Here is a 142,833-nt window from a genome sequence, read left to right on the forward strand (position 1 = left end):
TGGTTCTGAAACGCTATCCTCTACGTGGCCCCCCATACCCTTGCAACCCTTATCTTTAGAAATTAACCCTCTGTGCTTTTGCTTGAGCCCGAGTGAAGGCTTGGGGGGTTTAACGTGAGGTCTCTTCTGAAGAAGTCTTGCTCTGCTGTTGGCACATCTGTCACTTTGGGAAGGCTGACACTTATTACCAACACTTCGTCCTGATGGAGCTGCACATATCTCATGGTAATGTCTGTGTTCGTGCCTTTCTGCCTCTCGGATGTGACTATAAACAGGGGTTCCAAACATCTCATAGATGCCTGGTCCGTTGGAGGCTGAATTGATCTCTTTGAACATGTCACTGTACTTCAAGTCCAGGAAGTGCAATCTTGGATCGGTTGTTTCAACAGAGAGGACAACGCCTGGCTTTTTTATGCCTGCATTTTTACAGATGTGAGGAAATGCTTGCTTCTTAGGTTTCTGGGTCTGACACATTGACTTCTTTTCTGTCACGGGTGCTCTCCTTTGAAACTTGGATGGCGGATGAGGTCTGTGGTCCATAAATTCCAAAGCAGGGAAAACTTGAGTTTTGATGCTGTTTTTACGCACGTTAGGTTTAATGGATGCTTGGATGGAAACCATGAGATTAGGAGGTGGTCTGTTTCTGGCCTTGGTCCTGTGAGTATTTGTCTGGAGTTTGCCGTGTTCTTGTCGAGCGAGTATGTTGGGGCTACCGCTGCTCTGCACCGGGTGCTTTCTCCTTTGGAGGTTTGGTTTAGCTCTAGCAGGTCCCTTGGGTGTCCCTTCTCCAGGGAATGTGATGTGAACAAGTGGCACTGCCCCATTCATTTCTGGGTTTGTTTCTTCCTCGATCGGCAGTTTTCTGTTCTCTTCTGTGTCTCCATGACCTTCTAGGAGCCCTGTGATGGGGCCATCAGAGTTCATCCTGGGTATGTTCTTAGGAACACTAAGCTCTTCTAACACTGCGTGTGGCTGCACTGTTCCAGCCCGGTGTACCGAATTGCTTTCGGAATCGGGAACTTTCTCATTTCCGATCTCTTTCTCCTCTGCTAGGGTTATTTTTGTATTCGAGGCTTCCAGGAGCTCGCTGAGAAAGGGGTGCTCAACCTCCAAATCTTTCTCAACCGCTCTATCTGTCCAACTCTCTTTTTCTCCTGATAAAAGATATTGCGAGTCCTCTCTCCCGCTGATTTCACTAATGTGGCAGCCACTATCCCTTTCCCTCTCTATAGGAGCAGTGTCTTCCTTGACACTCCCACAGGAGAACAAAAAGGGCCCTTCTTCGAAGCCAGAGGTTTCAGTTTTGTCCCCACCTTTTGTTTCCTGGGATCGCCAACTTTCTGCTACTCCCCTCTGTTTTCTGCTCTTCCGGAAAGAGCACAAATTTCTAGACCAGATAGCCCAGTCAGAACCCCTGAGGGTGTGTTCTGGGGGTCCTTCCCATGTGACTTCTTGTTGGTTCTTAGCTGAACTAAACTCAGCAGATTGGCTAAGAGGTTGGCTAAGGGGCTCCAGGAGCTTAGGCACAGACAGGCTGAGGCTGGGGACCTTTCTCTCCCCGTGTCTTGGGAACTTGGGGCTTTTTTCCATATTGAAGACAGACGATCTCATGGGCAAGAGGGATGGAGGTGGCAGAGGGAGCTGGAAGAGAAAGAAAAAATGAATGAAGAAAATATCAAAGTAAATGGTTTGGGGGTTTTATTTTTTATTTTTTATTTTTGAGACAGTTTTTTTCCTGTGTAACCCTGGCTGTCCGGGAACTTGCTGTGTAGACCAGGCTGGCCTCAAATTCAGAAATCTCCCAACTTCTGGTGCATCACCACTGCTTGGCTTAAGTCAAGACGTTCTAATATTCACTTAAGGAAATCATTTAAGTATTAAGTATCACTGGTTTTTGTTATTTTGTTTCATTTGTTTTTTTAAGAGTTGGCGATTATGGTTGTTTAAATAGAATGACACCCTCCCTCCCCCAGCCCCCATACACTCCTATGTTTGATGGCTTGGACTACAGGGAATGGCACTATTAGGAGGTGTGGCTTTGTTGGAGTGGGTGTGGCCTTGGAGGAAGTGCGTTATTGTAGGGGCAGTCTTTGAGGTCTCATATGCACAAGCTGCTCACAGTCTCCTGTTGCCTTCAGATAAAAATGCAAAACTCTCAGCTCCTTCTCCAGCACCATGTCCACCTGTATGTTGCCATGTTTCCCACCGTGATGATAAGAACTGAACCGCTGTAAGCCAACTCCAGTAAATATTTTCCTTTACGAGAGTTGCCATTGTTGTGTCTTTTCACACCAATAGAAGCCCTAACTAAGACAGAGATCAAACCCAGGGCCCGTGCATACTGGGAAAGTGCTCTACCACTTAGCTATGTCCAGCTACTTCAATATGTCAACAGGACAGAAAGATCACGATTTCTAAAACCAAAATGTGGAACTGGAGATGGATCTTAGATAGTAGAGTGCTCTCTGGTGTGCACAAAGCCCTGGTTTGGTTCCCAGCATTTATTTATGTATACTAGTATACTAGTACATACATACATACATACATACATACATACATACACACAGACATACAGACACACCCACATATATATATATATATACATACATAACATAGATACATGCATACATACACACATACAGACAGACATACAGACACACACATATACATACATACATACATACATACACACATACATACAGACAGACACACACATATACATACATACACACACATACAGACAGACACACATATACATACACACATACACACACATACATACATACACACATACACACAGACAGACACACACATATACATACATACATACACACATACATACACACACAGACACACATATACATACATACACACATACACACATACACACACATGCAGACAGACACACATATACATACACACATACACACACATACATACATACACACAGACAGACACACACATATACATACATACATACACACATACATACACACACAGACACACATATACATACATACATACATACATACACACATACACACACATACATACATACATACATACATACATACATACAATAAAACCCACATCAGGACCAGCAAGATCGCTCGGTGGGTAAAGACACCTGCCACCAAGCCTGAAGACCTAAGTGGAAGGAGAGAGCTAACTCCCCCAAGTTGTCTTCTGATTTCTACACACACACACACACACATACACACACACACACACATACACACACACACACACTTAAATATATTAAAAATAAATCTGGATTTGGTTCAGTAGTATAGTATATGCTTAGCCTACTTGAAGCCCTAGGTTGGATCCCCATCCCAAAAATGGGGGTGGGAAGGAAGCAACACAAAATAACTAAAATATCATTCTCAATGCTTCCTCAGAACCAAGATTAAGCGACTCTTTTAAAAGGTATAATTAGGTGCTGTAGTGTTGGATCAGAAATTAAGTGTATGGACTTATTTCCCTTGCAGAGGACTTAAGTTTGGTTCCCCTCACCCATGTTGGGCGGGTCATAGCTACCTGCAAATCCAGCTCCAGGGGACCCGATACATTTGGTATCCTTAGCCATTTGCATGCACCTAACATATACACACCGACATGCATATATATACATGCCCCTAGCATATACACACTGACATACATATATACATGCACCTAGCATATACACACCGACATACATATATACACGTAATGAGGAATAATAAAGTAAATCTTTTTTTAAAGCTAAAATTAGCTGGGGAGAGGCTCAGTGGTTGGATGCTGGTCGCTCTTCTAGGGCAGCACCTACAGCATGGCTCGCAGTCTGTAATAGTCCCAGGGGACCTGACACCCTCTTCTGGCTTCCATGGGCACTGCATGCACATGATGCACAGACATACGTGCAGACAGAATGCCCATACTTATCAAATGTTTAAAAAATAAAAAAAGCTAAAGTTTACACATCAAGACTCATGGTTATATTTCTTGGTGATGTGGGGTTATTTATTTATTTATCTATTTTGTTTGCTTTTTTATTTTTTGCTTGTTTGTTTTGTTTTAAGACAGGGTTTCTGTCTGGCTGTCTGCTGATTTCTGCCTGTCCTCGTTGTCCTGGAACCCACTCTGTAGACCAGGCTGACCTCGAACTTGGAGGTCCACCTGCTTCTTCATTCCAAGTGATGGTATTAAGGCATGGGCCACCATGCCCAGCTCAGATGTTACATTTTAAAACGGGAAGTATTTTATCTCTCTTTTCTTTTTAGTTTCCACAGGGCTGATTAAAATGTTTAAAGTCCTCTTCTTGAGAACACTCTAAACTTGACGTTATATGTAGTTTAAGGGTCCTTCCAGGACCGATGAACTCGTTGTTTTGCTGAGTCACTTAGTTGGGGACAGCTTTGGACTTGGAAACTTAGCAATGCTCAGGGCTTTGTAGGCACTCGGTTGCCACAGGTCGTCTAGAATGCAGAAAGTGCTTGATTCAACCCCCCAGCAACCCACAAACTAGATGTGGTAGCGCATGCATGCCTATGAGCACAGGACTCTGGACGTGGAAGTCAGAGGACCAGGAGTTCACAGCCATCCTCAGTTACACAGCAAACTTGAGGCCAGTCTGAGCTCCATCCAATCTCAAAACAAACAAACAGCAAGAAAAGCCTCAATAGCTTAAAAAAAAAAGACTTATTTAATGTGTATGGTGTATTGGTATTTTGCCTGCATGTACATATGTGTGCCAAGGTGTCTGTTGGATTCCCTGGAACTGGAGTTACAGATGGTTGTGTGCCCCCCTATGTGTACTAAAAACGGAACCCAGGTCCTCAAGAGTAGCAAGTGCTCTCAAGCCCCAAGCCATCTCTCATTTCAAACTCAGCTACTTTAAGTATTACCAACCTCTAGAGGGCAGTGTAATGCAAACTATAGCATTCGACTTTGCGGCCTTTTCCTATGTACACAAACTCTGTACCTAATTATATGAGATTATTTATAGACATGGATTATGATAGCAACTGAGAGCTATGACTTGAATTTTCAGTTGCAAACTAGGTATGAGCAGGAAAAAAAAACCTAGATACTAGAAACGCAAGTGTTAGGGAACACCTATCTCCCTCAATTTTATTGCCTGAATTTTTTTTCCCATTTCTCAAAAGTAGGAAATAAGAAATGAAGAGGTGGCTCAGTCAGTAAACTGCTTACCTTGCAAGTACAAACACCTGAGTTTAGTCCCCAGACCTCACATTTAAAAAGCTAGCTGTGGTGGAATAAGTTTGGAATCCCAGTTTTGGGGACATAAAACAGACAGATTCCTGGAGTTTGCTGGCTGACTTGCATAGTGTAGTCAAAAAGCCAGGTAGACAGTGCCTGGGAACCAAGTGCACAGGTGTCACTCATGGGCTGATACACAGGTGTGCACAGGTGTCACTCATGGGCTGATACACAGGTGTGCACAGGTGTCACTCATGGACTGATACACAGGTGTGCACAGGTGTCACTCATGGGCTGATGCACAGGTGTGCACAGGTGTCACTCATGGGCTGATACACAGGTGTGCACAGGTGTCACTCATGGGCTGATACACAGGTGTGCACAGGTGTCACTCATGGGCTGATACACAGGTGTGCACAGGTGTCACTCATGGGCTGATGCACAGGTGTGCACAGGTGTCACTCATGGGCTGATGCATAGGTGTGCACAGGTGTCACTCATGGACTGATACACATGTGTGCACAGGTGTCACTCATGGGCTGATGCACAGGTGTGGACAGATGTTTGCATAACTTCTAGGACACCGAAGGCCAAGAGAGCTGAGAAAACTGAAAGTGACAAGTATCTTCCCAGGAGCTTTACTTTTAAATTCTAGGAGTGGAACACTCTCCACCAACGGAGTGGGATTTGGACAAATGGCAACCCACACCTTTAATCCCAGAACTAGAGAGGCAGAGGCAGGGGGATCTCTGTGAGTTCAAGGCCAGCCAGGGTGACATAGTGAGACCCTGTCCCTAAAACTTAAATACATAAAGAAACAAAAAACACAGACAAAGAAAAAGAGTTGAGCAGATGAAAACAAAGAGACCTGTTCACCTCACTACCCAGGGGCAGGTGACAGACCAGAGAAGCAAGTCAAGGGGCAAGGAATGGTTTTCCCATGAATACTTAGCTTCTCCGTACAATAGTCATCGTTTTTCACTTTTCTCCACAGTGTTATTGCTGAGGATTTGACTCTGAATCGTTTGCTAAAGCTCATTGTTGTTGTTGGTGTTTTGGGGTTTTATTATTTTTCTTTGAGATGGGGTTTCTCTGTGAAGCCGTGGTTGTCTTAGAACTAGCTCCGTAGACCAGGCTGGCTTCGAACTGAGAGAGATCCACCTGCCTCTGCTTCCCAAGCACTGGGATTAAAGGTGTGCACCTCCACCACCCTTGTTGTTTTTTAACGAAGTCAGGCATGCTGGAATCAATCTTACCTCAGTTCTTCGGCTACTGTATCTCATGTCAGAGGTAGGAAACTCTATAAGGAAAGAAACAAGAATTGGGTGTTCTTGGTAGTAGGCTGAAGAGTTCCTGGATGGAGCAGACTCGATGCTAAGATATGTGGGAAAGTGTTTCAAAGTATGTTCTTCCTGTGTGGTGTACACAGAGCTAAGGGTAATTTCAGAAAACCTTAGGCCAAAGCTGCCAGAAGGGGTTATTAAGGGTTTGTTCATTCGTTTTTGAGAGCTGGTCTCATACAGCAGCCTACATGTAGTAGCTAAGGATGCCCTTGAACTTCCACTCCCCCTACCTCCACCCCCGCATGTTAGGATTACAGGTGTGTGTTATGCTCAGAGCTCAGAGCTTCACGGATGCTAGGGAACACTTTACCAGCTGAGCTACGTGCCCGGCTCCTACACGAGCTTTCTCTTCCCTGAAACACAGAGAACACATTTCCTTCTCAGTCACTTGCTCATGTTGCATTCAGTGTTGTCATTGTCACTATTATTCCTATTGTTAGGGGTGTGTGTGTGTGTGTGTGTGTGTGTGTGTGTGTGTGTGTGCACAAAGAGAAGGAATCTTTGTTCCACAATGTGCTTGTAGCAATCAGAGGACACATAAACATTTGGGCACCATTGTCCTTGTTTTTTGAAACCAGACCTCTCCCTAGCCTGGAATCTGTCGAGTTGTCTAGGCTTCCTGCCATTGGGCCCCAGGGATCACAGCCCCTGAGCTGTGATCACAAGCACCAGCCATCATAGCTGGCTTTTTAAAAACATGGGTTCGGGGAATTGAACTCAGATCCTTGTGCTTGCAAGCACTTTACTGAGTTATCTCTCCAGCTCCATTGTAGAATTAAATGTTCAACTCCATGTGTTTGCTCTCAGTTGCGGTTTCCATAGTTTTACAGGGAGAGACAGAAAACCATAGGTGTAGATATGGCATGAACAGAGAGGCGAGATTGTTTAGGGGACAGGGGACTGACGGGAAGAAGAGGGGGTGAAGAGAGGAAGAGCAGGGAAGGGTGAGGAGTGGGGCGAATGCTTGCCTGCCATACAGTATGTGCCTGTATGGACACTCTAACAGTAAATACATAAGCAAATGCTTGACTCACTGTCGGATTTTCTTGGCTGCACTTTCAGAACATGAGGAGCCTCCTCCCTGACTGCAGCTATAGCCGTGCTTGGGTCTAAGCAAGGCCTTGGTGGTGAGAGAGCCACATCTGCCCCACAGAGCTCCTGAGATCCCCCTTCTGTCTTCAGAAGTGAAGGCTGTGTAGTTAACATCCTTGACGTGAGGCCCACCATCTCCACTTCCTTCGCTGGAGAGACAGGATGCCCTGGTCCCCACTCCGGACGCTCTGAAGTCACCTGACTGAAAGGGGAGAGATGGTAAAAGCTCATTGGCTGGTATAGCTCAGAACTCAGATGGTCCCTCTGTAGTCACAGTCTGGTCCCCCAGCGTATGAGGGTGCTGGAGGAGGTGGTGCCTAATGTAAACAAATCAGGTCACTGGGAAGATGCCTTGAAGGGGGTTCTGGCTTCCCACCACTACCTGGTTCCCTTCGTGGCCACCCTGAAGGAAACAGCCTTCTCCCCAGCATGCTTTCCACCGTAACCTGCAGTTGTCTTACCAGGAAGTCAACCACCACCAAACCAAAGCATCTGTGGATCGAATCTCTGAAACCAAAACAAGTTCCTCTGTGCACTCGTCTAGGTATTTTGCAGAAACCTGACGGTGCATTCCTGTGTCCTCCAGACCTGCAGTTCTCAGGCCAGAGAACGTGTTGGGAAAATTAGTTCCCAAGTGGTCTGGCTGAGAGGGGCTGTGGGCTCCTAATAGAGTAAGGCCCTCTACATGCGCTGGCCTGGTCCCGCCAGCCCTGACCTCTAGATTCTGTCCTAGCCAGAGTTCCTTCCTTAGTCCCCATTTCTGGGAACAGGAGAGTTCCCAGACACAAAAGGCTGGGACAGGAGCCTTGTCTCTAAAGGCATTAATTAGCCAGGCCAGTACTCTCAGACTGTCGGCCTGAGAAACCAGCGTCTATTTTCATTAGATTTATTTATTTATTTATTTATTTATTTATTTATTTATTTATTTATTTATTTTGAGGCAGGGTCCCATGTAATCCAAGCTAGTCCCAAACTAGCTCTGTAGCCAAGGATGGCATTGAACCTGTAATCCTCCTGCCTCCACCTTCCAAGTGTTAGGATCACAGGCATGCACCACCATACCTAGTTTATGCAGAGGTGAGGATCAAACTCAGGGCTTCGTGTGTGTTAGGAAAGCCAACCACGGTAAAGACTTTCCGGTGAGGCTGCTTTGGGTTCCCATGCTTCTGCCAGCCACTCCTCGGCGCTCTCCAAGTGAGCTCTGGTAGAGTCGTGCTTTAGTTTTTGTCTTTGGGGCTTTATAAGGAGGGGCAGACACTTTTCATTTCACTAGGGAAGGAAATTCCCAATAATATACCTCCTGGCCTGGAACTTGATGTGTAAACCAGGCTGACCTTAAGCCTGTAGTCATCCTCCTGCCTCTGACTTCTGAATTCTAGTGCCAGAAGAACCCACCTTAAAACCTTCCAAGTAATGAAAACTAGAGCAGGATGCAAAGAATCAAAACATGCAGAAAATAGGCTGTATTTTTCATCATCGGATCAATGGATATAAGATTGTGTTATCGAATTACTAATGCTCACCCTCCTGGTCTGTACTAACATTATCTTATACTGGTTATGGGTTACAGAACCCCATTTTGGATAGCATGTTTCCAGAACAATGTAGGTATGCTATGGCCCTGAAGCCAAATCATCAGACCTTCAGCCTGTTTCCCTCTCTCTCTCTCTCTCTCTCTCTCTCTCTCTCTGTGTGTATGTGAGAGTATATGTATATGTGTATGTGTGTGTGAGTGTGTGTATTTGTGTGTGAGTGTATGTGTGTGAGTGTGTTTGTGTGTGCGTGTGTGTGAGTGTGTTTGTGTGTATGTCTGTGTGTCTGTGTGTGTAAGTGTTTATGTGTGTATGTCTGTGTGTGTTGAGTGTATGTGTGAATGTGTGTATGTGTGTGTGAATGTGAGTGTAAGTATGTGTGAGTGTGTATATGTGTGTGAGTATGAGTGTGTGTGAGTGTATGTGAGTATGAGTGTGTGTAAGTGTTTATGTGTGTATGTCTGTGTGTGTTGAGTGTATGTGTGAATGTGTGTATGTGTGTGTGAATGTGAGTGTAAGTGTGTGTGAGTGTGTATATGTGTGTGTGAGTATGAGTGTGTGTGAGTGTGTGTGAGTATGAGTGTGTGTGAGTGTATGTGTGTATGTGTGTGAATGTGAGTGTGTGTGTTTGTGTGTGAGTATACGTGTGTATGTGTGTGAATGTGTATATGTGTGTGTGACTGTGAGTGTGTAAGTGTTTGTGTGTGTGAATGTATGTGTATGTGTGTGTGAGTATATGTGTATATGTGTGTGTGAGTGTATGTGTGTATGTGTGTATGTGTGTGTGAGTGTGTATGTGTGTGTGAGTATGAGTGTGTGTGTTTGTGTGTGTGTATGTGTGTGTGAGTGTATGTGTGTGTGAGTGTATATGTGTGTTGTAGGTACTCCTCTGCGTGCAGGTGGATTTGCCTATGTGCACTGAAATGGAGGCCAGTGGAGAGCACTGGGTGTCCCACACCAACCTTCTTTGCCATATTCCCTTGAGAATATTGTTTCTTGTGTTTCACTAAACCCGAAGCTAGGCTGGCAGCCAGCAAGTCCCAGTAATGCTCCTGTCTCCACTTCCCTACAGTGCTGAGGTAATAGGCATGCACCTATCCATGCTGAGCATTTTTATATAGATGCTGGGGATTTGAACTCTGATCCTCATGCTTGCCAGCAAGTGTTCTTACCGGCTGAGCTCCATCATTGCAACAGATGCCAAGTGGCCCACACACTTGATATGTCTGTTTATTGTCCAGCCCCTCCTCGTAGTATTCGTTGCCACACAACTGTCATATCTTCTACTTACATTACAACCTAGCACCTTGGAGGACATTCCTTACCTGCTTTCTGTCAAATCTTCCTGGCTTGCTTCTTGGGGAGAATCTGGTGGAAACATCGTCACAAGAATCTCAACACCTGTGGAAAGTCAAGACAGGAGTAGATGAAGAAAGCAAGCAGTGAACTCCCAGAGGATGAGGGAGAAACGCTTCAGTCTATTTAGAGAAGCCTATTCCTAATGGTCATAGAATAAATGTGAGTTAGGGCTTGGTGCTTAGCCATTTTCTCCAGTGTGCACATACTGTGTCAAGTATACACCACCTCCAGCTAAGGAGAGCGGTGAGTGTGGCCCACCACAAAACTATATCCTTGGCTAAAATGTCTTGAAGGTGTGTGTGTGTGTGTGTGTGTGTGTGTGTGTGTGTGTGTGTGAGAGAGAGAGAGAGAGAGAGAGAGAGAGAGAGAGAGAGAGACTAAAGTGCACTGTTCTTGAGTGTGAACTTTGGGGGGATGACAATGTGAAGACTTGGTATCAAAAGGTTGGTTTTGGGCTGGGGATTTAGCTCAGTGGTAGAGCGCTTGCCTAGCAAGCACAAGGCCCTGGGTTCGGTTCTCAGCTCCGAAAAAAAATAAAGAAAAAAAAAAGGTTGTTTTTTTTGTTAATTTCCAGATTGCTTAGTAAGGAGTCTGACACACACCGGATAAGCCCATGTGGTGGAAGAAAAGGACCGACTGGCAGGTTGTCCTTTGATTTGTGTTTATGGGCTGAGGTATGTGTATATCCACGCACATATATACGTGCACAAAAAAATAACTAAAACATAATCTTTCAGATGGAAAGGAGAGTCTTTGACTGATCAGTGTCCTGTTTGGAGACAAAAGTCCCCCTGTGAGTGTAACAGACAGCACCTTGCCTTCCAGAGGACCTCCACTAACTGAAATCCATGAGGAGAAATTCTGCCAGAAAGATCACTGTTTCTTTGACTTATTAAGGTTTAAGGCCTCAAGAGCTCTGTAAAGATAGCTCAGAAAGCCCAGTCAGTACAAAGCCATCTGAAAAGAAGACGGCACTTCAAACGTCAAGTTGTTCCTAAATCCGACAGAGTAAAGAAGTCATTTCAACCCCCTGGAAGGCGTCTTGAGACAGACACAGTTGGGCCTTCTGAAGTCCTAGCTTTCAAGTTAGGAGAGGCAGAGGCAGTCTGAGCACAGCACGCTTCCCGGGTGGGGGGGGTCATTTGTGCTCATCAGTTTCTCCAGGTTCCATGATGCTCATTGCAACTGTTACTAAATTCCGCTCTGTAGTCACACTGAAGAAAGGCAAGAGAAAGGCTAAGGAAGACAGGAGTCTGCTTGACACAGGGCAACCACACACAGAGGGAAAAAAAGGCCGAGGAAAAAGTAAACGGGCTGGAAAAGAACAGACTCCTGGAGCAGAGGGGAGACTCTGAGAGGAGAGGAAAGGTGGGAAACTGAGAGCAGGAGGCTGCTGGCTGAGCTGGAGCTGTAACTATGTAACAGAGAGCAGGAGCAGGTGGCCTGGGGAGGGGCAGGAGGCCAAGCCTGATTCAGATAAAAAATATAACAGGATGAAGGGTGAGGGGGTTAGTTATAGTCAGTCTCCCTCCCTCCCTACCCCCTCCCCTATCCTTTCCCCTCCCTCTCCTTCTCTGTGTGTTTGTGTGTGTGTGTGTGAACATACACATAAAGCCAGACTGTCATTCCTCAGGCACTGCCCATCTTGATTTCTTGTTGTGAGCTTTGTTTTTATTTTTGGGGAGCAGGGCTTCTCCCTGGCCTGAAACCCACCAGGTGGGATGGGGCATTGGAATTACAAACTCACCCCACGCCCAGCGCTTTTTATGTGGGTGTTGGAGAACAACTCAGGGCCTTATGTTTGTAAAGCAAGCACTTTACCAGTGGGCTCTCTCACCCGCTTTGGTTTTCTCCTTTAGTGTGTTTTCAAAAGTTACACCACATACTTCTGAAATTGTGAGAGAACCCCAAAGCACCAATGCTCTCTTCAGGGACAAGTCATGGATGGAAGTGGATACCTTCTGTCCTTCGTGGCCAGCCTTCACCCCGGGGAGCTGTTCCTTCCCCAGCCAATATGGATGGACTGAAGTCATCGTCAAGGGCAAAGTCCTGTAAGCTCACAGAACAAAAGCTCAGTGAGGTTCTGGGGAGATGCTCAAACACCTGCCACACAGGCATGAGCGCTGGAGTTCAGTAAGCACAATCCACATTCAAAAGCTTGGTGTTGTGACTCTTGTTTGTAATATAGTCAGCCCTGGGAAGCAGAAACGTGTGGGGACACCTGGAATCAGCCAGCCATGACAGACAGGCTCCTGAGCGACAACAGCCAAGGTTGACCTCTGGCCTCCACATGTGCATGCACATGTATACACGCATATGTGAACATCCACACTTTTTAAGTTTAAACATTAAAGTAACCTTTCAATGTACTATTTTGTTGGCAGGGTGAATGCTGACTTTCCGAGGGTAAACTTTGACACTGTGGATTCCCTCTAAATTGGATAAAGTATTTAGGACTCAAACATCGAGGAAGGTTCGGCACCTCTGGAGCAGAAGTGATTAATTGTGTAATGAAAACGGAAGATCAAAGCTGAAATCCCATCCTCGGTATTTTCTACTTTATGAGTTCAGCATCCCGGCCGCTAAGCTGCTGCAAATACGGATAAGTGGAAAGAATCCTTCAGCCATAGTCACAGGGAAGCAACCTCAGAGGATGACAACAGCATTCCTACAGCAGGTCCCTGGGGCATCGCAGAAGAAAAAGAAACCCCTGCTCCAGTGGAAGCCGCAGACAGATCCCCAGAGCAGGCACCAAAGCTGATTAAAGTTTTCTCTAGGACCGCTTTCTGATCTGATCATGGGGCACGACTTCTCAAACTGCCTTTGGCCTTTTAGAAAATAATCCTTATGTTCGAAAGCCAACTTGATTTATAAAGAGTACTCAGAGCTCTTTAAAGGAAAATGTTTTCTTTGTAGGGTAGAAGTCATTGTGTTTAATTTTTTAAATGTATTTTATTTTATTTTTTCAAGACAGGGTTTCTGTCCTGGAACTTGCTCTTGTAGACGAGGCTGGCTTTGAACTCACAAAGATCCACCAGCCTCTGGCTTCTGAGTGCTGGGTTTAAAGGTGCATGCCACAACCACCCGATTTAAAAAGATATCTTTTGGGGTTGGGGATTTGGCTCAGTGGTAGAGCGCTTGCCTAGCAAGCGCAAGGCCCTGGGTTCGGTCCCCAGCTCCGAAAAAAAAGAAAAGAAAAGAAAAAAGATGTCTTTTGAGCTTATTGGTGTGTGTGTACATGTGAGGATACATGCTTGTGGCACAGTGTGCATGTGAAGAACAGAAGTCAGCTTGTGGGACAGTTTTCTGCCTGTGTGTGGGTCCCAGGGATTGAACTTAGACAGCCGGGCTTGGTGGTAATAAGCACCTTTACTTTCCAAAGCATCTGCCTCAGAGTTATTGTTGGTGGTGTTCTCCTTTAATGGAAGTTGTTGCTATTGATTTTGTGCTTTTAATTTTCTTTATCTAGGCTGGGGGTGTAGCTGACTGTGCCCAGAACCATATAAAACTGGGCATGATGGCACATGCTTGTAACCTCAGCCCTTGGGAATTAGCAGCAGAGGTCTTTGGGGTTCAGGGTCACTCCTGGTTATGCAAGGAGTTTGAGGCCAGCCTGGGATGCAAGAGACCTGTCTCAAAAATAAATACAGTTTTTAAATGGAAAGGCGTATCCAGGCCTCGGTTTTAAATGCTATAGCTTTAGCACTGTGAATGTTAAAAACACTACAGCTCCCAGAAGATTCTAAAACCTGAGAGATGGAGGGCTGGGAGAATAGAAAGCTTAGGAAACTAGGCTATGAACAGATTTCTTGAAAACTCTGTTGGAATGTCAAGGATGATTGATATCTCGATGGGGAATGCCACTTGCTGCCAAGAACGGTGACCCCAGTTTGATTTTGGGACCCACATGGTATGAGGAGAGAACTGACCCCCAAAAGTTGTCTTCTGACTCCCATGTATACTGTAACCTGCATTTGAGTTCCAGTCTTCATAAATAAATTTAATCAAAAAATTTAAATACCATTAGAAGGTAAAACAAACAAACAAACAAAAAAACTAGGAAATGAAAAGACTCACACACTGAAAAGAAAGTATTAATGAAAAAAAAAACTGCTTAAAATAAATGGAATTCTACGACGTGGAATTTAGTACAGATAAAGCCTTCTGTGTTATCCACACACGAATTGGGGACAGATCGAATGTCTGTCTCCCTGAAAAGATTTTACGCTTGAGTCCTAAACTTCAGAGTGATAGCAGGAGGAAGTAGGACCTTTAGGAGGGAATTAGTTCGAGACAGTGGAGGCCTCGAAGTAGCCTGAGTGACCCTATTTGAGGCACCAGAGAGCCAGAAAGAGGAACCAACCAAAGACTTCCAGCGTGTGTGCACTCTGGATTGCAACACTCCCTCCTGCAGAGAGGAGGGAGCACCTACGATTCAGGGAGCTCATCAAGCTACCAAGACTCCAACCTACCCCGAGGCTCTATAAGCAGTAAGACATTACTGGGGTGGAGAGAGAGAGAGAGAGAGAGAGAGAGAGAGAGAGAGAGAGAGACTGACTCTAATTGAGGTACTTATAGATCATGAGTTTCAAGAATGCAGTTTTCCCGGATTCATCACCCATTTGGTTTTTGGTGATCCAACAGCCTCTGAGTCACCCAGGGTCCTGTATGCAGCCCCTCACCCATGATCCTATAAATATGCCAATGAACTCACTGCTCTACCAAGCTGGCTACGAATGGAATCGTTCCTTTGGGTCTGTTGTCTGTACCCTGACAGATGGCATGACATTTTATGTTTAAAAAGTCACACAACAGCAACCTATTCTAACTCCTTAGTCTCTAGACCAGAGAAATAAATTCCTGGTTTTTTTTTGTTTTGTTGCTTTGTTTTGTTTGAGACAGGGTTTCACTGTGTAGCCCTGGCTGTCCTAGAACTTGCTATGTAGACCAGGCTGGTCTCAAACTCATAGAGATCTGCCTGCCTCTGTCTCCCAAGTGCTGGGATTAAAAGCATGCTACACCACTGCCTGGTTTAGAATTTTGTTGTTTATGAGCCGCTCACTCAGTATTATGGATTTTGTTGTGACAGTAGAAATTAAGACACACACACACACACACACACACACACACACACACACACTCCAAGTTAACTAGCTAATCTGCATTTTAAAATTACGTAAATGAATGTTTTGCCTACACGTATGTCTACCACAGGCTTGTCGTCCTAGCTGAGTCCAGAAGAGGATGTCAGATCCCTTGGTACTAGAGTTTCAAATGATTGTGAGCTGCCACGTGGGTTCCAGGAATCAAATCCAAGTCTTCTGGAAGAGCAGCTGGGTCTCCTAACTACTGGGTCATCTCCCCAGCCCTTAATTTACAATTTAAAAATGATTATATTGATGCTGGAATGAGTCAGCTGCATGCAGTGTTGCATCCTAGGAAGCTCAAGTAGGAGGTCAAGACCAGCTTACACCACATAGCTAGTTCTAACAGTACAACACGATTGCCTCACAAATATGATACATATTATAGGTATTATATGATACATAAGCATTGATATTCGTGTAAATTATATACGATTATTACAAAACACTGAGTCAGTACAAATAAAATAGTAGGTGGACCAGACATTTCTTTTTTTTTTTTTTTTTTTTTTCGGAGCTGGGGACCGAACCCAAGGCCATGCGCTTGCTAGGCAAGCGCTCTACCACTGAGCTAAATCCCCAACCCCCAGACATTTCATTTTTTTTTTTTTTTTGGTTCTTTTTTTTCGGAGCTGGGGACCGAACCCAGGGCCTTGCGCTTCCTAGGTAAGCGCTCTACCACTGAGCTAAATCCCCAGCCCCCAGACATTTCATTTTTATGGTTGCATTTTTGGTTTTTTTTTTTTCCGGAGCTGAGGACCGAACCCAGAGCCTTGCACTTGCTAGGCAAGCGCTCTACAACTGAGTTAAATCCCCAACCACCCCTATTGTTGCGTTTTTTAATGTGTAATTAAAAACAAAATAACTTAGCTATAATACGTTCTTCATGAAAAAACAAGGCTTAAAGCCAACTTTTACCTCAGATCAACTAAATCTCAGTTTTGACAAATTAGTCTTTTGACAAAGATGTTGCACTTTTTTTAGATTTTTTTTTAAGATTTATTCACTTTATTTTATCTACACAGATGTTTTGCTGACATATATGTGCCAGCATATGTGTACTACCTGCATGCCTGGTGTCTTTGAAGATCAGAAGAAGGTATTGGATTTCTTTTTTTTTTTTTTTTCCGGAGCTGGGGATTGAACCCAGGGCCTTGCACTTGCTAGGCAAGTGCTTTACCACTGAGCTAAATCCCCAACCCCAGTATTGGATTTCTTAAAGCGGAGCTATAAGTGGTTGTGAGTTACCATGCAGGTGCTGGGAACTGAACCTGTGTTCTCTGCAGACGCAGAGCACGTTCTTGACCGCTGAGCCACCTCTTCACCCTCCCCCTCCTACCCGCCCTCCCCTCCCCCTCCCTCACCCTTTTTCTCTTACCTCGCTGCTGCTGCTGCTGATGCTCTGCAAGGTGATATTTTCCGTTTTGGAAACTGTCATATCCATTGGAGTAGAGCCTGCCTCGTGACAGATGTCAAGCAGTGACTCGGCATGTCTTTCTGTCAAAAAAGAAACGCAACAGTTTCACGTGAAGGTCTGACTCGGGGGTTTTAAGATCAGCCCCCATTTTGTAAAGCTGCCCTGAAATGACGGTCAGGCATTCTGATGAAACTTTAGGTAAGAAAAGCCAAGCAGCTGTGGTGACTGCCTGTGATTTTTACACCAAGAGGGTGAAGGCAGGGGGTCTGCAGGGCAAGGTGCCTAGCTCCTCTAGGAGGGGCAGCGTGTTCCAGGTTTAGAACCTGCCTTAGTAAATGAAGTGGAATGTAATAGAGAAAGACACCTGATGTTCACCTTTGGCTTGCATGTACATGCACACACACACACACACACACACACACACACACACACACACACACGCTGCATACATACTTCACACACACGATTGCAAGAAAAAAGTTACCAAGAGTCAGAATTGGCTCAACATAATTATAGCAACTCATTCTCAATGGCTGTCATTCTCACAGCCACACCCTCTGAGGTGGTGGAATACTGAAAAGAGCTTTTTAACCCTTTGAGGCATCAACAGGGTTGGTGATCCCACCTTCCAGGATCCTACAGAAACGGGAAAGAGGAAAGACATTTGCCTTTCTCCTTTCACTGAAGATGAACCCTTGAATGGACTTCTGCTGGTGCATGGGTGGGAGGAAGCCTCTCTATTCTCTTCCAAGTTGATTTGCCTAGAATACTGAAGGTCGTGTTGGCTGGTAACTGGCTTTTTCACTCTCTTGAATTGCCCTGGAAGAGTCTCATGGATTCAGGATGATCTCCCCATAATATCATAGCAAGGGAGAGACATCAAAGTGAGAAGTGATGGGGGGATTTGTGAGGACTACTCAGTCCTATATATATAGCTTGGCCTCTGGAGAGGGCTCAGTTGACAAAGTGATTTCCTGCAAACACAAGGAGATGAGAACAATCGCCTAATCCTGAGATTAAAAAGAAAGGCTGGAGAGGTGGCTCAGTGGATAAGAGCACTGATTGGTTGCCCTGCCAGGGAACTGGCTGGTTTGCTTCCTAGCACCTGACGTCTGACGTCATACACGGTAGCTAACAACTGTCTGTGACTTCAGTTCCAGAAGAGCTGGTGCCTTCTTTTTGACTGCATTGGTGCTAGGCACACATGTGGTAAACAGACATACATGCAGGCATAACACCCATACACTTAAAACTGAAGTAAATAAATCTCAAAATCAAAAAAGAAGCTGGGGGGTTGGGGATTTAGCTCAGTGGTACAGCGCTTGCCTAGGAAGCACAAGGCCCTGGGTTCAGTCCCCAGCTCCAAAAAAAGGAACCAAAAAAAAAAAAAAAAGAAGCTGGGCGTGAATTTTTCATCCCAGTGTTGGGGAGATGGAGACAAGTGGATCCCTGGGACTAACAAGGCAGTGAGCCCAGCTAGCCCAAGTTCTAGGAAAAAGTGAGAGATCCTAGTTTCAAGAAGCAAGGTTTGGGGCTGGAGAGATGGCTTATTGGTTTAGAGCACTTGCTGCTATTGCAGAGAACCAGGTTTATTCCCCAGCATCCACAGCAGCTCGAAATTACTTGGTGGAGGGCTCTTTCCAGCACACACTCATACACGTAAATGAATTACTTAAAAAAAAGCAAGATGCATAGCATCCTTAGAAAACCACCAGAGATTGACTAATGCTCTACACATAGAAACATATAGACACACACACACACACACACACACACACACACATACACACACACACACTTAAGAGTATAGAACAAGAATTCTTTGCATTTTTTAAAGCATATAACTCTGTGCTTCAAAGAGTCACTGCTTGACTTATTTAAGTGAAGTGGGGTGTGATGGCACCTTTGATCCCAGTGCTTGGGAGGCAAAGGCAGGAGGAGGATCTCTGTGCGTTAAAAGACAGCCAAATCTATGTGTTAAGCTCCAGAGATACGTAGGTGAGATTCTGTCACAAACAAACAGACAGGCAGACAAACGATGTATTAGACAGATGTAAAACAGAAATAAGGATTTCAAACAGGACTTTCGAACCGGGGAATCAACATCCAGAAAGAAACATTGACCTGGTTTGGGCATAGAATCCGTCAGGATGACCAGTAACTGTTGCTTCCTCCAGCTGTTGATTTGGGACACATAATGCATGGCTGACTTGCCACTGAAATCACACAGCTTAGGGTCTCTGGGAAGAACGGAAGAAGCATCAAAGATTAGTAGGTAAAATCTGCGAAGACACAAGAACACTGACATCAAACCAACGGGGAGCTCAAGTTGGGTACATGATAATTATTTCACAACACACCAGGGAGAATGACTGTTTCTCAGGATTTTAAACGAGAGGCCTAGTGGCGAGTCCCAGTTGGTAAAGTGCTTGCCCGGTATGCACAAAACCATGCGTTCTGTCCTTAATGCTGAATAGGCCAGGCATGAGCCACCACTCCAGGCTGGCCTCAAACTCAGCTATGTAGCCGAGAATGACTTTGAACTTCTGGTGGTGCCTTTACCTCCCACATGTTGAGGTGACAGATGAGTAAGTCACATATGGCTAATGTACTGGAGACTGAACTCAGTAGTCTACCATCGGAGCCACATCCCCAGCACCCAACTATCTAAAGCAATAAAGAGCTGCAGAATACCGGTCCATTTCTGGATTGGTCCATTCCTCACAATTACAATGAAATCCCTTTTATAAAGATATTTAAAAATCCGTCATCTAGGTTTGCATGCAATTTCAGCATATTGCAGCGGACTAGCCGCCTTCCGGCCGGCACTGACTGGGCACCCATACTCACGCGTGGTGCCTGAGGAGCTCGGCTAGAACTTCGGCGGGTCTGTAGACTGTTGATACATCCAGACTTTCAAATAGGTCCACATCTCTCACAGCCAGCATCAGAGGGGTCAGACCATGCGAGTTGGGAAAGTTTATATCCAGGAACTCTTCACATGCCTTTAATAACAAGAGGTTTTGTTTCTGCTCTGTTTTCTGCATGGCTACTTAAACTAATCTTTGCAGTTTTGTTGCATGGCCAATTCTCATTTTAACCTTTTTTTTTTTCCTGGAGTGGGGGTTGCACTAAGGTATACCTCAATATGTTCCCCCTCCCCCACATTGAGGGATTTTATTGCTATTTTAGTTTGAATGCCAGGATTTCCCCTTCTGTGTTTTCATCTTGCTACGTCATGGTCTGTGGTGCCTGCTGAGGTTGTCAGTACATGGAGACAAACAGACGGGATGGACTCGGATTGTTCTGTCATCTTCTAGGTCTTTGGGTTTCTCATCAGATCTGGAGCTGACGCCTTCATACTTGTTTAACCTGCCTGTGATTATCCCAGCTCTGAGATCTCTGATGACCTTAAATCTGCCAGTGTAGCCACGCTTCACCATGACAGCAAGGAACAGGACAATGACTTTGAGCATGGCCTAATGACACCTGGAGTTTGCCTCTCTTCTAAGCTTTGTTGATGTTCTTGAGACCATTAATAGGACATGTGTGTATATCCTGATGGATGAAGATTTGGGTTTGTTTTTAACAAGGTCTCGCATAGGTCAAACTGATCTTGAAAACTCTCTGTAGTTAAGGGTGCTCTTGAACTTCTGATACTCCTACCTCCAACTCTGGGATGACAGGTGTGCACCACCGTACCTAGTTTATGTGGTGCTGGAGAGTAAGCCCAGGGCGTCATTCATGATGGGCAAGCACGCTACCAGCTGAGCCACACGTCCAGCCTCCTCAACACACTCTTTCACTGTACCTATCCTGAGGAGCTGGGAAAGGAAAAGACCACAAGCCTTGGAGAGAGCCCAGCATTTCAATGTTGGCGCCCAAAGCTGGGTATTTAACCAATGTGTGAGTTATGTCAGAGATGCCCTGTTAAATGGTTGATGAAAAAGCAGTCACGATGGGCTGTGGAAACGACTCAGTCAGCACAGTGCTTGCTGGATAAGGTTTGGTGACTTAAGCTCAATAACCTGCATCCACGTAGAAAAGTCAGGAGTGCCAGTGTGCACCATGATGTCAGTGCACCATGATGTCAGTGCTGGGGATGTTGTGACAGGCGGGTCTCAATAACCAGCCAGACTAGCCTGCTTGACAAGCTCTAGGCAAGTGAGAGACTGTCTTGAATAGTCAAGAGGAGTGGGAGGAGAGGAGAGGAGGGAGGGAGGGAGGCAGGGAGGGAGGGAGGAGGAGAGGAGGGAGAAGACAAGAGAAAACAAGAGATTGAGGAAAAACCCCTATGTTATCCTGGCCTTCTCCTGCACACATGTGCCCATAAATGCACATGAATATGTACACATACACAAACACAGAGACAAAAAAATCCTGATAAAATAAAGGATGAGAAACAATTTGTCATTTTTTATTTAGCACATAATTTCTCTTCTGTAGCTGATATACCAAACATAACTAAGTATCCTGCATTTTTTTTGTGGTATCCTGCATTTTTATTTGCAAAAATCTGGCAGCCCTATTTTTAAAAATGTATGTATGTATATATGTATGTGTGCCTGTGCGTGTGCATGTGTGTGTGTGTGTGCATACAGGTGTGTTATGTATGGTGTATGTATGTGTGTATGAAAAACAGGTGTGCACACACATACCATCAGAGGACAACTTCTGTTGCTTTTCGCCTTCTGCTTTGGGTCTTAGACATAGAATTTGGGGGTGTCAGGCTTGCACAGCAAAAGCTTTTATGCACTGACCCACTTGCTGGAACAACTTCAACCTTGTAAGGTCAAGAGCTGACCTTCTAAGTTACACTGTACGGGTGACATACCAGTGTTTCCCTATGGGGTTGCTTGCTTACACAATATGAAAGTCACTTAGCAGCATGACTCACATAGGGCTGGTGCTCCCTGAACATTGTTGAATGGATGATTCCCAATAGGAAGAAGAGGTGTCATCTAACTGCGTTTATACGGCCAAAGCAGAAGTGACATATGGATATGATTAGTTGCTTTAGTCAAAGTAAAAATTGGGCCAGGAAAATGGTTCACTTGTAAAAATGCTTGCTTTGTTAGTGTGAGGATCCAAGTTCAGATGGCCAACATCCCCAGAAAGAGCCCAGTGTGGCAGTGGTTGCCTATAATCCCAACAGTGCGGAAGCAGGGCCAGAAGGATGCCTGGAGCTTGCTGGCCAGCTTCTCCAGCCAAACTGGTAAGCTCTAGGTTCAGCGAGAGACCTTGTCTCAACAGACAGTAAGATGGTGGTGATTGATTAAAAAAAGAAAATACCTGGTGCTAACTTCTGGAAAGAAAAAGGAGGAGGAGGAGGAGGAGGAGGACAAGGGATAGGAGGAAGAAAGAGGAGAAAGAGGAGGAGGAGGAAGGGGAAGAGGAGGGGAAAGAACAGGAGGAGGAAGAGGAGGGAGAGGAGGAGGAGGGGAAAAAGGAAAGACAGAAGGGAGGAAGGATGGAAGAAAGAAAGAAAGACAGACAGACAGACAGACAGACAGACAGGAAGGAAGGAAGGGAGGAAGGAAGGAAGGAAGGAAGGACAGAAGGAAGGACAAAATATAACTCAGACCATCAGTGCTTGTTTTATGGACCAAAGTCACTTGCTAATTTCCATCTGTGTTTCGGTTTCTGCCATGGCAATACAGTCTTTACTTCAGCTTCTCCCAGGGCAAAACGGAGATAATGATATTACCTCAGCAGCGTGCTGTGGGAATTAGTTAATTTTTCCCCTCAGTCTCTGAGAAGAAACTATCTCTTAGATAATGCTTATTACTATCTAGAGCCGATATGAGAGTTTTGAGCTGAGAGTCGGAGCACAGGAGCACATCAATTTAGTATCTGTTGGTTAAGCTCAGGTTCACATTCCAGCCAAGAAGTAGTTCCTTAGAGCTCGGCCCCTAAATTTTCACAGGTAAAATAATAATAATAATAATAATAATAATAATAATAATAATAACAACAACATAAAAACACAGATTGGGTTACAGTTACATACGACAAGACCATTACACGATTAAACAAGATGGATTGCCTTTTGGAAAACTTTCGAAGCCCCAGCTCAAGAAATGTGGTAATTTTAGAAGTACAACAAAAGACTTGGAAAATGCCCTTTGGTTTTGTTACAATTGTCCTTGAACTTGACCTGGTTAGGATGTCTTTCATTTCTTGATCTGTTCGTGTCTTTACCATAAGGGGTTAGAAACAAACAAACAAGCAAACAAACAACAAAATGAAGTTTCCTAGTGGCAGTAAGGCTTTTCTTTCAGTCGGGAGATCACACAGCCTGGCACTGAAGGTCAATGACAGGAATCAGGACGTGCTAATAACTGAACTCCTCCATTATTCATACAGTTTGCAAGGTGCTTTGTGGTGAAGTATCTAAAGAAAAGGATCAGTAGCCCCCAAATACAACATTTAAAAAATATATCCTTGGGGCTAAGGTAATGGCTTGGTGCTTAAGAGCCTGCACTGCTCCTGCAGAAGACCTGAGTTCTGTTCCCGGCACCTAGGCTGGGCTGCTCACCGTCACCCATAACTCCAGGTTCAAAAGATCCAGTGCCCTGCTGGACTCCAGGGGCACTGTACTCATGTGCCCAGAATGTATACACAGATACCCATATAGACACATGATTCGAAACACAAATAGATTTTTAAAATGAATTTTCAGGCTTGGGGGGGACATCGCAGTAGAGTATTTGCCGTGCAAATACAAGGACGAAAAATCTGATCCCCAGAGCTCACATAAATATCTAGGCATGTGTTGTGTGGTAGTCTCCTCTGAGATTAAAACAGTTCATCTTGGAGGAGAGCCCATTAAAGCCTAGGATGTTAAAGGGAGGTAAATAAACAGCTGTTCTGAAGAGAGGTCTAAAGATGCCATCTTTCAGGGAAGCTCGTTTAGACAGGAAGTAAAGCTGGGTGACATAGTGAGATTTTATCTTAACAAAAACAAACCGAAAACGCAAAACAGCAGAAGCAACAAACAACAAAAACAAAATGCTAGCCTGGGCCATGACTGGGCAAGCCTTTATTTCCCAGCACTCAGAAAGCAAAAGGTGGGTGGATTTCTGAGTTCAAAATCAGTCTAGTCTACACATCGAGTTCCAGGGCAGCCAAGGCTACACAGAGAAATCTTGTCTTGAAAATCAAAACACAGAACTAAACAAAGAATTTTCTGCTGAGGAATATCAAATGGCTGAGAAGCACCTACAGAAATGTTCGACATCTTTAGTCATCAGGGAAATGCAAATCAAAACAACCCTGAGATTTCACCTCACACCAGTGAGAATGGCTAAGATCAAAAACTCAGGGGACAGCAGATGCTGGCGAGGATGCGGAGAAAGAGGAACACTCCTCCATTGTTGGTGGGATTGCAGACTGGTACAACCATTCTGGAAATCAGTCTGGAGGTTCCTCAGAAAATTGGACATTGAACTGCCTGAGGATCCAGCTATACCTCTCTTGGGCATATACCCAAAAGATGCCCCAATATATAACAAAGACACGTGCTCCACTATGTTCATTGCAGCCTTATTTATAATAGCCAGAAGCTGGAAAGAACCCAGATGCCCTTCAACAGAGGAATGGATACAGAAAATGTGGTACATCTACACAATGGAATATTACTCAGCTATCAAAAACAATGACTTCATGAAATTCATAGGCAAATGAATGAAACTAGAAAATATCCTGAGTGAGGTAACCCAACAACAACAACAACAACAACAACAATAACACAAAAACCCCACACATGGTATGCAATCTCTGGTAAGTGGATATTATCCCAAAAGCTGGAATTACCCAAGATACAATCCACAGATCATATGAAGCTCAAGAAGGATGACCAAAGTGCAGATGCTTCAGTCCTTCTTAAAAGGGAGAACAAAAATATTCATAGGAGGGGATATGGAGACAGAGTCTGAAGGAACAGCCATTCAGAGCCTGCCCCATCTGGGGATCCAGCCCATACATACAACAATATCAACCAACCAGAATTCCCAGGGACTAAACCACCACCCAAAGAGTACACATGGACAGACCCATGCCTCCAGCTGCATACATAGCAGAGGATGGCCTTGTTGGGTACCAATAGGAGAAGCCCTTGGTCCTGCTAAGGCTGGATCTCCCTAGTGTAGGGGAATGTCAGGGCAGGGGATGGTTGGGGAGGGAGAACACCCTTATAGAAGAAGGAAAAGGGGACAGGATAATTATGGATGAGAAACTGGGAAAGGGAATAACATTTGAAATGTAAATAAAAAATATCCAATAAAAAAAAAGAGGTTTTTGTTTTGTTTTGTTTTTGTTTTGGTGGTGGTGGTAGTGGTGGAAAAAAAAGAAAAAGAAAAGAAAAGCAAAACAACGATCAAAACCAAACCAAACCAAACCAAACCAAACCAAACCAAACCAAACCAAACGACAACAAGAGACAATAACTGCAAAACTCATAGTAGCTTCAGGAACTCCCTGAAACTGACCAGATTTATTCCCCTACGATTACTGAGAGTCCATCTCAGGTTTGCAGCCTTGTAAAAGTAGAGTCAAGATGAACTTGCTAGGAAGAAACAGATGGCAGCCAAGCCACCTTGAAAGGTTTAGACCAGCTGAACTGCAAAGGACGTCCTCCAATCTCTTGAGCTGCCTGTAGGTTGTGCAGTGAGATCCAGGCTTCCAGCTTTCACCTAGGGACTCTAGTCGGCCTGGGGAGTATAAGCATGGCTCTAGCAGGCCTTGTCCTTCTTCCCCATTCCCTCTGCTTCTAAACCTGTTAGATTATATTCCTAAAGCTAGCCACCGAGGTCTATCCTCTTCTTTGGCCACTTCTTCCTCCTAAAGCTGACTACCTGACTCCAGCAATTAAAGTAGTGACGTCCAGGAATCAAAAACCCCCTTCCGCTCCCCTGATGACATGACAATTAAAATTAAACGCAGTATTTCCCCTTTTACCTTTATAAACAACCATTTTGCTATGGACCACATCTGATTCTACTTTATCCTTTGTCCCCCCAGGGACAAATACACCCTCCCCCCTCTCCCTTGTTCTTCCCTTTTCCCTATCTTTGTCTCTTTGGTAGTATCTACGCCTCGGTCTGTATTTGGTTCCCTGCCTGGGGCGAGTAGATGTCTCCCAGGAATAGCAGCATCACATGACAACGTGGTGGCATGCCCTGCCACCCCCAGTGCTGGGACAGAGAGGAACCCTGGTTAGTCAGCCTATCTTACGCCATGGGATCCAGGCAGATGAAAGACCGTCTCCAAAAACAACAAGGTGGATGGCACCAGAGAAACGACACGGACAGTTGATCTTTGACCTTCACATGCATATGCAGATGTGTGCACATGAGCTCACACACACACACAGACACACACACACACACAAATATATTCATCTAAAGTTCTTTGGGCATAGCTAAATATCGTGCAATGTGTACGCTCTCTGATTCCCTTTTCGGGATAAAGGTAATAATTGCCACCGGCCCAAAGGGATCTAAACAGCAACTGTGCAAATGGCAGTGATATCCAGGGAACTGCTCTGAGCAAGCTGACAGCGGTCCTCTGGGCCTTCCTGGGGATCATCATTTCCCAGGGGCTGCAGCTTGACTTAACTAGAAGGGGGTGGAACTAGGTTGCCGCTCTGTTCTTTTAGAATCTTGTTTTTTAACTTGTGTCCTGTCTGGTCTTGTATCTCTCTCGACTCTCCTGCCTGAAAACGTTATGGGATTGCATTTGAAAATAACTTTTCTTCTTCTTCTTTGGAAGGAGCGTCGGGGGCCTGAAGAGCTGGCTCAGCAGTTAAGAGTGTTTGCTACTCTTAGCGTAAGAACCTGAGTTCAGCTACCAAACCCCACAGTGGACATTTCCCAACTGCCCATAACTCTAGCTCCAGAGGACCTAACACCTTCTTGAGGCCTCTTTGAGCACTCGTATGTCTGTATACACATACACACACACACACACACACACACACACATCTATGCACACACGAATATACATATACAAAATTTAAAAGTTTAAATGTAAATAAAAATAAATTTTAGGGAACTGGGCATATGATGGCATAGTTCTGTCCACCGTCCCCTTCTGCCCACGGTAAGCATCACTGCAACTAACCAGCAAATGTCGAAGTCGTTCCAGATCACCTTGCCACGAACTTCGTAGGAGCTGCATTTGGGGAGCCTGAATCCCCCTGCCTGCCAAGAGCTGTCTCTGGATGTCACCATTAGCCACATGGAGCGCAGTTTGGTTACTGTAATTGCAAAGCGTGATGTCTGCGCCCCTTTCCAGAAGAATCTCAACAACCTGCAAACCAAGAAAGTCCTTAAGATTCAGCGTGTTTTTATTTTTATTTTAAAGATGTGGATAGTTATGTATGTTGAGCATAGTTCCATCCCTCTGCCAATTTTTTCAAGTTCTCTTTTGTTTGTCTGTTTATTTGTCTTGTTTCTTTTGAGACAGGGTTTCTCTGCAAAGCCCTTGGCTGTCCTGAAATTTGATCTGTAGATTAGGCTGTCCTCGAACTCAGAGATCCACCTGCCTCTGTTTCCCCGAGTGCTGGGATTAAAGGCGTGTACCACCACCCAGGTCTTTGCTTTTTGTTTTGTTTCTTTTAGCTGGTGTCTCACTATGTCATCTTGATTGGTCTATAACTTGTTATAAGTATCAGGCTGGCCTCAAGCTCAAAGAGATCTGCACATCTCTGTTCTTGATTGCTAGGATTCAATATGTGTGTCACCATGCCTGACTTACAAAGTTATTTTTTATTTAATTAATTTACATGTGTGTGTGTGTGTGTGTGTGTGTGTGTGTGTGTGTGTGTGTGTGTGTGTGGTGGCTACAAAGGCCAAGAGGGCATCAGATCCCTTGGTTACTTGTGAGCTGCCCAATATGGATGCTGGATGACAACTTTGGTCTCAAAGACTGAGCAGCAAATGCTCTTAAATGCTGAGCCATCTCTCTAGCTCCATCTCTAGAAGTCTTCATAGTTTTGAGTGACAGCTGTACCTTCAGGGTTGGGTAGACTAGATATGGCTGCCATTCATGATAAAGAACAGGCAGATAAGGATAGAATAAAAATGGAGGATCGTAGGCTGGAGGTATACTTCAGTGGTTGGTGCTCATATCTAGCATCTGTAAGGTGGTCCCCAGAACCACCACAGCAAACTATTTGGATGCAGGTAACTATGATTTACCTTTTAAAATGTTGAGACCGAATCTCTATAATAGACAGTGTGGTGGTGCACACCTTTAATCCCAACACTTGGGAAGCAGAGGCAGGTGGATCTCTGTTTGAGGCCAGGCTGGTCTATACTGAGTTGTAGACCAGCCAGGGATACATAGTGACAACCTACCCACTCAACAACTCCCAAAAACCAACACCAATAACAACATCAGTAACAACAAAACCAACTCTGTGATATGGGTGATTTCTGAGAACTGTATTATTAGACTAGAGATCTATAAATAGTTTCTTTTTCTTCTTCTTGTTCTTCTTGTTCTTGTTCTTGTTCTTGTTCTTCTTCTTCTTCTTCTTCTTCTTCTTCTTCTTCTTCTTCTTCTTCTTCTTCTTCTTCTTCTTCTTCTTCTTCTTCTTCTCTTTCTTCTTCTTCTTGTTCTTGTTCTTCTTGTTCTTGTTCTTCTTGTTCTTCTTGTTCTTGTTCTTCTTGTTCTTCTTGTTCTTGTTCTTGTTCTTCTTGTTCTTCTTCTTGTTCTTCTTGTTCTTCTTGTTCTTCTTGTTCTTGTTCTTCTTCTTGTTCTTCTGTTCTTGTTCTTCTTCTTGTTCTTGTTCTTCTTCTTGCTCTTCTTGTTCTTCTTCTTGTTCTTGTTCTTCTTCTTGTCCTTGTTCTTCTTCTTCTTCTCTTTCTTCTCCTCTTTCTCCCCCCCTCCTCCCCTCCCCCTCCTCCTCCTCCCCCCCCCCCCCTCCTCCTCCTCCTCCTCCTCCTCCTCCTCCTCCTCCTCCTCCTCCTCCTCCTCCTCCTCCTCCTTCTTCTTCTTCTTCTTCTTCTTCTTCTTCTTCTTCTTCTTCTTCTTCTTCTTCTTCTTCTAGCAGGATATTATGTAGTCCTTAAGGACCCTGAACTTCTGATTCTCCTGCCTCTGTTTCCTAAGTCCTGGAATTAAAGGTTGGGCCATGACTTCTGGTTTACAGACTCAAACCTGGGCCTTTATGCATGCTAAGCAAACACTCTACCAGTTGAGATACAACCACAGCTCCCAAAATTCTGACACTGAAGTCTTACAGTGGTTTACAATTTAGAAAATGGAACTCATTATCCATTTTCTATTTATAATTTGTCTACCCATCATCAATGGTCGATTTTTGTCTACATATCTGTCATCTCTTTATGTCTACCTATCTGGTTGCCTATCATCTAAACATCTCTATCAGCCAATCTACCGTCCATCTACCTATCATCTACCTACTTACCCTAACCCACCCCTGCAATGACTTTCCATTTATCTACATTTTCGTTAGCTGTCTGTACAGCAGCAAGTATCGGGCTCAGAGTCTTGTGCTTGCAAGGCAATGGAAATCTACTCAGTTCTGGTCTGACTTATGGAGTCCTGGAAGTTGCAGATACTTCTTCTATGTAGTTCTGGAGGGTACACAAGCTACATTCAAATGTTGAAGTAGTTTTTCTTTCCAACAAGTATGGTGTGTGTGTGTGTGTGTGTGTGTGTGTGTGTGTGTGTGTGATGACTTATCTTTGCTCTAAGTCCTAAACAAGGAACCAGGTCACTACCCAGACTTCAAACTCCTTCTAGTCTGGTGGGAACAGAGAGAGATGAGAAAAAAAACTGTGTGGTGTATGTAATGGCGGAGTGGAGCATGGTAATGAAGAAGGTCTCTGAAGACTTTAGAAGGCAATTTGTTAAAGGACTGAGGATGCAGCTCAGAAGGTTAAGTGCTCTCCTGGCATGCACGATGCCCTAGAGTTTGTCCCTAGTACTGTGTTGGCTGGGCATGGTGACCAACACTTGTAATCCCAGTGCTGGGGAGGTGGAGGAAGGAGGATGAGACCGTTAAGGTCATCCTTGGCTATACACCCAGCTCAAGGCCAGCCTGTTAATGGCCTTTGAGGTGTCTGTGTGAGAGTTGTTTGTGGGATGTTTTGGTTTGGTCTACACTCTTTTCTAAAAAGCTACTGGAAGTTTATTATTATAATAACAGCAACAATAATAACAACAACGACAACAACAATAACAATAAAAAATAATGGTTGCAAATCCCCCAGATCTATCAGAAAGCAGCGTAAAGCTGAACTAGACTGTGTTGTCAGAATGACCCTGACCCCTGAGCTGGGGCTTTGCAAGGACTGGGATCAGGAGTTGATTGGTGGAGGAACAGGAAGTTCCCAGGTTTCAGGAAACCAAAGGCAAACTTCCCTTGCTTCCTGCCACGGTACCCACTATACCTCTGATAGATTTTCTTCCGCAGCTGTAATGAGAGGCGTGTTTCCAGTCTGTGGGTGCTGAAAGTCAAGGTTTCCAAGGACTGAGTGGACTTCCGGAATATGGCTACAAATGCATTCCACATCACCCCTTGAAACCACTTCAAGGAAATCATGAATCAGTTTGTTTTTGTTCATCTTGCTGGTTCCATATAATTTCCTTAAAGAGAGAAAACAGTTTAATGGTACAAAAGTCAGCAAACACAGAGGGTAGTTCCAATGTAAATGTTCCGCCTTTATTGCTTGTTGGTTCCTTCTTTTATACGGGAAGCAGGAGGGGGTGAGGGGATGGCTTGGTGGACGAAGCACCTGCCACCCAGTGTGTTCAAATCCTCAGAACTCACAGAAAAGCTAAGTAAGGTTGGCAGCCACCTGTAATCCCACTCAGGAGGCTGGTGGATGATCCCCTGGATGGTAAAAAGAGAGAATTGACTCCTAGAAGCTGTCCTCTGACTTCCACATGTGTGCTGTGGAACACATCTACATACAGACACAAAGACACAGACACACAGACATACACAGCAAACTATAGTGGAATTTTAATCCAGCAAGATGGCTGCTCTGGCAAGGAATCACATCTGAAGACCTTCCAGGCCTGTGTGATCTGGCTGGAATACAGACACTCTCTGGATTGTAAGATAGGCACGCCCTAGTACATACATTAGTATATACCTAACAGTGGAGGTAAATTTAGTTTGTAGAAGGAAGCAGCCATGTTTGAAGGTGACATCTAATTGAGAGGCACACGAAGTGACAAATCAGAGAAAGATCTGACAGAATGAATCAGAGAGAGGATACGCCCTACTTACACAAGAACAACACAGGAGAGAGAGAGGCAATTTAGGAGAGCAGTGAAGAGACAGGTTGCAGGTAAAGACAGAATGATCCAAAGATTAAGAAGGAGCCAAAAGATGAGAATAGATAGCCAGAGTTAAGGACCACGAAGAGCAATTTAGTAAGAAGCCAAGAGAAGGCAGTTTGAATCAGTCAGCTTGTAAAGAAGTTTGAGTCAGAACAGCTGAGTTGAACCAGCCAGACCAGAGTCAAGAAAGCTAGAAAGGGTGAGTTAATTCAGAAGTAAAGCCTCTTAGATAACAATTACATGTGGCGAATACAAGTTACTTTTACCCAGACATGCATTCACACATGCACACACTAATAAAAAAAATAAAACATTGGGAAATGAGCTAGAAAGATGGCTCAGTGGTTAAAACACACTGGGTATTCTAACAGAGATCTTGAGTTAAATATTCAGCACCCACATGGAGGCTCACAACTGTTTATAATTGTAGTTCCAAGCCTTCTTCTGGAGTGCAGACATATATACATAAAATACATAAATAAACCTTTTAAAATTTTTACTTCATGTATGTTGGTGTTTTGTCTGTGTAAAGGGTGTCAGATCCTCTGGACCTAGAGTTATAGATAGTTATGAGCTGTCATGTGGTGGAAATTGAACCCTGGTGTTTTATAAGAGCAGTCAGTGCTCTTAACCACTGACCTATCTCTCCTGCTCCCATAAATAAATCTTTAAAAAATAAAAATAAAAGGCATATGTCTTTAATTCCAGCACTTGGTAGGCAGATGCAAGAGGATCTCTGAGTTTGAGAACAGCCTGGTCTACAGAACAGGCTTCAGGACAGCCAAGGCTACAGAGAGACCCTGACTCAAAAAAACAAAAACCAAAAAAATGAAATAAAAGTAAATTACGTAAATTATACTGTAATGTATAAATTGCTATCTACTTTTAGCGCTTTGCGTTTGGTCACATCCATGTACTTATGTGTAACCTCCAGTTCCTTGTTACACATCTATCGTATTACATTATTTCTTCTCTCAGTGATCTAAGTTGCCTCCAGCGTTCCACTCTGCAAACAAGACTGTGATGATATCCCTCTTGGAGCCTTGTTATGCATCTCCCAAAAGTCTGCCTGCACTAATGTGTCAGAGATATTCAGTTCCATTAAAATGTGCCAGACATTCTCCAGAATGACCTCAGCGAGCAACTCCACCAACGGTGCCGGATGTTTTCTTGGAGGCATTTGGTTGACCCGGTCCCTTGCTCACACTAATCATAAGTGTTTAATAAGTATCATGCTTGGAACGTCACTAGAGGCGTCAAGAGCAGACAGTATGTTCAATACTGGGACACAAAAACATTTCAAGCCAGTACACCTGCGCTTCCTAGCAAAACATTTAGCAGCTTAGATTTATTCTTATGCATTGTTTCTCAAAATGCAATGTCACTTCAAGGCCAAGAGATGCTTTAATAAACAACAGAGGATAATAACAGCTTGTCCTTCAATAAAGCTAAATACCATGTATTCAAATAACAACCAGACAAAAAGTACCATGTATTTATATTGTCAGATTATTTATAAAGGAGAAATAAAACCTCAAAATATCCAATGATTTTTTTTCCCTCCAAGGTTGTTACTTAGCAATGAGTGTTTAGAGTCTGTGCTTTAACTTGTTCATGTAACCTTCTTGTCTGTGTGTTTGTTTCTCAGGTAGAGTTTAGCTTTGCAGTTCACACTGGCCTAGGTCCCAGGCTGGCTTCAAACTCTCCATCCTCCTGCCTCAGACTCTTGGGTGCTGATTCGGCAATGTGTACCACCACACCTGGCTCTTGTATAATTTTTAAGAGAGCATTTCACAAGTAGTATCTATTTGCTATATAAAAATAAATTTAAAAAATCAATAATAGCTTAATTGCAATCTCAAAATTATCCAGACACCAGAAGACCGGCGTGTGGTCATTATTTAGTGACCTGTGTCACACTCAAGGATGCCTAGAGGAAGGCAATGGAGAATCAAGGCCACCCTGTAAGATTCACACATCAGTCACCCGAGTAATACGGTTGACTTGCACTGCCTCTGACAGCTAAGCACCATTTCTTCCTCTGGCTTCCAGTCTGAACACTTCAGTTTTAAGTGTTGCATGGAGAAAACTTTTCGCAACTTCCCATTGAGAAGCATTTTTTTTTTTGAGCAATCATTTTTAAACAATAGGGTTTCGTTCTAAATGGTTAAAGCAGAAGGTTTGTCTTCTGTTGGGTAACAGTCATCTTTGTTCTTAATTGTATTCTCTACTTGTAAAGGCAAAAGTTTTATTACTAATCAGACACAACCCAGGGTTTCATGATGTCATTGTTATATCATTTCCTTTGATCATTCTCATGCCCATTACCCTCTTGTGACCACTGATCCCTTCCTCTTTCCAGCTGCTTCCTGCCGTCCCCCATCTGATTTCACACTTCTGTTGCTGTTGTTTTGTGGCCCAGTGACTTCTGTTAGTTTGCTTATGAGAGCCTGGGCACCTTACCAATAAAACTGTTTGTTACAGTCTACGTTTGGTTTAGAATATTGTATAGAAAAGGCTTCAAGCAAATCAAACTTGATAGTACGTTAATAAAATGTATCCCAAAATATAGGTATACAAGTATACAATATTGAGTAGTCCCACAGAATTTACAAATACTTAGGTGATTAAAGCACAAGATTATGTCTACACAGAACTCAGTGGAAGAGAGTATTTCTTATTAATATACCTCTCTTGTCATCTCTAGTTTTCCTATGGTCTGGAGGCACTGCCATAAAGTTTTGGAAGGGATTATTTGAAAAGTCAAAACTAGCTTATTGCAACTCTAAGGATACAATTACTCAAGCTTAAGACACAGTTTCTTCCATCAGTTTCCCCCACCTTCCTCCCCAGGGACATTCTTTCCTGAGGAAAACAAAAAGTTGCAACATATGGTATTATCTAAAACAGGGTAAAAACGGCTTACCTAGAGTCAGCTTTGCTGAGGGAGTTGGGACCCAGATGAAGGAGCACCCAGCCGAGTAACAGCCTAAATCATCCTACTTCATGGCTCTGATTTCCAAACCAGCTATCAACGCTCACTTTAGCCACGTTTCCATTTAAAAGCAGCATAGATTCAGAACCTCGTGTTTGGTTCCGTTCCAGTGTTGTGAAGTTCAAACACTTTATTTTTTCTTTTTTAAAGTATTTAAAGCTGGTTCTGGGTGCACAAACCCTTTGGCTCAGTGCAAGGAGACTTGCTTAGTTTACACAGGCTGTCACCCAGGCAACCAGCCGCAGAGTGTTTAGCTTGGAGAATTAAGAGCAGGACAGTCTTACGGAAGAAGGAAAACAAGTGTTGTGCATGCGTGTAAGCTGCTGTTGGAGTGGTTAAAGAAGCTGAGCCCCTGTGCACATCCGTGGATGACCCACTGCCTTTTCTACTCTACTTAATGAGATGTTCTCCAGAGGAGCCATGCCTCTGTAATCCCTGCTAGGTGCTGAAAGTCCCTTTTCAAATCCAAGTTAGGCCAGAGGGACAGTATAAACTGTACAGGTATGAATGAAGACATTCTAAGGAGACACTGGTACCCCTTCCTTTGACTCTCACACTACTGAAGCACTAGATCACCAGAAACTGGAAGTCCCATGCTGGGAAAGGGAAAGTCTGGAGCCTACGGTCAGCCAGAGGAGGAACTTGTCTCCCAGGAAGTGATTTCACACAATTTGTCAGACCACTTTGCAGGAGAGACTGGGGCCCAGACAGTGGTGACTCAGTACTGGGCTGGCTCACATCTTGGCCAGCCTCTTGCCCTTTTATTAAAAGCTAAACTTCACCTCAGGATCTCAATGATGGATTTGGGTGGGGATTATCAGACCTCTGTTATTCTTCCCAGTATGGCACATTGAATAAATCTCCTTTCTCTGCTTTTTCTGTTTCTTGTCTGTTTAAATGACCTATTGAAGACAGGTGGTCCAGCCTGACTTGTTAGGGTTTGCCAAGACTTAGGTGACAGGATGACACTGGTAATAAGAATCCAATCCAATAAATTGCCCCTGACTAGTGGTATTCATTGACCCATGATTGAGAAATCCTTTCATTGGAGCACATTTCTTCTTCTTCCTCTTCCTCTTCCTCTTCCTCTTCCTCTTCCTCTTCTTCTTCTCCTCCTCCTCCTCCTCCTTCTCCTCCTCCTCCTCTTTCTCTTTCTTCTTCCTTCTCTTCTTTTTGTCATTATTTGAGTCAGGGCCTCACTTTATAGTTCTGGCTGTCCTGGAACTCACTCTGTGGACCAGACTGGCCTCGAACTCACAGAGATCTACTTGCCTCTGCTCCTGGGTGCTATGTTCCATATCTAGAGAGGCTTGTAGTATTCTAACACAAAGGCGTCAGAGGACCCATGCTCAGTTCCCAACTCCCTGGGTGGGTGGCTCACAACTTAAGTGGATCTGACACCTTCTTCTGGCTTCAGCAGGCACCTGTACACCCATGCATATACAAAAATACATATTTATAAAAAAACTTTAGGGGTTGGGGATTTAGCTCAGTGGTAGAGCGCTTGTCTACCAAGCACAAGGCCCTGGGTTCAGTCCTCAGCCCCGAAAAAAAAAAAAAAAAACCCTTTATTTCTGTTGTGGGGTTTCTGTCTCCCCCATTCATTCTAATCTTTCTAAATTATGTAGGGTTTGTTTTGCTCTGTGCTGTACAGAGTTTCAGCTATTTTTTGGGGGGGGGGGTAGCAAGTCTTGCTGTGCCATTGACTGTCCTAAAATCTACTTTTATTAATTGCAATAGCTTTCATTGTATTTGTTGTGTGATTTTTTTTTTGATCCTCTTCTATCAAAACAACCATTCAAGAAAGACAGCATTTCCCCGACTCTTTAGCTGAGGATTCAGAAGGTCAGCAAGTATGGGTTGCCAGACTTTACAAATGAAAACACAAGGCAGGCTCTCTCACAGCCTTGGCTAGCCTCTATTTTGCTATATAGCCTAGGATGGTCTTGAACGTTGAATCCTCCTGACTTCACCTTCCATGTGTTTTGATTACAATTGTGGGCCATTTGTTAGTAACCATTATGGGGGTCTTGGACTTACACCCAAAGATTCATGCATAATAGGCAAGTATTCGACCCCAGCCTGGGAAGCAGTTTTAGATAAACAAAACCAGCAAGGACTGGTCATCAACAGATGTGTACTACAAAATATGCTCAAGAAATTCATCATCATGACAGGCAATGGCATCAGATCTAAAGTGACATTTTAGATGTTGCCTTAAGCCAGGTGGTGGTGGTACACACCTCTAGTCCCAGCACTAGGGAGGCAGAGGCAGATGGATCAATGTGAATTGGAGGACAATGGGTGCTATTTAGGTGAGAGATAAAAAGTTGAGACACACACACACACACACACACACACACATATGCATATATATGCATGTGATTCTGCTAAGTGGCAGAACTAGAATAACCAAAAGTGTACCTGAAGAGAGTGTGAGATCAGTCCTCCGTCCTCCACCACACCCTGGAGACATTCTAATGTAGTTCAGGTAAGTCTCAAACTTGATATGTCCCTGAAGGGAAGCAGGGTTCCCATCATTCACTCAGTAACTGAGTGTGTGTGTGTGTGTGTGTGTGTGTTTGTGTGTGTGTGTAGGTAAGAGAACAACTTGCAGATGTTAGTTATCTTCTACCATGAAGGTTGTTTGTTCTGGGGGTCTTGAGAAGGGCCCGGATTGTTAGCTTTGGTGCACGTATTTTTTTTTTTTTTTTTGGTTCTTTTTTTCGGAGCTGGGGACTGAACCCAAGGCCTTGCGCTTCCTAGGCAAGCACTCTACCACTGAGCTAAATCCCCAACCCCTGGTGCACATATTTTAACTGCTAAATCTTCTCACTGGTCTGACTAGTATAACTTGAAACTTGGTAAGATCTGATTGTGACTTGATAATATGATCTGTTGTCCACACACACTCACATATGGGGTTGGAGTTGGGAGTGGGTGGGAGGAACAAGACACCAGAGAGTGGTTAAGACTTCCCTCTGGTGGCCAAAATGTTTGAAAGCTTGCCCTCACTGAGGTTCCTTCTTAGACTCTTGCACTGGCTAGTTTTTATGAAACTTGACAGAGTCATATTGGAAGAGAGAACCTCAACTGAGAAAATGCCCCTCCCAGGTTGGCCCGATAGTTGAGTGAGAGAATGACGCTTTCCACAGGCTAAGTATGTAAGAAAGCAGACTGAGCTAGCCTTGACGGGCAAACCAATAAACAGCAGTTTTCCATGGCCTCTGGATCAGCTCTTGCCTCTGGACTCCTGTCTTGATTCCTGCCCTGACTTCCCTCAGTGATGGAGTGTGGGACCTGCTAATTGTAAGATGAAATAAATTCTTTCTTAAGTAGCTCTTGGTCATGGTGTTTTATCACAGTAATAGAACTTCCCCAACATATTCCTCTAGTACACTCTATTCTTTTTGTCATTTTGTATTTCTGTTACGATAATATAGCCATCTTTAGAGTTCTTCTCCCTTCCCCTTCCTTTCCCCTCCCTTCCCTTCTCTTCCCTCCCTCCTTCCTTCTTTGTTCCTTTCATTCCTTCCTTCCCTCCGTCCCTTTTTCTTTCCCCCTTCTTTTCCCTCCTCCATCCTTCTTCACGTCTTCCTTTCTAGTTCTGTATGGATGATCAAACCCAGTATCTGTAAATGCTGGGTGAGCGTTCTACCACAGAGCCATAGTGAGACCTTATATGTTAGTCGTCATATTACTTTCTGGAGGACAAGGGAGGTGCTTTAATTACTTTTATTTCTTCTATTGTGTTTTACATAGAGAATTTTTTTGGTGGGTGTTTCTAGAACCGATTGTACGCCCAAGAACTTTGAAGTGGTGAAATTTCACGCACTAGCACTTGTCTCTCTGAAGGAGAATCTAGGTTCTTAGCTGAAGCTGTGTTTTTGTTACATTTTGGCTATGGAAAGAGGGGAAATCATTACAGAAAAAAAGGAATACCTAAGGAGATGCTGTAAGGACGGGTTTGAAAGAAGGACATTTACGATTTTGATTATAAGTGAATAGCTTTGGAATGCTTGGGCAACCCCAATCTATTTGGCAGAAAAAGGACCAATGGGTTTTTCCATTTTAAGAAGCTTTTCTGCTGAGGCAGCTGTACTGTCAGCATGAGCTGCATTACTGGCGTGTTAAGCATGACCTCTTTGCTCTTGTAGCAGAGTTGTGAGGAAATGTAGATTCATTTGTTTATTTATGAGTTTATTTTGAACAGAAAGACCATGAAGGAGCCTGTTGCTTTTTGTGTGTATGCTTGCAAGTGTGTGTGTGTGTGTGTGTGTGTGTGTGTGTGTATACGTGCAACTGTGCATGTGAATGTATATATGTGGGTGTGCATGCATGTTTTAATTATATAAATGTGTGAACATGTGTGTGCATGTACATGTGCAGGCCAGAGGGCAGCCTCAGATGCTACCCAGCTTGTTTTTTGGAGATGGAATCTCTCACCAGCCTAGAACTTCCTAAATATGATAGACTGGCTGGTCAGCAAGCCGCAGGTAGCCAGTCACCTGTCTCAGCCTCCCATGCCCTGGGATTATAAGTGCATGCCTTCATGTTTGTCTTCTTTACATAGGTTCTGGGGATTGAACTCCAGGCCTCACATTTGCATGGTAAGCCCTTTACCAACTGAGCCATGTCTACAGCCTAAATATACATACATACATACATACATACATACATACATACATACACATTATATATACATATACACCACACACATAATATATGTATGTATATGCATGTATGTGTATATGTATATATATGTGTGTGTGTGTGTTTATATATATGAGACCTCTGTCTTTATGAACACAAGACGAGAATCAGATCCATTACAGATGGTTGCTAGGAATTGAACTCATAACCTCTAGAAGAGCAATCAAGTGCTAGTAATAGCTGAGCCATCTCTCCTGCCCATCTGTTTCTTCTAGGAGCATGAAGTTCCCTGAAACTTTGTCCAAATCCTCTTCTTTTCTATTTGGAAAGAAGATGTAAGGAAGAGAACAAGATAAACAGGCAGGTGAAAAAATTTTTTTAAAGTATTGGAATGTCTCAGTTGGTAGAAGAATTCCCAGTTATGTGCAGAATCTGACATTCTTTCTCTAGCAGTGGCGAATCAACTCTGTGTGGTAGCACGTGCCTGTAATCTAGCATTTGGGGAAGTGGAGGTAGGAGGATCAGGAGTTTAAAGTCATTCCTGGCTATATAGGGAGCTCAAGGCCAGCCTGGGTTGCATGAGATTCTATCCCAAAAAGTACAAAGAAATAACCAGGCTTCGTGGCACAGGCCTTTAATTCCAGCACTCAGAGGCAGAGGCAGACAGATGTCTGTAAGTTCGAGGCCAGCCTGATCTACAGAGTTCCAGGGCAGTTAAGACTGATATACAGAGAAACTGTTTCTCAAATAAACAAAACAAACAAAAGGTACAAAAAACGAACAGAATTAACATGTAAGATAGAGTAGTTGTAACTATATATACACACACTGGTGTTGAACAGAGCACTCGGCTTCAGGTCTGTACTTTGTGGCCATGACCTTTTCTCAGTTTATTATCTTGTTTCCCACACTCTGCGCTTAAGATCTTTGAAAATGGGCCCAGCAGGATGGCCCAGGGTGTAAAGGCACTTGGCATACAAGTCTGGAGTTCAATCCCCAGAACCCACATAAAGGAGAAAGGGGAGAACTAACCTCACAAAATGTCCTTTGACCTCCACAGAAGCACAAATACACACACACACACACACACACACACACACACACACACACACGTACATGTGTATGCTCACACACACACACACATACACCAAAACAACTAAAAATAATTTTGTTTTTAAGACTGAGTCTCACTGTATAGCCCTGGCTGGCCTGAAACTCAGTGTACTTGACCAGTCTTGAACTCACAGAGATCCACCTGTCTCTGCTTCCCCAGTGCTGGCTTTAAAGGTGTACAATACCACACCCAGATTCATGAAAATATTTTAAAAGGAAATCCATAAACTTGGGCAGATAAGTTTACCCTCCAGTAAGTGCTATGCTATCTGAACCTACTGGACAAATTTTAAACTTAAGGGCTATAGTAAGCTGTTTCTGTCCTACGATTACCCTAAAGAACTTAGCAAATTTATATTTAAATGTCCTGAAGATGTGCACGTTGGGTTAGGGATGGCTCAGAGGTTAAGAGCACTTGCTACTCTTGCAAAGGACCAGAGTTTAGTTCCGAGCATCCATGTCTGATAATTCACAGCTTCCTGTATTCCACTTCCAGGGATCTGCCGTCCTCTTCTGGCCTCTGAAGGTGTGTGCACATAAACACACACATGTACATACAAATCCCACAATGTGTACAAAAAATAAAACTAAAATATTTTTAAAAGACATGCACCTTTAAATTTTGGGTTTCTTTTTTTTTTTTAAAGCTGTGATTTGATTTGAAACAGGATCCTATGTAACCGAGGTTGGCCTAAAACTCATCTAGTGAAGGATGACTTTAAAACTTCTGGTCCTCCTGCTTTCCTGTTCCAATGTTGCCATTACAGGTGTGCACCTCAATGGCCAGTCTGTGCAGTACTGGAGATGGGACCCAGGGTGGTGTACATGGAAGGCAAGCACTCCACAAGTGGCTATATCCCCAGGAGCAACTGTTTTTTTTTTTAAACAAATGTTTATTGAATGAAGAGATAGCTGAATGACTGGTGAATGGCCAAATGCAGAATTATCTTGTCTCACATTCTCTGGAGGTTCCTTTCTAGGGAATCTTGGTTTTGGTTCAATAAACCATGGATTTAAGCTGGGTGTGATGCGTCATATCTGTAGTCCAATTCATGATTATGAAGCTATCCTGGGCTACATTGTGAGTTCCAAGCCAACCTGTGCTAGAGAATAAGACCCTGTCTGAAAACAAAAACAAAAATAAAAACAAAACAAAACCCAGTAGTAGGGCTGGGGGCACCAATCAGTCAGTATAATGCTTGCCTTATAAGAAGTAAGACTTGGGGGCTGGGGATTTAGCTCAGTGGTAGAGCGCTTACCTAGAAAGCGCAAGGCCCTGGGTTCGGTCCCCAGCTCCGGAAAAAAAGAACCAAAAAAAAAAAAAAAAAAAAAGTAAGACTTGAGTTCAGAAGCGATATAAAAAGTTGGGCATGGCATAGCACACTTGAAATCCCACTGCGGGAGAGGGAGGGCTAGGAGGATCCTGTCCTATCTGCTCAGCCAGTCTCATCTAGATTTACAGTACCAGGTATGAGTTCCCTCTTTTGAAGCAGGTTTTGGTCCAATCAAAAAGCAGTAGATTATCCCCCAAAACCTTCATGCCACTATTTAATCCATGGGCACATCCTACCAGCATGTCGGGGCTACAGCATGCAAGATCTAGTGCTGGGCAAACCCCTTCTGGCACTATGAGAACCAGCCATCCAGGAGGAAGTTTTCACCTCAGCTCCAACTCAATTTCTCTATGTCCTGCAACCCAAGGGTTGCGTCTTTGGCAACACGCTTCGCTGTGGTAGTGTCTTACGAGCTGGCTGTGATTGGTCCCAAAGAGCAATTGTAATAGCTTGTGTTGTTTTGTGGGGAGTCCGAGGCCTCTCTGACCAATAACTCGTAGGGAACTACTCTATGCTTGGCACCGAGATTTTAATTTATTAACTCGCATCTGGTGGAAATGTCATCCACCCAGGCCAATCTAAGCTAATTGGTTAGCTCCCAGCCAATCAATGAGAGAGAGAGACCTTGTCTCATGAAACAAGGGTACATCATTTCTGAGGAGTAACACCTGAGTGTTGGAGCCCCACCCCCACCTCCAGCATAGCCGTCCCCATTTTGTTGCATGCCTGCCAGCTATTTCGTATTGTTGCTGTAATATGCCTGCCAGTCATCGATGCAGAAAAGGAACCTACTCAGAGCAAGGTCACGTTGATCACATACCCTGTTACGTTCTGTGTGTTAAGAGGTTTGTTAATCTTAAGAAATCCCACAACTGTAAGCTTCATGTAGGACCATAAAATTACAGCTCAGTATGAACCGTTATGTCTAAAATGGCTTGAGTCAGGGCTGACCACTGGGCAGCACTTCCAGCACCTGTGTATGAGGTTATTGTGTGTTTCGTGGTTTTAGCTTTATAAGCTGGCTCTGAGAAACGTCCTGTGCACAGCTTTGAGCTGTTGCTGTGGTCGATCAGTCTTGGGTGGTGTATTCAAGAAATCATCCCTGTTTAATGGAGATTGGTGTTTGTGTGGTTTGCTGGGCAACTCCTGGACCCCTAACATTGAGGTTGTCCTATGAATTACACACCCACACACCCTTCCCCCCAACACACACCCTTGAGCACATATTCACGAAACAAACAACAAAAAAGTGGGCTTCATTTTTAGAATGTAAGATACTTTGTGTGTGTTCTGAAAATCACTCGAATATCTTTCTAGCACCGATTTTAAAAAAAGAGCTTTAAGAAACTGAACAAACACCACCACAGTCCTTTCTAAACCATACCACCATTACTTGTCTCTTCTCTCTGTCCTCAGACTGAGGACACAGTGGGAGGGGATTACTCATGGCTGAAACCCTCCACAGGATCAACTATACTGTCCTGATATAGGTAGATGCTTGAACGGATGAGAAAGCAAACACTCCCCCAGCAGTTTTAAGTTTTTAGAGAATCCCCCTTCGAAGATTCTTGTTCTGAGAGTATCTTCCTCTTCCAGTTGTAGCATCTATTCTAGGCTCTGGGACAGCATCATGGAGAATTCCTATTTTGTCCTGCCCAGCACCATCATGACAGATGGATGAGAGTAGAGGAGCCCCACACAAACGATGTTTTCTTTTTCTTTATGACCTAATTAAACTGTTATGCCCCCACAGTCCCCTGAGGTCCCAGCTGAGGGTGATTTTTCCGAAGCTCCTAATCTCTTAAATTGCCTGTGCGTCAAAATAGCTCCCCATGGCCATTATTGGTAACACCTTGAAATAACTGAATTATACTAAGTGAGGAAACCAGGTTGTAAGGAAAAGCTGTCGCCTCGGGATGTTGACTGAAACAGCGCTTCATCCTGCAGAAACAGGATCTTTTCTACTTTTTGAGCCAGTGGGGAGTGGGGATCTAATAAAAGTGTGTCTCCCATGGGCTTCTGCATCATTAGCATCCTGGCTCCACACTTGGGCTGTAACAAATAACTTATTTTAAAAATTTCCCTGGGGAGATGACAAGAAGCCAAAAATATCTCGGAAGAAATCTTACCTTAGCAACCCATTCGACAGCCCCATATATTGTCTAAAATTTAATTTCAGGGAACAAAGTCTTTGAGATTGCTTTAGTGTCTGATCTTAGTTACTGAACCATCTTTAATCCTCGTTAAGGAGAGAAAAGAGTAATGCCTGGTGTGTAAGTAGCATTTCTTAGTTTTCTGGAACATTCCTCAATAAAGACTACTACTGTAATTGGTTACCCATCTCTGGCTGGACATTGCGTTGTTTTTATATGAACTCAATCTTTAATACAACCCTACATGGTAATTACAAGTCCATTTTTAGTAATCAAACAGTCTTAAGGAAGCTAAGGGATTTGCACAAAGTCATCTAGTTTGTAAATGGCTAAAATCAGGTCTGTCTGATCTTAAGACCCACACACTTACTTCACTTTAAGGATCTTAAAATGTGAAAGAAAGAGATTCTTTTGGGGGTAGAAGAAATGGCTCCGTGGCTAAGAGTACCAACTGCTTCTACAGAGGACCCAGGTTCATTCCTGGCAGCTCACAGCCTGGAAGACTTGTCTTCTGGCTTCTGGGCTCTACGGTCACGGCATACATGTGGTGCAGGCAAAGACTAAGTGAGAAGAGAAGCAATTCTTTCCTGGGTACAAATTTCCCTACGTCTCCAGCCATCATTCCCCCTCTTCTTTCTATTATTTTGTGCAACTCATTGATTTGCCTGGACTGGCTGGCCAGAAAGTGCTAGAATTACAGGCATGCACTCCCACATCTAGTGAGGTTATGGATTGGCCCAGGCCTCCATGCATGCTGGGAAAGCATCTAGCTACATCCCTTTATCCCTTTTCTTAACTATGACAGTGTATTGTTATTTTGTTTCTGCTATCAAAATTGACGATCTTGGTCTTTCTCTTTTCTTTGATAAACAGTCAAAGAGAATGTTGGCTACTTTCCCAAAGTAAAGTGAACTTGAGGAATTGAGGATGCAGCCCAGTTAGCACAGTGTTTGTCAAGCAGGAATGAGGCTGGGCTTGATCTATAGGGACACATAAAACAGGCTCACATACAATATTTCGTTTTTCACGACAGAATCCTTCCTACTTTCTTATTGACTGGGACGCGCGCGCGCGCGCGTGTGTGTGTGTGTGTGTGTGTGTGTGTGTTCAAATGCACTGCCTATCACATATGTGGAGGTAATATTTTAAAAACTCCATTTATTTATTTAGTTGGGGAGGGTTGGCAGAACGGTGGAGGGCAAATTTGCAGGAGTTGGTACTTTCCTTCCCCCATGTTGGTGTCTGAGACAGAATTTGGGTTTTCAGGCTTGGCACCAAGTGCCATTACTTGCTATTATCTCTCTGGCCTGAGAAATAATTGCTTTTTTTTTCTTTTTAAGATTTATTATTGGGGGCTGGAGAGATGACTCAGTGGTTAAGAGCACTGACTGCTCTTCCAGAGGTCTGATGGCTCACAAACATCTGTAATGGGATCCGATGCCCTCTTCTGGTGTGTCTGAAGAAAGCAACAGTGTACTTACATAAATAAAATAAATAAATTTAAAAAATTATTACTTAAAGGTTAGACATAGTGGCACATGCCTTTAATCTCACCACTCCAGAGGAGGCAGAGGCAGAGGCAGGTGGGTTTCTGTGAGTTTGAGACCAGCCTGGTCTACACAGTGAGTTCCAGGACAGCCAGAGCTACATAATAAAGAGAGCCTATCTCAAAAAATTATTTAATTTTAATTTTTATGTATATGATTATTTTGTCTGTATGTGTATATCCGCACTGTGTGCATTTTTTGTTTATTCCAGAAGCCAGGAGAGGGTGCCGGCTCCCCTAGAACTAGAAGTATGAAGGGTTGTATGCAGCGAAGTGGATGTTGCAAGAGAAGTCAGTCCTTTTAACTGTTGAGCCATTTCTGCAGTCGCCAACAGAATTCTAACCGATGGTTAGCGCTCCTGTCCTTCAGTGGTTTAAAAAGTGAAGCATTCATCAAGTTGCATGTTCTTATCAGACTATATCTGCCTGCTTCTGTCTCTTGAATACTGGAATTAAAGTCATGCATTTCCACCCCTGGCTGCTTTTTTTTTTAAATAAGTTTAATTGTAAAGCTTTTCTTTACCTGGGGTTAGGAAAGGAGACAATGAATTTAAGGACCTTGGTCAATGTCTACGAGTTCGTAAAGAGCTGAGGATGCAATTCAGTTGGTAGAGCATTTGGTAGAGCATTTGCCTAGCATGCACAGTCCTAGCTTCTGTCTTCACTGCCACACCACATCTTCACCACCACACACTCCAAGCCTGGCACCACATGCTTGCAATCAGGATATTCAGAAGAAGTAGGCAAGAGGACCAGAAATTCCAGTTCATTCTTCTCATCACAATGAGTTTGAGGCTGGTTTATGAACCCTATCTCAAACCCAAAACCAAAAACATTTGAATGAAAACTCAAAAGAGCTTTAGATTTTTAAATACAATTTTGACCATGCATGTCTAGGGTCTCTGCCATATAGGATTACATATGTCCCAAGGTATCGATTGAAAAATCCCACGCAGAGAGACCCTTACTCAAGTCTTGGGAAATCGCAGACCCCAGACACAGAGAGACCATTTTGGATGTAATAAGCAAAGGCGAGGAGACCTATTACAGAGATCTCCGGGCCGACACGTATCCCGCGCAGGAGACAGAGGTGTCGGCCCCGAAACTCAAAAGTCTGAGGGTTATATAGAGAAGGCTAGGGGGTTTTGGCGTGGTTACATACAATTGGCTCATTCAAACATAGCAGTGAGAACAAAGCAGAAAGAGTACGTGTTAGAAGTCAGGGGCTTATCAGGGTCCGGAGGATGGCCCTGAGTGAGCTGGGGGGAGATGTCTTCTTGCCAGACGTCCCATGAATCAGTCCCATTAACTCAGGCTGGTTCCTGCATTCCTTTTCTTTATGGCTTGCCAGTCCTGCCTGGACAGTGTTTTCTGTGCTCCTTTATCTTTATGGCCTGCTAGTCCTGGCTGCAGGGCTTAGCCCTGGGTCTGTGGCCTTTTGGGGTTTATTCTTTTAATTTTTATATTTCTAAACCTAGAATTCGTATAATTCTCTTTTCACGATGAATGTAGCCCAATACATTTGGATGAGAAAATCATGTAACAATGTCAAAATATCTATCAGCTCTTCTTGAGTCTACAGAACACTTTTGTTATTTTTACTTTTAATTCTTTAAAAAAGTATTTGTAAATTTTATTTAATGTGTATGTGTGTAAATCTGTCTGTGCACCACGTGTATGCCTGGTGTCAGCAGACGCCAGAAGAGGGCATAGGATCCCTTTGGACTGGAGTCACAAATGGTTGTGAACTGTCTCATGTGTGCTTGAAATCTCTCCAACCCCTACAGAATTTTAAAAAAATAATATTAAACCATCTTGTGGGACAGCGTATGTCATACTAAGATCATTCTGCCAGGAAGAAAAGTCTTTCCACCTTCTACCAGGTCCTCTGTAGGCCGGCCTTCTTCGAGGCCCCACCCACCACGCACCGAGGTCCCGCCCATGGTCACTCAGTGCCCGCCTCCTAGCTCCCTTCTTCCCGACAGCCTTCGCGCACGGCCTGACGCTCCGCTCTGCAAGATGGCGGCGGACAGTGAGGTGAGTTCGGTACCCCGGGTACGGCTGTCACAGGGTTCTGCCGCCGACGTCAGTGGCCCGCGGCTTACTGTCTGTGCTCTTCTCTCTCCCCGCAGCCCGAGTCCGAAGTGTTTGAGATCACAGACTTCACCACAGCCTCGGAGTGGGAAAGGTGAGTAGCGCGTTTGGACTTGTCTAACCCTGGGCGGCATCACACAGGTGACGCTGGTTCTGAGGGAGACGCCCACGCTTCGTCTCTTCTTCAGAGAGCCCTGGCAGCCTTGGCTTTTTCCGCATCGATCATACAGACAGGTCAGACCAACCTTCAGACTCCGCCTTTAAAACAAGTTGTGTTAACTTCCAGATCACTTCCCTAAACAGAAAATCATTTCCGAGGTCGCTCCTGTGCCTTCTGCATTCATGTCAGTTTGCCTCAGTTGTCATTAAAGCCTTCAGCTAAGCAGCTGCTGTGTTTTCTGTTTATTGGAAGAGACTTTTAGCATACGGATGGCTGTTCATCTGCCATCCTACCATCCTCATTTTATCCCATCTTCCAGAAATTAAAAAATTAAAATTCTTTTTCTCTATTTCCTTTCCGTCCTTTCCCCTTTATCACTCCTCCCCCCCGTCATATTTCCTAATAGTATGTTTACATACGTCTTCAGAATGTTTTGATTCACATCGTTACATTTTAAACTTGGTCCTGTGCCCAGGCTTCCTGAGCTTGTCAAACTCAGATGAACAACTGAGCTCCGATGGACATGTTTTAGCGCCCAAGTTAGTTGAAAACTGAGTTTGTTGGCCTGATAGCTTAGATGGCTATTGAGGTTATTGTTGCAATGTTTGTAGGCTTTATGAATGTGTGGTTCTCCTATCAGTTGGTGGCATAGGAAAATATAAAAGACCTTTGTTGAAATCGTAGTTTAACTTGTATGCCCATCCCCACACTTCGAGTCAGCAAGACTTAACACATTAACAAGACTTTATAAGCAAGCACTGTGTGACCTGAGCTATCCTAAGATTGGGGAAATATATACCTTTTAAAAAAGGTCCAACAAATAGTTAAAAAGTAAGCCATTGGTACTAACTACAAAGAACCCGTTAAGTAAGGAAAATGTGGAGACATTTTTGTAGGGAAAGGGTAGGAGATGCCCTTGCTTTGAAAATGGGAAGGGAGGGGGAGGGGATTTAGCTCAGTGGTAGAGCACTTGCCTAGCAAGCGCAAGGCCTTGGGTTCGGTCTCCAGCTCCGGTAGAAAAAAAAAAGAAAGAAAAAGGAAAAGAAAATGGGAAGGGAAATAGAAGCTGGGTGAGGTAGCACCTCTGTATAATATTGGCTACTGGGAAGGCTGAGTTGGATCACTTGAGCCGGAGCAATCTAACAGATATTGCCTCAATAAAGAAAAGGAAAAAAAAATGGTTCAGGGTTTGGCTAGACATGAGAAGGGACTGACATTGCTAGACATGTAAGTGAAGAATTATCACTGGGAAATAAGTAAAAATAAAGTGAGATCAGTTTCCAAAGCCAAAGTGGAGGCATCTAGAGTTGGTGCACTTGACTAAAAATTCTCAAACTTTTATTATGCATCAGAACTTGTTGGTCCCAGTGTTTCCCATTTAGGTCAGATCCCCAAATTTGCTTTTCTGAAATGGTCCCGGGTAATACAGATGTGGGCAGATCAGAAGACCATATTTAGAAAGCACTACTGCTTAAGAAAGTGGTCAGAGATTTTGGCCCTTTGGTACAACAGTTATTTGGTTTAAGTTGTTACATTGTGGTGAGATGAAGTAAACAGTTTACATTGATTCATAAAGTGGAGCTGAAAGTAGTTGAATGGAATGAACTAGGTTTAGGTAGATGAGCTTAATGTAAGTCTGAGGGGAAACTCCAGTTTCACGTCTAAACAAATGAAGATACGTATCAAACTTAACAAGAGTATACTTTTGGGCATTTTGACTTTGAAATTGATAATTTGATGGTTATTAGAAAAATACAATGGTCTTGGAGGGTGAGTAGTAAGGAAACATCAATGATTAGTGTTTAGAATGGAAAAAATGACCATTTTTCCCTAGTTAAATAATTTAACATTTCCTGAGGGGACCTGGAGAGAAGCTTAGAGGTTAAGAGTTCCATACACTCTTCCAGAAGACCCATGCTCAATTCCTGGCACCCCACAACTGTCGAAAACTCCAGTTCCAGGTTATTTGACACCCTCACATAGACATAGATGGAGGAGAAACACCAATGTGCACATAAAATAAATAAATAAAAAAAGAAAAGCCTTTTCCCCTGCTTTGTGAAGGTGGAGCTCGGGCTCAGGTGCATTTAAGATTTGACCTTACTCACAATCTACTGCCGTGGCTGAGGAAGGCCTCAGTGCTAGAGGTGTAATGGATGTCCGTGCTGCTTCCCCAGAGGTGCTGAAGACTACCTTCAGCCATGGTGGCCTAGCATATGGCCTACACTAGGCTGCCAAAGCCTCAGACAAGCACCAAGCTCACCATTGCATGCTTATATCCAATTGTGATGAGCCTATGTATGTCAGGTTGGTGAAGGCTCTTTGTGCTGGGCATCAGATCAACCTGAATAAAGTTGATGACAATAACTAGGGGAATGGATAGCCCTCTGTATAATTGGTCATCATAAAGTGATGGGTTTTGTCAAAGAGTATTTCAAACGCAAGAAATAAACATGACTTTGAAGTTTTTTTTTTTTTTACATCGTTATTTATTATATACATTGTAGCTATCTTCAGACACACCAGAAAAGGGCATCAGATCTCATTACAGATGGTTGTAAGCCACCATGTGGTTGCTGGGATTTGAACTCAGGACCTTTGGAAGAGCAGTCGGTGCTCTTAACCACTGAGCCATCTCTCCAGCCCCGACTTTGAAGTTTCTTAAGCCTTGATTTTTTTTTTTTTAATATTTGGATGAAAAATTGTTCTCAGTATTGAATGAAAATAAGGACATGAATGGTCCTAGGTATGGTTGAGGAGAAGGTTTAGTGTAAATGTGAGGGAGAGAACAGGGAGAGGCAACTGGAAGAGGCCAGACTGAACTAGGCCAGCAGACCGAGTTGGCCATGAGAGGTAGTTGGGGAGAGAAGAGGGAAAAAGCAAAGAGAACACAGCCAAGTGGCTGTGTATAGAGGAAAAGAGAAGTTAGGGGAAGGGAAGCAAAGCTCGGGTTGGGGCTGGAGAGGTTTAGGGTAGAGGGTAGGGTATGCCAGCCAGGATGGCTCTATAACAGTTGATCATGGTAGAGACTGAGGGAGCTTAGAGATCAGCAGAGACCTTGATATGCTAATAGGCACCTCTAGCCCAGGTTTATGGAAGAGCCATATGTTCCTGTTGCTACACATAAGGAGAATGACTTTAGCAAGTCATTTTAGCAAGTAGGAAAGTCTTAAGAACCTAGAAGTGTTGGCTTTTGTCTAGTGTCAGACTGGCAAAAGGAATTTCTTGAAACCTAATAAGTCTGTCATATACCATACAGATAATTTATTGAGAGGACTAATTACTAATTACTAATTTTCAGTTGAAAAAGTGTTTTGAATGTCCGTGTGTGAGACAGTGTGAGATATTAGGAATTTGGTAGCTAGTAAAAGCAGATAAAGCTTAGTATGCTCATTGCCCTTGGTTCAGTCTCTGTACTGTAGTAAAAAGTTTAGAAAAATAAGGTTCATTCCCCCCCACTTCCATTTTTGATTTTTCGAGACAGGGTTTCTCTTTGTAGCCCTGGCAGTCCTGGAACTTGAATTGTAGATCAGGCTGAGCTCAAACTCAGATCCATCTGTCTCTGCCTTCTGAGTGCTGGGATTAAAGGTGTGTGCCACTACACATATTAGCCCCCACCCCCCGCGCCCCCATCCCCTGGCTAAGGTCCCTGCTCTGAAAGTGTAGTCCAGCAGGAGAGAGAGACATGAGTCAGATAATGTGGCTGAGGCCTGTAATTACAAGTCGACCTAAAAGCTACAAAGAGGAAATAGAAAGGAATCTATTTTTCTCAAAGCACATACAAAAGACCTTAGTGTAGGGAAAGGAGTAAATGACTCATCAGCTAAGATATGGAGAACTGTTAAAGAAAACATTACTATTTTTCTCTAGTCAGATCTCAATATTTGTAGGATATAACTATCTCCTAGCCATTACTAGAATTCATAAGTAGAGTATTTTAAGATGTTTCTCCGGAGCCAGAGAGATGGCTCAGCGAGTAAGAACACTAGCTGTTTTCCAGAGGTCCTGAGTTCAATTCCCAGCACCCACATAGTGTTCACACCATCTGTAACAGAATCTGATGCCCTTTCTGTCATGCAGGCATACATTCAAATAGAGCACTCACATACAAACATAAATAAATATTTTTTTAAAAGATGGTTCTTTTACTCTGAAAATTATTTTAAAAATTACTTTTATTATAGCAGTAATACCTTGTAATAAAATAAAAAAAAATACCTTTAACCTTCTACAACGATAGCTATTAAATTTTGGTATACTTTTTTTAATTGTATGTATTTTTTTTTTAGATCAAACTATACTGATGCTTGTTTCCACAGCTTTCTTTTTTCACTTAACGTCTGGACCTTTCTCTTATTTCCTCAGATGTTCTTCAGAACCATTTTTAATGGGTGTTCATTGGTCTACTGAATGGATGCATCGTTAACTTACATCTCTTTGCTGCAGTTGCACATTAGAGTAGCTTCCAGTTTTTACTTTCATGAAAAATGCAGTATATTTAAGTGCTTTTCTGTGCAGGTAGGGACTGCTTGGGATGGAAGTCAGGCTGGCTGGGAATACAGCCACTTTACCACTAGGCTGTATTCCTGAACCCCTGCCATGTATGCTTAATGTATATTTTTGCTCCCTTCTGGATAGTTTACATTTTTATTTGTTTTGTAAAATGTAAACTTTGTCATTCTTGTGAACTTCCTCAAAGTGAATTCATATATGAATAACTTGTTTTAATTTTAAGGAGTTAATGAGAAGGTTCAGTTGAATCATAAGCTGATTTATTATATGTCATTACTGTTTTAAAAGAACTGCATTAACTCATAATGTCAATGAAGAAAAAATGTGGTGCCTTTCACTACAGTTGATTTTAGTTCCTTTAGAATCACTTTCTAGATGTTGTAGGTAGCAATGGCAGCTGCTAGATTGGATCACACTTCTCTGATAGAAGCAGCTTGACAGTTTTCGTTTGTTGGCGTTCAGCAAGTTGCTAGTCTTTAAAGATTTATTTGTTTTATCATATGTGTAAAGTGTTTTTGCTTGCATGTCTGCATGTGCATCTTGTGTGTCTGGTTCATCAGGCCAGAAAAAGGCATTGAAACATCTAGAACTAGAGTTACAGGTAGTTGTGAGCCACTATGTTGGGAACGGGAATTTTAAGGGCAGGGAAAACTGATCAGTTGTATAACTATCCTTAATACGTATTATTTTAATCTGTCAACTTTTGCTTTTTTAAATTTATTGTATCATATTAAAGGGGGAATTGTTCTTCATTTATATTTTGTGGAAAGAATGCTTTTATTGAGTGAATAGATTTAAATGAATCAAAATTTAAGAACTCTTGAACTAGGCAACTTTGTTTCTACTTTGATTCTATCTCCCTATGTTAGGCTCACATCCGAATCTAATCGAAACGTTAGGATGTAAGGAATGTCTTTTTAAAGAAATTGGATAGTACTAGGAAAAAATGTTTGGTTATATATTTATAGTTTTCCCTCCTTCTTAGGTTTATTTCCAAAGTTGAAGAAGTCTTGAATGACTGGAAACTGATTGGACACTCTCTGGGAAAGCCACTGGAAAAGGTCAGATCTGTTTGCTTGTGGCTCTAGCTTGGTATTTACTTTGCAATCTTTATTTTTATACCCCTTGCTATAAGTGATACATTTGCATTAAATGTTTAATTCTTAATTTATATAGTCTTATGAACATCAAATAGCATCTAGAAGAATTAGGATTTTACTTTACAGCAATGATATATGTAAGATATTTGCAAAACCTATTGTTTGTTTGATTTGGATTTTTTTTGAGATAGGTTCTCATTGTGTAGCTCTGGCTGTCCTATAGATCACTGTGGTGACTAGGCTGGCCTCGAACTCAGATATCCACCTGTTTTCTACCTCCCCAGTGCTGGAATTAAAGACGTGTCACTAGGATTTGCTTGTGAAACTTTTTTCAAATCATAAAGTTTTATATATGTTAAATTTCTTTGTATGGTTTCATTAATTTTTTTCTGAGTTTACTTTTCTCAAAGTCTAAGTTTTCCTTTAGCCAGTAAATACTTTTTCAGTCATTTTAATTGATCAGAGAGAAATTGGACTTACCAATAGTTCATTTAGTAAAGAGACTTCTTGATATAACCACTTAGGTAATTACAGGCTACAGTTACTTTACTCAGTTTGCATTGGTAATGTTCTAATAAACTACACTTTATATGCTTCCTCAGGAGAATATTTTGAGAATAGACTTCTCAGTTTTCTGAAGGGATGTAATTTAATCTTAAGATTATGTAGATGTATAGTTAATTTTAAAAAAAGTACACATACACACACACACACACACACACACACACACACTCATACTCATTTGTAGGTAGGCATTGGTTCTCTCCTTCCACCAAGTGGGTCTTGGGGAGTCAAAGTAAGGCCATCAATCAGTGGCATCAATCGATACCAGGCTGGCTTTGAACTAAGTGTCTGGATTTGAGGTGCGTCACCACCACCACCTGTTAAAGTAAAATTGATCACTGTTTTTATTATTATCCTAAAAGACCTTTCCATCTCAATATTTGCTAGGAGCTTTCGGCTTCATGGTAGTGATAACAGAATTTAGATAGTAAGATCTTTTTCCTATATGACTATGCGCAAAAAAGCAACTATATAAAGAAATTGCAGTATTTAAAGATATGTTGAAATAGAGTAAATCAATGTTCTATATTAAAATATTTTCATTAAAATTTTTACATTGTAAAGAAAAAAATGTGAAGTTCTCAAACACAGATATTTCTGTTGTACTTGAAACACATACATAGCAACATTTGTATGGATTCCAACAAGATCGATTGAAGGCACAATGAGCTGGCTCTATCTGAAAGCCCCAAAACTGCAGTTTTAAAAACAAGAGCTATCCCACGTACTTTTGAGATCTGATATTGCATTCTTGAGTCCTTTGATTTATGTCAGTGTACTGAGTACTTGGTGTGAATCAGATGATAGTGGTAGAAGTAATGAACAAAGTAAGATCCATGCTGCCATCAAGGTGAAGGTGAGAGAGAAGTGATGAGGAAAAGAGGTTAAGATACTGGGTTAGGATTTAAGTGGGTATAAGTCTGTAGTAAGTAGTTTCGTATTCTAGGCACATAGTTGAGGCTGAAGAACTGACAGCTCGAGCTCACTTCTTTCTTAGTGCATTGACAGATGGAGAAAGCAGCAGATTTTACAGTGGGCTCAACTGGTGGAACTAAAGAAGGTGTAAACGACAGGTTAATTTGGTGTAGAAAAGAAAAGTGGTGGTGCATACCCTTATTCTCAGTGCTCAGGAGGCAGAATCAGGTAGATCTTGGTGGTTCAAGGCCAGCCTGGTCTATAGAGATAGTTCTAGGATAGCCAGGGCTATGAAACAGACAGACAGACAGACAGGCAGGTAGGCAGACAGACAAAACCCTGTCTTGAAAAACAAAGTTTAGATAATGCTTAAGTTTTCATACACACAAAGGGCAGTGCTTACCAGTTCTTATCTACTGAGAGGTAATTTAAAATAAATTACTGTTTTAAAACTTAATTTGACTCCAAAGTGTTGAGTTCAGTTCAGGGCAACTTCCCTGTTCTGTTAATTAAACTTTGGGACATTGAAATTGGCTGAGGGAAATTACTGAATAGAGAATATTACTCTATTCGTATACTTCTAGCCTACATAAACAAATAAAATAAATTTTTAAAAAGTTATTAAAAAGAAAAACGGGCTGGGGATTTAGCTCAGTGGTAGAGCCCTTACCTAGGAAGCGCAAGGCCCTGGGTTCGGTCCCCAGCTCCGAAAAAAAGAACCAAAAAAAAAAAAAAAGAAAAGAAAAACAATTTTGGGCTTGGGGACATGGCTCAGCAGTTGGGTACCTGAGTTTGAGTCCCACATTGATGATGGGCAACTCATACCTGCCTATCTCCAGGTCCAGGGGTTATGACATCCTTCTCTGTATCCTGTGGGTACCATCACTCACATGTTCACAGTCTGTCCCATAGCTATACACATAATTAAAAACAAAAACAAATCTTAAAAACTTAATGTGAAATTTATAAGATAGTATAATAAACTCCCATCACCCAGTTTGAACAGTTAATCTTTGGCCATTTCTTGTTCAGTCGTACCTGTCTACTTCCTTGACTGCCTACTAGATTTTTGAAATAGGTTCCTTTTCCCCCCTCCCAGAGGCAGGCTTTGCTGTGTAGCTCATGCTATCCCTCAGCTCTTGCTTGATCATTCCTAAAATTCCAGGTTAATCTGAACAATGTATAAAGACCCCATTTCAGCAGATAAATCTATACTAACTACAGGGCTACATAATAAGATCTTACCTGAGAAGGGGGCGGGGGGAGGGATAGAGAGAGAGAGAGAGAGAGAGAGAGAGAGAGAGAGAGAGAGAGAGATCAGTCCTTGCGGTGTCCCTTCGCAGTCGTCTGCAATCCTGTGCATGCTTGGCGACCTGTGCGCGAGTGCATGGACATGGCTTCAAACAACTAAACAACTGTACCCAACAGGCAGCTCATAGCTATGGAGCCTATCCTACCCAGCCTGGGCAGGGCTGTTCCCAACAGAGCCATCAGCCCTATGGCCAGCAGAGTTACAGTGGTTATGGCCAATCAGCTGACACTTCAGGATATGGTCACAGCAGCTCTGGTTCTTCTTATGGACAGACCCAAAACAGCTATGGAACTCAGTCAGCTCCCCAGGAATAGGGTTCCACTGGTGGCCATGGCAGCAGCCAAAGTTCCCAGCCTTCTTATGAGCAGCAGCCCTCCTACCCCGGCTATGGCCAACAGCCAGCTACTAGTAGCACCTCAGGAAATTATGGTGGCAGTTCTCAGAGCAGCAGCTGTGGGCAGCCCCAGAGCAGAGGCCATGGTCAACAATCTGGCTATGGTGGACAGCAACAAAGCTCCTATGACCCACCTCAGGGCTCTGGACAGCAGAGCCAGGACAACAGCAGCAGTGGAGGGGTGGAGGGGGTGGTGGAGGCGACTGTGGCCAAGATCAGTCCTCTATGAGTGCTGGCCGTGGTGGCTATGGGGGAGGCCAGCAGGATGGTGGGGGCCGTGGCTGGGGCGGTGGAGGTGGCACAAGTGACGTAGTGGTGGCTATGAACTCAGAGCCTGGGAGGTGGTGGAGGAGGCACAGGCAGGGTGGGTGCAAGTGACCATGGTGGCTTCGAAGATTTTGGTGTCCTCTGGATCAAGTATCTTGTCATGATTCCGAAAAGGGTAATTCAGACAATACCATCTCTGTGCAAGGTCTAGGTGAGAATGCTACAAGTGAATCTGTGGCCGATTACGTCAAGCAGATTGAAATTATTAAGGCAAACAGGAAAACTGGACAGCCTATGATTGATTTGTGTACAGACAGGGAAACCGGCAAGTTGAAGGGTGAGGCAGCAGTCTCCTTTGGTGACCCCCATCTGCTAAAGCTGCAATCGACTGGTTTGATGTTAAAGAATTCTCTGGGAATCCATTAAAGTTTCTCCTGCTACCCGGCGTGCTGACTTCAACCAGGGTGGTAGAAATGGTCATGGAGGCCGAGTTCGAGGAGGACCCATAAGCCTTGGAGGCTATGGAGGAGGTGGCAGCAGTAGCCGGGGAGGATTCCCCAGTGAAGGTGGTGGAGATGGAGGACAGCAACGAGCTGGGGACTAGAAGTTCCTAATCCTACATGTTAGAACATGAGCTTCTCTTGGAGAAATGGATGTAACCAGTGTAAGGCACTGAAGCCAGATGGCCCAGGAGGGGGACCAGGAGGCTCTCATATGGGGGGAAACTATGGAGATGATTGACATGGCAGAGGAGGATATGATCGGGGTGGCTACTGGGGGCTGAGGAGGGGACTGAAGGGGGCTTCAGAGGGCTGGGGTGAGGGGACAGAGGTGGTTTTAGCTCTGGCAAGATGGACTCCAGGGACAAGCACTTACAGAATCACAGGGAGAGGCCATATTAGCCTGGCTCCTGAAGTTCTGCAACAGCTCTTCCTCCACCCACTGTTACCCTCGTTATTTTGTAAACTTATAATTCAGGATTGCTCATGGATATTTTTGGGGGTGAGTGGGGCTGTGTGTATGTGTGTGTGTGTGTGTCTGTCTGTCTGTCTGTCTGTCTGTCTGTCTGTGTGTAACTATAGCTCTGATTCCCATTAAAAAGACATCATTTTAGTTAAAGAAAAAAAAAATAAAAAGAATAGAAAAAAGAAAAATCTAAGTCAGGCATTGGTGGCTCACACCTTTAGTCCCAGCACTGGAAGTAGAAGCAGGCTGGTCTCTGTGAGTGAGGACAGCCTAGTCTACAGAGTGAGTTCTAACATAGCCAGAGCTAAACAGACGGACTTGAAAAACTAAACAACAGAAAACCTACACATTTAAAAAACTTGCAAAAATGTGAAATAGTGCTATATTTCTATTTTTCTGGAAAGCATCATTAGAAAGACATATTGACATAGAAGTTATTTCTACAATAAGTGATGCAGTAAATATTTTTAGTTGTTTGTTTGTTTGGTGCTGGGAACTGAGTGCGCGGTTTAGGCATGCTAAGTACATGCTGTACCAATAAGTTATATTACCAGTTATATTACATTTTAAGTTAAATTATGGAATCAGTGATTTCTTAAAAGAGTTTAACCAGCTCCTAGGTCCAGAAAGTCAAGAATCACTGTTCCAGACAAAAAGATATGAACTTGCAAATCTCATCAGATACCTTTCTTCTCATAGGTGAACTCCTCCCCAGTTTGTGGTTACATTTTAACTACTCTACAGAGCCTTTAGGATATCCTTTGGAGGAGAGAGATGGCTTAGTCAGTGGTAAAAACACCCACTGCTTTTCCAGAGGGACTGAGTTTGGTTCCTAGTACCCACATCCAGCAGCTCATAACCATCTATAACTCCAGCTCCAGGGAATTCAGCCCTCTCCACCTTTTTTTTTTTTTACATTTCAGTTGTTATATCCTTTCCCGGTTTCCAGGCCAACATCCCCCTAACCCTTCCCCCTCCCCTTCTACATGGGTGTTCCCCTCCCCAAATACCTCTCCACCTTTCTACTTGTCCTCCGCATGTGCGCACGTACAGTGAAATTCAAAACCAAAGGAAGGTTTTTGTGATGAGCTACTTGACCACTGTAGAACTTGTAGTGCTGAGAAATGATTCAAGAGGGATGTCAGTTACTGAGTATATACTGAGGTACCATATACTGTTGCTGGCCCTGTGCCTGTTGACTGCCTTAATCCTAAATAGACTCCAGTGATGAGGTAGTGTCCTGCTCAGCCAGTGTGGAATGAGGTCTGGAGCTCATGTAGTAATTTGCTCGGTTATTTTGCCAGCAGTTAATGGAAGTAGGGTTAAAGCTAGATCTCACCTTTCAAATGCATATTGTTTTACTGTTTTACTTGGCGAGGTGTGCTATGATGAAATTTAAGTAAATGTAATATTACTTAGAAGAATTAAAGTAGATTTCTAAGGTAACTTTTTGAATTTTAGTGTTTTGGGCTTTGTAAACATGAACCTATCATCTTACTTGAAGTAGGGTGAAAATAAAGGAAATGACCTTTGAGATTCTTAGAGCTTTGGAATTTTAGATTCTGTGTAGCTGGCAAAAATTACAAGTGCTTTTCCTGAAGTGTTAAATTTATTTATGTCATGATCCCGTAATAGACTGACTGACACCCTCTGAAAGAGTCACAGAGGAAGAGTCATTGACATTAGAATATTAATGGAGGACTAGTGACTCCTGCAGCGCTGGAGTGAGTTTGGAGTTTTCATGCTCAGAAGCCTGGAATGACATTGACTTCCTTTCTTAGAAGTTCAGTCAGCAAATGTAAAATGCATTTAACTTGTTTTTCTCTAGCTTTTCCATAAGTTAATTTGGTATAGATATAATCTAAATAGTTGGGATTCCTTTATTTTTGTTCACTCAAACATTGGGTGCTTTATGAATTATTGAAGTAGTGTAATAGAGTTTTTTAATTTTTAAGTTTTTCAGAAATTAGATGAGATTCAAACACCGAAAAATCAATTTCTTTAAAATGTAGCGAAAAAAGCAACATTGACTTGCTTGCACAACTGTTTAAGGAAGTATGACCATTTAAAGATTAGGTCATAAGATCTTTTGTGTTTATATTTTCATTTTTGTCTAAGGAGTAACCATGGTGTTGACTGTGTCTTTGGGTATCACATAGGAAAATAATTGGTATTTTATTGTATTTCCTACTTTCAAATGTGAAGTTTGGAGGAGAGTCTTGTTATACTTGGTAATGGTTGACCTTTTTGTTGTGTAAATAGCAGGAAAGCTCTTTTTGGTGACAGCGATAGCGGTGGCTGTGGTAGTGTGGCTGTAAAGGCATATGTAAAGGCTTATGTAAAGGCTTATGTTAGAGGTCTGGCTCTGTTGCTCATCTGTGAATGGCACTGAGCTCTCAGTCAGCATGAGCTGTTATTACTGCCGCTCTATTACATATGTTCAGAGGCTAGAGAGTGACACATAAGTGAAAAAAGACTACAAGCAAATACAATATAAGCATGTAGGACAACTAATGCATTCTTGGCAATAAGAAGAATTCATTGTTCCCTAGAGCACCTAGCTGTTAAACACCTAGTTCCTAAGTGGGTGTTAGAAGGAGTCCCTGGCTGAAAAGCTTAAGTTTGTTTAACATAGAGGAGAGGTCTCGGGACCTTCTTAGATGTTCCTCAGTATTACGTTATGAGTGTTAAGTAAATTTTTCAGCATGAAAATTGTAAAGTTGTCAATATAAATCTTGAAAATCTTATCTGAGACATATGTTGATAACAATAGAACCATACAAAAATTTTTTTCATTTTGTGAGAATTTAATCACATTTCTCCCCTTTTCTTCCTCCAAACCCTCCCATGTACCCCCCCCTTTGAATTCTTGGTCTCTTTTTTCACTGTTTTTGCATGCATATATATTTGTTTATATATGTATATAGACATGCGTGCATATGTCTGTATACATACACATATGTGTACATATGTATGCATACATACTTATTTCTAAATATAACCTGTTCAATATATATAGTGCTACCTGTATGCATGTTTTCAGGGCTGATCAATTGGCACTGAACAACCAGTTTGTGTGCTCTTCTCTGGGAAAGGCCACCTCTTCCATTTCCTGCTTTCCTCAGTTGCCTATAGTTCTTTGTGTAGGGCTGAGGCCTTATGAGCTTTGCTTTGTCCAGTTTGACATGTTGATTGGCGTCAGCTTACTTGGTGAGAGTTTGAGGTGTAGCTTTTAATATTATTAGGAAACACAATCTTAGAGCAAACTTCTTCGTCTCTGGCTCCTTACACTACTTTCTGCCTTCCCTTCCACAGTCGTCCTGTGTCACAGGAGTGTACAGGAGTTATAGGACTGTTTAGATGCATTCCACTGGGACTGGGACACAACTGCATTTGGACTGGTTGCATCTTTTTTAAATGTTCTCCATCATTGCAAAGAGAAGTTTCCTTGATGAGGGGTGAAGACTACACTTAACTGTGGGTATAAGGACAGATGTTTGCACACTGTTGTTAGGGAGTGTGCTGCTTTAGTAGATTAGTGGCTGTAGATTCTTCTCCAGTGACCACGACTTCACTCACACCGAGTACTTAGCTATGTTTCCAGTACCAATCACAGTTTCCCTCTCGTTGATAGAATCTTAAGTCCATTAGAGAGCAGTTATTGCCCCCAAGATATGTGTGCTACCACTGCACCTGTGGTCGCTGTGCCATCCTGGTCATTGTTGTGGTTCATAGGCATCATAGCTGGGTAGGATGTTGGTTACCTCCCTTCTTTGGAAGCTTGCATGTCCCCTTCTGGTACCATAAAAGCTAGTCCTCAGATTGGGGGCATTCGGCTCAGTGTCAGCTCATGGGGCTTTGGGCTCTGATTCTGAAGTCCATGGTATCTGCAACAACTGGAATTCATCACCTTCCTCTGGAGGGCAACCAAGGGCAACAGCAGTAGACTGTATGTCTTGGGAGTCTAGGACAGCCCTGGCCAACAGCTCAAAAGAGGGTTTCTCAAGTCTGGTATCGGGGGTTTTGTTAGGTGGTCTTTGGCTATTTGAGGCAGCATCATCAGCCACATGAGAAAGATTCATTAAAATCATGTTTGTTTATACATTTATATTGTATTATAATATATTCATTATGTTATAAAATTGTATTAAATGTATGTTATATTAAAGTTGATTATATATTATAAAATGCATTACAGATTTGTATGCATGTGTACAGTTTAGAGTATGATTTCTTGTGACTTAGAACATCTTTATTGCTGTTTTCCTCATCTCCCCATTTGTTTATTTGCCTCCTTCCCACTTCCCGAAGTGCTCCCCACACCCAGATCGTTTGTATTCCACATCGCTCTTCACTACTCTGCTGAACGATCTTAATTGGTTTTTAATTTAGTTTTACACTCCAGAGTTTATTCCGCTCCCAGTCTGCAACCCCCCCCCACTACCCATTCCCCCCTCCCCGCCTGTCTCCACAAGGATGTCCCCACCCTACCCACCCCACCAGACCTCTCTAAACTTCCTGGGGCCTCCAGTCTCTTGAGGGTTAGGTGCATTTTCTCCGACTGAACCCAGATCCAGCATATGTATATGTGTTGGGGCCCTCATCTCAGCTGGTGTATGCTGCCTGGTTGGTGATAATAGTGTCTAAGAGATCTCAGGGTTCCAGGTTAATTGAGACTGCTGGTGCTCTTACAGGGTCGCCCTCCTCCTCAGTTTCCTCCAGCTTTTCTCTAATTCAGCCACAGGGGTCAGCAGCTTCTGTTCATTGGTTGAGTGCACATATCTGCATCTGACTCAGCTGCTTGTTGGGTATTTTGGAGGACAGTCATGATAGGTACCTTTTTGTGAGTGCCCCATAGCCTCAGTAAGATCTTTAAAAAAAAATTCTTTTTGCCTTTATCATGTAGAGAATAACTGTTGAGTGCAGTCTCTGATCAATGTGTAGAGAATAACTGTTGAGTGCAGTCTCTGATCAATGTGTAGAGAGTAACTGTTGAGTGCAGTCTCTGATCAATGTGTAGAAGAGAGGGTGCAGTCACTGCATAGTAAACACTGACTACTGTTGAATAAGCTGGCTGATTTCTCTCTCTCTCTTGTTAAATGCAGGGTACATTTACTTCCGGCACATGGGAAGAGCGAGCAGATGAAATTTCCTTTGCTGACTTCAGGTTTTCAGTCACTCATCACTACCTTGTACAAGAATCTCCTGATAAAGAAGGGAAGGATGAAGAATCGGAGGGTATGGGGTTTTTTGTGGGGAAGGGTCATATTTATACAATCTCTTAAGGGTCTAAGTTTTAGATATGAGTTAGTTCTCGTAACTCAGTAATACCCATAAGAGGAAAGATGTAAACCAAGCTTGAAGTAGTATGTGCTAGTACTGCATCTGAAGTAGAGGAAGAGCCACAGTGGCAGGCACTTTAAACTTGATTGAACCAGCAGGTACTGAGTGACTCGCGTGCTGAGTATTCTGCCACATCTTTGGGAATGCACGTTTCAGTAAGGAAGCTAAGGTGTGGAAGTAACGGTAAAAGGAGGTAGACAGTGATAAACGGCGTGCTACAGACAGGTGAAAATCCACTGAAATTGTGGGGGTGACCTAATCAGGAGGAGATCGGGTTGTTAGATTATTTGGAGATTGGGATAAGTAAGCTAGCCTGTGAAGGAGTGCAAGTAAAGGCAATTCGTCTGTTGATGTGTGGACCTACTTGTAGGACGTGCATTAGCATCCTGATTATCCTGATTATTAAGCAGGTTATCATTTAAACATGGCCTAAACTGTCTGGTTTTCCTAGGTAGGGATGGTATGGCACCTTTTTTGTTATATATGTTCCTGCAGACAAGAGAATGTGGCTTCTGCATTTAGAGTGAGAAAGTAGAGTGATAACAGTGGCCACAGACATACATATGAAAGATAATTATGTAGTAACACAAAACAGATGAGTTTCTTTTTGAAAGAAAGAGCAGGTGGGAAATGTTTGCATTTTGTGGGATGGTAATCAAGGACATTTGAGTTCATACTGTACTGATAAAGGAAAAAAAACATCAAAATACAGCTTGGTTGGTTTTATATTAGATTGGGCTGCCTGAGACCAGAATGCTCAGATGGGTGTTTCTGAGATAAACAGATGAAGAGGGTTGCTGTAAGAGAAGATAGTGAGGGCATTGTTGCTTGTACGGGTTGTACTATGAAGTCTCCTTTCTAGTTGTTTGTGGTCAATGCTGTAACTAATGGAGTTAGAAGAAAAATTTTAGTTAGCTTAGAGATACACACTTAAAACTGTATTACCAACAGTTGGAAGACCAAGAGCAGACTTTCATTGTTTTGGAGTTCTTTATTATTTTTTGTTAATCAGGGTTTCAAAATATTGATGCTTTTCCATTTATTTTACAATATTAGTAAAATATATAATTTGCTAAGACAAATCCTTATAACTAACAAGGATACATTTTATAAGCAAATATTTTTATGTGTTAAATTTGTTATATATTTATCAATGCATATAATGATAATTTGTATCAGTTCCTGATTATGGATCAGGATGTAAGGGCTAAACATACGTGGGTTAGAAATGAGAAATTAAGTAGAGAAAGGTTTTATAAAACTTTAAAAATGTCTAGGGTAAAAGAAAAAGCTAGTTGTAAGAGGTCACAAGGATTATTTGTCAGGAGTCTAAACTGACAATTGCTAACTGCAGTCTAGTAAGACATGCTTTTCTCAAAGCATATATAAAATCACCTAACAATTTGAGTTTAAATCGATGTGATTTTTACTCTCAAATGTTTCTGTAGATGCTATTCCTCAATCAATGCAAGATTTGCTATGTATGAATAATGACTTTCCTCCAAGAGCACATTGTCTGGTAAGATGGTACGTATCCTTTTTATTCAGATATTGTGTGTGTGTGTGTGTGTGTGTGTGTGTGTGTGTGTGTGTGTGTGTTTTGTTGTTGCTTGTTTTGAGATTGGGTTTCTCTGCATAGCCCTAGTTGTCTGAGAATTCTATATGGACAGACCATCCTGACCTCAAACTCACAGATCTGCCTGCTCTGCCCTCCAGGTGGTGGGATTAAAGGTGTGTGCGACCACACCGAGCTAATGTGTTTTTTTTTTTTTTTTTTTTTTTTTGGTTCTCTTTTTCGGAGCTGGGGACCGAACCCAGGGCCTTGCGCTTCCTAGGTAAGCGCTCTACCACTGAGCTAAATCCCCAGCCCCCGAGCTAATGTGTTTTAAGGTGAGCCCACTACCTCTAGGTTCAGTGATTGACTAGGGGACTGGCAGCGACAGCCTGCTACTAAAGCTGTTTATTATAGCTGCAGCGCAAAGCACAGTCAGCAGAGGACAGGAGTTAAAGGTTTGCTGACATAAGCTCGGAAGAAGTTTTTCTAATAAGATCCTACAGGTTTTACTCAGTTCCCTCCACAACAAAGTAACATCATCTGTTGGGAAGGCTTTTGAAAGGCTCCCTCCTCAAAGCTTTAAAGGACTTGGTCAGTAGGGATACTTTGTCTTCATGGTGTATAACAAAATTCAGACTCCCAAAAGGAAAACAGGTGTAAAATGTAACCATATTATTTGCACAAGCATTTTAAATACACTGAGTAAGTTTTTTTATCAACCAGAGAATGACGAGAACCTTCCTCAGGTCCAGAATCCCAGATGCTAACCAAGAGCCAGTTTGATAGGCATCTCTCAGGGCTACCGTCTCATGCTTCTTCTGAGCTCTTTTGCACACTGTACATCATAACACAGAGTGATACCTACTTGTAGTTCTGATGAACAGTAGAGAACACTTAGATGTCATAGATTTAGTGTGTATTACTATAAATTTAAGTAAATGTTGACTTCAAACAGCTACTTGATAAAATCAAAACCCACGTGTCTTAGTAACTGTAAATATGATGACATTAATGCAAGTGGCACCTCACGTTTGAACTTTTTCCATCTTTCTCAGTTATTCGGAGTCTCTGAACATTATTTTGGAGGGGCACATTTAGTATACTGTTTAGGGAACACAACTCAGTTGGTAGAGTGCTTAGTATGCATGAGACTCTGAGTTTGATCCATAGGATCCCATAAACCAGATGTGGTATTGCATGCTAGTAATCACAGTACTTGAGGGGTGGAAACAGGAGACCCTGTGAAAATGCTTGCTATATTGCTAGTAGTTACTGGGAGATTTTTCTCTTTTCTCTTTCCTAAAAATTAGAAAAAGAGCAGACGACCATTTGAAGATGATACATAATAAATGTGCTTGTATTTTCTTTCATTTAAAAAACGATATTTTTTTTGTTAGTTGAATTAATGTTTTATTTTTTTTCAGTTACTACTGTACTTTATTGTGTTCAACCAAATCATCATGTTACAAAAATAGCAAGCTGCCATAATAAAAAATAAGGCTCCTCTATCCAGCACCAGATAGCATCATTTTACTTTCAAGCCTTTCAAGAAATTGCACACTTGTATATAAACCAATCGAAGATGAGGATTGAGAGTTCATCTTGGTGGATTTTTCCTTTGATGAATATGAAGTGTCCTTCCTTATCTTTTTTGATGGCTTTTAATTGAAAATTGATTTTATTTGATATTAGAATGGCTACTCCAGCTTGCTTCTTCTGACCATTTGCTTGGAAAGTTGTTTTCCAGCCTTTCACTCTGAGGTAGTGTCTGTCTTTGTCTCTGAGGTGTGTTTCCTGTAGGCAGCAGAATGCAGGGTCCTCATTGCGTATCAAGTTTGTTAATCTATGTCTTTTTATTGGGGAGTTGAGGCCATTGATGTTGAGAGATATTAAGGAATAGTGATTATTGCTTCCTGTTATATTCATATTTGGATGTGAGGTTATGTTTGTGTGCTTTTCTTCTCTTTGTTTTGTTGCCAAGATGATTAGTTTCTTGCTTCTTCTAGGGTATAGCTTGCCTCCTTATGTTGGGCTTTACCCTTTATTATCCTTTGTAGTGCTGGATTTGTAGAAAGATATTGTGTAAATTTGTTTTTGTCATGGAATATCTTGGTTTCTCCATCTATGTTAATTGAGAGTTTTGCAGGATACAGTAACCTGGGCTGGCATTTGTGTTCTCTTAGGGTCTGTATGACATCTGTCCAGGATCTTCTGGCCTTCATAGTTTCTGGCGAAAAGTCTGGTGTGATTCTGATAGGTCTGCCTTTATATGTTACTTGACCTTTTTCCCTTACTGCTTTTAATATTCTTTCTTTATTTTGTGCGTTTGGTGTTTTGACAATTATGTGACGGGTGGTGTTTCTTTTCTGGTCCAATCTATTTGGAGTTCTGTAGGCTTCTTGTATGCCTATGGGTATCTCTTTTTTTAGGTTAGGGAAGTTTTCTTCTATGATTTTGTTGAAGATATTTACTGGTCCTTTGAGCTGGGAGTCTTCACTCTCTTCTATACCTATTATCCTTAGGTTTGATCTTCTCATTGAGTCCTGGATTTCCTGTATGTTTTGGACCAGTAGCTTTTTCTGCTTTACATTATCTTTGACAGTTGAGTCAATGATTTCTATGGAATCTTCTGCTCCCGAGATTCTCTCTTCCATCTCTTGTATTCTGTTGGTGAAGCTTGTATCTACAGCTCCTTGTCTTTTCTTTTGATTTTCTATGTCCAGGGTTGTTTCCATGTGTTCTTTCTTGATTGCTTCTATTTCCATTTTTAATTCCTTCAACTGTTTGATTGTGTTTTCCTGGAATTCTTTCAGGGATTTTTGCGATTCCTCTCTGTAGGCTTCTACTTGTTCTCTAAGGGAGTTCTTTATGTCTTTCTTGAAGTCCTCCAGCATCATGATCAAATATGATTTTGAAACTAGATCTTGCTTTTCTGGTGTGTTTGGATATTCCGTGTTTGCTTTGGTGGGAGAATTGGGCTCCGATGATGCCATGTAGTCTTGGTTTCTGTTGCTTGGGTTCCTGCGCTTGCCTCTCGCCATCAGATTATCTCTAGTGTTACTTTGTTCTGCTATTTCTGACCGTGGCTAGACTGTCCTATAAGCCTGTGTGTCAGGAGTGCTGTAGACCTGTTTTCCTGTTTTCTTTCAGCCAGTTATGGGGACAGAGTGTTCTGCTTTCGGGCGTGTAGTTTTTCCTCTCTACAGGTCTTCAGCTGTTCCTGTGGGCCTGTGTCTTGAGTTCACCAGGCAGGTTTCTTGCAGGGAAAAAGTTGGTCCTACCTGTGGTTCCAAGGCTCAAGTTTGCTCGTGGGGTACTGCCTAAGTCCTCTCCTCGGCGGCAGCAACTGGGAAGATCTGCGCCGCTCTTTCCGGGAGCCTCCGTGCACCAGGGTTCCAGATGATGTTTGGTGTTTTCCTCTGGTGTCTGGATGTGCACAGAGTGCAGTCTCTTCTGGTTTCCCAGGCGTGTCTGCCTCTCTGAAGGTTTAGCTCTCCCTCCCACAGGATTTGGGTGCAGAGAACTGTTTATCTGGTCTGTTTCCTTCAGGTTCCGGCTGTGTCTCAGGCGCAGGGGTCCTGCCGCTCCCGGGCCCTCCCCTATGGGAACCCAGAGGCCTTATACAGTTGCCTCTTGGGCCAGGGATGTGGGCAGGGGTGGGCAGTGTTGGTGGTCTCCTCCGCTCTGCAGCCTCAGGAGTGCCCACCTGATCAGGCGGTGAGGTCTCTCTCCCACGGGGTTTGGGAGCAGAGAGCTGCTGCGGGCCGGGATCCGCGGGTGTGGGACTTCCGGTAAACACAGGAAGTGCCCGGTCCTAGAGGAATTTTGCCTCTGTGTGTCCTGAGTTCACCAGGCAGGTTTCTTGCAGGGGAAAAGTTGGTCCTACCTGTGGTTCCAAGGCTCAAGTTTGCTCGTGGGGTACTGCCTAAGTCCTCTCCGCTGTGGCAGCAACCGGGAAGATCTGTGCCGCTCTTTCCGGGAGCCTCCGTGCACCAGGGTTCCAGATGGCGTTTGGTGTTTTCCTCTGGCATCTGGATGTGCACAGAGTGCAGTCTCTTCTGGTTTCCCAGGCGTGTCCGCCTCTCTGAAGGTTTAGCTCTCCCTCCCCTTAAAAAACGATATTTTAAAACACTGTGATCCAGACACAGACATACCAACATATGTACCTTATGTCAGTAAGCTATGACTTTGGGAAGGAAGTAGACAGTGACTCATGCATTACAGATTTGATGGAAGGTCTGTCCCACTAATACACATAGATCAAGTCAGGAAAATGTTCTTAGAAGAGCTGATAATGTACCCTGATCCTCAAGGATATATGAGAGTAAGCTTAGCTGTTTTGGTTTGAAGATGAAATGTCTACCATAGCCATTAGTCAACTGGTGGTCCAGCATTTATCTTCCATTTGTATGAATTTGGGGTTGGGGATTTAGCTCAGTGGTAGAGCGCTTGCCTAGGAAGTGCAAGGCCCTGGGTTCGGTCCCCAGCTCCGGGGGGGGGGGGACCATTTGTATGAATTTGAATCCTTCAGTACTTCATAAAAGTGGAGTATTTATCCTTTTGTGACTTACTGGCTTTTGATTTTAAGGTGTATTTATGTGCATTTATTATGTTTTAAGAGTAACTGTTCCATTGAATGATTTTGTGGGTTGGCGCATTGGGATTGTTGCTTTGTTTGGATACCAGGAACAGAAGTGCCTGCTTTTGTTCTTTTTGGTCTAGACCCTGAAGTGGGATTGCTAGGATGAGGGGTGGGTCGTTTTTAATTTAAGAAGTTATATTATTATTCTTGGAATTTCACTGTATAGTTTTGGCTGGCCTGGAACTTGCTATGTAGACCTGACTGGACGTGAACTCAGACATCCTCTTGTCTCTGAGTGTGTGCTGGCACACTGGCTGTTTGTATTAATTTTAAAACATGCATTCCGTTTCTCACCGCGGCTTTACTGCATCCTGTCCTCACCAGTAAAGCCAGATCCAGGTTAGGGCCTCGTCCTTTTCCTGTTTGATAGTGGTGATGGTGAAGTGTTTGGTGATGGCTGACTCACATGCCTTCTGCTTACTACTGATGTTCATCGTCTCTTTATGGGACTCTTTTTAAAACAGTTGTGTAATCTTTTGGGAGATGATGGCTGTCCGAATCCTTTGTTCATTAAAATAATGTAGTTGCTTAGCTGTCCGGGGCTGCACCTTTAATTCCAGCACTTTGGAGGCAGAGGCAGGTAGATCTCTGTGAGTTCTAGGTCAGCCAGTGATCTACAGTAAGACCCTGTCAGAGAAAGAGCTAGTCGTCCACGTTTTATTGTTGCTAGTTTTTGCATAAACTTTCTTGCTTTCTAATATTTATACTAGTGTTTGTTGACTTGGTGAAAGGAATAGTCCCAAGTCTCAAGCAGAGCTTGTAAGGAAATTTAAACCAATGAATTATTTTGACAGCAGTAAGAACATAATGATAGGGAAAGATGTTAAAATTTAGGGAAGGGTGTGTGTTTAGTGGAAGTCATCAGTTGATATTTAAGTTAACTCCTTAAGAAAAGATTTTGAGGAGGGGGCTGGAGAGATGGCTCAGTGCTTAAGAGCACTGACTGCTCTTCCAGAGGTCCTGAGTTCAATTCCCAGCAACCACATGGTGGCTCACAACCATCTGTAATGAGATCTGGTGCCCTCTTCCAGTGTGTAGACATACATGTAAGCAGAACACTGTATACAGAGTAAATAAATAAATCTTTTTAAAAATTTTTTTGATAGTCTCTTTTCTTTTTTTTTCTTTTTTTCCCCATCTTTATTAAATTGGGTATTTCTTTTTTTTTTTTTCAGAGCTGGGGACCGAACCCAGGGCCTTACTCTTGCTAGGCAAGCGCTCTACCACTGAGCTAAATCCCCAACCCCAAATTGGGTATTTCTTATTTACATTGCAAATGTTATTCCCTTTCCCGGTTTCCAGGACAACATCCCCCTACTCCTTTCCCTCCCCTTCTATATGGGTGTTCCCCTCCCCATCCTCCCCCCATTACCGCCCTTCCCCCAACAATCACGTTCACTGGGGGTTCAGTCTTGGCAGGACCAAGGACTTCCCCTTCCACTGGTGCTCTTACTAGGCTATTCATTGCTACCTATGAGGTTGGAGCCCAGGGTCAGTCCATGTATAGTCTTTGGGTAGTGGCTTAGTCCCTGGAAGCTCTGGTTGGTTGGCATTGTTGTTCATATGGGGTCTCAAACCCCTTCAGCTCTTTTAGTCCTTTCTCTGGTTCTTTCAACGGGGGTCCCATTCTCAGTTCAATGGTTTGCTGCAGGCATTCGCCTATGTATTTGCTGTATTCTGGCTGTGTCTCTCAGGAGAGATCTATATCCGGTTCCTGTTGGCCTGCACTTCTTTGCTTCATCCATCTTGTCTGATTGGGTGGCTGTATATGTATGGGCCACATGTGGGGCAGGCTCTGAATTGGTGTTCCTTCTGCCTCTGTTCTAAACTTTGCCTTCCTTATTCCCTCCCAAGGGTATTGTTGTTCCCCTTTTAAAGACGGAGTGAAGCATCCGCATTTTGGTTATCCTTCTTGAGTTTCATGTGTTCTGTGCATCTAGGGTAATTCAAGTATTTGGGCTAATATCCATTTATCAATGAATCCATTCCATGTGTGCTTTTCTGTGATTGGGTTACCTCACTCACGATGATATTTTCTAGTTCCATCCATTAACCTATGAATTTCATAAAGGCATTGTTTTTGATAGCTGAGTAGTACTCCATTGTGTAGATGTACCACATTTTCTGTATCCATTCCTCTGTTGAAGGGCATCTGGGTTCTGTCCAGCTTCTGGCTATTATAAATAAGACTGCTATCAACATAGAGGAGTCTTTGTTGTATGTTGGAGCATCTATTGGGTATATGCCCAAGAGAGGTATAGCTGGGTCCTCAGGTAGTTCAATGTCCAATTTTCTGAGGAACCTCCAGACTGATTTCCAGAATGGTTGTACCAGTCTGCAATCCCACCAACAATGGAGGAGTGTTCCTCTTTCTCCGCATCCTCACCAGCATCTGCTGTCGCTGGAGTTTTTGATCTTAGCCATTCTCACTGGTGTGAGGTGGAATCTCAGGGTTGTTTTGATTTGCATTTCCCTTATGATTAAAGATGTTGAACATTTCTTCAGGTGCTTCTCAGCCATTTGACATTCCTCAGCTGTGAATTCTTTGTTTAGCTCTGAACCCCATTTTTTAATAGGGTTATTTGTTTCCCTGCGGTCTAACTTTGTGAGTTTTTTGTATATTTTGGATATAAGGCCCCTATCTGTTGTAGGATAGGTAAAGATCTTTTCCCAATCTGTTGGTTGCAGTTTTGTCCTAACAACAGTGTCCTTTGCCTTACAGAAGCTTTGTAGTTTTATGAGATCCCATTTGTCGATTCTTGATCTTCGAGCATAAGCCATTGGTGTTTTGTTCAGGAAATTTTCTCCAATGCCCATGTGTGTGTTCAAGATTCTTCCCCACTTTTTCTTCTATTAGTTTAAGTGTATCTGGTTTGATGTGGAGGTCCTTGATCCACTTGGACTTAAGCTTTGTACAGGGTGATAAGCATGGATCAATCTGCATTCTTCTACATGTTGACCCCCAGTTGAACCAGCACCATTTGCTGAAAATGCTATCTTTTTTCTATTGGATGGTTTTGGCTCCTTTTCAAAAGTCAAGTGACCATAGGTTTGTGGGTTCATTTCTGGGTCTTCAATTCTATTCCATTGGTCTATCTGTCTGTCTCTGTACCAATACCATGCAGTTTTTATCACTATTGCTCTGTAATACTGCTTGAGTTCAGGGATAGTGATTCCCCCTGAAGTCCTTTTATTGTTGAGGATAGTTTTAGCTATCCTGGGTTTTTTGTTATTCCAGATGAATTTGCAAATTGTTCTGTCTAACTCTTTGAAGAATTGGATTGGTATTTTGATGGGGATTGCATTGAATCTGTAGATCGCTTTTGGTAAAATGGCCATTTTTACTATATTAATCCTGCCAATCCATGAGCATGGGAGATCTTTCCATCTTCTGAGATCTTCTTCAATTTCAGAGATCTTTAGAGGCATGAAGTCCTTATCATACAGATCTTTCACTTGCTTGGTTAAAGTCACACCAAGGTATTTTATATTATTTGGGACTATTATGAAGGGTGTCATTTCCCTAATTTCTTTCTCGGCTTGTTTCTCTTTTGTGTAGAGGAAGGCTACTGATTTATTTGACTTTATTTTATACCCAGCCACTTTGCTGAAGGTGTTTATCAGGTTTAGTAGTTCTCTGGTGGAACTTTTGGGATCACTTAAATATACTATCCTATCATCCGCAAATAGTGATATTTTGACTTCTTCCTTTCCAGTCTGTATCGCTTTGATCTCCTTTTGTTGTCTTGATTGTTCTGGCTAGGACTTCGAAAATTATATTGACTAAGTAGGGAGAGAGTGGTCAGCCTTGTCTAGTCCCTGATTTTAGTGGGTTGCTTCAAGTTTCTCTCCATTTAGTTTAATGTTAGCTACTGGTTTGGTATAAATTGCTTTCATTGTGTTTAGATATGGGCCTTGAATTCCTATTCTTTCCAGGACTTTTATCATGAAGGGTGTTGAATTTTGTGAAATGCTTTCTCAGCATCTAATGAAATGATCATGTGGTTTTTATCTTTCAGTTTGTTTATATAGTGGATTATGTTGATGGATTTCTGTATATTAAACCATCCCTGCATGGCTGGAATGAAGCCTACTTGATCATGATGGATGATTGTTTTGATGTGTTCTTGGATTCGGTTTGCAAGAATTTTATTGAGTATTTTTGCGTTGATATTCATAAGGGAAATTGGTCTGAAGTTCTCTTTCTTTGTTGGGTCTTCGTGTGGTTTAGGCATAAGAGTAATTGTGGCTTCATAGAAGGAGTTTAGTAGCGCTCCATCTGTTTCAGTTTTGTGGAATAGTTTGGATAGTATTGGTATGAGGTCTTCTATGAAGGTGTGATAGAATTCTGCACTGAACCTATCTGGACCTGGGCTCTTTTTGGTTTGGCTCTTTTAATGACTGCTTCTATTTCTTTAGGAGTTATGGGGTTGTTTAACTGGTTTATCTGTTCCTGATTTAACTTCGGTACCTGGTATCTGTCTAGGAAGTTGTCCATTTCCTCCAGACTTTTAAGTTTTCTTGAATAAAGGCTTTTGTAATAGGATTTGATGATTTTTTGAATTTCCTCTGATTCTGTTGTTATGTCTCCCTTTTCATTTCTGATTTTGTTAATTTGGACACATTCTCTGTGTCCCCTGGTTAGTCTGGGTAAGGGTTTGTCGATCTCGTTGATTTTCTCAAAGAACCAGCTTTTGGTTCTGTTGATTCTTTGTATGGTCCTTTTTGTTTCTACTTGGTTGATTTCAGCTCTGAGTTTGATTATTTCCTGCCTTCTACTCCTCCTGGGTGTATTTACTTCTTTTTCTTCTAGAGCTTTTAGGTGTGCTGTCAAGCTGCTGACACATTCTCTCTCCTATTTCTTTCTGCAGGCACTCAGAGCTATGAGTTTTCCTCTTAGCACAGCTTTCATTGTGTCCCATAAGTTTGGGTATGTTGTACCTTCATTTTCATTAAATTCTAAGAAGTCTTTAATTTCTTTATTTCTTCCTTGACCAGGTTATCATTGAGTAGAGCATTGTTCAACTTCCATGTATATGTGGACGTTCTTTCTTTATTGTTATTGAAGACCAGCTTTAGCCCATGGTGGTCTGATAGGACACATGGGATTATTTCTATCTTTGTGTATCTGTTGAGACCTGTTTTGTGCCCAATTATATGGTCAATTTTGGAGAAAGTACCACGAGGTTGTGAGAAGAGGGTATATCCTTTTGTTTTAGGATAGAATGTGCTATAAATATCTGTTAAGTCCATTTGGTTCATAACTTCTGTTAGTCTGTCTATGTCTCTGTTTAATTTCTGTTTCCATGATCTGTCCATTGATGAAAGTGGGGTGTTGAAATCTCCTACTATTATTGTGTGAGGTGCAGTGTGTGCTTTGAGCTTTAGTAAGATTTCTTTTATGTATGTAGGTGCCCTTGTATATGGAGCGTAGATGTTTAGGATTTAGAGTTCATTTTGGTGGATTTTTCCTTTGATGAATATGAAATGTCCTTCCTTATCTTTTTTGATGACTTTTGGTTGATAATCGATTTTATTCGACATTAGAATGTCAACTCCAGCTTGCTTCTTCAGACCATTTGCTTGGAAAGTTGTTTTCCAGCCTTTTACTCTGAGATAGTGTCTGTCTTTGTCTCTGAGGTGTGTTTCCTGTAGGCAGCAGAATGCAGAGTCCTCATTGCGTATCCAGTTTGTTAATCTGTGTCTTTTTATTGGGGAATTGAGTCCATTGCTTTTGAGAGATATTAAGGAATATGACCTTTTTCCCTTACTGCTCTATTCTTTCTTTGTTTTTTGCATTTGGTGTTTTGACTATTATATGACGGGAGGAGTTTATTTTGTGGTCCAATCTAGTTGGAGTTCTGTAGACTTCTTGTATGTTTTTGGGCATCTCTTTCTTTAGTTAGGGACGTTTTCTTCTATGATTTTGTTGAAGATATTTACTGGTCCTTTGAGTTTGGAGTCTTCACTCTCTTCTATCCCTATTATCCTTAGGTTTGATCTTCTCATTGAGTCCTGGATTTCCTATATGTTTTGGGCCAGTAGCTTTTTCCATTTTCCATTATCTTTGATAGTTGTGTCGATGATGTCTATGGAATCTTCTGCTCCTGAGATTCTCTCTTCTATCTCCTGTATTCTGTTGGTGATGCTTATATCTACGGCTCCTTGTCTCTTCCTTTGGTTTTCTATATCCAGGGTTGTTTCCCTTTGTGCTTTCTTTATTGCTTCTATTTCCATTTTCAATTCCTTCACCTGTTTGATTGTGTTTTCCTGTAATTCTTTCAGGGATTTTTGTGTTTCCTCTCTAAGGGCTTCTACTTGTTTACCTGTGTTTTCCTGCGTTTCTCTAAGGGAGTTCTTTATGTCTTTCTTAAAGTCCTCCATCATCATGATCAAATGTAATTTTAAATCTAGATCTTGCTTTTCTGGTGTGTTTTGATATTCAGTGTTTGCTTTGGCGGGAGAATTGGGCTCTGATGATGCCATGTAGTCTTGGTTTCTGTTCCTTGGGTTCCTGCGCTTGCCTCTCGCCATCAGGTTGTCTCTGGTGTTACATTGTTGTGCTATTTCTGACAGTGGCTTGACCGTCCCATAGGCCCGTGTGTCAGGAGTGCTGTAGACCTGTTTTCCTGTTTTCTTTCAGCCAGTTATGGGAACAGAGTGTTACGTTTTCAGGCGTGTAGTCATTCCTCTCTACTGGTCTTCAGCTGTTCCTGTGGGCATGTGTCCTGAGTCCACCAGGCAGGTCACTTGGAGCACAAAAGTTGGTCTTACCTCTGGTCTCGGGCCTGAAGTTGCTCCTCAGGGCTGGGTTTCTACTCTCCGTGAGGGTAGCAACCAGAAGGGCCTGCCCCTACTTCTGGGTCCCTGTGCACAGGGGGCCCTGATGTTGCTAGGTGTTTTCCCCTAGAGTCAGAAATGTAGAGCAATTCTGCTTTAAAGAAATGCAGAGAGTAGTCTCCTCTGGTTTTCCAGGCATATTTGCCCCTCTGAAGGTCTAGCTCTCCCTCCCACGGGATTTGGGTGCAGGGAGCTGTTTGACCAGGTCTGTTCAGATCTGCGTGCGGTCTGGACCACAGGGCTTCTGCAGCTTGAGTGTCCCTATCTTCCTGTTCCCAGAGACCCTATACAGTTTCTTCTTGGGCCAGGGATGTGGGCAAAGGTGGGCAGAAGTGGCAGTCTCTCCTTCCTTGTAGTCTCAGAATTACCCATGTCTGGGTGATGAGTTCTCTCTCCCACAGGGTTTGGGAGCAGGGAACTGTTGACTGGGTTCAGCAAGGTTCAGGTGCCAACAATAAATCTTTTTTAAAGAAGGAGGAGGGAGTGGGTGGGTGGGTGGGTGGGTGGGTGAGCACTGTTATAGAAGGACGGGGAGGGGAAACCAGGAAAGGGAATAACATTTGAAATGTAAATAAAAATATCTAATAAAGAAAAAAAGATTTGGATTTGGACATTTAGTGATGGTGTGTGTGTGTGTGTGTGTGTGTGTGTGTGTGTGTGTGTGTGCGTGCTTCAAACAGAAAATAATGCATAGAGTGTAGAAGAAAATAAAAAACCTTTTACTTAGGCACCACCATTGTATTAAGTCAAAAGGGTTATTTGGCAGCAGGTATCAGTGTCATGAAGGCAGATGTTCTTGTTTTTCTGGAACTTAACTTCCAGGAATGTACTGTACAGGTAATATTTGTTGAATTTGCCCATTAAGTTATTTCAACACCAGCACCCTGGGAGCAGAGCTGGTCAGAAGAGATTGGTCCGTGATAGTTAGGAACAGATGGAACATTTCTGGAAGAACACCAGGAAACTTGTTTTCTTCCAAGGATAATTCATTCATATCCTGGGTTCTTCTAGTTATCTGCTGCTGCCTTTATATGGTGAATCTTGATGTTGTGTGTCAGAGGGTGGAGGTGAGCTGAGGAGTGACAAATGTTGCTCATGCTTCTTTGGGGGAACCCTCAAACTCTGTCAGAGTCACAGTAGCATCTAAACAGTAAACGGTGGGATAGAGTGTAGGGAAAACATTTTTGTTTGGTTTGCTTTTTGTTTTTTATTGAGAGGATTTATTAGAATAGGCTTATAATATAGTCTGTGTCTCAGCGGTTCCAATCTGGTGATCAAGGTAGAGTTTTTATATACTGCATTCCAAGGGATTTCTTGGGAAAGTTTGTTAAAAGCAGGATTTATGACTACACATGCAGAGACTAAGTTAAAATAGGCAAGTCACGTGAGTAATGCTGTTCATAAATTATTTTCTTTATTTAAAAATTATTAAAATTCACTTAAGAGTATCGAGGAGATGAGTTGGGCAGAAATACCACCACGTTGGCCTTAAATTATTACTATATTCTGAAATTTAGGCAGCAGGGGCTGGAGCAGTAGCTCAGCTGTTAAGAGCACTAGCTGTTCTTCTAGAGGACCTGGGTTTGATACCCAGCAACCACAAGTGGCTTACAACATCAGAAACATCAGTTTCAGGGGATCCAGTACCCTCTTCTGGCCTGTGTTAGCACCAGGTATGCATGTGATGCATGGACATACATGCAGGCAAATCACTCATACACATGCAGAGACACGAATATATGGCTTTAATGACTTGGCAAATAAATGAGAAAATGCCACTGTTGTAGATACCATAGCAAGAGGAAGCTATATCCTAATGGTGTTATAACCCATGCCTAATCTGTGTCTTTGAGTAAAGGAATACAAGAAATCTTTAGGATACTTTATGTTGGTATCTCAACATAGTACATAACATACACATCAGGGCTGGTAATTATTTCCCTGACATTCAGGTAGTCTAGCTTATTTTCTACATTGCTGGACATAGTACTGCCAGTAAACTGGAGCTTTATTTGTGTTGTGGGGTGTGTGTGTGTGTGTGTGTGTGTGTGTGTGTGTGTGTGTGTGTCTGTCTGTCTGTCTGTCTGTCTGTGTCATGTGTCATGTGTTATGGTGTCCTTGTGGATGTTAGAAGAGAGCTTTGTTGAGTTGGTTTTCTTTATTTTTATGAGGTTCTGCGGATTGGACTTAGGTTGTGAGGCTTGTGTAACAAGAACCTTCTTACTAGCCTTGTAAGCTGATTTCTAAGACAAAATTATTATTTAATGCTTACTATAATTTCATATAATTACTATGACTTCATTTCTAGTGAATAGAGGGGATGAAAAAGATGGAAAAAGAAAAGTCAGGGCCTGGGGTTGGCTCAGTGATAGAGCAATTACCTAGCAAGCATGAGATCCTGTTTTTGACTCCTAATCCTCCAGGGAGAAAAAAGAAAAAGAAATTCAGGCTCAGTGAGTAAAAATGCTTGTGACATAATCCTGACAACCTAAATTCAATCCCTGGAACCCACTCACACAAGTTATCCTTTGGCCCTCAACTCACATGTGCTCTGTGGCACAGGCATGACCACACTCACATATACATACTGGATTTTTTTTTTAATAAAGTTTCAAATGTAAATGCGTGTAGTTGCCATGTGGGATGGGAATAGGGGGAAGTAAAATGTCTAATAACACAGATTTGGCTTAAATTTCCTGTAGGGAAACTTTTCAAATAATGGCTGTCTTTTCTGGGGCCATTGTGTCTTGAAGGTATGGCCTGCGTGAGTTTGTGGTGATTGCCCCTGCTGCACACAGTGACGCGGTTCTCAGTGAGTCCAAGTGTAACCTCCTCCTCAGTTCCATCTCTATTGCCCTGGGAAACACCGGCTGGTAGGTACACTTCACACATGTTCAAGTGTGTTAAATTCTTGTAGTGTAATTCAGCACGGTTATTAACTGTTCTTTTTTCCTATAATGAAGAATTTAGTACCTACCTTTGTACATTATTGTACTAGAATTTGGTGTGTGAGGATGAAATTAGAGCTGTGTGTGGTAGAGCAGTCTTTAATCCTAGTACTCAAGAGGCCTGGGCAAGAGGATCACACATTTAAGGCCGGCCTGGGCTGCACGTGAAACCTTGTTTCAAAAGAAAAATAAACCAGGAATCCCAAAAGGAGTATAATTAATTAAAAAACCCATTGGGAGGTCATTCCTAAAGAAAATAAATCCAATGTTCTTTGTATTTCAAATGAGGGATGAATTTTGCTACAAAGTCCAATTTAAAAATTTGTAAAGTATTAGACATTATTTTGGGATTAAATTTTCAATGAGTTGTTTTTAATGTATTTTTGTGACCCTCCCCTCTTCTGTTTTGTTTTGTTGTGGTTTGTGTGTGTGTGTTTGTTTACAGAGTGTGTTGTGGTCTCACTCTGTAAGCCTGGGTGATCTGGAACACTGACCAGGCCAGTCTCAAACTCACGTAGATCTGCCTGTCTCTTCTCCCTTCAGTGCTTGGATTAAAGCGCGTGCCACCATGCTCAGCAACTCTCTGTCCTTAGGTATAAGTATTTAAGAACATGAAGTTAGCTTTACCCATTCGGCTACTTTGAGTTGTATTTCCTTTGTGTATCAGATGGATCAGGAGACTCTTACTGTAAATTTACTGGTGGAGAAATTGATGCACTAGAGTGCCCTAAGGAATATTTTAGACTTTTTAAATTTTTGTTATGTTTTGGTAACATAAGCTTAGCTTTCTTTCCTTCCTTTTTTTTGGGGGGGGGTAATTTTTAAATGAAGTTTATTCAGTCACTTTACAAATCATTCAGTTGGCTTGTGTTTGGCACGATGAGATAGAAAAGTAACATTTGGCATGCATGTGACTTTTGGGATCAAGAAAATGATTAAGTATTTAAGGATTATATTTCTTTTTTTTTTTTTTTAATTAACTTGAGTATTTCTTATTTACATTTCGAGTGTTATTCCCTTTCCTGGTTTACAGGCCAACATCCCCCTAACCCCTCCCCCTCCCCTTCTTTATAGGTGTTCCCCTCCCCATCCTCCCCCCCCCCCCCATTGCTGCCCTCCCCCCAGCAATCACGTTCACTGGGGGTTCAGTCTTAGCAGGACCCAGGGCTTCCCCTTACACTTAAGCTTAGCTTTCAGTTGGTGGAGCCAACTTTCCGGTTATTTCCTCCTATGAAAAAACTGACAAAGCTGTATTTTCAAAGGAGTATTATAACTTGGGCATGTATTTTATAGCCTTTCCTTGAAATTTACCGTATTTGTGTTCTAGAAACACCATAGATGTTATGTTTTATCAGCCATTGTTCCTAAGGGGAAGTGCATAGGTTCTCATGAGGTTTTGGTCAGATTCTTACCAACTCTATACTTTATGAGTTATATGTATGGTAGATGTATTATTGATACACTGAGACTGAGCTCAGCAGCCAACTCAGGAAAGCTTGTAACTTGTGTTGGATTGAGTCATTTTTACACACGTCTGCTGTCTGTAGACAGATTACAGCCTTCTGGGTCTTAGAAACATGGCTTTCAGATCCACTTGACCATCAAAGGACACTCTCTTATGGTGTGAGAGTTGTGACAGGAAGGCGCCCATTACCTAGTTTGAGTTCATCTGAAACAGTAACTTAGAGACTCGAATCTTTCTTCTCTGCAGAGCTGCACATAAGTCTGTACTGCTAGTATTGTTTTGTGGGTTACAGATGTACTTTAGTGGGTGGGCTGAAGCAGAAACCTGTGAATAGTGAGAATTAGTTCTACTATTCTCACTTATTATTAGTTCTACTTATTCTCACTTTCAAATGGTAAGGAAAGAAAGACTTCCCCGCCGAGCTGGTGAGAGTTTTCTTGCTAAAGTGCAGTAAGCTTCATCAACTTGTTAGGATAAGGAGAGGAGAAACCTAATGTATCTTTGTAGTAAATGAGAATCTGTGTTTAAACATTTTCTTTCTGTAGAAACGGAAAATACTGAAATTAAAATAGCAGGGACAGTTTTGAGGTTTAGGATTATTTCCTGTTTAATGTTGAGCTTGATTTCTGGTCCTTTTTACCCGTATTCTACAGCCAGGTACCGCTGTTTGTCCAGATACATCACAAATGGCGCCGAATGTACATGGGAGAATGCCAAGGTCCAGGCGTCCGAACTGACTTTGAAATGGTTCATCTTCGAAAGGTGCCAAATCAGTACACTCATTTGTCAGGTCTGCTGGACATCTTCAAATCAAAAATCGTGAGTTGTATTGTCAGTCTTATTTGGAATACAGATAAAAGTAGCAGTCTGGCAATTTGATCATGTAGAAATTTTCTAATATCAATAACGTAATAAATTATAATCAAACTTGATTAGCAAATTGAACTCAACTATGTAAATAAAATTATTATTTTATGTATTAGTTAAAGAAAATTAACTGAAGAGTTGGAGAGAGAGTGCAGCAGTTCTTCCAGAGGACCTGCGTTCCATTCCAGCACCCACGTGGGGCCTCTCAGCTTTTTGTAACTGCAATTCCAGGGGCTCCAGTGTCCTCGTGTGATCTCCGAGGGCACCAGACACACACATGGTGCACAGATATACATGCAGCAAAACCCTATAAACCTAAAATATAAAAAGAATAGAAAAATTAATTGAGAAATAAAAACAACCAACTGATATTAAACGTGTCTTTAGTGTGACCCACTGAGAAAGACTCATCTGAGTAGTGCTTCTGTCCGGATATTTAACTAAATAAAAATGTGTAAAAGCAACCGTTTATTTCCAAATCGAGCCTTTTAAACAAAGTAATTAGTATGGACTCATGAAAGTAAAGCTGTAGGTGTGTAGATTAAAGAAGATGAATAAGAGGTGGCTGCCACGTGCAGTGGATGGTTTTTCTGTGCTCAGAGCAGAACAGACAAAAAAGACCTGGCTTGGGATTGTTGGGATAGTGTTAATGTGTACGGAGTATTTTAAATTAGTGTTGATGTTAAACTTCTTGTGTTAATCATTACAGCTGCATAGGAAAACATCCTTCTTAAGTCATAAATGAGGTATTTAGAAGTGAACTGCCTTGATGATTACACATTTTAAAGGATTCAGGAAAAAAATATATACATGTAGAGGGGAGGGTTCTGTGCCACAGAACTTGGTAAAAGTCATGAGAGTGTAGATTATATTCATTTTCCAACTCTTCTGAAGGTTTTACTGTTTTAAAAAGGAATCTCTCCTTTTTAATAGGCATTTTGTGTTAGGATTAGAACTGCATTAGAAAACATGGGACAGAGATTTGGCTTAGTAGTAGGAAGGGAGCAAGTGCGCTTGCCTAGCATGCCTGAACTGCCTTGTTCCTTCTCCAGTTCTGGAAGGGAAGAAGGGCAGGCTGGCTCAAGACCTTTCACCCTGAGTGGTTTGAATGAGAATGGTCCCTGTGGGCTCCTCCTGTGTTGGATTGCTTGGTCATCCCCAGTTCGTGGGCTGTTTGAGAGGAGTTAGGAGGTGTCTTGGTGGAGGTGTGTCACTGGAGGTGGGCTTTGAGGTTCTAGAAACCCATGCCAGGCAGTGTCTTCTTCCATTCTCTGCCTGCTGCCTGTAGGCCAGGGTGTAAAGCTCTCAGCCAGGGCTGGGGCTCTAGTGCCATGCTGGCCAGCCTGCTGCCGTGGTTCCCTGCCATGAAGTCCACAACTAACTCTCTGGAAGTGTAGGCAAGCCCCAGCTCCTTGCCTCCCTTTATAGGTTGCCTTTGTCATGGTGTGTCTTCCCAGCAGTAGAGCAGTGACTGAGAACATTCCCAGTTTATAAAAAGGGAGCTTGGAAGGAGGGAGGCTGCATGGCCAGCCCAACACAGAAATCTATTTTAAATATCAGGATAGGAATTTCAAAGTTAAGTCTTCCTTTTATCACTTAGTTTTTCTTAACATAATTTCTCATGACTGTTTCAATTGAAAACAGTCTTGGAAACATTTGATGTCTCTAGTAACTTTCTTTTCCTAAGTGTTCTGGGCTCTGAAATCCATACTGTCTAATTCTACATCCAACATCATGGGAGTTTTCTGAATAACCCAGCTTTGTGTTGACTTCTGTTCATTTCCTTTTTTTTTTTTTTTTTAATCATCAGAAGTGTTTATTTAGTGTTTTGTGAAATTTCTGGTTTGATTCCAGTATTGATTATTCCTTCCTTTTTAGTTTTTCTAAAACAGTTTCTCTGGCTGTCCTGGATTTGCTTTGTAGACCTGACTGGCTTTGAACTCAGAGCTCCGCCTGCCTCTGCCTTCTAAGTGCTGGGATTAAAGACCTACCTCCCCATGCCTGGCTCCTTATCCTTTTTTAATGAACAGAAGTAGTTCCTTTTTTTTTTTTTTAACTAAAACTTTATTGTAAAAAAAACCTTCAAACAATCTTACTCCTTTTAAGGAGTATTAATGAACATTTTCAGATATTTTTGTCTTTCCTCTGTGTATGTAGCTCAGCCTTTCTTTTTGGAAACTTCTGTGTTACAGAGTCTGTCTTGATGTGTGAAACCTAACTTAAATTTTGGCTCTCAGTTGTTGTTGTTTTAAATGAAAAGCACCTCCCAGTCTTCCAAAATTTTACAGAACTCTTGATGGTCGGCTTCTCTCCACGTTCACCTGAGAAAATTGAATTTAAGGCAATTGAGGATTACTTTTGATACTGTAAAGTGTTCTATATAGTTAAAGCTATCCACATCTTTATAAGATTACCTTTTAAAGGTCATCTGTTGGAGGAATAGCTTTCATTTCATAGAGTGCTAGCTTTTAGTAGAGGCTTCTTGTTGCTGGGTCCAGTTTTGCCATTTGCCATCACATAAAGTACACGTTTAAATCTCTTCCACCATACTTCTAAATATTTGAACCTTCTTAGCACTTTCCTTTTCCATTTTAACATTCTTAGTTATTTCATGTTCCTTATAGATCATGGTTTTATAATTTAATCGCTAATTTGGGTATTTGTTTTAGGACTATACTTTTTGCCTATTCTTTTGAGAATAAGAGTTTTATTGTGGGCCCAGAGAGGTGTCTCCATGATTAAGAGCATGGTCTGCTCTCAGAGGACCTGGGTTCAATTCCCAGCACCTACATTGTGGCTCACAACCATCTATAACACCAATTCCAGGGGATCTGACACCTCCTTTCTGGCCTTCACAGGTACCAGGCTCTCAAGTGTCACATAGTTGTTCATTTATGAGGAAAGCACCCATACACAGAAAATAAGACAAATGAAAATTTTTGAAATTAAGTTTTATTTTGCAATTTTAACTTTTCTAGACATTGTGTGTGTTAGTTTTACAAACTCAAGATTGCTCTCTCTAGAGCACTATAGAACCAGGTCTTCAAGAAGTGGATGGAGCTTCTTGCTCTGCTGATATTGGAAGTGTTGTCTATATGATCTTGGAATTTGAGTTTCTTTGCTCAAGCTATGAGGATGACAGGTTTCCCCTCACAGAGTTCTTTTTCAGGCATATAGCTAATGTGCCTACCAGCTCTGGTTTCTGTGGAAAGGTATGAGGTGCCCTTGTTGTGCTCAAGACTTTGGCATCTTACGTTTATTTTTTTAAACATTAAACATTATTTATTTTTTATTACACTTATTTTGTATATGTGCATACAAATTGGATTCAGATCATTAGAATTGGTGGCAAGTGCCTTTACCCACTAAGCCATCTTTCCAGGGCCTTGGTCCTTTATTTAATGTCATCTGTAATCCCTCAGTCTGTCTTCATTTACACTGTCAGATTGTAGCAGTCATGTGCTGTGAGCCCCAGGTAGCCCCTTAAGTTTTCTCAGAATGCCTGTTCTAGGACCTACAAACATATCTGTGCCATGTTTGCTCCTTATTCTTTCAGATATTTCATTCTACATCTACCTGTACTGCTTTGGGACTGGGGCACTTCCGTCTCATTTCATACTGCGGGGCCAAAAACAAAATAAAACAAAACAAACAAAAACCCAGAATTGTATTGTTCTTTTCTAGGGCACAACAGACTAAGATTTGGATTTGTTTCTCATCACACCCACCTTATAGTTAGACTTTGGAATGAATTTTTGTTTATCTGAAATTACCAGTGGCATGTACATGATTCTGTATCTTTCTTACTCAGGGGCAGAGTATTCAAGGGAGCAATATCCAACCCATGCTTCAGATGTTCCAAGTGACTCCTAAACCTGTTTTAATCTTTTTCTGCTTAATGAGAGAGAAGTTAGGGTCATAGAATTTTTATTATTGCTAGTGAACTTATGCATAATTCTAAGTGTTCTTTTGTTAACTGATTAATTTAATATAATCTATTTTGTATGTGTGATCTTGGTTAAATATTAAACCTGATTCTGATTTCCATTTTACTTAAAAGAAAGACACCATTTCCCCAAATGTATACAATTCTCTGTGACATTCAGTGTCTGAGAAATGGAGAGTAAAAAAGTGTAGGGTCTAGAGAGATGGTTCAGCAGGTACGATCACTGCCTGCTCTTGTAAGGACCCAAATTTGATTCCCAGCATGTGCACAGAGGCTAACACCGTCTGTGAATGCAGTTCCAGAGACACTGAGCCCTCTCCTGATCTCCTTAAGTATTATGTGCACATGGTTCACAGATGCACATGCAGGCAACACACAAACACCCAGCTGTGCTTTATAACAAACTTGACGATCACTTTACTTAATGGGATATGTTTTTCTTTCCTAGTAGTAGTTTAAGCACTTTATTTTAAAGTAATTTGTTCCCTGGCATTGTTTTTAGACCTTTATGTTTATTTCTTTGGTTTTTGACATCCAGTCTCACTGTATTGCCCAGGTTGGCCTGGAATGCCCAGGGACTGTGAGAATTCAGCAGCTTAATTTTTTTTTAACGTACATAGTTTTTCCATTAGATGAAAGTATTTGTGGAAAAATATACATAGATTAAAGAGATCTCTTACTCCACAAATACACAAATAATAGTGACACTTCCTGGAGTTTGCGTTTCCAATTTTTAAAACAAAGTCTGACATTGCCAGCGCTATTTCTTTCTGTAGTCTCTTCTTCCTTTTTTTTCTTTCCATAAAAAGTTTATTAGCTTAAAAAAGTTACTCTTCCCTGGGATACTTCTGTCTCTTCTGCTCCTTCCCTCGCTTCTCCTCTCCCTGGTGGTCCCCTTTCCATTGAATGTCATGTGTCATGTTGCCCTCCCCCTTTCTAAACCCGTCTTGATCCCCACTCATAGATCCCTGTCCAGCTTCATAGGGTCTTAAAATCTCTCCATCCCCCCTTGCTGATGTTCTCTAGCTTAGGTTGTAGAGGTTGCATTATAGATGTGTCACTGGTGATTATGTTTTTTTCCTTTCCAAAAAAATTATTTATTTTGAGACAAATCACTATGCAGCCTTGGCTGGCTTGGAACTTGCTATGTAGACAAGTCAGACCTTGAACTTACAAAGTTCTTTCTGCCTCTTTCTCTCAGAGTGCTAGGATTAAAGGCATGCACCATGATCATCTAGTATCTTCCTTCTTGGTTTTCTAAATTATACACTCCTAGTTCAGTCTTATTTTTCTTCTCATGGTTTGACTGTACACACTATTGTTTGAAACTGTAAACTTAAATTCTAGTTTCTCAAGCATAGCATTCCATAACTTTGAAATGTTGTTGCTGAAGTTTTTAGATCACAGGCTAAAACATTTACATGGTATTGTCTTTGCATGTGTTTCTAGGGCTGTCCTCTAACTCCATTGCCTCCAGTTAGCATCGCTATCCGGTTCACATATGTGCTTCAGGATTGGCAGCAGTACTTTTGGCCTCAGCAGCCTCCAGGTGAGGACATTTGGAACTATGTTTAACCTATTAAATGTAGATTGAAAAGAAAATGTGTTGAGAAATTAAAATCATCAATGGTGTTTCATACTAGAAACACCTGTACTCTTTTAAATGTAATTGCTGATTTTGTTGTCTGTGTAATTTTATTCTCCTGAAGAAAAGCTCTCATATCTTCTAGAGATAGTGATATTTTATGTTTGACAATCTAACTGTGAAAGCTGATATGATTTATAAAGCAACCCCTGTGATAGAACATTGTGTGCATTAACATATAGTGAATGATTAAAATACCCATGTTTAGAGTGCTAGAGAAGCCACCCTCATAAGCTGAAAACAGTAATGTAGAAACCTTAGAGCAGCAGTTCTGAACCTGTGGGTTGTGACCCCTTTGAGGGATAAATGGGCCTTTCACAGGTTCACCTAAGACCATCGGAAAACACAGATATTTGCATTATGATTCACAACAGTAGCAAAATTACAGTTATGAATTTAGCAACAAAAATAATCTTATGGTAAAGGGTCACCACAACACAAGGGACTGTGTGGTTGTAGCACTAGGAAGGTTGAGAACCACTGCCTTAGAGTATTGGGAAAAGAAGAAAAATAAATATGTATATAGTCTTAAGGAAGAAAATTGTAGAATATTTTATGTGGAATTAGTAAAATGTCATTAATTTCCTGCTTAGTCATTGATAAGTCATTAATCCAAGAGTCATTAATTATTAGCTAGTAATGTCCCAGGCTATGCCAAGGACTCAGATGTGAGCAAGGCATCACCTACGTTCTAGAAAAGCTCATAGAACCTAATTGAGGTTTTTGTTTGTTTAGTTTTTTCCTGCTTGCTTTGTTGGATATAATTATTCATACGACTTCTTTTAATAACCATTTATTTAATGTTGTGTGTATATGAATGTGCCATGGTGTGCGACATCAGAGGAACTCACAGGACAGCTCGTGAGAGTTAGTTCTTTTCTACCATGTGCGCTCTGGGGATGGAACTTGGGTTGCCAAGCTTGGGGGCAGGCACCTTTACTTGCCAACTGTCTTACTAGCTCCACAGTATTCTTTTTGTAATCCATTTTGTTTCTGAAATAATGTCTGTACTTCCTTTAAAATATTTGTTTTGGTTTGGTTTTGTCTGTCCTGGAGTTCACTATGTAAACCAGACTGGGCTTGAATTCAGAGATTCTCCTGTCTCTGCCTCTGGAGTGGTGTGAGGGAAGGAATGTGCTACCATGTTTGACCCTCTGTTTAAAAGTTCTCATTATCATATATGCATTGTCCAAAGTGATGCTTCATAAAGAAACATTCATGTAAGTTATCAAATATACGTATACATATACTGCATATGGAGAAGACAGTATTTGTCATCTTCCCATTACTGTCTCCATTTGCTCTCTCCTTTAGAGGCTTCATCTCTGCAAACATACATACATTCTGCATATATACATACATGAGTATTGGTACACACACACACACACACACACACACACACACACACACGCGCGCGCGCGCGCGCTTGCGTTTACCCCTAAACATAAAGAAAACATACAATATTTGTTTTTCTGGGTCAGTCTGATTTTGTTTAACACGGTGATTCACTTTCCTGGAACTGACAATTTTTTTATGACACAAGCAAACTATTGTGTATATATATATCCATCACATTTTCTTTATCTGTTCATCTGTTGGTGGACATCAAGGATGGTTCCATATCTGAGCCGTTGTGAATATGGCCAGTATTTTTGTGGTGTGCTGACTTAGATTCCTAGTACAGTTGGATACAATAATTTATTTTGAATTCTATTTATTTATATTTGTGTATGTGTGCACGTGCACGCAACAAGCAAATCAGAAGGCATTGGTGGCTTTTATGTTACTCGGGGTTGTGGGGTGGGGTCGAGGGGTGTCTCCTACTAGGACCCTGTGTAAGGCCAGAGTCTGTCTGCATCCTGGCCTGGCCTCTTTTCTTTCATTTTCTTGGCTTCGGTCTTGTAGGTGCAGGGCTTGTTCACGCAGATTGTCGTCTAGTACTGGGCATTGTACCAAGCCACTTCCGCGTGCCTTGTTAGACTTGGTACCTGTGCTGCTTTCACATGACCCACAGCTCTCAAACTTGGATCTGCAGTCTGCTTCAAATTCCCTTTTCCAGTTGTAGTGTCCCTTGCATGGGTGTTCTAGGCTCTTCAATTACCCTCTTGGGGACCCACTCTGCAGTCCTTACTGTTGAGAGTGAAGGTCCCTCAGGTCCACACCATGCACTCACTCCCCAGGCAGCCCATCTTCATTTTGTCTTCTTTTTGAGACAGGGTCTCTCACTGAACCTGGAACTTAGGACTTGTCTAGACTGACTGGCCAGCAAGCCTTCAGGACTTGCCTGTCTTCACCCTCTAGTTGGGGTTACATTGTGCTTAGCTTTTACAACTGTGTTGGGGACTCCAAACTAATGTCCTTATGTGGGCATGGTAAGCATTGCTTCCTGAGCTCTGCATCATCTTGTCTCCACTCCATTTTTTTTTTTTTTTTTTTGGTTTTTTTTCCGGAGCTGGGGACCGAACCCGGGGCCTTGCGCTTCCTAGGTAAGCGGTCTACCACTGAGCTAAATCCCTAGCCCCTCCTTTTTCTTTTTTTTTTAAAGACACAGTCTTCTGTAAGCCGGATCTAGAAGTGTATTTATGTTTCAAATACATTTAATAAGAGAGGAAATATAGACTTGTAAGTAACTAGAAGACTTACCCCTTCTTTTTTTTTTTTTTTTTTGGTTCTTTTTTTCGGAGCTGGGGACCGAACCCCGGGCCTTGCGCTTCCTAGGTAAGCGCTCTACCACTGAGCTAAATCCCCAGCCCCACCCCTTCTTTTTTGAGACAAGATCTTGCTGTGAATTTCTGACTGGCTAGGTACTGACTTTGTAGCATTGAATTTAAGGCAGCCCTGCCTCAGCCTCCCAAAGGCTGAGATTTAGCTAAAAGCCTCCATTCCATGTATCAAGAAACAGCTAGCTTAGAAACATTTTTTTAGTGTACTGCTTCCAAAGAAAACCAAAATAATATTTTTCATGCTTTATTTTGTTCCAGCGCTGTGGTTGTAAGGTTAGAATAGTTGCTGGGTTAGGGTAATAACTGGAGTTACTATTGTGTAAGTCAGCTTTGGTAGTCATGTATACCACTACTGTCTTGATACTGTTGAGCAGCTTAGAGCACTAATGTGCAGTAGAAGAACTACATCTAAACAACGGCAAAGCGGACGTAAGACATATGCCTTTGGTTTCCAGACTGCGTGCTTTTAATCTGCTCCTGATACGTTTTCGTTCTTCTCCTTCCCAAGGCTACTCTGTTAATTAGTTCTAAACCTTTGCCAAGATAGACCCTTGGTGTGTGTCCCAGTGACAGACTATGTACTTAGCATATGTGATTTAATCCTAACTACCTAGTTCCAAGGTGGCAAGGTCACTAATGATCTTAAGAGGTTCAAGGGGTGGACTCCTACATTGTAATTCTGATTGCTAATAAAGTGTTTGATGATATTCTGTTGCCAGATTCTTTAAAATGTAGATAAAACTGTTAACATTCCTTAGTAGGCTGGAGTCTGGATAAACTCAGCATTTTCTCTTATAAGAGGGAGGAGCCAACAGGAATTATGAGCCAAACACTATGCTTGCCGTTTCATATCTTCTCTTTGATTTTTCTTATACAAAAAAGATATTTTTTGTATTTTATGGGTATGGAAAATTTATATCTGCATTCCAGAAGACAGAATCAGCCAGTTGTGAGCTGCCATGTGGGTGTTGGGATGAGCTTGGGACTTTTGGAAGAGCAGTGAGTGCTATTAACCACTGAGCCATCTCTCCAGCCCTGCTTAATTCTGTTTAATTTTTGTGATATATGAATGTTGTTGCATTTCTCAGAAAATGTAAGACTTAGGAAGGCTGATGTTACATGGTTACCCAGTTGATCAAGTTTGCCTTCATGTATCAGTCAAACTGCAGTTTCCTAGTTCTCCTCATCCCAGAGTGTTACTCATCAACTTTTAATTAAAACTTTTGTACTATTATTTTGCTAATTATTTTTAATGTATCAGTTTATGAGCATGCATGTAAAGTTCAAAGCTCTTAAAGGGACATATTTTGTAGTGTAAAAACTAATCGCATTATCTTTATTTTTGTAAGCATTCTTTAAATTAGAAAAATGGAATGAATTGACTGAAGAATTATTGAGTGATTTAGTCATATTTAATGACTATTTTTAGTAATTAGGGCATAGGTTGTCAAGTGTTGATTTAAACAAATCTGGGTGATGTTTGTTAGTAATAGACTTTAAATTTATGAATTTCCAGTATAGTATTAACAAAGACCTCCATATATATTATGTCAGAGAGAGAAATCCTTTTAATGTCCTGGAAGTATTAGTTTCTCAAGAAGGAGGGAAGTAAGCGTTCAGTGACATTTCCTCTGCTTCCCCATGGAGAGATCATTCACATTGGAAAAGAGGTTCTTTTCTGAATTTCAATGTCTCATCTACGGTCCACAGAGAATTTTACTAATAATGGCAAATCTGGTAATTTGTTAATCAGAAATTTTTGACAATAAAACTGATGAGTGTAAGTTGGTGATTAAATTTCTTAGAACTTAGATAATTATTTCTTTTAGATTTTATTAATCATACTCTTAGAAAAAGGAGAAAAGTATAGGACTATTACTGTCTTGAGTAGTAGTTGAGAAATATTTCACAAGAGTAAAATGTAGAATGGATGGCTCGACTTGAAGGAGTGGATGGTCAGCAGTGGCTCTGCACTGAAGTGCTCTCATTCTCAGAAGCCTGGCCTTCTGCATGCGCTAGTTCCCGCTTAACCTGCTGTCTACACCTTCACAGCACCTCAGAGCGAGTGGTCACCTCCTGAAAGGCTTCTGAACTGGCTGGGATCTCACTGTACGCTTCCAGCTAGCTTGAAATTCACTGTGCAGTGCTTATTTCTACTTTTTTTTTGTCAAATAAAGGAATATGTTTTTCCCTTATTTAGATATAGATGCCCTCGTGGGAGGAGAAGTTGGAGGCCTGGAGTTCGGCAAGTTGCCGTTTGGTGCCTGTGAAGATCCTATCAGGTGAGAATTTCAGCCTGTCACTTGAATTACAGGATTTTTTTTTTTTAAAGTTTATATTGAAGTTCACCTTATGACACCATAGACTGTAGAAGTAATGTTGGAAATAACTGTACTTGCTCCCTCTAGTTTATAAATCACATGAGAACTTTCCAAACTCATACTCTCCTTAAGGTTTGGCAGGCTGTGGGCTGGGGTAGCTTAGTGGTGGAGTGGCTGCGTAGCATAGCCCTGGGCTCAGTCCCAGCACAAAGAATCCATGGCTTGTGGGCCAGATCTGGCCATTGTCTGTTTCTATGTGGCTCATAACAGTTTTAATATTTTTAAAAGTCTGTATAAGAACACACTAGAAGGTAACAGATTGTACATGACTCACAAAGCCAAAATATTGGCTCTTTGGCTTTTGCTTGGCAAGCTGTCCAACTCATTGCTATAACAGGATGTTGTTTCTGAAGTTCATCCACTATGAAGTTCAGCCCTTCAAAGTGAAGGTTTGGTGGTTTTTATTATAGGTTTATTCAGACATCATCACTATATAAGTCTAAAACATTTCAAATACCTCGGAGAGAAGCTGTTCCTTTAAAATTTCTATTATTTGTGTGTGATTGTTCATGTCTTTTAAACTCCTAGAATTCTGTGATAAATTTCATCATCATTCTTTTAAGTTGTGTCCTGGGGTTTAGCTAGGTAATTCTCATTAGGAAACATTTCTGTTCGACTAGGGTTTCATGGGAAATTTGCTGTCTTGGCCATTCATTTTGTCTTTGTTTTTGTGGTGTTACCTGGCATGTAGACATCTTCCTTTGGTTGTATATCTGGTATGAGGATCTGCCTGCTTTAGACTGGGCCAGTGCCTGAGCTGTGTGACCAGAGCTAGTTGGGTAGAGCATAAGCTGTTGAATTGCACCAGGAGAACAACTGAAACCACGGCTCTGGGGCTAGGCCTATGTATATGAAGGGAAGGATGGGATGGGAGAGTGAAAGGGCAGCTGACAGGCTACTAGTGAACAAGATGATTTGGGGCCAGGTATGGAGGTAGACCTGGCTGTGGAGATGGGGCAGGGGCAATTGAAACTCATCTGAGCAGTTGTTTTAAAAAGAAATCCTTTCTAATATGCCAGTATGTGAATGTGCTTTATGCTTATGATATATCACATTCTGTTTATCCATTCAGTTAATGGATGTTTTACTTACATTTTTTGTTTACTATATAATATAACATTTTGTATCTACAAAACAATTTCATATGGCTATGCTTTCCTTTCTTAAACTGGTTGCTTTTAGTTTATTGTACATAGCACTACTTTTTAAAATGTTCTTAAAGTTTTTATTATCACATATTACTTTTACATAGTGGGTTTTATAAATGTATGTATGATGATCTCCTTTTCTCCTAGTTATACCTTAGGGTTTTACTGCTGTGCACAGATACCATGACCACAGCAACTCTTATAAAGGACAGCATTTAATTGGAGCTGGCTTACAGGCCAGAGGTTTAGCTGTTATCATCAAGGTGGGACACATGATGGTTTGCAGGCAGACATGATGCTGGAGAGACTTGAGAGTTCTACACATCTGAACCAGCAGGCAGCAGGAAGAGAGAGTGACACTGGGCCTGGCTTGAGTATCTGAATCCTCAAAGACCACCCAATACTTCTTCCAGCAAGGCCACAGCAGTGTCGCTCCCTATGAGCCAATGGGGCCCACTTTCATTCAAAGGAGCACAGAACCCCTTTCATTACTTTCTCCTGTCTTGTCTTCTGGCGACTGAGTTGCTTGCAGGGACATAGGTGTGGATGTAGGTGGAGGATTATTTACAAGAAGAGTATAGGCAACTCACCAGGGCCTATGCCAGTGACGGTGTCTCCCTTCCCTAGCAACCACTAATACAGCACTTTACATGCATTGCCTTCACAGGATGCACTTCTAGAAATAGAATGACTGGGTCAGAGGACGTACATATAGAATTAAACCTCTGAGCGCATCTCACAGGTTTAACTTTTCGTTTTTAATTTTAGTGAACTCCATTTAGCAACAACGTGGCCTCATTTGACAGAGGGGATCATTGTAGACAACGATGTTTATTCGTAAGTATGTTAAGAACTTCATTCCAATAAATTAATTGCAAGTACTTAGTACAAAGCTTTATTTTTTGAAAAATTTTTAGACTTGTTTGTATTTATTTGTGATGAGTTTTTAAGATCACCTTCCCAAAGGGGAGTAAACTATTTAAATCTTATGATAGTGGTCTCGCTACCATTTAGTGTGTGATTCTCTTGAACTTTTCTTAGCTTCTAAGAATCATTGTAGGAGTGGGAGTATAGCTCACTGGTAGAGTACTTGCCCAGTGTGTGGAAGACCCTAATCTTGACACCCTCTCCCCCTCACTCCCAAATTATTTCATGAAATGCTTTTAAGAAGTAGTGCGAGGGCTGGAAACATGGCTCAGTGGTTAAGAGCATTAGCTGCTTTTCCAGAGGACCTGTATTCAATTCTTAGTACCTAACGGCAGCTCACAAGTGTCTGTAAGCTTGGAGTACAGTGAAAGAAAAAGCATTAGATCTTTCTTGCTCTGGGTGTGGGACAGTGAGAAGCAGACACTTTGTCTTTTCATAGTTAAAGGAAGCTCACTGTATCTGTCGATGGTAAAAGTAACAATATGCGTGTCCTCACTTAGGGTGTTTAGATGCAAAGAAGAAAATAAAGACATAGTTTTAAAAAGCCTGTTGAACCTTAGTGTAAAGTTTTTTTTGGGGGGTTTTTTTTTTTTGTTTGTTTGTTTTTGTTTTTTTTTTCCGGAGCTGGGGACCGAACCCAGGGCCTTGCGCTCCCTAGGCAAGCGCTCTACCACTGAGCTAAATCCCCAACCCCTAGTGTAGAGTTTTTAAAGTTTACATTTATATATCAATTTGCTTTATCCTTCTAGTATCTTATGTCTGTGTGGTGTTTGTGTGTTATGGTACCAGTGTGGCAATCAGAGAATAAATTGGGCTCTCCTACTATATGGGTCCTTCCTGGAGATAGACATCAGGGGATCAGGTTTGGCGCCATCCTCCTGGCCATGATTTTTTTGTAAAAACATACGCATAATACCTCATTGAGCAGATCCTCTACAGTATTCTTTTTTTTTTTTTTTTTCTTTTTTTTCGGAGCTGGGGACCGAACCCAGGGCCTTGCACTTGCTAGGCAAGCGCTCTACCACTGAGCTAAATCCCTAACCCCTACAGTATTCTTTAGGACACAGAATGCTTTTGGGTTTGTCCAAGGTTTGTCGCCCCGCCCCTGTTTTCATTAACAGTGATAATGAAAACAATCCTGCGTAGTTGTTTCTTTTTTTTGTTTGTTTGTTTCTTATTTTTTATTGTAGTCTTTAGTCTCACTTGGTTTTTAGTGCACGTCTCATGATTTTTGAATTTTTAAATTTTGTTTTGATCTTGGTAGTCACTGATTACATATGTGTGCTACTCGACCTCGCTCTCATTCCGTTGCATTGAAGCATGTTTATCAGTCATAATTACTGTCTTTCTCCACTCTAGCGATTTGGATCCTGTTCAAGCTCCCCACTGGTCTGTTAGAGTTCGAAAAGCTGATAATCCCCAGTGCTTACTAGGTAAGGTGCCCTCTGTTCCTTTTCTGAGGATTTCCAGATTGAATGCTGAATACATCTCACCTGTTCACAATATTGTTGTACGTTTTATGACCTCAGATGATGTGTTATAGAAAAAGTACTTGCCAAATACAGTGAATCTTTTATTAACAGCAGTAGCAGGATCTCTTCCCTTACTGAATCTATACTTCAGCGTTCTCTGTAATGTTCTCACATCTTGTTTTGCTTTTCTCATGTTACTCTGTCACCTTTTCCCAGCACAGTCTGCATCTTTAATTGAGCCCTTTGTCTTAGTTAGGGTTTCTGTTCCTGCAACAAAGCACCAAGACCAAAAAGCAAGTTGAGGAGGAAAGGGTTTATTCAGCTTACACTTCCACATTGCTATTTATCGCCAAAGGAAGTTGGGACAGAAACTTAACAGGGCAGGATCCTGGAGGCAAGAGCTGATGCAGAGGCCATGGAGGGGTGCTGCTTACTGGCTTGTTCCTCATGGTTTGCTCAGCCTGCTTTCTTATAGAACCCTGGAGCACTCTCCCACCATGTGCTGGGCCTTCCCCTATTGATCGATCACTAGTTGAGAAAATGCCTTACAGCTGGATCTCATGGAGGCATTTTCTTAGCTGAGGGTCCCTCCTGTCTGGTAACTCTATCTTGTGTCAAGTTGTCACAAAACTAGCCAGTGTACCTTCCTTGTCTTTTGATATCCCCCTTGGCTTGTGATGTGATGGTACAAGAGCATTGACTTAGTGTGTATTGGAGCAGGGCTGCTTAAACTGTTTCCACTTGTGATCCTTTTTTACTGAGACATCTTTACATGACAGGAGGTTTATATAAAATAGGTATGCAGATCAAACAAGTACTGAGAAATGTATTCTAGGATTCTTCGTGTGTGTGTGTATGTGTGTGTGTGTGTGTGTGTGTGTGTGTGTGTGTGTGTGTGAATGCTTTTATTATAGCTGAAATCTGTATATTAATGAAATGGATATGCTTAATTTCACATAAAAATAAATCTTAGCATTCTCAACATTTTTCAGAGTTGATGTCTTAGTTCTGTAATTATCATTTCTGAAAATGTTGCTTTGCATAAATACACAATATAAAATGGCAGGTTATGTAGGGTTATCTCAGAAATTGTTGGAAATTCAATTCTAATAGGATCTTCAGGTTATCAACTCAGCAGTGTTTAAAGTAAACATTCCAAGGATACACTTATTTTATCCTTATATGCTGAGGAGGAATGATAAGAAAATGCTGCCTTTCTTTTTCTGTAATTATAGCATTCTGTTTATACAAAGGCAGAAAGCTTTATAAAAATGCTGTGCTCGGTATCATGCAGTGGTCTGAACTGATTGTGTGGAAGGCAGCATTAATTGAGGCTATGTGGAGTCACAGCATCTGCAGGGCAGAGTGCATCCTGGGAGTTCAGAGGCAGGGCTGTAGAGGAGTTTCCATGCAACCCACGTCTGCACTGCCAGAAACACCTTGGATTTATTACATGTTTGATTTTGAGTTAATTTTCGATCATTCCACATTCAAAAGCCTTTTACTGTCTGCATATTTTTTATGTGTAGAAATCATTCTTAACCACAGTTTAAAAAGCTAGACATTAGGCTGGAGAGATGGCTCAGCGGTTAAGAGCACTGACTGTTCTTCTAGAGGTCCTGAGTTCAATTCTCAGTCACCATATGGTGACTCACAACCATCTGTAATGGGATCTGATGCCCTCTTCTGGTGTGTCTGAAGATAGTGTACTCATATACATTAAATAAATAAATCTTAAAAAAAAAAAAAAAGCTGGGCATTACACCCTTTCTGCCAAGTTGTATCACGTCTGCAAACTTATTTTACTTCTGTTCACCTAGCAGGATTTTTGAAGATTAAGAGAAATACAGCATAACTTTAAAGTATCTTGAAAAGTAGTAATTGCCTTCCAGAATCTATATCTGGAATTGTTACTCTTTTTTATCTTTTTCTCTGCCCCAACCCCCAACCCCACTTTAAGATAGGATCTCCCCGTGTAGCCCTGGCTGGCCTGGAATTCATTGGGTAGACCAGGCTCACTCTGTCCTTGAACTCACAGAGTCTACCTGCCTCTGCCTTTTGGTTGCTGAGATTAAAGAGATGCTTCTTTTTCCTTTTTGTAAGGCTTATTTCTCCAGGTCTTCTAAAACTCACAGATCTTCCTTATTTCCCTTCTTACATTCAGTACACATGAAGATGTTTTCTGTTTCTTCTACTTAGTCATGCCTACCTTTACTCTGTATCACCTGACATTACATTCAACTGATGATTAGTAAAAGAAAATAGTACTTACTAATGACAGTCATGTTTCTTCAAAGTATTTTTTAGTTCTGTTTTTTTTTTTAAAGATTTATTTATTTATTATATATAAGTACACTGTAGCTGTCTTCAGACACACCAGAAGAGGGCATCGGATCTCCTTACAGATGGCTGTGAGCCACCATGTGGTTGCTGGGAATTGAACTCAGGACCTCTGGAAGAGCAGTCAGTGCTCTTAACCACTGAGCCATCTCTCCAGCCCTTTAGTTCTGTTTTTTAAAGATTTATTTATATTATATGAGTACGCCACAGCAGACACACCAGTGGAGGGCCTCAGATTCCATTACAGATGGTTGTGAGCCACCATGTGGTTGCTGGGATTTGAACTCAGGACCTCTGGAAGAGCAGTCAGTGCCCTTAACCACTGAGCCATCTCTGCAGCTCTAGTTCTGTTTATACATATAATATGTTTAATTCCTTCAGAGTTTCATACTTTTTTGTTTAGCTCTTAGTCATTATGTGTTATTCATCAAATGTCAGTTAGCACTTGGCCTGTATGGTAGCTAATAGTGGAGAAAATGGTCTGCCTTGGGTGAGTTTGCCTAGGGCCTTAAAGAGACGGCATTGTCAGTAATGAGTGTTGAACAAAACACATCCTAAGCTCTTGAAGCAGCGGCCTCGTCAGTGGAACAGAGAAGTTGGTACACACCTCCCAGCATGCTAGGGTGATGAAGCACAGTAACCATGTGTATGCACGTCACTGAACCAGCGTGCTGCTCACAGGAAGTGCAGTGTGTGTGGGATCGTAGTTGATGTATTACATTGGCAAATGTGCCTACGATGACCTCCAAATACTTTCTTTTTCTTCACCTTATCTGGTGGCTTTGTAATAACTTGAGAAGCATTCTAATTTTAAGTTACTGTCTCATGACCTCACCCACCTCTTCGTATAGTTTTTAATGACAAAATTACTAGAATTTTCTATATTCCTGGAAAAGAAATCAGGAAATGTTAGTTAATTCTAAAACTCAAATGTACACTTTTTTTATTTTGTTTTGGTACTGAAAATTCTTGTTAAACTTGTTAAATTTATTGGTGCAAACATACCCCTCCCCCCTCTTTTTAGAGTCACTATCTTATGTAATCCAGGCTGGTCTTCAGTTTACTGTGTAAGTTGAGGATGACTTTGAATGCCCCATCTTTCCCCCTCTAGCTCTCAAGTGCTGATATTACAGGGGTGCACTGCCATACACGATTATAGTTGAAAGAAGCTGACGGGGGGAAGACAGCAGCCCTCCCCCAACCTCCTAATAGAAAGCTTTGTGGAAGAGAGTCATGGTTCCATGTGCAGCTTCCCAGGGTCTCAGTTCTTGGGAGGCCATGGCAGGAAGGGAGCAAGGTCATGACCAGCCTGCTGCTCTCTATATAATTCTTTTATTAAAAATGTTTTTTATTACACTTATTTGGCATTCAGGTACCATAGCTTGTATGGGGATAGAGGCAACTTGAGGGAATCAGTTCCTTCACCATGTGGGACTGAGCTATCCTGTCAACACCAAGCATAACTCTGTAGCTCTTGAAAACACAGGAGATAATTTTTACCTTTATATCACTAATATCAATCAAAGATGTAATAGCTTCACATTGCATGATTTCTTTATCCTCTAGGAACATCTTCACAGCTTATTTTTAATATGTGTGTTTAATTATTTCTGAATTATTGTAGGATAACAGGAAAAATGATGTATAATAATACTGGTACTTCTATGATTTAGTGATAATGGATATTGGTAACTTAATATTATGAAGTGTATTGTGTTTTCATTCATTCTAGAAGGGATTTTTTTGTTTTAGAAATAGGAATAGAAGCATCTTATTGAGAGAGAAAGCATTCTTGAGACTGGGAATAGGCTAGTGAGCTCAGGGGAAAGCATGTATCCCAAACAGGAGGATACAGAGGAGGGACGCTTCTCTGTCCCCAGACGGAAGAAAGGAACAAGATCACTTCTGAAATAGGGTCAGTTTTTATCTTCCTCACAAAAAAGCTAAGACAAGGTTTCTCTGTGTAGCCCTGGCTGCCCTGCAACTTGCTCTGTAGACCAGGTTGTCCTCGAACTCTGCCTCTGCCTCAACTATATCTTTTCAGTGCTGCTGCTGCTGCTGCTGCTGCTTCTTCTTCTTCTTCTTCTTCTTCTTCTTCTTCTTCTTCTTCTTCTTCTTCTTCTTCTTCTTCTTCTTCTTCTTCCTTCTTCCTTCTTCTTCCTTCTTCTTCCTTCTTCTTCCTTCTTCTTCCTTCTTCTTCCTTCTTCTTCCTTCTTCTTCCTTCTTCTTCCTTCTTCTTCCTTCTTCTTCCTTCTTCTTCCTTCTTCTTCCTTCTTCTTCCTTCTTCTTCCTTCTTCTTCCTTCTTCTTCCTTCTTTCTTCTTCTTTCTTCTTCTTTCTTCTTCTTTCTTCTTTTTCTTCTTCTTTCTTCTTTTTTCCTTCTTCTTTCTTCCTCCTTCTTTCTTCTTTCTTCTTTCTTCTTTCTTCTTTCTTCTTTTTTTTTGAGACAGAGTTTCTTTGTGTATTTCTGGCCACCCTGAAACTCACTCTGGTAGACCAGGCTGGCCTTAAACGCCCAAGTGCAGGGATTGAAGGTTGCAGCCCCACTGCCAGGCTTCCCAACCACCCCTTACCTTATAGCTTTGTTAATAGATATGTGTCTTTGTTGGACTGATTTCTCTGACTTAAACGTCAAAAATGAATAACTTTTTTCTCTATAGGTGATTTTGTTACTGAATTTTTAAAAATTTGCCGTCGAAAGGAATCAACCGATGAAATTCTTGGACGGTCCACATTTGAGGAAGAAGGAAGAGGTAACCTGCTTTTCCTTTTTCCATTTTCTCCAAAATCTTGCCTTTGCTCCTTGGCATGTGTTCTGGCAACTTTTTACTCACTGTGAACTGAGTGGGAGCAGCAAGTGTAGATGGCGTTGCTGGCCTCTCTGTTCAGGCTTTACCAAAGCAAATGTACTTGAGCACTTCCCAACCAAAAAATAGTAATACGGTATCTGGAAAAGCAGAGTTTTAGATGTCCATATTGGAAGTCTCCAGAGGAACAGTAACTTCCGTGATATCTTTGGCATCCATGTTTATGTAAAGCAGAACACGTGAGTCAGAAGTTTATAATTGTAGGATTCTGAGAACATTTAATACTTACGCAAAGAACCCAAACATGTAAATGTCATCATCAGCTGACTGACCACTTTTCCTGCAACTTTTGGTGATATAATTTGCATTCATTTCTACTTTATAGACGTTGCTGATATAACTCATGCTTTGTCAAAGCTGACTGAACCAGCACCAGTTCCAATTCATAAATTATCAGTTTCAAACATGGTACACACTGCCAAGAAGAAGATACGGAAGCACAGAGGAGAAGAATCACCCCTGAACAACGATGTTCTCAATACCATTCTCTTGGTAAGTACTGCCTTGCTTCTATGTGTATCTGCATAAGCACATGCTAATTATATACCCATTCCTTCTTTATGACAAGCACTGAATTAGCTTAAAGTATAATCAAAGTTCCACATTCAGAGACTGGTTAGTGGGAAGACAAGGTGTACTGTTACAGTCCTAGGTTGCAAGTTAGAAACAGGACAAGGAGGTAGTGAGAAGAGAGCAGAAAGTGTGTGTGTGTGTGTGTGTGTGTGTGTGTGTGTGTGTGTGTGTGTGTGTGTGTGTCTGTCTGTCTGTCTGTCTGTCTGTGTGTCTGTCTGTCTGTGTGTCTGTGTGTGTGTCTGTGTGTGTGTCTGTTGTGCTAGCATGCACAATGGAAGTCGGGATGCTTCCTAAAGAGGTTCTGGGTGCTGAGTAAGGTTTTGCTAGGGATCAAGCCTAGGGTCTTCTCCATGCCTGTGCATGTTGACCAGTGGTATTTGTATCTCTCCCTGAGAGAGATCAGCGTAAGGACGAGCAGGTAGCTGGAAACCCGCATGAAAGCACTGCCCTTTTGTCTTAACACCACTTGAAACAGATCAGTTTGTGACAGGAATTGAACTTTTCAAATGTTCTTATGACAGTAGCCTACAAAAATCTAATGAGGACTAGAGAGGAGAAAAGAGGGTCAAGGTGTGTCCCAGTGTAGTTGGAATTGGTGTAGCCAGGGAGCCACATGGCAGGGTGAATACTGACTTCCTGCACAGTGCTGAACAAATCACTGCAGGTTTTTCATCTCACAAGAGAGGCTGGTACTCTGTAGTACACGCCTTTAGTCCCAGCACTTGGAAGGCACAGGCAGGCAGATCTGAGTTCTGTCTACATAAAGTTCTAGGACAGCTGGAAATGCATAATAAAGAGCCCTTGTCTTAAGAACAGGAAAAAAAATGAAGTTGATAATACTTGGTAAGATTGTTATAAAATTAAAAGACCATATGTGGTACTACCTGGCATGTAATAGGCTTTTATTAAATGATTGTAATCGCAGGGAAACCCTTCTAAAATAGTGCAATAAAGGAAGGGCATGCTGTATCTGGACCTGATGCTGACTAGTGTCTTGCCATTTTTCTGATCAAGACTTTTAGATCTTTAGCTGGTACATTATAAATATGTGAAAGCTGAGAACTGGACAGTGCTTGTAAATATGTAGCTGCCACCGGCACTCGGTGCTTTCTAGTTACTTTAGTCTTCATGAGTCTGTTAAATATCGGTTAAAAACTAGAAAGTCTGAGCATGCTCTATAATATGTCAAAAGAAGCTAGAGAGATTGGTTAGCAATGTCAGACAATCATCACGATACTAATACAGGAAACTAAAGCTCTGTGGAGAAGGCTCCTTAGAAATGTATCCCAGGGACCTGGTACGGTGGTATGAGCCTAGCATAGGAAGACCACAAGCCTAAGTCTAGCCTGGGCTTTATAGTGAAACCTTGTCTTCATAAAAGTAACCTTAAAAAAGTGTTAAAGTGTAAAACTTAACTGTTTAAGTGTTAAAGTGTCAGCCGGTTGTCATCTGCACTGGACCCCATCCCATCTCTGTCTACGTCTGCAGTGCTAACTTAGGGCAGATACATTGGCCATTGCAGGTTTAAGCTCCTCGTTTCTAGGGGCTGTTTCCCACCATCATGCCGTCAGTGTTTCATACATGGAAATCTGGATGATCTTATCACAGATCACATGAACACAGAGGTGTTTTTAGATTGTTGTAGTTTTGACTGTATTTAAAGAGATTCACATTTTTAAAATATGGGATTTACTAGCATTTGAATCAGTGTGATGAGATTTTTGCTTCTGTGTTGTTTACCTCACATAATCAAGTAGTTGAAAAGAGATGAAAAATTTCTGAATTACTGAAAATATTTTCCTTTTTATGACAATATAGAATCAGCTGGACATCACAGTAAAAATATTCTCATAATTTTAACAGCAAATCCACTGGAAAGCCAGTGCCTTCTATGGGTTATAAAATTGAACAGAATAGGCAGACAGACGTAGTAGCTTCTCTCCGTAATCCCGCCCCTGCACCTGGGATGCGGAGCAGATGGGTCTCGGAGTGCTGGACCTTCCTGGTCCACGTACTGAGTTCCAAGTTAGCCCGAGCTTTACAGTGAGAACTGACTTTCAAGAGAGGAGGTTAAAAAATTATCACAGAAGCTAAGTATAATGTGCGGTTATCCTTCCCCTAGTTCTTGTTCCCAGACGCTGCCTCTGAGAAGCCGTTGGATGGAACTACTTCAGTAGACAATAGCAATCCCACAGCAGAGGCCGGAGACTACGTAAGTTGGAGTTCAACACTAAAATATTGTAAATGCACTTTAATCGAGGGGTTTGCTGAACATCTAGAGATACCTAAGTAGCTCTTCATTGGAAACTCCTCTGGGAAAACTGAGTGGCATCCACAGCCACTCAGATGATGGTCTGCTTAGATCTGTGTAGACAGCATAAGAATCCTGTGCATTGAGAGCTCTTGGGCCTTCATTTTAGAGTTCTTGACGATCCTTAAGTTTGTCTTGTCATAGACTCTGATGGGGTAATTTTGATGAAAGATTCTTCTTACATACTCTTTAAGTATGCAGATTTGCTGTTAACAGAGTTTGCTTTGTTTTTCTTTTGTTAAATTTAGACTCTCTACAATCAGTTCAAGTCTGCGCCCTCCGATAGTTTGACATACAAACTGGCCTTGTGTCTTTGCATGATCAACTTCTACCATGGCGGGCTGAAGGGCGTGGCACATCTCTGGCAGGAATTTGTTCTTGAAATGCGTTTCAGATGGGAAAACAACTTTTTGATTCCAGGGTAATAATTTTAATTTCCAATTGTTTAGATGGCTTTTTTTTAATCACTAAATATCTGACTTCTTTTAGGAGTTCTTTGTAAGAAATATGGACACAGGTTGACTCAGATGTTCAGTGCAGTACATTTCTAATAGGAGAAAAGGCCTGACAACCTAAATGCCAACAGAAGAGTGCTTAAATTGTGCTGCATGTCAGTAAAGTTTTCTTCTAGAGTCTTTTATTGTTTTGTTTCACGTGGTGTATTGGGGTATGAACTCAGGGCCTCATATATGCCAGGCAAGTCCTCTGCCACTGAGCTACCTCTGCATTCCTCAAGAGCCTTAACACAGAAACTATTTATGCTGGGCATGGTGGCAAATGCTTTTATTCCCATCACTCAGGAGACAGGGGCAGGCAGATCTCTTGTGCATTCAAGCTCAGTGTGCTCTGCAGAGCAAGTTCCAGGCCAGCCAGAACTACATGGTTAATTAAACCCTGTCTCAGCAAACAAACAAGATTAAGTCATAGAAACTGTGTTAGTAATTAGGTATGGTAAAAACATCACAGAATGCTTTCAATTATGTCGATATGTAGGTGTTGAAAAAAGGTTTGAGAGAAATATAGTCAAGTGTTAATAGTTTTCCCAGGTCTGAAAGTACATTTTTTGTTTCTTTGTATTTCTTTTTTTTTTTTTTTTTTCTTTTTTCTTTTCTTTTTTTCAGAGCTGCGAACCCAGGACCTTGCGCTTGCTAGGCAAGCGCTCTACCACTGAGCTAAATCCCCAACCCCTTCTTTGTATTTCTTAAATCATCTGTACATATAATTTATTACTTAAAGGGAAATACCTTTAAACTATAATTTTAGGCATTAAACATAATCTAGAATCTTTTTTTTTAAAGATTTTTTAATTTCATTTTATATGAATACACTGTAGCTGTCTTCAGACACACCAGAAGAGGGCATCAGATCCCATTATAGATGGCTGTGAGCTACCTTGTGGTTGCTGGGATTTGAACTCAGGACCTCTGGAAGAACAGTTAGTGCTCTTAACCACTGAGACATCTCTCCAGCCCCAATCTAGAATCTTTTTATATGACATTTCACTGATTGCATAGACTCTAAACTGCGCATACGTGCCAATACTGCTTGGCTAGTGCCTGTCTACCCATGCTAAGGAGAGGAGGATATGGCTAATGTAATGGCCACTAACCTGAAAGTGTTTTGTGTTAGGGCATTTGCCAGTCTCTGTTTATCTGTTCCTGTTTTGCTCTGGAACTTACTGGCATGCAGAAGCACACTGAGTGGAGGAATTTCGTGACTTAGAACCACAGGGAGTCCAGGATCTCACTGACAAATAGAGGTAGAGAGAGACCATGGTCTCTAAGGGGAGTCTGCCTATATACGACTGAACAGTGAATGCACAGATGAGTTTAGTTTGTGATATGCAAAGAACTATACTAGTTGCTCCTGTGGTGAGTTTAGACTCCAGTTTCTAACTAGCTTGGAAGCTGTTATGAGTTTGCCCTTATAGTTCACGTTTTTTTAATATTTGATGTTGATTGTGAAATAGGATAAAATAAATTTGAACTTTTAATCATGTGTATCCTTCTGGAACCTGGCTTTCTTAAGTATGGAAATCTAGTTTTGTTTCTTAACAATATAGTTTTAAAAATTGGCAATGTATAAGTATGCTTATCTGTTATAATTTTACTAAAACTCTTTCTTTTCCTTATTTGGTAGACTAGCAAGTGGACCACCAGATCTAAGATGTTGTTTACTACATCAGAAACTACAGGTAACGATTTCCCATAGCTCGTGTACACACACACACACACACACACACACACACACACACACACACACACACACACATGCATATGCATATGCAGAACTTGAAGCATAACCTGACACTTAAGTGTAGGAATGACTTACATAGGCTGTCTTCCTTGTGCCGCTTATGGAGTGCTTACAATCTCTGTAATTTGTCCTGGGAAAGAGTAGAAAGAAATACTGAAACAATCGATACATACTGCTTTTCTCTAATTCAACCATAAATGTTATTTCTGTTTTCTTCAGATGTTAAATTGTTGTATTGAAAGGAAGAAAGCTCGCGATGAAGGGAAAAAGACGAGCCCCTCAGATAGTATGACTAAGGCATATCCAGCAGATGCTGGGAAAGCTGGGGGCCAGCTTGGCCTGGACCATCTCCGAGACACCGAGAAGGAGAAGGGAGAAGCAGGGAAGTCCTGGGATTCCTGGAGCGATAGTGAAGAGGAGTTTTTTGAGTGCCTCAGTGATGCTGAAGACCTTAGAGGAAACGGGCAGGAGAGTACTAAGAAAGGAGGCCCCAAGGACATGGCACCCTTAAAGCCAGAAGGACGCCTGCACCAGCATGGGAAGCTCACACTGCTGCGTAATGGAGAGCCTCTCTATATTCCAGTGACTCAGGTAGGCGCACCAAAACGTTAGACTCCGCCGCCCTTGCTGTTGAGTAGCTCCTTTCTAGTAGGGGATGATTGGTTTTGGTAGGAGAGGTTGTTTACGTTTGGAACTTTCAGGTCTGCCAGTCTGAAATGGCGTAGTGTTCTGAAGCCTTAGCAGGTAGTGTTGACATATATAAGGTGATTTATTAATTCGTTGAGAATTCTGTACAGTGTGCTTTGATCATAGTTAGTCTCACCTTGTCCTGGTGACTCCCCTACCTACCTTCCCTAACTTTGTGCCCTCCTTTTTTTTCTTTTTTAAATAGCCCATCGACTCTAATTGTTTTGCCCATATACTCCTTGGTATGGGGCCCTCCCCTGCAACATGGTTGGCCTTACCCTTAAAGAAAACTGAGTCTCTACCCTCAAAGCCATCATCTGTCCATGGCTCCTCAGCCACACTGGCATCAGGGCTCATGAACCCCTTTCCATTCCGTGTTGGACACTATAGCTGCTGTGGATCTATGAGTGCAGTGGCCGTGTCATGTCCACAAGATGCTGTACGCCCCTCCTCCACAGTGGACCCTGGGCCTTATGGAATTACTCATTCTTAAACTGTTTTCTTAGATGTAGACGAAATGCTTGGAATACTCCAAAATAGAGTATGGAAAGAGCAACATAATCATCCTTCAGCTAGGGCTGTTGTTATCTCTTCAGACATGTTGTATACCATTAGGACTGCAACTCAGAGTCTAGGGAAGAACAATTTATTTTTGGTGGTTGGTTTTGTATATGTGATATGTGAATACTTATTATGTTAAAGAAAAAGCAGGCTACTGCTTGCTCACTGATTCGTCTCTTATCCTCAGAAGTAACTATTACTACTAGAGTTAAGTTTTTTCCACTTGTTCTTTTGCATTTATGCGTGCATATTGATATTTATGATTTGACTTCATTTCTGAATGTGTGCACTGATACGCAGCTTGTTTATCCTGTCAATGCCATTAAATGGACACCTGTGTCATTTATAATTGCTGCACATGATTCCAAAGTGTGGAAGTCCTACAGCTTATTTAATTATTCCTGTTGATCACTGTGTGTGTCATTTGCAAGGGTTTGCTCTTTTAAGTAGTCTGTATCATGAGTCCGTGCCTTCATTGACATAAGAGAAATGGCATCACCAGGTAATTGGGTCAGCGTTACCAAGTTCCCCTTTACCAGTTGTATCTGTTTTACATTCTGGTCAGTAGTAAATTAAGGGTAAAGAAATAGTAATTCTCCCACTTTTTCCCTTTTCATAGGTGTAGATGGAGTGGTCAGTATGTGCTGACACACTGTAGCCATGGCATTGTAGCCAGAAAGTACAATAAGGTTCTAGCACTGACATTACTTACACGCTGTTTCACTCTCATAACTGTTTCCAGTCCATATCATTGTCAGTGGTGCAAGATCCATCCATCCATCCATCCATCCATCCATCCATCCATCCATCCATCTTTCCTTCCTTCCTTCCTTCCTTGCTTTCAAGTATTCATTTATTTTATGTATATGAGCAAACTGTAGCTGTCTTTACACACACCAGAAGAGGGCATCTGATTCCATTACAGATGGTTGTGAGTCACCATGTGGTTGCTGGGATTTGAACTCAGGACCTCTGGAAGAGCAGTCAGTGCTCTTAACCGCTGAGCACCATCTCTCTAGCCTCTCTTTTTCTTTTTCTTTTTCTCTTTCTTTTTCTTTTTCTTTTTCTTTTTAAGTGCTTCCTGTATAGCCTTCGCTGGTCTGAAGGTCACTTAACTCACTTTGTATATAAGGGTGTCCCGGACTATTAAGAGATCTGCTTGCTCTTGTTTCCCAAGTGTTGGGATTAAAAGTATGCACTACCATGCCTGGCTATCCCCCTGACCTAAGCATCCGTCAGGGTTCACTGGGCATGATTTCCTGTGAGTTGACTATAATATTGAAATGTTTTAGTAGCTATTACTAAACTAAGTGTTAAGTCTCTCAATGCATAAGTATATAAGTATAGATTAAGTGTATAAGTATGCAAGTATGAACTAAATGTACACGTGTCTAAGTAAGTCTCTAAGTGGTTGACAGGATTTGTATCCTCACCAGCAATGCATGTGAGTATTTTATGTAATTCCCTTCACTTGATGTGTCAGGGGTTCACAAACACCAATAAAATAAACAGTAAATGGAACTAACTGTATTCTATGTTCAGACTAGTACAGTATTGTCCTGATTAGTGTTTGTCAATGTAAGCAGAAACAGCTGCCTCCATCGGATTAGCTGTAGGCAAGTCTGTGGGACGTTTCTTAGTGACTGACGTCAGGAAGCCCACTGGATGGATCTCTAGGCAGGTTGTCTAACGAAGGCTGAGCAAGACATGGAGAGAAAGCAGCAAATAACCTCCCTCCATTCCATGGCCTTAGCTTCAGTTTCTGCCTCCCAGTTCTACCCTGAGTATCTGCTCTGACTTCCCTCAGCGATGGTTTTGACTTGGGAATTATAAGATAAAATAAACCCTTTCCTCAAGTTGGTTTTGGTTAGCATTGCCATGGCAACAGAAACCTAGTGAGGACAGAAATGATGTTGGCTTTTGATATTGGGTAGAAAGGAGAAAGCTGAATCAGGTCTCATGTAGTGAGGATTGGTACTGAATTCACTGTGAAGGTGAGGATGATCTAAACCCTCAGTCCTGTAGCCTTCACCTTTCGAGTGCTAGGATCACAGGCCAGTCCCATCATGCCCAGGCATAGTGCGTGCTTACATGGGTAATTCCTTTCAGCATAGTTTTATTTTGGATTTTTATTATTTCACCATTCATATTTATTAGTGATTTTTCTATTCCTTCCCTTCCATTCTGTGACTTCAGAACTACAGGACAATAAAAAGTTACTATCAGAAGTTAGGACCTCTGCTCTGAAGTGTGGCACCCATTAGAAGTTCATGTAATTAGTTTGTTAAATTTTGCATTTCTTTACGTCTTTCAAATGTGTATACTATTGCTGCATAAGCAGAAATAGCACTTTATCCTATGTTAATGTCCTGCTGTGTCTGTCTCTGAAGGGCCACTGGTGACTTTGTCCTATGTTAATGTCCTGCTGTGTCTCTAAAGAGCCACTGGTGACTTTGTCCTATGTTAATGTCCTGCTGTGTCTCTAAAGAGCCACTGGTGACTTTGTCCTATGTTAATGTCCTGCTGTGTCTGTCTCTGAAGAGCCACTGGTGACTTTTGTCCTTTTGTGCATCACAGGAACCAGCACCCATGACAGAAGATCTGCTGGAAGAGCAGTCTGAGGTCTTAGCAAAATTAGGGACATCTGCCGAGGGGGCGCACCTCCGAGCACGCATGCAGAGTGCCTGTCTCCTCTCTGATATGGAGTCTTTTAAGGTAGGTCACACTTCCAGAGTTCTGGGTCTGTTTTCAGCTATTCTGGGATGAAACTGTGAACAACACTATGAAGTAAAGTGAAGGCTGTGTCTTTTTTAAGTGTTCAGATTTATTACTTGTTACAAAATGCTACTTCCAGCCCCGAAACGACATGTCAGACTCACTTCTTGGGTTTGAAAAAGAAAGTCAACCTGCTTTCCAAAGTTGGTAACTGAATATTCTGTGTGCTAGAGAGGTTTTTTCCTTTTGTGTGCTCAGCCAATTTAAGGCTTTAGGAACTTAGGGATTTAAATGTAGAGTACTTTACACAACAAACATGTGTGCCACACACTGTGAGTAGGCGGGGGAGATAGAATATGTAGTCTGTTGAGTTTGCGAGAGATTATTTCTATATAACTAACTAGTCTTCCCGGGCTGCAGGGTCAGATGAGCAGGTAGGGGACGTTCTCAGAAAAGGCATTGTTTTGGAAGAATGGCAATTTGCTGCCTGGAGGGGTTGTTGTGGGCTTGGATAAAGGCTTAAATATACAACACCACACATTCAGGGGTGTCCTTAACCCTAAGACACTACATGACCCAGTATCTGAAACTTTAAAATTTTATGTGTATGGGTATTTTGCCTGAATCTGTGCACCGTGTGGGTGCTGGGAATTAAACCTATGTCCTCTGGAAGAGCAGGCGGTGCTCTTAGCTGCTGAGCAAACTCTCCAGCCCCCAGTATCTGACACTTTAAAGTGCTGACCTAACACCAGCAGTAGAAAACTCCACACTATGAGACTGTTTCCTATACAGAATTATTAGGTCATTATATACAATCACCTCCACGGTATAGTATGTAGTATGGATGAAAAGTAATTGGATTTAGACTTGAGTCAAAGCTCAGTTTGTGTATTTGAAAATTCAGAAACCTAAAAAGTTCAAAACCTTCCTACCCCCATGTATTTTGGAAAGTGTACTCGACTTGAGTGTGACAAACAACTAGAAGAGGGAGGTCAGTGGCCGACACCTTCGCTCTCTGCATGTGAACTTCTGAAGCCTCTTCCAGGCCTGAGCTTCTTTTTGATCCAGTAGCCTCCGTCTCCCTAGTTCACAGCCCTGCTCAGTCCACATCTGTGCTCTGCTGCTGGCCTGAGTTTGATTTCCTTCTTTTTAAACACAAGCCCTGCTTGATTCCTTTTTCCACTTCCTTCTTTACCTGCTAGGAGGTGAGTACTAACAGGAAGCCGTTTATCTCTGCTTTTTTCCTGTGAGACCTGCTGAAATGTGTGACTTTCACCCTGCTGTGCAGTATTAAAACAGTGGATAAAGACGCCCAAGGCTCTGTGGAGAAAACCAAAAAGAAGGGGGTCAACCGGTGTGGGTGACCTCCACTGCAGTTCTCCTCCTGCCACCAGCTGCCTTCCTAGTCAGTGTTATTGCCACAGCAGTCTCTGCAGACGTGTCCAGAAGAGACTACAGACAGTGCCACTCTTTTAACATTGTGCTCCTCATTAAATTATTTTGGACGAAGCTGGGCACCTACAAATTTATAATAACTTTTTAAACCAGAAAGTAGAGGCACTTGTGTAGGTGTCTCTTAGGAACAAAGCTATGTGGGGTAGCTGCTTTACAAACAGATAGCTGCTCTAGACATAGGAGTTGCCTTTCCCTTTCTGTAGGAGCAGTTTACCATTAGAACTGCTCATGGATTCCAGAGTCGGGCAGGGGTGCGCGTCTGGGGCACCCATACATCACAAGGGCTTATTCTGGGCCACCCTTTCAAGAAATCCTTTAACAGTGAAGAGGATAAGCCATGACTGAGGTATCTGTCCTCTCTGGTATGTTACCAAGAACGTGGGCAGGGGAGCCTCTAGGACAAAGTCTTCACTGGTCTGCAACATAGGAGTGGAGTATCGCTTTCTGTCAAGCCTTTACAGATCAGCTGGCATGCTGCCTGGGTAGGATCCAGACCTTTGCACAAATCCTCGTCCCTGTCACAATCCATGGCACAGCCTTACAAGAATGGATCCTATGGGGCTGGAGAGATGGCTTAGCAGTTAAGAGCACTGGCTGTTCTTCTAGAGGACCCAGGTTCAATTCCCATCACCCAGGAAAAACAAATCAACAACAAAAATGGGTTCTATACTTGTTGGATAACTTCCTTTTTAGGCTCCCTTGGGGTTAAGAATGGCAATGCTAAGCCCCACGCTTGAGTTCCAACATCGCACTTGAAGTGGACTCTTCCCACCCACAGTGCTACATGCCCATCCTTAGTACTCTGCTGGTAATACTGAGTGTCTGAAGAGACAGGTCCTGCCTCTCCACAGGCAGTGCAAGTCCATTTTGAAAGTAGGTTTGAAGCTAGGTTTGGAAGTAGAACTGCTGAAAAGTTTTGGGCATATATCATTATTAATTCTAGGTAGTTGAACAGTAACTGGAACTTTAATACTTGCTTTTAGACACCTGAACAGTCATAGTGGGATGTCAGCTTCTTAACAGCAGAGAAGTAGTTTAGGTGAAGTGTTTAGTGTGAAGGCTTAGAGCTTGGTTACTGACTAGAACATGTGTGAGGAAGGCTAGCTGGTGTTTATACCAGTGCTGGCAGTGCAGCGTTTCTGTCACCGTGTTAGTCTGCTTCTGCATGCACTATTTACCTCTCTACACTTCCATTTATTTACTCTTGTTCACTACAAAGTTTGTACAGAGTCATCAGATGAAAATGGTGCTTTTTCGGTTTTTGGTTTTCGTGTAAAATTGAGAAGCACTTTTGGTGCTTTAACATCTCCTATTTTAAATGTGACGTTCAAACGTTAACTGTGACTATAATTTTGCACTAGGCTTGTCAAAAAAGGCTGATTTTTGTTTTTGTTTGTTTGTTTGTTTTTTTGTTTGTTTGTTTGTTGTGTGTGTGTGTTAGGCAGCTAATCCAGGCTGCTGTCTGGAAGATTTTGTGAGGTGGTACTCACCAAGGGACTACATTGAGGAGGAGGTGACTGATGAGAAGGGCAATGTGGTCCTAAAGGGAGAGCTAAGTGCCCGTATGAAGATCCCCAGCAACATGTGGGTAGAAGCCTGGGAAACTGCTAAGCCTGTTCCAGCAAGACGCCAGAGGAGACTGTTTGATGATACCCGAGAAGCTGAGAAGGTACTAGGAAATGGCCAGTACATTTTAGATATGAGAGTTTGTACTTACTAAACAAGCAAAACATTGAAATTCGTGAGCGTTTTGTACCTAATATTACATTTAAGATTTTAGAGCTAGTTGTAAAGACAGCTTTGGTTGATATGGAATGTTTGCATCATACTGTCTTATACTTTATATCAGAAGTGTTAAAAATGATCATGTCCTTAGAATTCCACCGAAGTGTTTACTAGGGAAATAATGAAAGAAATGGGGATCTGTGAACATGAATGTTGTGAAAAGGGAGAAAACAGTGAACTGTTTTCAGTGAAAAGGGAGAAACAACCAAACATTATGAGAAAATGCTTGCAGTTCTAGAGAACAGTGGCCCTGCCTGACTGCCCCTCACAGCATTCCACTGAGTAAATCCAAGTCTCCTGCATTTTTATAGTGTCTTCAGATTAGCAGTGAGTAGAGAAACGAGGCAGGGCTCAGTAGTGCTCCCGGTACTGCACGCTTGTGGATATGGCCAGTGGGGGCGGGAACCCTGAGAGTCAAGAGAAGGGACAGAGGAGTTACCTCAGCATAGCACTAACAGAGGGGCATTAGGGAAGAGTCTGTCATTGTTAGATCCTGAATAATGAGTCTTCAGGACCCCAGAGGCCAGTGTGGTCCAAGGAGATGATGTGGTCTTAGTGCTTTCGTCCTCAGAACATGAGAGGGCAAGGCATCCTAACACACCTCTGAGGTTCTGCGGGCTGCATAGAGAGCACTGAACATCACCCGTGTATGCACACAGTATTGACAGTGATCCTGGGCAGCTCTGACTAGAGTGCATTTGCTCTACTCAGCTATGAGCAACATTATGCTGGCAGCAGCCTCAGATCTGTTGTCACTGTGCCCTTTGATGATCAAAAGGCTATATCCAGTGACTGACATGTCAGGTGTGTTTGTACTGAAATCAGTGGGGAATTTCTCAGAACATACTCCATCTTTAAGTAATGCACTGCTTTCTATAGAGAAGAGATGATAACCCCTTAGGGACAGAAAGTGATGAGAAAGAAGTAAATAAGAGGGGAAGATTAAGTACTTTACAGAAATGAAAGAGGACGGTTCCCACTGCTTACTTCCCATTAGAGAAACTGCAGAAGGTGGCAGTTTCCGTTTGTGATGCTACCAAAGAGCACATACAGAAACAACTACTTTTAAAAGCAACACTGTAGCGTTTAGTATTGTAAACATGCAGTTTTGTTACTCAAGCACCAGAGAATTCAGATGACAGTATCATCATCAAGGCTTGTAGGTCCAGACCACATACTCTCCACTACAGGCATTTTAAGGAGGAAGAAGGAGGAGGAGGAAGGGAGGGAAGTTTACATGGCACCAACAGAGGGAAAAGATACTACTAGGAGAGTCCTCTCTACCCTAGACTGAGCCGTGGAGTCTCAGAGCCCCTGGTAAGCCTCACTCTGGAGAAACTCAAAGCAAGTAGTCATTCTGTAACTATCATGGTCTAAACAGTGTACGGAACAAAGACGGTATATTGAAAGCTGCAGCAAGTGTTACAGAGCCTCATGCTGAAACCTGGCCAGTCAGTGTTTAGAAATACCGAGAAAATCAAGCAACACTTGGACACATTTGTTATCAGTGACTATCTAATGCCCTAAAGAATCCTGATTGACAACATGCTGCTGTTAACTGTCAGTTTGGAGTTGTGGTTCACAGATAGTCAGTCCTCAGTCTCTGCATTTCCCTACCTCGTATGCATAATGTAAAGACTTGGGAAGTCTAAGAGTACAGTTGTTGTGGTTCCTAAGTGCTGTCAGTGAGTGGTAGGCGCTCACCTCTGCCATAGCTGCTACTTAGCAGAAGAGGCCAGAGTGAGCTGAGGTCAGGCTTCTGTATCTCAGGGATGCCACCTGCAGTGTTTCTGTGTCCCCTGTGTCTCCCTCAGGTGCTGCACTACCTGGCCATGCAGAAGCCTGCAGACCTAGCCAGGCACCTCCTGCCTTGTGTGATTCATGCAGCAGTTCTCAAGGTAAAGGAAGAAGGTAAATGTCTCCATCCTTGATCGTTTGATCAGTCCCTAAGTGCATTTCTGAAGAAGGGCTTTTGGTTTCGTTTTTAACCATGGCTTTGATTTCTTTTATATATAAACAGAAAGTCTGGAAAACATTCCTTCTGTTAAGAAGATTATAAAGCAAATCATAGCCCATTCCAGCAAAGTCCTGCGCTTCCCCAGTCCCGAAGACAAGAAGTTGGAAGTAAGTGGATGTTCTCTCCAGGTCTGCCCAAGAGTCCCCCGACCTGGCAATAATTACTTTATATATTTTTTTAAAGATTTATTTATTCATTTATTATATATGAGCACACTGTCGCTGTCTTCAGACACACCAGAAGAGGGCATAGGATCCCATTACAGATGGTTGTGAGCCACCATGTGGTTGCTGGGAATTGAACTCAGGACCTCTGGAAGAGCAGTCAGTGCTCTTAACCGCTGAGCCATCTCTCCAGCCCCTACTTTATATTTTTTAAAGCTGTGTTTTACATTTTCTTTTTACATTCATTTATTGGCTGTGAGGTTGGTATGCATGCCTGTCACAGGATATGTAGAGGTCAGAGGACAGAGGAACTGGTTCTCTCCTTCCCGTGACTCAGGATGGAAGGCTTGGTAGCAAGCACCTGTCCCTGCCGAGCCACCTCACCGGCTCCTAGAGAGCACCTGCCTCTCAGTGCTGTGCCTCCGTTTCTCCACTAGGAGATCATCCTTCAAATTACTACTGTGGAAGCCATCATAGCCCGAGCCCGGTCCCTGAAGGCCAAGTTTGGAACTGAGAAATGTGAGCACGAGGAAGAAAAGGAAGATCTGGAAAGGTACTATTGCTTGTGCCCCTCGCTTTGTCCACAGGAGAGAGAGGACGGCACAGTGAATCATGGATTTAATCCCAGCACATGCAGGGCTGAAGCAAGAGGTTACTTTGAATAGCCTGAGGTGTAGTGAGCTGTTCATGTTAGCCAGGGCAGACCCAGCAGCAAAAGAACAAAATGAAATATTCTGCCCTTGTGCTAAGTTCCCACCAGGAGATTCTATCACTGCCATTTGTCCATGGGTGGGTTTAGGAGTAGTTGCCAGTGAGGCTACCTGAACAGCAGCCTGACCCTTCACTCTTCTCCTCTAGGTTTGTCAGCTGCCTGCTGGAGCAGCCTGAAGTAGCAGTCACTGGGGCAGGAAGAGGGCATGCTGGCCGAATCATCCACAAGCTGTTTGTGAATGCTCAGCGGGTATGTGAGAGTCCTCCTCGGCTGCTCCTGGCCTAGGGTGGTGTTCTGAGTCCCACACTAGGTGACAGCACAGAAAGGAACAGGCTCCAGGGCTCCTGGCACTGGGTTAAGGAAAGTGATGAGTATTTCAGACCTAAACTGTGGAAATTAGAAGGCTCGCACACCCTTTGTTCTAGAAGCTGGTAGGGACTTTTAGCAATGGCCAGAGCAATGGTATGGGATAATGTGTTTATAGCCTCAGTTTCTGACTCGTCTGTAATAGAGATTGTCTCAAAAGGAAAAGGACTTTAGGCTGTGAAAACCGTGTAAACGGCTTCAGCACAAGAGGAAATCCAGTTTGGAGAGTCATCTTCATCATTCTCTCCATTCATGGAAGTAGGAAGTTATATTAATTAAGGGGTATTGGTTACATATGTGTGTCACATATGTGTATATACGTGCACGTGCGGACACACCACACACCACACACACACACACCACACACACACACACCACACACACACACACCACACACACACACACACCACACACACACACCACACACACACACACCACACACACACACACACACCACACACACACACACCACACACACACACACACCACACACACACACACACCACACACACACACACACACCACACACACACACACCACACACACACACACCACACACACATACACCACACAGACACACACACACACACACCACACACACACACACCACACACACACACACCACACACCACACACACACACACCACACACACACACACACACACCACACACACACCACACACACCACACACACACCACACACACACCACACACACACACACACACACACACACACACACACACACACACACGTTCCCTCGGGGCACATTAATGTTGGTGATCCAGGTGAAAGTATTAATGGTGTGCACTAAACACAGTTTTCAGTCACCTGGAACAAGGTGACACTAGGTGACACTAGGAACAGGAACAGCAGCTCAGCCTTGAGATATTCTACCGAGTAAGAATTGTTTTGGTGCATACATGGGCTTTCTTAGGGGTACTGTTGCTGTGATAAAACTCCACGACCAAAAGCAATTTGGGGAAGAAATCCCTGAAGCAAGTCAGAGCAAGAACTGAAACCGGGCAGGAGCTGCTGCAGAGGCCATGGAGGGGTGCTGCTTGCTGGCTTGTTCCCCATGGTTTGCTCAGCCTGCTTTCCTATAGAACCCAGGACCACCCCATCAATCAGTAAATAAGAAAATGCCCTACGGGCTTCCTTAGAGCTAGATCTTATGTAGGCGTTTTCTCAATTGTGCTCCTTCCTCTCAGATGACTATAACTTGTGTCAATTGACACAAAACTCACCAGAACATGGACTAACCATTGCATAGTCCCTGTTGAGAAACTCAAAATTACATCAAGCACACTGTTCTGAATGTGGAAAGATAAACACAGATTACTTGATTTGCTCATAAATTAATGACGAGTGGGAGGCAGCACCGCTGTCCGTTGTCGTCCTCTCATTCTGTTCTCACGTGCTGTGCATCTGCACCGTCCTAATACATAGAGGCTGACAAGCAGTGCGCCTGTCACCCCTGCTGCAGCTTCTCCTCAACAGAGAAGACAACTCTTTACTGATTTTTAAGAAAACCGTGAGTTAAGTTTTAAAATCAGAAAGGTCTAGGTTTTTAGTGCTAAGTGTGTTATTTGTTTGGGGTGATCAGAATTCTTCCCCTAAACTGGAGCAGCTTCCTCAGTCATTCCCTAGCTACACAGAGGCTAGAAAACCAAAGATTAGCCATAATTTCAGTCTTCAGCACTTAAACACCAAAATAGGTTTCACCACTCGGGCGCTGTAATCCTTATTGTTTCTACTTAAGTTGTTTATCACAGCTAAGAGGATCCTGCCTTTCAGGGGTCCTCCTCATGGACCTCAAGTCGTGAGTAAATCTCACACAGTACAACTTCTCACAGTGCACCCTGGTAGTCAGCGCTCCAGGGACCCATGTAGTGACCAGCACGCGGTCGTGTTTTAACTCCGCTCCAGCTGTCGGCTGCAGTGAACTGAGTTTATGTGACTCTTCCTGATGAGCAGACACTGTGTACCAGTTTTACTAAAGATTGAAAATTTAATTATATTTAAGGCGTAACTGAATTTTTATAGCACACATTAGTTTCATATTAGAGCTTTTCTTTAACATCATAAGCTGCAGGCCAATGACACAGCTCAGGGAGCAAACACTTGCTGCCAAGTCCATCGGGCAGCTTATTCTCCAGAGCCTACACGGTAAATGGAGAGAGCCCACCCCTGACCGCCGCCACATGTGTGCATGCATGTGCACACAGGAGCACCGCAACCCCAAACCCGAAGTGTGAAATATTAAAATTCTGAACTGTAATAAAGTTGACTGAGACTATATATAAGTTTGGGTATGTATGTGTTTAAATAGAATTCAGCACAAATGACTGCTTTGTTTCATTCTTGTTTAGTTGAATTATTTCTACATGTCTGTCCTTAAATTTATGGTTTGTCTGTCAAGCCACCTTTTGAAATAGCATCTTGTTTGAAAGAGTGAGGGTTTTCAGTCATTTCCTCATTAAATGACCCTGCACTTCATCTTTTGGGCCGTCAGACGCATGAGCCTGAGCGCTGGCCATGTCTGGTGTCTTGCGATGTGGTTTTGTGCACCTTTGGTGTCCGTGGATGGAGTCATGCCTCACAGTGCATGCTGTTCTGACGTGCCCTCGAGTCTGCCCCGCTCCTTAGCACCTCCCTCGGTCCCTTTCATCACTGTTTCTTTTCTCACCTTTCTCAAGCTGACTGAATCTTCTGATGAGGTAACAACATGGCCTTATGTCCCTCATAGTTCTGTCCTTCCCCATCCCTCTAACTTCATAAGGTCATCTTAACTAACCACCTGACCGGCTGGGTCTGGCACCCCCTGTGGCTGTACAGCTTAACGTGACTTCATGTTTCCATTGCCCGAAGACTCTCCCCAAGCAGTGGAATCATGAAAGGAGGACAGCATTGCTCTGGCGGCTCTGATTGGCTGCACTGGTGCAGTCTGAGTGAGCAAGCAGTGCCTTCAGCTCTGAGCATGCGCGTCTGTCGGCTGACATCGCTGTCCAGCATGCAAAGTAGGGTTCCCACTTCTGATTGGCAAGAGAATCTGAACAAGAACTAGCTGAGAGAGCAGAGATAAAAAATTGCCTTTCAAGTCCTGAGAGTAAGTCTGTCCTGTCTAACCCTGATGTGAGTCACTGCCTGCAGAAAATGCAGGCACCAGTGCAGCTCCACCATTGCTGAGGAGCCCGACGCCCTCGCTTTTCAGAGCAGAGTGCTGGCCACCCACCTCTGCCTGCCTCTCTAGTGCTCAAGCTCTTTCCAGCTTCCTGCTTTTCCGTTTTTGTTCTTTTGAGCAATCATAACACACAGTGGACATAATGCATTTCCAAGTGGCGCAGGTCATTGTGTGTTTCTTGTGTTTATCCATCTGCCCTTCAGTCACTTAGCTTTCAATTGGCTCTTGAATTTGGTGTTTGGTTCTGTTCAAGGCTGCTGCAGTGGCTCTGCCAGAGGAGGAGCTGAAAAGGTCAGGCTGCCCAGAGGAGAGAAGACAGACCTTGGTGTCAGACTTCCCACCACCTGCAGGCCGTGAGCTCATCCTGAGGGCCACTGTGCCACGGCCTGCCCCCTACTCCAAAGCCCTGCCCCAGCGCATGTACAGCGTGCTCACCAAGGAGGACTTCAGACTTGCAGGTGCCTTTTCCTCAGACACCTCCTTCTTCTAGGGCAGGATGAGAGGCAGCTCCTGCCATGGACACCTGAGACGACCTTGTCGAACCAGCAGCAGGAGTCCCACCAGCATCCAGAGTCATCTCTAGTTACCAAGCTTGAGCCGGACGGATAGTTCTGAGGTGTCACAGACTTCCACCTGCGGGAGGTGGCCTGTATTGGGGGAACCACGCGTCAGCAGGCCTCTCACCTTGGGGGACAATTTGTTCATTCTCCTGTGACAGTCATCTGTGTAAGCACTTAGTGGCTATCTTTATTAGTATTGCATATGCAAGATAGAGTATCTGTTAACTCACCTTCTGGATATTTGGTGTAGAGCCTTTTAGTCCCAGAGTCTGTTTTTAAACTGCCATGTGACATTCCATTTCTTCAGTCACCGGGTGATCAGCTGTTTGACGAACATTTGAATATTCTGGGAGAAAGTCTAGAATTTCAGTTTTGTTTTTCCATGTCACTAACCAGATGTAGTTCTTCTGATCAATCTGTACATGAAATGTGGCTGCAGATTAGCCCTCTCTCTGTGTGTCTGTCTGTCTTATAGGATCTCTTGGTTGCACCCCTGCCTTTGCACTTTACTTCTCTGCATTGCTGGCTAGGGATGGTATTTAGTGACGTCACAGGAGCACATGTTGAACACACATCCTGGGAACATAGCTAACCGTGCAGGCAGAGAGTGGTGTGTGCTGAGCCTCCGAGCCAAGCCTGTGAGTGGGCAGACTGGACGGCTGCTTTGTGTCTGTCCAGTTGGGGCTGAAGCACCTAGTGCAGGGTGACGGCACTGTCCTTGTGCAGTTCAGAGTGCATTCAGTTGTTGCTGCAGGACCTCTCTTTGGTGATTGTAAATTATTTTGGGACCTAAAATTCCCACTTTAATCCAAAGTAAAAAACGGTTATGCTAAAGTGTAAATTCTGCCTGTGTGATTTTTAAAAATTAATAGAACTGCACAAACCCTGTGTTATTTTTGTAAAAGAAAAAAGAGTATATATATATTTATCTGTATGGTGTGCACAGATGCGTGTCTGCGTGTGAATAGGAGAGCCAGGGGCCGACCCCTAGGCTTCACAGTGTTCTTTTCTTCTGAAACGCTGGACTTCGCTTCTTAGAAACCCATAGATGCTAGCTGAGACCCAAGGGCCAGAACAAGAAGAAGACAGGACAGTGTCTGCCTGCTTTCCTGGGTATTGGTGACAGAACTCTAGTGTGGATGGGCTAAAATGGCATTGTTTATCTAATAAAACGGACTGGCGTCTATGTGTCGACTTGTGGTTTTCTCCCTGAGAGCCCTTCTGTTACTTCACTCGGTGTCTGCTGCTTTAACTCTTTCTGATGTCACCAGGAAGCGTCTGCAGCATGTTCTTCATGCCTTCTGACGCGGGATTAGCCATTCTCCTTGGTCTTACTCCTACTCACTTCAGACATTAGGAAGTACCCGCCCTTTCAGTGCTGTACTGAGACAGACAAACGCCACAGCGTGTGAGAAAGCCAGTGTGCAATGTCCTCTCCCTCTGCCCTTCCTGAAGGGGGGGAAGCCTGAACGGAGGCCATCGTAGCAGGGTCGTCGGCCCAGGACGAGTCCATGAAATGTGAAGCATAGAAAGCTGAGGTGTGCTTAGGGGTGCTGCCTGCATCCCGTGAGCCCCTCCCCATACTTCACTAGTGATGATCGGGGGTAAACCGTGAGAAGGGTTTGTCTCCTGAAAACAGTACCTGCGGGTGACCTCCGGCACGCATGTGTACACATCTGTAAATAAAATCTTGTAGAGGACCAGCTTCAGATCTCAGCACCACATAGTAGCTGACAACCATCCCTGGTGCAGTTCCAGGATCCAGCGCTCTCCTGATCTGTGGGCGTCACGCAACACAGGCACATACATGCAGGCACTCACTCAAAGATTTTTAAACAGGTAATGTTTCAGAAGGGTCCTGCAGTATCACCAAAGACGAGCTGCATAAACTGTAGGGAGCGGCGGCTGTCACTCAGCCGTGGAGTGCTTGCCTACCAGTCATGAGCAGGTATGTCCCCAGCACCAGAAAAGAAACAGTGAAGCAATAGCACAGTGCAGAAGATGGAATGATGGATATGGAAGTCACCTAAGCACCCAGTGACTATGAGGTGGGGCTGCCCAGCTACTCCACCACTTCAAACAGGCTGTCATTTTTACACATTGTGAGGCTCATTATGGTCATAGGGGTCTCAGTCCGTGACAAGCAGGGCGTGGCACAAATGCACACAGAAGACAGGGAAGGAAGGGGTTGAGCATGACTTGGTGTCCGCTCACAGGCTGTGGTGTTTTCCTATTTCCATTCCTGCTGGTCTGTGGAACGATTCCCCACCCCCACACCATTTAGATGGGGTCTTATCCCTTTGGCCTTTCTGTAACAACCCTGATCCCCAAGACACCCAGGGCCAGGAGTTATAAATCAAGTCATTTCTCTGTCCAACCATGAATAAGTTACTGACCCATTCTCTTCCCCAAACATCCTGAGGCCCCATAGTCACCTGTGTGCTGCTGTGGGACTGGGCACGAGCCACTCTGCTTTGACCTGTCCTTTAGGAGCTGACGCTAGATAACTCTTGCTTGTGGGAAGAGATAGGTGGCTTCTTTCAGCCACCACATGGACTCAGTGGACGTTGAACAAAACTCCCAAGTTTCCTACCCCTTGGGCAGTTTGAGTAGGCAGTGGCTTGCAAGGACGATTGATTAACCTTTCTGAACCCTAATTTTGGCTCAAAACAGGCTTAGCTTTTGCCAGAGTTATGTAAGAAAGGAAGTATATTCTTAGTAACCCACTGGCACTCTCCTGCAGTATCTTGCCTACATGAGACATGGAAATTCTCCACTCTTCTGGGACAGTGAAGGAGCAGGATGGTGGGAGAGAACAGGCTTCTCTCTGGCTTAGAGAGTTGCCTGAAGGCTTACAGGTTGGGCTGGGACCCACCCAGTCCATGTATTTCACACCTTTTTATTCTCCTGTTACTCCAGAGGAGGGCTGTAAGCAACAGTCTTTTGTCCCATGCTGTCAAGTTAAATCCTGAACCTATGCAGTGATTGACACAAGAGAAGGGCCTGGACAGATCCAGAGCAGGGTCAGTTCTTGTAGGCGCTGTTAGATCTATAACAAATGAACATTTGTCACTGGGCTAACAAAACTGCTCAGAGGCAGACTACCCAGCAAATCTGGCTGACACCCTAACATGTATGCTAGCTTTTCAGAGCTGCAGCATCAGTACAAAGGATATCCTCAATGCAGTGGCCACTTACTGCAGACCAATGGACCAGGAGGTACCACCTAGCTAGAACATTAACCACCCCATGGCATGAGTCTGGAGAAGGGAGAACCTGCTAAGCTCACAGGCTGCACAGAGGCCACTCTGGGGGACACCAGACACTTGTCCCATAGGCATCAACACAGCATAAGCCACAGGTAAGACAGACAATTGCGCTCCAACATTCCTTTTCTCTTTCTGTGAGATTCTGAAACTGCCTGATGGGAGTGTAGGCTGTAAAGCACTCTAAAGACACAGGTATATGCCAGGATTCCTTAGACAGAACTTGAACATCACAAAAACTTATTCTAGCCAGGCATGATGGTGCACACATTTAATCCCAGCACTCCAGAGGAAGAGGAGGGCAGTTTGAAGTCAGCCTAGCCCTGGTCAACAGAGTAAGCTCCAGGGTCACACAGAGATACCCTTTCCCCAAAACAACAACAACAACAACAATGAACAAAAACATATCCTAAGAATTGACATGGGATTCCATATCCTGCATTGCAAAGCTCACCAGAGTAAAGAGGGCTTTTGTTTTGTTTTCCCTCCTTGTAGTGCTGGAGAAGAAACCAGGGCTTTGTACACACTGGGCAAGCACTGTACCACTTAGCTACTCCTCAGAAAAACAGCCTACAGGATGAGGAAAACCATTCTTGCCAACTTATGCATCAGACAGGCAGTTAATATCCAAGGTATATAAAGAACTACACATAGTTCAGGCTGGAGAGATGACGAGTTATAAGCACCAGCTGCTCTTCCAGAAAGAGGATTCACGTCTACAGCAGATATTTTAAAACCCATCTTCATATGACCAAGAAAAAGCAATTCAGGAGCAAGGTATGGGGAAATGCCACCTTACACACAGGAGCTGGGCAGAAGCCTGCATCTTCCACATAGGAATGGAGCACATATAAGTCAGGTGACATTCCAGTGTGACACTTCTTCATGGCTGACCGGAGTGTGATTGGTACAACTCTGGAAATGATTTTGTCTTCCTAGGATGTCAAACAAGGACCTACACATCCTAGAGACTATGAGTCTAAAGCTTGGGTCCTAGATAGTGTCAATGTCACCGGGCACTTCTGAGCATGCAGATCATTGGGGCTGGGGAGATGGCTCCGTTTATATTGATAAAGGACCAAAGCTCAACTTCTATAACCCAATAGAAAACTGGTGAGACTGAGACAGGCAGATCCCTGAAGCTCACTGCCCAGCTACCCTAACTCCAGGCTCTGTGAGAAGGAAAGCCTGTCTCAAAAGCTTAAAGTGAGCTGGTAACACATGACTTTTGTTTCTGTTTGTTTGTTTGTTTTTTTCTTTTTTTTGGAGCTGGGGACCGAACCCAGGGCCTTGCGCTTGCTAGGCAAGCGCTCTACCACTGAGCTAAATCCCTGACTTTTGTTTCTGAAACAGAGTCTATGCTGTCCAGTTTATCCTCGAACTCCCTATGTAGACCAGGCTGGCCTTAAACTCAGAAAGATCCCATCTCTGCATCCCAAGTACTGGGCTAAAGGCGTGCAACACCACAAATTTCTTTATTCCCAGCACTTAGGAGGCAGAGGCAAGCAGATATCTGAATTCAAGGCTAGCCTGGTCTATGGAGTTCCATGCCAGCATGCACACCCACCCACACCAAGTGCAAACACTCAAAAAGAAAAAACACGGAGGTAAAATTCTTTAGTCACCCCACACTCCCAAGCACGGAGCTCTGGAGTGGGGACGATGTGTTGAGGAAGCCCTCTGGAATTTCCCTACTCTGAGCTGTTTTGTTACAGACCTTTCTGTATGGGATCAGGGCTGTTGAGACTCACTACACGCACTCTGCAGAGGGCACACCCTGTCTGTCAGTCCTTTGACTGTAGCAAAGGTGGTATCCACAAAGCACCCAAACCTAACATCAATATCAGGTGTTAAAAGCATAGCGGGGCTGGAGAGAGCGCTCGGCATTAGGAGCACTGATCGCTTTCAGAAGACCCAGTTTTGTTTGATTCCTGGCACGCACATGGTGCCTTACAACCATCTGTAACTGATGCCCTCTTCTGGCCTCCAAGGGCACTGCATGAACAAGATGCACAGACACACACACACACAGAAGCAAAGCACTCCAACACATAAAAATATAAAACTAATGCCACAGTGAAGCATGGTGCTGAGGGGAAGGCAGTCATGCCAGCAGAGGCCACGGGTCCACAGGTGACATGAAGCTGCTTAGCAACATGGAGGGAGAAAATTCCTCCAACCAATTCATTTGAGCTGACTGAATCAAACTGCAAATCTAGACATCCCCTGCACCAGAACAGTGTGGGAACTCCAACCAGCGATGGGTTCACAGCACTTAGAAAAGCCAACATGGCAGGAAGCCACAGGAGGTGGATTGCTGAGTTGAGGCCAGTCTGCACTATATACAGCAAGACCCTGCCTCAAAAACAAAACAACACACACACACACACACACACACACACACACACACACACACACACAAAATCCAGAAACAATAATGACAAGAAGCAGAGACGAGACTCAGAATAAAACCAGTAGACGAGGAATTCAAGTCAAGTAGCCCTGTCTAGAAATGGACCCTCTCCACAGCAGCTAACACAACTGCCCAGCTGACTGCTTAGTGTGCTGCACACTTCTGGCACACTCCTTCAGGGAAGGGCTTCATCTGTCCCCTCTGTCCCCTCTGTATTCCTGGCTCTTACATAACAACAGTTCAGCATCCTCAGAATGTCACGAGAAGATTATCTGTCTCAGTTGACATAGACCAGTGGCTTAATATTTCAGTCAGGATAGGGTCCATGTTTCACACAGAAGCGATGAAGAGTTTTTCCTCAGACAGTTTTTGGTAGCCTGTCCCACTCATCAAGCAGTGGGAAGATTCCGAGAGCTGGGCGTAAGCCTGCAGGGTTAAAAAAAGCACACAGACTTGGGTCATTCGTGTTAAGAGAGAATGCCAAATCTGTAGCTTTATTCACCAAATATATACCTCAAGTTCACCGATGGAAAAATCCAGGAAGCCCAGTGGGAAAATCTGGCTTAATGCCTCAGGAACAAAAGACCAAACTTGTGCCCCAAATTTACTGGGGAGAAATCCAGGAAGACCGGCCTAAACCCCCAGGAACAAAGACTGAGAACAAAAGAAAGGAATGAACCAACCAACGCCCAGATATACCACCCAGGTCTGTCACCCAGGGAGTTCCTTTGTTAGGAACAAAAGGCTTCTACAAGCATCAGCAGGGCTCAGCAGGGGTCAAACACTGCAGGGGACCCAGGAGGGTATGGCAGGTAAGAACCACATCTATGCCATGTGAGTTTAACTTAAAGATGGCTCTGGCACTGGATCGAATATTAACAACGTTTGAACCTCAGGCTTCTGAGCGACTCCCCAAATTTCGAGACTCATGTCTGAGGCATCTCTACAGATCGGTCCTGTTCCTACTGCTCCCCTTTCAAATTCTGTGTGACTCAGACATCTGAAGCTTTTACTGATCAGACCAAGATGGCCCCTCAAACTCAAGATAAAGAACCAACTCCAAAGAACGCTTACCCCGGCCTCCCAAATGGAGCAGCAGGCCTGGGGTCCACATCTGTGACTTGATGTCCCTCCTTTGCTTCAGTTCTGCTCAGTTTACAACCTGGTGATGGTATCAATGCTGTGAAGAGGGACAATTTTAGACCTGGGGAGAGTCGCAGCAAACCAAAACTGACCGGTGAACCCAACAGCCCACTGAGCACATTCTGAACCGTCCAATAAGAGAGTGATGTCAGAGAGCTATTTAATAGGCCACAGCCACCCAGCCAGGTATGGCTCAACTGGGGTTTCACAGCCTTGTTAGCTACAGGGTCTTCTCAAACCAATCATGGCTCAGCTATTGAGAATAAACGGCATTGGTCTGGTATCCTGGGGCCAGGGTGGACATCCAGTTAAATTCCATAGCTTCCCACACTGACAGGAGCATGTGCTTATGCAGAACTCAGCTGCAAATAATCCAGGGAAGATACTCTCATCCAGGACTGTGGTCTATATGAGAGGAAAGATGTGACTGCAGAGTGTGCCCGTGTGTGTGTGTGTGTGTGTGTGTGTGTGTGTGTGTGTGTGTGTGTATACATGTTCCCTGGGGTGGGCCGATGTATATGGACCCCAAATCATCCTTGATTGCTATCCTACCATAGTCACAAAGGGCTCTCAATCTCAGAGTTGGAAGATAAGTCTAATTTTGTTAGCCAGCTTGCTCTAGGGATCTCCTGTCTGGCAGCTGAATTAGAGGTAGGAGGCCATGCTCATTGTGTACTTTATATAAAATGCACAAGCATTTTAACCACTGAGCAATCCTCCAAATCCTCATCTTTACAGATACAATGTCTCACATATCCCAGACTGGCCTTAAACATTTGGAATTTGATCTGACTTACTTCTCATATGGGGCCCAATGTGAGCAGAGATAAGGCTGTAATTATCTTACCTAGAGCACCAACTGCAGTTTCTGAAACAGGGACACCAGCACAGAACTGCTTCCCATGTGCCTTTGAAAACATTTCCTGATACATACAAAAGCATAAGCCACTAGAACATATATGGGGCATCGACATGAAAAAGTGGTAGGACCATTTTTGAAAGACTGCAGTTGTCTCCGAAGCTAAGAATAAGAGGCCCAAAGGGAGTATGTGGCATCTAAGAGTGACTTCTCTATGCCGATCACTTACTAGCTTATCTACCATGGGAGATTGTTCTTGACTAAGTTTATAGGGAAAGCCAATCCTGTAACTGGCTGTGACTGCTGTGCTTTAAATGGCCAAATGCTTTACAGTTTCAGTCCCTAAAGTCACTGAAGGTGTGTGCTCTGAATGGATTGGTGGAACTTGGGCCACTTCTTTCTCGTGATTTCTGTTTGGTGAGGTGTTTTGCTGTACCACACAATCCTATGATGTTGCTGTGGTATATTCCAAAACAAAGGGGCCAAGTGATCATGATCTAGAAACTACAAAAAGGTGTATCAGGAACGCTTTTTGTTTAGAAGGTGATTACTTCAGGTTGTTACAGTGACAGGAAGCTGGCTGTTATGCTTTAAAAGAAAATGACCCCCAGAGACTCACAGGGAGTGGCACTTTTAGAAGGTGCGGCCTTGTTGGAATGGGTATAGCTTTGTTGAAGGAGGTGTGTCACTAGTGGGGTGGGCTTTGAGGTCTACAAAGCTCAAGCCAGTTCACTTTTGCTGCTTGTGGATCAAAACGTAGAACTCTCAGCTCCTTCTTTGGCACCATGTCTGCCTGGATGCTGCCATGCTTCCCACTGTGGTAATGGACTGAGCCTCTGAAACAGTTGTAAGCCAGCCCCAATTAAATGATACCCTTTCTAAGAGTTGCCTTGATCATGGTGTCTCTTCACAGCAATAAAACCCCAAGAAACTGACTAACTGGATTATTATACAGATGTAGGTGTTTTGAAGTTCTGGAATCTAATACTGAAATGTGGTTATAGGGAAGCCTATCACTACAGAAAGGCTGTAAAATATACTAATCATAAATGCACAATCATATCTCTCTGCCTACCTACTTAGCTACCCTCTATTGTTTTGAGAAAATGTTTCACTATGTAGTTCTGGCTGGCCTCGAGCTCACTGAGATAGACCTGCTTCTGTCCCAAGTGCTGAGATTAAAAATAATAATAATAATAATAATAATAATAATAATAATAATAATAAAACCACATGCCACCATGCCTGGTCCACAATGATTCATTCTCTCTCACTCCCCAACCCCATGTTGTGTTATGTTCCCAGGTGCACACGTGTCAGGTCAGAGGACAACCTAGGGCCCTCTTTACCTTCCACTGTGTTTAAGACAGGGTCTCTTCTGTTTACTCCTGGGTATGCCAAGCTGGCTGGCCTGCAAGCTTCTCCTGTCTTCAGCTCCCTATTGCTGAGGGAGAGCTAGATTACACAGAGTAGCATATTGTTGGGTTTTACATGGGTTCTGGGGATCTGAACTCAGGTCCTCGCATTTGAGTAGCAAGCTCTTTTACCCGTTGAGCCATCTCCCCAGCCCCACAATGCTCTTTTTAAGGTGTTCCAATGACCAGTTTCCAGGAAGCAGTATTACTCACTAGTAGAAAGACATGGTCAGGGACTTGAGGGCCAGGAGAGGAGCTCCTAAGGCGGGAGAGCAGGAGGCTAGAACCCAGAATACCAATGGGAGACGGTGACATTTCTGGCCACTGAACAAGAGCATGCTGTAGCTGGGTGGCAGAGACCCTCCTCAGCAGAGAGCACCAGAGGGTCCAGAGGTGAACCAGTACATTTTCCCGGTGGTTAGAGAATCAAATGGAATGGAACCAATGCGAAGCTCGCAGTTTTCCAGTTCAAAAGGATAAAAGGTGCAAAGCGAGAGGCTGGCAAATATGGCCATAGAGGGTAAGCCGCCATTCTCAGTCTGTTTTGATGGTTGATTTCCAATTTTACTCAGCACTGGCTTCCTTCACATGTGATTTAAGGTGCTTCACACCTTTATATCCGAAGTATCCATAGTTTAGAGCTTCCTTCCATTCAAGGCTCGGAAGGAAAGGTCTGATTTATTAAGGAGATGCGTGGGCAGAAAGCTTCGCCATTTATAGGGGGATGTGGGCGGCTGTTCATTCGACCCAAGAAACTCTCCCGGAGTTAAGCACCTTATCTCTCACTAACTTTGAACGAAAGCCTTCGGTGTGTGTGTGTGTGTGTGTGTGTGTGTGTGTGTGTGTGTGTGTGTGTGTGTGTGTCTGTGTGTCTGTGTGTGCGCGCGCGCGCGCGCAGGGTCTCACTATGTAGACCGGGCTGTCCTTGAACTCACATAGATCTGCCTGCTTCTGCCTCCAGAGCGCTAGGTTTAAGTATGAATTCCTTCCTGGCCCAAGTAGAGAGATTTCATTAGTCATCAGAGCCTGGGATTAACATCTCTCAGGGATGGCAATAGGAGGGGTGACCCCAGGCATAAGTGGTTTGGCTGTGAGCCTGTCTCACTCAGGATGTTTGTTCTCCTAGTTCGCACCAGTCCTTCCTGGTTGTGCATCCAGGTAAGTGCCACATAGTTCACACTGCAAATGGGCTCGCTCCCCAGCTACCACATCTGCTTCCTGGTCCCTGGGTCCAGACATTTTCTTTTCTCAGAGTCTTTCAGAGCCCATCATCTGCACTGATCGTGTGCTCATGGCAGTCTTCTTCCCTCACGCTGCACTTCCGCACACAGGTGCGCTCCCTTCCGTGCCTCCCTGTCCCCTCTCAGGTCCTCCACTTGCTCTTCTTCGTGTGTTTTTGAGACAGAATCATGCACCACAGGCTGGCCTCAAATGCACTGTGAAGTCAAAGGTGACCTTGAACTTGATCCTCCTGCCTCTGGCTTTCCAGTGCTGGGATCACTGGCACATAACACCATGCCTGGCTTTGTGGTGCTAGGGATGGAACCCTCGGCCTTGCACTTTCTAGGCAAGCTTCCTACCACGGGAACTACATTCCCAATGCCTAAGCACAAACCCCGCCCCATACACACCCGGAAGTTCTGGGCACTGAACCCAGGGCTACTGCACACATTCTGTTCTGGGCTGACACACTTCAGTGAACAAAAACTATTAGAAGCAGAACTACAGAAGCCAAAAGGCAAGGTCAGTGCATTTAGAGGCTCTCACAGAGCTGTGGACTTAGATGGGTCAGGCCTTTGTTTTCATTTTGGCTTGTGGTGCTGTCTGTGCACTGAGTTTCACAGCCTGAGTGATACTGCCATCATGGAGTCAGTTGTGCTAAGGTCTGGGGCCCTGTTATAAAACAATCAGGCGTAACTGACATCTAAGAACTCTCTCCTGAGAACTCCCACTGCAGTGACCTACTTAGACCAGTCTGCTCCTAGCACCTCATGATGCAGGGGAGGGGCGGTGAGCTGGGCCTGCGTTTCTTGCCTGTGAACCATGGGTGGTTACTGAAAATGGGGTGGAAAGCTGCAAAGAGCCAGGTGTGCAGAGCAGAAAGGAGGCCGGACAGCCCCCGACCTCCTTTACCAGAGAGACAGCTCCACTTGATCTCACGCAATGGGTCCGTCATAGACTTGACTGCACTCGGCAAGGCAAGCTCGTGATGCCGTCTAAAACTAAGGTGTAAACTACTAGTGGCTAACTAAAATTGTAACGTGCTTAAAGTGAGCATTTTACACGGGTTTGCATCCCACTGTGTCCGCAGACGGGAGCCTTTGGGGACGCAATTCCTCCTTGGGTCTGAGAGCGATGGATGTTCTTCTGATCGGCACTCTTTCCTGCAGGGGACGCGGCAGGAAGGGCTTCTCCCTTTCATGTCATTATCCCTGTTTTCTTTCTTTCTTTCTTTTTTTTTTTTTTTGGTTCTTTTTTTTTTTTTTTTTCGGAACTGGGGACCGAACCCAGGGCCTTGCGCTTCCTAGGTAAGCGCTCTACCACTGAGCTAAATCCCCAGCCCCCCTGTTTTCTTTTTAAAAGGTCACTTAAATTTTTTTCACATTCATTTATTCTTATATGTATGGGTGCTTTGCCTAGACGTGTGGCTATGGACCATGCGTGTAGTGTCCAAGGTCAGAAGAGGGAACCGAATGCCCTGGAATCGGAGTCACAGACAACTCTGTGCTGGGACCCGGGCTCAGGCACTCTGGAAGGGGAGCCCCTGCTCTTCCCACGGAGCCATCTCCCCAGTCCATCAAGAGCACGCATCTCGTTAATGCTACCATTGTGTGTGAAGTACCCTTAACCTTCTGTTTTTAATGTAGTGGATTTTATCACTACTAGTCGTGCGCGCGTGCGAGCGTGTGTGTGTGTGTGCGCGTGCGCGCGTTGCACACGCATGGAAAACATGCACATGGAGGCCAGATGTCACTATCAGGTGCCTTCCTCGATTGCTGCTCGCTACCTTATTTTTGAAATGGTCTCTCACTAAACCGGAAGTTTATCTCTTCCCTGGATCATTGGCTAGGGACCCCGGGGATCCTTCTGTTCCTGCCTACTCAGAGCTGGGGTCACAGGCCTGCACCAGGCCTAGGTTTTTGTACAGGTTCTGTGGCTCAGACTCAAGCTATCGTGCTATGTGGCCATCGGCTCATCAACTGAGCACCTCCCAAGCCCACTGTCACTTTATTGTGGAGACAGGGTCTTACCACATAGCCTTGCTCACCTAGAACTCACTCTGTAGACCAGACTGGCCTCAGACTCATAAAGATCCATCTGCTTCTGCCTTCTGAGTGCTGGGATTAAAGGCATGTGCTTCTTTGTTGTCCTTCTTAAAAGAGGCACCATAAAAAAAATTAATAAAATAGGATTTGGAGATGGAGAGATGGTTCAGTGGTTAGGAAGGCCTGCTGCTCTTCCAGAGGACCTGAGTTTAATTTGTGGCGCCTGTACTGAATGGCTCATGGCTGCTGTAACGACAGGTTTGGGAGATATAATTCCTCTGCAGGCAACTGCACATACCCCCAGCCCCACCCCCGGAACACACACACACACACACACACACACACACACACACACACACACACTCGCAATTAAAAAATCTTAAAAAAAAAAAAACAAGGTTTATTTAAAGAACAGAACAAAACAAAATACTACCAGGATTTTTAAACCAGGAAATGAGGACAAGGAGAGAAAGGCTGTTCTGACAATTAGCCTGATTTTATACATTAAAAACAAAAACAAGCAAGCAAGCAGAAATACAGAACGGAGGCTTGCGCAACATTATACTTGATGGCCTCTCACTTGTTCTCACGGTTACCCAGAACATAAGAGTTCTACACAGACACCACGAATGCTTATAGTCAGTTTATTTACAAATGCATCTTCTCAATAAAGATGATTGGCCCAGAAATCAAGCAAGGAGGCAGCATCTCAAACATGCACCCAAGCCTTGATCTGGAGGCTCTTGTACACGGTCTGCCCAGAACTCCTTAATGATGATGGCTTGTCTCCTAAATGTCCTCGCTTGTTCTGGAATGTTCCATTTATATTAGAACCATTTATACAGTCAGAACCAACAGTAATCAAGAAGGAACTGTCAGGCAAGCGGGGTACATCTGTCACTATCTATGCGCAATGCACTGATTGAGGTGTGTAAGGGGGGAAAGTGGAACAAAAATCTTGCTGAAACATAATTGAATTGACAATCTTCATGAGTCAGTAAGACAGCAGAAACTTCCCATCATCCCTCAGTTTCCGTTCAGTATGTAACATTAAGAGTGCTTAGCAAAAATCTAAATTTCACTATTGACTTTTGTTTAAACACTTTCCATTCTTAAAATACCAGATAAACATGAAGAAAAATCGTGACAACTCCTATCTGAAGGCCTTTTGCTTCTGTTTATGTCTCGCCTTACTTCTTCACCAGAAACCGAGTGATGTCTGACCCGTGCTTTGTTGCCAGAGAGCGTCGTCTCACCTGACTTCTTTCCTTGGCTTGCCGGGCAGTTCTCTAGGAGTTAATAATACACAGCTTAGGGTGGGGAGAAGGCTTTGTGCTGGAGTCTGGAGAAACGCACATTATTCATATATGCAGGGCTTCTCAGGAAATGAGAACCTAGTTTACTCAGCTCAGTTATAAGAAAACATTCTTGTGAAGGTCTCACCACCCAGAAGACCATGAATCCTACTGTGGGGACTAGGAGAAGCCATGAGTCTCAGTATCTAAGAGGGTACTCATACACGTCTTAGAAATTTCCAGTGTTCAGTGGGTAAAATTTTTTCACTTCCTATTTTCTGGGTCCAGCTCAGAAAATTCATTCCCAACTCAACACATAAGACACTGCAGAAAATCAAATGCGACAGAACCAGATTCTTCTGCTAAGCCCAAATAAGAGTTTTCATGAGAATCCAAAATTAAACAAACCCAGAGAAGATGGGATTCTCACGGGTGATGTCGTTTAGAGTCTCCGGCAGCCAGCCCCACACTCACTACGAAGCTCAGGATGGCCTTGAACTCAGAGCTCCACCTGCCTCTTGGGTGCTCCCCTACCACATCCAGCTGATCAGGAACTCTTGATCCTCCTGCCTCCAATTCCCAAGTGCAAGAGCACACCCAGTTTGCCCAGTGCTGGGATGGAAGCCAGCCTCATGCATGTTAAGTGAGTGTTCAATCCACTGCCCAGCATCTTTAGTCCAGAGAATGACTGGAGAGGGTAACAGCCATTCTTGCCTCTGTGACTATGGAGTTCCTCAGAGCCAGGTGCCGGGAGTGATGAGCGAAGCCCCCAGATGGGTACACGCTCACCCTCATGCTCACCCTGAGTCTCCAGCACCCGTGCCAGCCTCCCCAGGGCTGCTTGGATTGCATACATGTTTGAGGATCAGACCTACCTCCTTGTGGCACACTGTGCAGAGAGTCTGCAGGTTGTCCAGGGAGCACTGTCCGCCTCCCTCATACACTGGCCTGATGTGGTCCACCTGCCAGAAGTGGCCTTCTCCAGGGCTTCTCAGCATCTCACTTAGCTGCAGCAAGAACACACCATCAGCAACTTCCCAGATCTGCCGTGGGAGCCTTGGGCTGTGCATTGGAAAACCCCTCCACACAGCAAAATCACAGGGAGAAACACATTAGGATGGCTTTTTATAGCTTTTGTTGTGAGCTAAAAAGAAACAAAAACCTCTAAGCTAGCGATTTGAAAGCGATAAAATGTGTGTCTGAAAGAGTTTTTCCCATGCTACCTAACACACTCTGAAAACCTTCTGAACCAAGCATAAGATACCTATGCTCCTGACATACTGGGGGGTTAATTGGATCTCAATATCAATAATTAAATAACCATTTGTTGTTTGCCTAAATGCATTTGTTCCTATATCAGAGATCTTAACAGTACCATCCACGTTTTGTTTTCCAGATAAGATCTCTTGTATCCCAGGCTTCAACCAAACTCATCCTGTAGCCAAGGATGGCCTTGAACTCTCGATCTTCGTCTACCTCCCATGTGCTGGGGTTGCAGCATGCAGCACCATGTGAGGGTTGTGGATGCTGGGGATGGAACCCAGCTCTCACATGTGCTAGGCAAACGCTCTACCAACTGCATGCCCGGTGCTGGCCCGAGTGTGTTATTTACCAGTTCCCCAGGTTGCATGCACTGGCATGAGATCTCCACAATAAACTTCTGTACCTTGCATATTTGAAATAATCAAAGACAGCTATTTAAAACAGCCAGCATCTAGGCCGGTCTACACACTCCTGTGATGCCCTGTGCTACGATGAGCTGTATCTGAACACTCCCTGAGATAGTGAAGCCAGTGTGCAATGGGGGTGCTGCCGCTGTTTAAACATCAGAGATTAGTATGAAAGCTAGATTTTATTTTTTTAGGTCTTCGATAAGAAAGAAATTAGAGTTAATTTCATGAATGCTGGCCACAGAAAGCCATGATTACTGCAGAAAGAAACAGAGAGAGGCATCGTACTCCTGACCTCAAAGTGACAGACAGTAGAGTGCTGACACAAAATAGAGCCACAGACCAACGGAGTATAGCAGAGGACCCCAAACAGACCCACACAGCTGTGAACCCCTGGAAAATAAAAAGGGCAACCTATTCAGTAAATGGTGCTAGTCAATCTGGACATATGTAAAGCACTTTTAAGAAAGCCCGCAGGGGGGTTGGGGATTTAGCTCAGTGGTAGAGCATTTGCCTAGCAAGCACAAGGCCCTGGGTTCCGTCCTCAGCTCCAGGGGAAAAAAAAAAAAGCCCGAAGGGCTCTGGGATGGTGACCTGATGAATGTGTGACCCGAGTAGTGCCCAGGCTGCCAGCTGCGGTAGGGAACTTGATCGGCTGACCTCTGTCACTGCCTGCCTGTTGCTCTTCTGTTCTGCACTCCCGGCGTTCTGTTAGAAGATCCACACTGAGTCTTAGAGCGACTGAAAATGACATTCGGAATGGCATATTCTTGGAAACCACTCGGATGTGCTTTTGCAGGCAGTCTTTCCCTCTGAGCAGCTTTAACTGACAGGCTCAATGGTCCAGAAGACTCGTCTTTATTGTTCCTGGGTAATGTGCAGCAGGTCCCCGGGGGGGCCAGCTCTCAACATGCCTAATTTGCCTCACAACAGACCCTGTCCACTCTAGTGTCTGAGCCTGTGTTGAGGCATCTTCCCTCAGCACCCTGGGTGCGACATCTAACCTGTGACAGCTGCATCCTAGACAAGTCACTTTCAGATGACCTTGGGTCATCTCACTGCACATCTTCAGGAAGCCTGCAATGCCCAAGCAGCATGGAAGCCTGGCTCACATTCCTCTCAAGGGCACATCCCTCATCAAATAGGTCCAGGGATGGCTCAGGAATACCATCAGAGAAATGGTGTATTTCCTATGGCCAAGAGATACACTAATTCATCTCATAAATGATTCTGTTATATTGTAGCAGGTAAGTTATAATGTAGTTTGTCTGTCTGCTTGTTTGCTTGTTTATAGTCAGGGAATCACTATGTAGCCCTGGCCATTTTATTGATTGATTGATTGACTGATTGTCAGGGGCTCACTATGTAGCACTGGCTATTGATTGATTGATTGTCATGGGCTTACTATGTAGCCCCGGCTGTCCTGGAACTCTGTGTAGACCAGGCTAGCCTCAAACTTGCAGAGACTTGCCTGCTTCTGCCTCCTGTGTGCTGGAACTAAAAGCAAGTGCCACTACATAAGGCTAAAAATACACAATTTGTTTGGCTGACAGGAATTCACCTAATACATTAGTGGCCAGGGATTGCTTGGGTGACCCTTTTTTGATTAAGCATACCACAAAATTAAACATCTCCTTTAAGTTGGAAACTGAATAGTTTTCCTAAGACGATCTCACATCTGCCTGAGCTTTGGGAAGCTGAGACAATGCTGACAACTGAGCCAGGAACAATACCTGGCCATGTAAGTGCTTTATTAAAATCGTATTTTATAATGGCATGACCACACAGCCCTTTCATTGTAAGCTGCACTTTGGGGTTACACCCTTTGGTGGTTTGAATAGGAATTCCCCCCATAGTCTCAAGTGTTTGAATGCTTGGCCAGGGAGTGGCACTACGAGGAGGTGTGGCCTTGTTGGAGGAAGTGTGTCACTGTGGGGGCGGACACTGAGGTCCCATATGCTCTGCCTACACCCAGTGAGGCGCACAGTTGCTCCTGCTGCCTGTAGATCTAATGTAGACCTCTCAGCTCCTTCTCCAGCACCCTGTCTGCCTGCACGCTGCCATTTCCCTCCACGATGATCATAGACTGAACCCTCTGACCTGTAAGCCAGCCCTGATTAAATACTTTCCCTTATAAGAGTGGCCATGGTCATGGTGTCTCTTCACAGCCAACAGAAATCATAACTAAGACACTTCCTTGTACCGCATCCTAAGATACTAGCATTTTGGAAGTAGATCCATGGACTCTCAGTGTCTGTGTTTCAGTCAGGTACCACTACTTAATCTCTTCTTAAAACAGATCAGAATCCAAGCACAGCTCTAGACCATATAGCCATTACTAAGGAAGCTGTCAGGGAAGGAAAACAAGTCAGAGAGAGCCGTGGATACAGTGCGACCCAGAATGAAGGACACGCTATGAGGAAATGATCTCGTTTCTTTCCCAATCAATGGAATAAAAAGAGAGGGAGTGCTACAGACTGAGGAGGGCATAAAAGGCATCACCGTACAATGGAGACGCGTTTTCATCCTAATTTGAACAAAATAAGTGAGAGAATCCTGGGAAGCAACGCCCACTTAGGATAATTGAGGAACTGTAATTCTCCAGGCTGTCGGCATTTGCACTGTGATTATATTTTACAAAAGGAAACACCGAGAGAGGGGAGAGGAGAGACAGGGAGGAGAGAGGCAGGGTGAGGGAAGGAGGGAGGGAGGGAGAAGGAAGGAAGAAGGGAGGGGAGGAGGAGAAAGGAAAGAAGAGAAAAGAAAGGAGAGGGAGGGAAGATGAAAGCGGGACTGGAGAGAGGCAGGCTACCTCATGAGATGTGTGATAGAGAGAGCTGACTGAATAAACCTAGGGACAGATGGAAGCCAACAGCACCATGGAGACTGCTAATGGGTGATGGCATGTGGCTTCGGTATTCTTGCTACCTCTGTGCATTTCTGAACAAGGTTAGAAACTATACGGTCAGTCAGCAGGGAATGCTGGGAACCACTGCCCGGACATTCGGTGGTAACAGACCTGCTCCAGTGGGAGCTTTGCAGTCCAGGCAGAGTCGAGAAGATTCTTCCTCTGACTTTTAGGGGCATCTCTCATCCGCAGAAAGAGCTCCTGTGCATTCACGCCACACAGCTGACACACGCCATGTTCTGTAGCAAACACCTGGGCTCTCAGGTAACTGTTGTTGGACCGGATCCAGAATTCTTCCTGACAGTTCAGGGAGCAGAACCGTGAGTCCCAGGCGCTGGCTTTGGATCCTTGCTCGGGCTGGCAGGTGGGATGCTGGCAGCGGAGGCAGAGTGGCCTTCCTTCCTTATCCACAGCCTGAAGGTAGCCCTGGGATGGGGATGGCTCAGCAGTGTGACCACTGGGGCCGGGATTCGGAGATGGGACACGGGCTCTGTCAGGTTTTCTACAATTGAACAAAATACTGTGTAGTGATACATAATGAGGCTGGGCCACTGCTCTGTAGAGAGGTCTCAGCTCTGGTGCTCAGTGGGAGATGAAGTACCTGCAGTCAGTACCACAGAGTTCAGCCAGCGTAAGAAGAGACACACCACAAAAATTAACCTGACCCCGGCAGCCTCTTTTAGCCACTGAAATGCTTCCCCAGTAAATGCTCGCAGACAGCAGATGCTGCACAATGAGACATACTTGAAATGCTCATTCAGACTGGAGAAGAGGCCCACAGAACCCAGGGCTGCTCTGTCCTCACCCAGCCGGGCCACAAACCTCCTCAGCCTCAGAGCACCATGGGCTCTTCCTGTTTTTGTTTGATTAGATGAGAACTAGAAATGAAACATGGCAGGACACAGGTCCGCTTGACATACGGAAACTACCGGGCTAGCAGAGGGAGCGCAGGTCTCCTGGCATTTTCACCTAGGCCTGTGGCAGGTCACATAGGCTCCTGGTTTTGGGTTTTCCTCATTTCTAATGTCTAAGACGATGAGCTCGTGGGCTTAAGAGTATCGTTGGAAGGGCTGAACAGCTATTAAATCCTGACTCTGCTTTGTGACCTCTAACATGGCTACCCCATGGGGGCTATTGCACAGAAATGGGGGTGAACATTTGAAGCAGTGTTCTTTACCATGTGTTAGAACTATGGCGCACTTACTTTGTAGAAGGGTTCTGGGTCAGGGACCCCTTGGTGATGAGACGGATGTGGCCCCCCTCATTTTTCACCTTATTCATGGACGCTGTGGCAACATCTTCTTTGGTGATGTATCTAGAACAATTAGATGTTATATATCTCTTACTCATTTAGGAGTTTCTGGGAAGGCAGACATTGCTTAGTGCAGACACAGGTAAAGTGTCTGTACTCCAGTAAATAACTCTTCCCCCATGCTTCTGGGAGCAACCCAGTAAGTTCACTAGGTCATACACATGGAGCCATGGGTGTAGAAGAGAGACTGGTTAGGAAGAGGACGGGGAGCACTGACACCTTTTAAGACTTAGTGTCAAGTTGCCAATATTTCTTTTTTCATTGTGGTTTGCAGACATTCATGAAGAGTCCCAAAGGACTGTGATAAATCTTAATTATGGCAAACAAAAAGAAAAATGTTGCCTACAAAACCAGTTTCTGAATTAACTGCTAGCAGAGGACAGACATTTTTGAAAGAAGAGCAGTGTGCATTGGAAAGTAGCTCACCATGACAGATATGTGTTTGTGTCCTGAGCTGAATGTGGGGGTTGATGGCAGGCGCCTGCTTGCCCAGATAGCATGGGTGCTGGGATAGGAGCTTTGGTCCTTACAAGCTACCTACACACTGAGCCCTGTCTTCAGCCTGACATTTACTATTTGAAAGATGGAGTCCTCCCTCGCCCCCGTAGAGAGTGAGGTGTGATGCCTCTCCCTCATGCCGTCTAGGCTGAAGGTTTCTAAGAGGCTCTTGGATTACGTTCTTTAGAGAAGTACCCAGGGAGGATGGCAAGGGGGAAGGAGACCCAGCCTGTGTTCCATGCCTGCTCTGTGGATGCGATTTTATTCCTAACACCGCCACTCCCTGGAGCTCCACCTTGGGACATCAGTGCTGCTGAACTGCTTTCCCTGTGGCTACAAAGGTTTACCTGAGAGACTTTCCTTTCTCTTCCTCTCTGATGAGTCATCAAGATGTCTATGTGAACCCTCTGAAGAGCTTTCTTCACTTTCCTCCTTCCATTCCCAGGACTGGTTTTAAATAAGGTGGAGCCTAGGCATGTTCTGTAGTTGTGATAATCTAGGATGACTTCAGACATGGCGACCCTTAGGACAGTTCCTTTCCCCTTCAGGGAACATGGTGTTAGAGGAGGGACTAGATCCTCTTGAACTGGAGTTACAGATGGTTGTAAGCCATCATGTGGGTGCTGGGACTAAACCCAGGTCTTCTGCAAGAGCAGCAGGTGTACTCAACCATGAGCCAGTTCTCCAGGCCTCCATTTACAAACTCTAGACGTAAGGAGGAAGGTGTATTGGGTAGGTTTGCTACTCTGTGATCCCCAAAGAAGGAGCGCTGCTACAGGACAGCTGGTAACTTCCCCTGGAACTGTTTACCCCATGCTAAGAGAACCAGGGAGAGGATCACAGAGAGGCTCATGGAAGAGAAGCGCAGGTGCTTACGATGACAAGTATGGACATTAGAAATGGACTCTTGGTGAAGACGGCAGGTGAGAGAAAAATGTGACACGAGTAACATTTATTTTCCAACCGTGGACTTGACAGATATTTCACACTCCTGGGAACAGGGTAGTGTGTTAAAACAGAACTGACTGTTCCACTGCAGGCACACAGAGTCCCTGGGCCTGCTCTGAGGCCCTGAGGTTAAAAGGTCTCTTGTTGGTAGTAGCTGCCTGAGGATGCTTAGTAGGTCGCAGGTGTGTCAAGCCCTGCTCTGGCCTCTGTTAATGAGCAGGATTCCAGATAAAGGAAATCCATGTAGCTTTGAACTCCCCATGTAGCAGAGGATGGGCTTGGATTCCTGATCCCCATGCCTCTACCTAAGTGAAAAAACTACAAGTGTGTGAGTCTTTGTTCAGTGCTATGAAGGAGCCTGGGTTTTATATATGCTAGGCAAGCGCTCTATCAACAAACTGTATGATTTCCTCCTAATTTACCAAAATTTCATTCCTGGTCCCACGGGGCCCTTCAGATCTATAGAAACAGCCATGGAAAACAAACACTATAAACAGGACGCAAAGAAAGAAGACTTACCTTCTGGTACTACTCTCCTTGGCTTGCTGCTTTGTGATCTCTTCCAAAGCCAGCACCGGGCTGCGGAACAGCTGCCCACTCTTCCTGATGACTCTCTGCTTCATGGCGGTCAAACCGCTCCACTCTCGGACGAACCTCAGGATCTGGCGGGAAGGAAACAACACAGAGCTGGAATGTAACGTTGTTTACAAACACTGCTGTTCGACTCCTGCTTGAGGTGGTCTAATCTTCTGTGAGCACACTAAAAGCAAAACACAGATGTGAATAAAATGTAAAAAAAAAAAAGAAACTTACAACACGAGAGAACTGATCTTACAGTATCTCTCAAACAGAGTCCTATAGTTTAAGTCTCTCTTCAACTTGATAGTATTTCCATGCTATAAATTGCCTATGTCCAGTTCAATCCAGAGTCCCTAAAGGCACCTCAGCACCGGGAGGCCTATGTTCTGAACACACAGGCACCAACAGTGAGAGTGTGCTCACGGAGACCCGAAGAATGTATAGACCCCAGCAGTAACCCGGGAAGAGCTGGTCTCAGGGAAGCAGGTCCTGCAGGGCCACAGGGGATGGTGCAACTTGTGACAGTTGCATTGTATTAGATACCTCAGAACCACAGGCTGGATGCCAGCAGTAAATCTGCATCACTGATGGACGGCTATTGCAATTGTTCATTATCAACCAGTTATGGAAACCGGTTCACTAGCTTCAGTTTTATTATCTATGTATCTATCTACTTCCCTATCATCTATAAATCAATCAGCTATGTAGCATATACCTATGTATCTACATAAATCTATTCAATCTATCTGTCTCTGAGGGTCAGTATTAACTGACACCAAAAACATAGCTCCCTGCTGCCCTGTCCTTTTTGCAGGGTGCGGCCAACCCCTGGGCAGAGGGTCCTTCCCACTCTCAGGGTAGTGAAAACCACCAAGAAGCAGAAAGAACCCCAATTGCTGTCATAAATACAAATGGTGCAGTGCACAGTGAGGTTAAGGTCCTCCCGGCAGTCACAGTGTGGCATTATCCTGGCTTCCGGAATGTGTCACCGTCAGAACTGAACCTTAAGAGAACAGTGCGATTCTGACAGATACATCAGAGCTGCTAATGCTATGAATGGGAAAGAACCGATGTGAGGATGATTCTGTCTTCAGCAGCAGCAGCTCTGGGTGTGATAACTCACCAAGGAAACAGATTCCACATTTATTTTTAGCACCAGTGGAATTTAACAGACGCTGACTGAATGGATAAAAATGCACTCTGACTCTGCAATATGCCATGAGGTTTTCTTTCATTTAACTAAAAATCACCTAGAGTTATGAAAATAATTTTATTTAAAACTCTGCTTACCAGAGAGCGATTCTGTTTTAGTTGAAAGAT

General features: G+C 43.2%; 3 protein-coding genes, 1 non-coding gene and 1 pseudogene across 8 annotated transcripts in view; 3 read left to right on the top strand and 2 right to left on the bottom strand.

The window, feature by feature from the left end:
• Positions 1 to 34,643, bottom strand: part of Map3k19 (mitogen-activated protein kinase kinase kinase 19) — a 43,237-nt gene extending 8,594 nt beyond the window's left edge. The window contains exons 1-11 of one of the 2 annotated variants that reach the window (XR_015635094.1): positions 34,338 to 34,643; positions 30,514 to 30,709; positions 27,212 to 27,400; positions 19,940 to 20,094; positions 19,214 to 19,329; positions 17,051 to 17,169; positions 12,487 to 12,577; positions 10,495 to 10,570; positions 7,580 to 7,839; positions 6,459 to 6,502; positions 1 to 1,641 (exon numbers count right to left, since the gene is read on the bottom strand). The exon at positions 1 to 1,641 is cut by the window's left edge and continues 765 nt beyond it. Coding sequence is in view for 1 of the 2 variants with exons in the window: in NM_001447282.1 (NP_001434211.1) it covers positions 1 to 1,641; positions 6,459 to 6,502; positions 7,580 to 7,839; positions 10,495 to 10,570; positions 12,487 to 12,577; positions 17,051 to 17,169; positions 19,214 to 19,329; positions 19,940 to 20,094; positions 27,212 to 27,400; positions 30,514 to 30,687 (2,865 nt within the window). In the remaining variant the exon portion in view is untranslated. 2 annotated transcript variants of the gene reach the window in all.
• A 12,561-nt stretch (positions 34,644 to 47,204) lies between these two features.
• Rab3gap1 (RAB3 GTPase activating protein catalytic subunit 1) lies at positions 47,205 to 121,127 on the top strand. 2 transcript variants are annotated; one of them, NM_001402314.1, is given in 25 exon segments: positions 47,205 to 47,242; positions 47,338 to 47,393; positions 52,957 to 53,032; positions 62,595 to 62,727; positions 64,281 to 64,359; positions 78,623 to 78,742; positions 80,936 to 81,101; positions 86,545 to 86,644; positions 91,664 to 91,745; positions 93,761 to 93,829; positions 95,279 to 95,352; positions 100,391 to 100,483; positions 100,923 to 101,089; positions 103,293 to 103,382; positions 103,730 to 103,902; positions 105,621 to 105,675; positions 105,957 to 106,328; positions 109,563 to 109,700; positions 112,597 to 112,824; positions 114,755 to 114,851; positions 114,961 to 115,064; positions 115,559 to 115,674; positions 115,980 to 116,082; positions 118,897 to 118,917; positions 119,635 to 121,127. In NM_001402314.1, coding segments are annotated over 25 exon segments (2,967 nt in total). In that variant the 5' UTR covers positions 47,205 to 47,224; the 3' UTR covers positions 119,872 to 121,127.
• Positions 54,436 to 57,514, top strand: LOC148001589 (RNA-binding protein FUS pseudogene; annotated as a pseudogene).
• Positions 55,013 to 55,143, top strand: LOC120096387 (small nucleolar RNA SNORA36 family). Its single transcript, XR_015636412.1, has one exon. It is a non-coding gene; the product is annotated as a small nucleolar RNA SNORA36 family (small nucleolar RNA).
• Positions 121,128 to 132,682: 11,555 nt separating the features above from the next.
• Positions 132,683 to 142,833, bottom strand: part of Zranb3 (zinc finger RANBP2-type containing 3) — a 155,029-nt gene continuing 144,878 nt past the window's right edge. Inside the window, exons 15-20 of one of the 3 annotated variants that reach the window (XM_087580680.1) lie at positions 142,804 to 142,833; positions 141,454 to 141,596; positions 139,381 to 139,491; positions 138,288 to 138,678; positions 134,474 to 134,605; positions 132,683 to 133,592 (exon numbers count right to left, since the gene is read on the bottom strand). The exon at positions 142,804 to 142,833 is cut by the window's right edge and continues 72 nt beyond it. In XM_087580680.1, the coding sequence (XP_087436806.1) occupies positions 133,494 to 133,592; positions 134,474 to 134,605; positions 138,288 to 138,678; positions 139,381 to 139,491; positions 141,454 to 141,596; positions 142,804 to 142,833 (906 nt within the window). In that variant the 3' untranslated portion in view covers positions 132,683 to 133,493. 3 annotated transcript variants of the gene reach the window in all.

The sequence above is a fragment of the Rattus norvegicus genome, chromosome 13, assembly GCF_021556685.1.
Source record: "Rattus norvegicus strain SHRSP/BbbUtx chromosome 13, alternate assembly SHRSP_T2T, whole genome shotgun sequence".
In the NCBI taxonomy this organism is placed as follows: Eukaryota; Metazoa; Chordata; class Mammalia; order Rodentia; family Muridae; genus Rattus; species Rattus norvegicus.